This window comes from Sciurus carolinensis, chromosome 11 (assembly GCF_902686445.1).
Source record: "Sciurus carolinensis chromosome 11, mSciCar1.2, whole genome shotgun sequence".
Lineage (NCBI taxonomy): Eukaryota > Metazoa > Chordata > Mammalia > Rodentia > Sciuridae > Sciurus > Sciurus carolinensis.
Window position 1 is genome coordinate 94,612,506 of NC_062223.1, and position 144,179 is coordinate 94,756,684.

At 35.8% G+C, this 144,179-nt stretch overlaps 1 protein-coding gene and 1 pseudogene across 3 annotated transcripts; one reads left to right on the plus strand and one right to left on the minus strand.

Annotated features, from left to right (window-relative positions):
* The first annotated feature begins 23,509 nt into the window (after nucleotides 1–23,509).
* On the plus strand, nucleotides 23,510–119,967 carry Deup1 (deuterosome assembly protein 1). 3 transcript variants are annotated; one of them, XM_047517066.1, is made up of 14 exons: nucleotides 23,510–23,604; nucleotides 24,607–24,679; nucleotides 42,092–42,263; nucleotides 43,638–43,733; nucleotides 51,161–51,292; nucleotides 70,925–71,038; nucleotides 71,916–72,158; nucleotides 80,191–80,336; nucleotides 83,997–84,102; nucleotides 95,573–95,770; nucleotides 97,389–97,475; nucleotides 108,136–108,332; nucleotides 112,972–113,086; nucleotides 118,957–119,967. In XM_047517066.1, the coding sequence occupies exons 2-14, from the start codon at nucleotides 24,651–24,653 to the stop codon at nucleotides 119,131–119,133; spliced, it is 1,812 nt and encodes a 603-aa protein (XP_047373022.1). In that variant the 5' UTR covers nucleotides 23,510–23,604; nucleotides 24,607–24,650; the 3' UTR covers nucleotides 119,134–119,967. The 3 variants fall into 3 exon arrangements, with proteins under 3 accessions (XP_047373022.1, XP_047373024.1, XP_047373023.1); XM_047517067.1 differs by lacking the exon at nucleotides 23,510–23,604 and adding an exon at nucleotides 24,019–24,115; XM_047517068.1 differs by lacking the exon at nucleotides 70,925–71,038.
* On the minus strand, nucleotides 37,599–38,602 carry LOC124958378 (fatty acid-binding protein 5-like; annotated as a pseudogene).
* Nucleotides 119,968–144,179: the final 24,212 nt, after the last annotated feature.

A 144,179-nucleotide genomic window follows, 5' to 3' on the forward strand; every position in this document is an offset into this window, starting at 1 on the left:
TGAAAAACCTCCTGATTGAAACAAATGAAATAATATATAAAATACAAATGTATTGCTTAGTTGAAATGAAAAAATGAAATCTATAGATTTCAAAAGCTAAACTAATAAAATCAAGGGTCGAAGATTCTCATATGCAGAAACTAGAGCAAAGTAGGAGGGATGGGGGGTGTCAGATATCATCAAGTTAGAGGGAAGATCAGCAGCAGCCTCGTAGAGGAAGATTGAGAGGGAGGGAGGAAGGACGGGAAAGGGGAGGAAATGCAGAATGAATCTGACAAAATTAAACTACGTGCATGTATAAACACACCACAGTGAATTCCACCTTTACATATATCTATAAAGTACCAATTAAAAATATACTAATGAGTGGAAGGTAGACCAGTAGAGTAGATGGGGAACAGGGGAGGGAGGTGGAGAGGGAAAGCAGGAACGATGGGGATTGAGACAGAGTATATTGAATTCCAAGCATGTATGATTATGTCAAAATGAAACCAACTATTATGTACAAATGTAATTCACCAAAAAAAACAACAAACAAAACTGAGTGAAAACAGAAACCCTAACAAAGGAGTGTATGCTAAGAGTAGCCTTTTTCCTGTGTGCTCTGCTTACACAGATGTGATATCTACATGAAGAAGGACAATAGGACATAAAATCCAGGATCAGCCTAGGTGATAACTTCAATACAAGACTTCTGCATAAAATTGGGATTGCAAAAGGCCATCTCCACAACAGAAATAAGTGAGACACAAATGGTGGGCCTTACTGTATGCAAATAGTTAAAAATATTTAGGAGTTGGAAGATCCCAGGATAGAACGCATAAACACAGTCACAAACACAGTCATAGTTACAAAACAATCTAATTATATTACAAATGTGTGAAGGAACTTCATTGAAAGAAGTGGAGGGAAAGGGTACTAATCTAAGTATCTTTGGAAATGAGGGGAATCTGTAAGACCACAGGCAAGATTAACTATACATAGCACTGTATTCTGATAAAACTGTTCCTCATAAAATACCAGTTAACAATTCTGGTATTGTTATACATATATGATACAGTTGCACAATTAAAGAATGCATGGCAAATGATGGGAGCCAAGCTTTCACTGTTGGAATAGTTTACAGATAAGTAAGAAGAGGCTAGAGTGATCCATGTAAATAACAGAAATGGAGATATTCATGTATGCTTATGTTTAGCTCAATACAGATGGTTACATACGGAAATACAGATATTTGTATATAAAACGGTTAGCATTATGCAAATATTTCCTTGCTCTGTCATATGAGAAGGCATAGAAGCAATGACACACATCTAGTCATGGCACATTTTTATGCCACTGGGCACATTTAGTGCCCAGATATTGTTTTCTAATCACATTCTTGATTAAAGGAACCAGGGATTCTTGGAGAAATAGCTGATTCTAGGACTGGAATAGAGCATATACATATTTATTGTGATTCTGGAATATCTTATAATGTAGAAAATATTGAAGTTCTCCAAAACTATTTTTTAAAAAACTTCCAAGCAAAAACAAAATTTTCACAATGATGTAGGTATGTAAACACAATAAAGGAGCAACTGCAAGCTCTCTTGAGAGACAAAAAAACTACTTTTGGATCTTAATTTAAAGCACACAATAAATATCCATGAGTCCATATTGATATAAACAAATGGAGGTAAAGAGACAAATCTTGAATGCAGAAGCATTCCAAATAATTTATGCAGAAACTGTTTAAATTTTAGAGCATGACCTCCTACTCCTTACATGTGGGCTGCACAAAATGGCTGCCATCTAAAGAATGTATTTTGGAAGGAGGGAAAAATGAGTAACTTCACAGTGAGAGACATGATGAACACAGTTCCAAACAGAGGACCAAAGTCAACATCAACAGGAATAAATTATGTTGATAGTAGGTGCACTTGATCAACATGATTGAAAATAACCATTTATTTCTGTGGTCTTCTTCCCAGTCTAATCATGAGAAAATACACAAATTCCAATTGAGGGAGAGTCTACAACTACCTAGCTGACACTCTTCAAAACTGTCAAGATCATCAAAAACATCATCAAAATCATTTAAAAAATAAATTCTTGGAAACTGTCACATGATTACTAAATGTAGATACAGGATCCCATAACAGAAAGGATGTTAGGTAAAAACTAAGGAAATCTGAATAAAGCATAGACTTTAATTGATAGTAATAAATAATTTTCAGGTGACTAATTGGAATAAATAAGCCACATTAATATAAGATGTTAAGAGTAGTAGCTACTGGATGTAAAATATATGGTAACTCTCTGTACTATTTCCAATTTTTCTGTAAATGTAAAACTATTCTAAAGTAAGAAGTTCATTTAAAAAAAAAAAGGCCCAAAAATGAAACAGCAAAATTATACCCATCTTGATTATAGCACTAGGTAAGAGGAAAACAACGAAAAGGAAGGGGAAAAATCCTTGGAAATCTGCATCATAAAATGAGTTTAACACTTGTTTTTCATTCATTCATATTATCTGTGTTGTCTGAAAATCCTCATATGAAAATTTTAATATAATGAGGTGGTGTGGAGTTGGTCATACTCCCAGGCAACTCTCAAAATGTAAATCCTCTCTGGAAGAATTGAACCTTAGTCCTGCCCTCTAAGTTGTCCCTAAAATAAGGTTCCCTTAGTGGAGTAGCTCACAGTCAAAAACTAGAAAACACACAAGAAAACAAGATAGTGTGAGTGAGAGTTAACAAGGATAGCGCCAAAATATTTCAGAGTTTGGGATTATAAGAAACAAAACAGAATATGCCTATTATTCATATGTTTTAAAATTAGAATTTAAAAATTAAAAGAAGTTGAACATTTTGACAGAAAAATGGAAATTATAAGAAATGATACAGATGATTTGCAAAATAACCAAATTAATTATTTTAAAACAAGTACTTCTTGGGTACTCCCTACATGCCAGGACTTGTAGCAAATACTTCCCAATATATTATCTATTTTTTATTTTAATGACAATATATATTTTTATTAATAAATACTAGTTTTCTAAACCCTTAATGAAAATATTTTTTCATTATATTTCTTTACCTACAATCTGAATACTTACTTCTGACCTATTTTCCATTTCACAAATTCTCCCTCATCTATATAAAATCTACCTTTATATATATGTACATATATGTTATGTTCTTATTATTTTGCTATTAATAAATTTTTAGTTTCAGTATTTCTATTCAGTTTCCTTTCAAATATACTAAGTCACTTTTTACATTCAATATTCCCTGAAGTTTTTTTCAATCTTGTCTTTTAGTTCTTTAAATATCCACATTTAAAAATAATCTGTCTGATTCCAGTATCTAAAGCTTTTGTGGTTCTGTTTCTGTGATCTGTTGTTCTACTGGTTTTCCCTAATGGTGTCTCAATTTCTGGTCCAGTATTACAAATTTATTCTGGTCATTGGATTTGAAAATTTATTTTTAGGAAGAAAAATAAATTATTCTGAGACCAAGAAAGGTTTTATCTTCACAAGAGAAAATTTTTGTTTGATTCTTAATCTGGTCTTAATCTACCAGTCCAGAACCACCTACTTCAAGTTTAATGATTAAGGTTGTTCCAAATTAGCTAGGTGATCCAAACATGAACTGCAAACAATTAAAATAACGAGTTATTTTTACTTCACTATTTTCCTGAAGGAAATGTCCTTTGGGATCCCTGATTGAAGACAGAATTTTATTTATTGACCCACAACCTTGGGTGAGCTATAAGAGGGGTGGGGAAGAAGAGAGATATTTTGGTCTAGACATAGGGAAGTGAAGGGTATGGAGAGGGGTATAGTGGTAGAAAGAACAGTAGAATGAATCAGACATTATTACCCTATGTGCATACATGATTACAGGACCTGTGTAACTGTACATCATGTACAACCAGAAGAATGAGAAGTTATACTTCATTTGCGTATAATGTATCAAAATGCATTCTGCTGTCATGTGTAACTAATTAGGACAAATAAAAAAATAAAATAAAATTGCACTTTTACATCTGTGTCTGGTTAATGACCTCTCTTCTCTTCATTTGGGCCAGTTTCTTCCAAGAGCTCTTTGTTAAAACATTCCAGGTTCCCAGCTAACACGAGAGAGAAAAATTATTGGGTCAAAATCTAGAAAAAGTCAAGAACTTAGAGAAGTAAGCCTGGCATTCAATGCTGCCTTTCTGTTTTTGTTTTTGTTTTTTTCTTGGTTTTTTGCCTTCAAGGCTTTTAATGCTCAGGAAGTAGTAGCTGCACAACTGAGCAGCTGTTTTGGTAGTTTTATGAAGCAACAGGCACAAAAGACAAAGCCCGGACTCACCCAAGGTGAGTTTTTAAATAGGTTTTGTATGTGATTTGCCAGAATTTTAGTGAGAATTTTTGTCTCTAAGTGCATCAGGGATATTGGTCCAAAGTTTTCTTTCCTTGATGTGTCTTTGGTTTAGATAATGGGGTGATACTGGCTTCATAGAATGAGTTTGTAAGGGTTCCCTCCTTTTCTTTTTCATGGAATAATTTAAAGAGTATTGGTGTTAATTCTTCTTTGAAGATCTTGTAGAACTCAGTTGAGAATTCATCTGGTTCTGGACTTTTCTTAATCGGTAGGCTTTTGATGGTGTTTTCTATTTCAATGCTTCAAATTGATCTTTTTAAATTGTGTATGTCTTCCTGATTCAGTTTGGGTAGGTCATGTCTCTAGAAATTTGTTGACATCTTCAAGATTTTTTCTTTTATTGGAGTATAGATTTTCAAAATAGCTTCTAATTATGTTTTGTATTTCAGTAGTGTCTGTAATGATATTTCCTTTTCCATCATGAATTTGAGTAATTTGAGTTCTATCTCTCCTTCTCTTTGTTAGTGTGGCTAAGGGCTTATCAATTTTGTTTATTTTTTTAAGGAGCAAACTTTTTGTATAGTCAATTTTTTAGATTGTTTCTTTTGTTTCAATTTCATTGATTTCAGCTCTGATTTTAATTGTTGCCTATCTTCTACTACTTTTGGTGTTGATTTGTTCTTCATTTTCTAGGGCTTTGAGATGTAATGTTAGGTCATTTAGTTGTTGACTTTTTATTCTTCTATTGAAAGTGTTACATGCAATGAATTTTCCTCTCAGTACTGCTTTCAGTGTGTCCCAGAGATTTTGACATGTTGTATCACTGTTCTCATTTACCTCTAAGAATTTTTTTATCTCCTCCCTGATGTCTTCTGCTATCCATGCGTCATTCAATAGCATATTATTTAGTCTCCAGGTGTTGGAGTAGTTTCTGTTTTTTTATTTTATCATTGATTTCTAATTTCATTCCATTATGATCTGATAGAATACAAGGCAGTATCTCTATTTTTTGTATTTACTAAGAGTTGCTTTGTGGCATAATATATGGTCCATTTTAGAGAAGGATCCTTGTGCTACTGAGAAAAAAAAAGTGTACTTGCTTGTTGATGCATAGAATATTCTATATATGTCTCTTAAGTCTAAATTATTGATTATATTATTGAGTACTATGGTTTCTTTGTTCAGTTTTTTTTTTGGAAGATCTGTCCAGTGGTGACAGTGCTATGCTAAAGTCACCCAGTATTATTGTGTTGTAGTCTACTTTATTCCTGGAATTGAGAAGGTTTTGTTTGACAAACATGGATGCAACCATTGTTTGGGGCATAAATATTTACAATGTTATTTTTTCCTGATTTATGATTCCCTGAAGCAGTATGAAATGTCCTTCCTTATCCCTTCTGACTAAACTTAGGCTTGAAGTCCACTTTACCCAATATGAGGATGGAAATCCCAGTTCTTTTACTGAGCTCCTGTGTGCGGTATATTTTTTTCCCATCCTTTCACCTTTAATCTATGAATGTCTTTTTCTATGAGATGAATCTCTTGAAGGCAATATATTGTTGGGTCTTTTTTTAATCCAATCTGCCAGTCTATGTCTTTTGATATGAGGTTAGGTCATTATCATTCAGGGTTATTATTGAGAAATGATTTGTATTCATTTTGACTTATTTTTGGTTTTTAACTTGACTTGGTTTTTCCTTTGATTGCATCACCAGCAGAATAGATCTCATGGAAGACAGCATCTCAGACAATGAATACAAAATATTTAATCTTGAAAATAAATTTGAACAAACTGAGAAGATGTTAAGAAGTCATGAACACAACCTCCAAGAATTATGGGATATCATGAAAAGACCAAATTTAAGAATTCTTGGGATTGAGGAAGGCACAGAGATACAAACAAAAGGGATGAACAATCTGTTCAATGAAATAATATCTGAAAATTTACCAAACCTTAAAAATGAAATGGAAAATCAAATACAAGAGGCTTACAGAACACAAGGTGCACAAAATTATAACAGATATACACCAAGACACATTATAGTGAAAATACCTCACATACAAGATAAAGACAGAATTTTAAAGGCTGCAAGAGAAAAGTGTCAGATTACATATTAGGGGAAACCAATACGGATATCAGCAGATTTGTCAGTCCAGACTCTAAAAGCAAGAAGGGCCTGGAACAATATATTTCAAACTCTGAAAGAACAAAAATGCCAACCAAGAATTTTATACCCAGCAAAACTAACCTTCAGATTTGACAATGAAATAAAATCTTTCCATGATAAAGAAAAGTTAAAAGAATTTACAAATATAAAGCCTGCACTACAGAACGTTCTCAGCAAAATATGTAAAGAGGAGGCAGTGAAAAACATCAATACAAGTCAGCATGAAGAGGAACTACCTTAAAGGAAAAGCCAATCAAAGGAGAAACCAAGTCATGTTAAAAAACAAAAATAAGCCAAAATGACCAGGAATACAAACCATATCACAATAATAACCCTGAATGTCAAAGGCCTAAACTCAATAATCAAAAGACATGGACTAGCAGATTGGATTAAAAAGAAAGACCCAACAATATGCTGCCTTCAAGAGATACATCTCATAGAAAAAGACATCCACAGACAAAAGGTGAATGGATGGGGAAAAATATACCATGCAAATGGACCCAGTAAAAAAGCAGGGGTCTCCATCCTCATATCAGATAAAGTGGACTTCAAACCTAAGTTAGTCAGAAGGGATTAAGAAGGACATTTCATACTGCTTAAGGGAAGCATAAAACAGCAAGACATAACAATTTTAAATATTCATGCCCAAACAATAGAGCATCTATGTATATCAAACAAACCTTCTCAATTTTAAGAATCAAATAGACCAAAACACATTAATAGTGGGGGATTTCAACACACCACTCTCACCACTGGATAGATACTCAAAACAAAAACTGAACAAAGAAACTACAGAACTAAATAATATAATCAATGATATAGACTTAATGGACATTTACAGAGTATTTCATCCATCATCGAACAAATGGATCCTTCTCCAAAACAGACCATATGCTATGCAACAAATAAGCCATTAGCAAACACACAAAAAAAATAGAGATCCTACCCTGTATCCTATCAGAGCATAATGGAATGCAATTAGAAATGAATGATAAAATAACAAACAAAAACTACTCATACACCTGGAGACTAAATAATATGCTATTATTGAATGTTGCAATGATAACAGAAGACATCAGGAAAGAAATTTTAAAAATTCTTAGAGGTAAATGAGAACAATGACACAATATATCAAAATCTCTGGGATACACTGAAAGCAGCACTAAGAGGAAAGTTCATTGCATTGAGCTCATACACTAAAAAAATAAAAAGTCAACAACTAAATGACCTAACATTACATCTCAAAGCCCTAGAAAAGGAAGAACCAATCAACACCAAAAATAGTAGAAGACAAGAAATAATTAAAATCAGAGCTGAAATCAATGAAATTGAAACAAAAGAAACAATTCAAAAAATTGACAAAACAAAAAGTTGATTCTTTGAAAAAGTAAACAAAATTGATAAACTCCTAGCCACACTATCGAAGAGTAGGAGAGAGAAAACAAATTACTAGAATTCATGATGAAAAAGGAAGGATCACAACAGACATCATTGAAATACATAACACAGTTAGAAGCTACTTTGAAAATCTATATTCCAACAAAATAGAAAATATTGAAGATATTGACAAATTTTTAGAGACATATGACCCTCCTACACTGAATCAGGAAGATGTACACAATCTAAACAGATTAATTTCAAGCACCAAAATAGAAGAAGCCATCAAATGCCTACCAACCAAGAAAAGTTCAGGACCAGATGGATTCTGAGCTGAATTCTACAAGACCTTTAAAGAAGAACTAATACCAACACTCCTCAAAGTATTCCACGAAATAGAAAAGGAGGGAACCCTTTCAAATTCATTCTATGAGGCTAGTATCACTCTGATACCAAAACCAAACAAAGACTCATCAAGGAAAGAAAACTTTAGATCAATATCCCTGATGAACATAGATGCAAAAATCCTTAACAAAATACTGGCAAATTGCATACAAAAATATATTAAAAAGATAGTGCACCATGATCAGGTGGGTTTATTCCAGGGATGCAAGGTTGGTTCAACATCCAGAAATCAATAAATGTAATTCATCGCATCAGTAGACTCAAAGTTAAGAATCACATGATTATTTCGATAGATGCTGAGAAAGCATTTGATAAAATACAGCACCCCTTCATGCTTAAAACACTAGAAAAAATAGGAATAGTAGGAAGATACCTCAACATTGTAAAGGCTATCTATGCTAAGCCCATGGCCAACATCATTCTTAATGGAGAAGAATTGAAAGCATTCCCTCTAAAAACTGGAACAAGACAGGGATGTCCTCTTTCACCACTTCTATTCAACATCATCCTTAAAACACTTGCCAGAGCAATTAGCCAGACCAAAGATATTAAAGAGATACAAATAGAAAAAGAACTTAAGCTGTCACTATTTGCTGATGACATGATCCTATATTTAGAAGATCCAAAAAACTCTGCTAGAAAACTTTCAGAATAAATGAATTCAGCAAAGTAGCAGGATATAAAATCAATACACATTTATCTAATGCATTTCTATTCATAATGATCAATCCTCTGAAAGAGAAATTAGGAAAACCACTCCATTCACAATTGCCTCAGAAAAATAAAATACCTGGGAATTAATCTAACAAAAGAGGTGAAAGAACTCTGCAATGAAAACTACAGAACATTAAAGAAAGAAATTGAAGAAAACCTTACAAGATAGAAAGATCTCCCATGTTCTTGGATAGGCAGAATTAACATTGTCAAAATGGTCATTCTACCAAAGGTGCTATACAGATTAAATGCAATTCTAATTAAAATTCCACTGACATTCCTCATAGAAATAGAGAAAGCAATCATGAATTTCATCTAGAAGAACAAGAGACCTGGAATAGCCAAAACAATACTGAGCAAAAAAAGTGAAACAGCAGGTATCACACTACCAGACCTTAAACTATATTACAGAGCAATAGTAACAAAAATGGCATGTTATTGGCACCAAACAGACAGACAGACCAATGGTACAGAATAGAAGACACAGAGACAAAACCACATAAATATAGTCACCTCATACTAGAGAAAGGTGCCAAAAACATACAATGGAGAAAAGATAGCCTGTTAACAAATGATGCTGGCAAAACTGGAAATCCATATGCAGTAAAATGAAATTAAACCTCTATCTCTCACCCTCCACAAAATTCTACTCAAAATGGATTAAGGACATAGGAATTAGGCCAGAGACCCTGCATCTAACAGAAGACAAAGTAGGCCCAAATCTTCATCAAGTTGGCTTAGGATCAGACTTCCTCAACGAGACTCCCAAAGCATAAGAAATCAAAGCAAGAATCAATAAATGGGATGGACTCAAACTAAAAAGCTTTTTCTCAGCAAAGGATACAATCAAGAACATGAAGAGAGAGCCTACAGAGTGGAAGAAAATCTTTTCCACACACACTTCAGATAGAGCACTTATTTTCAAAATTTATAAAGAACTTACAAAACTTTACACCAAAAATACAAAGAACCCAATCAATAAATGGGCCAAGGAACTGGACAGACACTTTACAGAAGAAGACATACAGGCAATTAATAAATATATGAAAAAGTGTTCAACATCTCTAGTAATTAGAGAAATGCAAATTAAAACAACTCTAAGATTTCATCTTATTCCAATTAGAATGGCTATTATTAAGAACACAAACAATAATAGATTTTGGCTTGGATGTGGGGAAAAAGGCACACTTTTACATTGCTGGAGTTGCAAATTGGTGCAGACACTCTGTAAAGCAGTGTGAAGAATCTTCAGAAAATTTGGAATGAATCCACCTTTTGACCCAGTTATCCCACTCCTCGGTTTATACCCAAAGGACTTAAAATTAGCATACTACAGTAACACAGTCACATCAATGTTTATAGCAGCTCCGTTCACAATAGCTAGATTGTGGAACCAACCTAGATGCCCTTCAATTGATGAATGGATAAAGAAACTTTGGTATATATACACAATGGAATATTATTCAGCCATAAAGAAGAATAAAATTATGGCATTTGCTGGTAAATGGATGAAATTTGAGAATATTATGCTAAGTGAAAAAGCCAATCCCAAAAAACCAAAGGCTGAATGATCTCTCTGATAAGCAGATGATAATACAAAATGGGGGTTGGAGGGAGGCAAGAATGGAGGAAGGATGGATTGTATAGAGGAAAGAGGAGTGGGAGGGGTGAGGGAAGGGAAAAGTAACAGATTGAGACAAACATCATTACCCTATGTACATGTATCATTACACAAATGGTATGACTCTACTTCATGTACAACCAGAGAAATAAGTTTTACCCTATTTGTTTACAATGAATCAAAATAGATAAATTTTTTCAAAAAACTGGCATCAAAAATGCTAGAAATTAGAATAAATATATGAAAATGTATAAATGTCCATGTACCTTGAAGGTCATAATTAAACAGAGAAAAAGAATTAAAAAAAAAGAGAAAGAATGAAAAACTTGATGAAAAGTTAAAGAATTCTTTCCATTGCAGTTCAAAATATTCTCAACTTCTCTTCTCAGCAGTTTTTGGTGGGGTCATCTGAAGCATGCTGTTCCTTCACCCTCTCTGGATTTCTAGCATTGAGAAAGGTAATCCCACAGGTGAAATTCCTGGATGCAGGGATTAGGCTTAGGTGGGCTCCAGGTTCTTCGCTGAATGCCAATATATCTGGAAATTTTAAATCAGCTCACCTCCAGCACCCATTACTTGCTGGTCCACACTGAAAGACTTTACCCCAGTCTCCATTCATGTGGCGGGGGAGTCAATTCTTAGTTCTCTATGTCACCTGCAGACCCCACATTTCCTGGTCTCAGGTTCAGTCTCCAATCTCTCCTGCCCTGACCTTTTTCCAAGTTCTCAGCCAGATGTGTCTCTCCCAGCAGGTCCTGCAAGCAGTCAGATTGAAGGAGGAGGAGTAGAGCCAGATTAGTTTCCTCTACAAGTTGTCCACAGTGTAAACCTCTCCATATTTGATTTTTCTCCTGGTCACTTAAGCACATTTTATGTCATGCAGTCTGTTACTGGGCCTGTATTTTGGCAGGAATTGGCCACATCAGCTGCTGGTCCCTGCACAGCGGCACAAATGGGTCCTTCCTTTGTCTTTCAAAAGACACCTGGAAAGATGACGACTTCTTTCCCCACATACAGATATCGTGCAGTATGTCTTTTAGGTTGTTGGGCAATGTCCTTGGTCTCTAAATGCTGTGTACCCAGGTATGCCTCAGGCCTCCCCCAAATGCAGGTTCCTTTAATTCCCTTATCTCTCTACTATGCTTATGGAAGGATCACTCTGGCTGGTGCTTCCAGTAGCAGATGTGCCTTGGGGATATTTTCCTTATTTTATTATATCCAACCTCCTTTGTCGCCAATCTGCTTTGAATGTCCAGTTTTATTTTTTTAATTTTTAAAAAATATTTTTAATATTATATATTTAATATATTTAGTATTTTAATATTTAATATTTTTATTTATAGATAAACACAATTCCTTTATTTTACTTATTTATTTTTATGTGATGCTGAGGATTGAACCCAGTGCCTCCCACATGCTAGGCAAGCACTCTACCATTAAGCCACAACCCCAGCACTGAATGTTCAGTTTTAAATTCCAGTAAACTCCCCTCCCATTTTTTTGTTGTTGCTGTTTACCACCTTGAGGAGAAGCTGCCTGTTTTCTTGGTTTTGCACCACAGAGCAGACAGGAATGTGACCTCTGTTCTGTCATCTTCTATCTATCTAGAATTTCAAAGTGACATTTTAAATCAGTGAACAAATTCTTCAATAAATTATGATATATGCCAAAACAAACAAACAAACAAAAACAGACAAGCACAACTTCCTTGCTACTTACAAATCTATTTTCCTCACTAGGGACCTTTCACTTCATCAATGTCCATGCCATATTACATTATATATATAAAACTTTAGCTTATGGTTGCATAAAAGTCTCTCTCATTTCCCCTAATATTCAGGAGAGGACTGCATTTTCAAAAGCACAGTAACACAACACTATGGATCCATAAAAAGGAAAAGTGTAGGGAGGAAAAGTCACAATAGCCATTTTTCCAAACTTTTTGTTTTCTGAACGTGAAATGAGACCTGGTGTTTCTAATTCCTATCAGAAGGACATGTTCCCTTGGTATGTAAGTCCCTGGGCAATGAAGACCAAGAGGTAAGGTCCTCCCATCTAGTCTGAATTCTCTCTGAGAAGCACCCCTGAATAGAGACAAGAGATAGATCAACAGACATGATACAATAAAATGTCTCACTCTGCTGGCTAAGGGCACCAATTTATACATTTATCTTTAGATATTCAATCACTCTCCCAATCTAGAAGAGTTTAGTGAGAATACTTTCATCCCAAATCACACTCAAATAATTTATAATCTTTCTTCTTGTAGGGCCATTCACATTTACCAAAGGACTATTATTGAGAGCAGGGTGGTATCTGTGCTGCTAACTGTCTCAAGGACAAACAGGACTGCTGGGCCCCTGTGCTTACCAAGGTTGTTAAGAGATATTTGTCCGAGGAATGTGCAGTTGCCTGGAGACCTTATCCGTCAAGGACGAGAGCAGGGCCTAGCCCCGACTCAGCTCCTGAATAGTTCACCCCTTCCCTCCTCCCTTCTTCCTCTAGGACCGTCCAGTTCTGGCCGGACCCAATGAAAATCAAATAGATTGACCGGACCCAACCAGGGGAGGTTTAGCTGTTCGAATGTTAGCCAATTAGAAGAACACTGTAAAACTGCTTGCTTTTCCTTATAAAAACCCTGCTGACGAGGGCTCGGGGCCTCTCCTAGCGTCGTTGATTAAGGACACAGAGGACCGGGTTCGAACTCGCTAATAAATGACTCTTTGCTGCTTGCATTGATCGTGGTCTCTGGTGGTCCTTGTGGGGTCTCAAGCCTTTGGGCACAACATATGGGGGCTCGTCCGGGATCCCCAAGCCCACCCAGACACCTGATCATAGAGTCATAAGTGACATCTTCCACCGGTGAGTAAGGCATTGCCGTGTGTTTTCTGGTCTGAATTGCCTGCAGGCTCTGGTTCTGGGCTGGCACAGTCCTGGCGGACGCGCTATAGGACCCCAGCAGGGTCTCGGGAGACGTCCCCTCGACCCATCTGGTGACATTTGTCACATCTGAGCAGCGGGTGCTGCATTCTGGCGATTCGTCGCATCTGGTGACATTATTGTCACATCTGAGCAGCGGGTGCTGCATTCTGGCAATTCGTCGCATCTGGTGACATTATTGTCACATCTGAGCAGCGGGTGCTGCATTCTGGCGATTCGTCGCATCTGGTGACATTATTGTCACATCTGAGCAGCGGGTGCTGCATTCTGGCGATTCGTCGCATCTGGTGACATTATTGTCACATCTGAGCAGTGGGTGCTGCATTCTGGCGATTCGTCGCATCTGGTAACATTCTTGTCACTTCTGAGCAGTGGGTGCTGCATTCTGGCGATTCGTCGCATCTGGTAACATTCTTGTCACTTCTGAGCAGCTTGTGCTGCACTCTGAGCAGTTTGTGCTGCATTCTGGGTGAATTTGTCACTTCTGAGCAGCTTGTGCTGCACTCTGAGCAGTTTGTGCTGCATTCTGGGTGAATTTGTCACTTCTGAGCAGCTTGTGCTGCACTCTGAGCAGTTTGTGCTGCATTCTGGGTGAATTTGTCACTTCTGAGCAGCTTGTGCTGCACTCTGAGCAGTTTGTGCTGCATTCTGGGTGAATTTGTCACTTCTGAGCAGCTTGTGCTGCACTCTGAGCAGTTTGTGCTGCATTCTGGGTGAATTTGTCACTTCTGAGCAGCTTGTGCTGCACTCTGAGCAGTTTGTGCTGCATTCTGGGTAAATTTGTCACTTCTGAGCAGCGTCTGCGCTGCTTCTGAGCAGCTTCAGTATTGCATTCGGACGACTGGCCGCATCTGGTTAACTCTTTGTCCCATTTGGGCTTTGTGTGGCACCTGGGAAACTACAAAATACCAGCTAGCCAATTTTTGATTTAGCGCGCTACGTGTCTGTCTGTTTGTGTATTGTACTATATGGTCTTTACTCTTGCCTTCTATTAAATTCTTCATTGTGTTAATCCGATCTTAGGCTTAGGGATACTCATTGCAGGGTACTTTACAGTCCTCCTCCTTGTTCCTGAGAGATTTGTTTACTCCAATCCCCCTAGGCAGAGAGCTCAGCAGATCCATTCCTCAAAAATAGTGAGAAATAATGTTTTGTTATTTTCTGCATTCAAACCTAACCTGATTTCTCAACCAGAGGAAAAAAAAAAGGGTTAAAAAAAGTCCTGGGTGATCCTCCCTCCCCCCTGCCTGGCCTTGCTGAAGCCTGCATTGGAATGTAGACTGCAGCAGTCTCAGCGGGAAAGGGGGGTAACCTGAAGATAAGAATAAGAAAACAAAAGGGTGTCTGTTTTAAACTTCTGGGTTGCTACACAGAACTAATTCATTTTCCAGGATTCTTGTTTTGTTTTGTTTTTCTTTAATGCTGTATTTTTGAGCTCATAATTTTGATCTTGCATACCTAGGTTAATGATTTTTTTTGATCAGTTCTATTTTTATTCAACTAGAGTTTTTGAACATCTGTTACATTGCAATGGAGATAAAGTTACAAGGTCTTATCAAAACTGAGCGCTCCTAAAATTAAAATTTAAAAATGGATCCAAATACTTTTAATTCACGTGATTTAAAGGTTCAATTCAAATTGGGTAAACTAATAAAAGTAAAATGTCTTTGAAAATAACTCATAAGTCTCTAGGTGGTCAAACTAATGGAATGTTGATGTTAAACAATGTCTAATATCAATTGTTTCTAGGACTTTTCTTCAACAGGAAAAAGACAGCAAATACTGTTCAGGACACCTGCCTGCTTTCTTGGTTTTTACAAAATAAGTGAATTAGAGTTAACATGTATGGGATTACTCAAATGTGTTTGTTGGTGACATCTGATTAATTTGCAAAATTAAAATGCTCATTGTTAAATAACATCAAGTACTCTTAACCCCTCAAATTCCATGGGGCATCATACTTAAACATTATTGGTGTTTTCATAGGTTGGTAAATTAAAAAGAGTTTAAAATTGCTTTGTGTCATTACTAAAAACAAGGTTATTAAGAGTTATGTTCTAACAGATAAAACCTCAACTCGGAGAGTGAGTGTTCCATCTGCTCCCTTACCACTTCCCCCTGCTCCCCCTCCAGTTCTGCAAAGCTCCAAGGAGCTCTTAGACTTGGATTTAGAGCTACCATCTCCCCTTTCACTGTGTTTCAGTTAGAGTTGTTTCAGAATGTGAACAGAAAGGGGTCAACAGGTAGGAAAGAAAGAATAAAAGGTTCTGGGTTTGGAAATATATTTAATAAAAAGAAAAAGAAAATGTTTCTGGGTAAGAAAGTGCCTATGTGATGGAATACATGAGGGTCTAAGTAAGTGCTAAGAAAGTCTGTGTGTAAGTATAGGGCAAGTTTCAACAAGTCTGTGTGTAACTAAGTTGGTTGTGTGTATGTGAGACAACTAAAGCTATTTAAGATTTTTCCTAAGGTGAAATACTAATGTTCTGATATAAGCCAAAGTTTAAAATATATGGTAAAATAACAAGGATTTCTTAGAAACACTAATTTACTCTTAACTTTGTGTCTATTAAGTTTTATTTTTTAAAACAATTAGTCTTAAAAATTGGGGTTTATACAATTATGGTTAAACAACTGTTAAGAGTATTGTACTATGTTACAGAGTCTAAATTTTTCTTTAAAAACTGAATTTAGTAAGATTAAAGTGTCAAGGTAACTGTGAAATGGTCACTCCTTGTATATTAAATGTATTCATATTTTCCAGGTATACAAGTTTTTAAAGCAGGAAATTTGTCAAGCTGCTATTCTCCAGAATAAACTTGTCTGTACTGGTAATATTAAACTTAAAGAGTAAATTTTATTGGGGATTTATTTCTATCATTTAATGTTCTATTATGGGACATATTATCAGTAAGGTATATGTAAAATTGGTTACTTATTTCACTGAGATAAAAATTTAAATGTAAATGTATATCTAAGAGTTAGTGACAGCCTGATTTGTTTAAAGGTTCATATTGTAGAAGGTGAAAGCATTTTGCTACACAAAAGAAAAGTTAAAAGCTCTCTCAGCCTTTCTTTGATTGATTCCTGTTCTGGATATAATGTTAGACTGTGTTAACTAATATTCATAGGGACTCAGAAATCAATATATGTAAACTTCTTAAAATGACATTTAAGAAAGAGTATAATGCTCAATAGCAAAAATGGGACAACAATGACTGAGATTGGGGTCCCTGACTTCATGACTGTAGCATGCCTGGTGCCTGGGAGTGTTCCTGTGTAGGAGCACAAGATGCCTAACTGCTGTGGCAGTAGCCTCCCTGGGGAGGCTCTGTACAGGAGTCCTATCAGCTCTTACATTGATATCAGGCACACAGCTCTTGGGCAGAAAGAAATTATTTTGCTAGATAACCAGTGTTTCATCAGTTCCCTTCTCTAGTTCCTGCCCACCTTACAGTAACTTTGGACAGTGGACTTCTTTGAGAGCTACACAGAGTTCCTAACATTGCACTTTGCAGTTGTGGGAAAAAGTTATGTAGATGGTCTAGTCTCTGTAACTCTCCTGAAAACAAAGAATAATGCTTACATAGTCTTTAACTTAATAATAAGACATGTATAAATGTTGCTAACATAACTCTTTAGATCTGCATTTCCATCAGAGAACAGAGCTCCATCTGATCTCAGCTTAATCTTCAAAATCTGTGTTTATAAACCTTTATTTTCTAATACTCCTTTGACCCTCACTGAACTTGAAAATTTGGTCATGCTGGTCATGACAAAAGGGGCAAAAATTAGTTTTAGGATTAGAACATTTTACTTAAGACTTGTGAAGAGCCCTGCCTTATCTGAGATAAGGCTCTGCCTCACCCTGCTACATATTAGAATGACTCCAAAGTAAGCCAGACTTTAACTCATTTAAAGTTGTGCTCAAAAATTTGATGTTTGTTGTAAAGATTACTGTGATCTCAAACAGGGTATATAATGTAGAACTCAGCCAAAATTCAAGATAACTATTATACAAGCTAAATATGTTTTTACTCTTGCTAATTTCATTTTGTAAAACTGTTGCCTGTTACTATTTTGCAGAAGTAGCTGCTTCCAGAACACGCAACCTAGGTAACTTGTGATAATAAGCCATCACCTAACAGATAGTAGTAACTTCCAGTACTAATGCAGACTCCAGTTAGATAAAAGGGTAAATAACTGCAAAGTTATGGACATTGAATTTAAAGCCCAGTACTCTTACTTTATGACTGGTGAAACTGGCTTGCTGGATGATTAAGATCAAACTTAGAGATTGGAATTAAATACAGAAGGCAAGATGGCCAGTATTTGGATCTTTTGTCCTCAGTCAGCCTGAACCCACGAACAAGAGAACTTCTCTAAGGAGCTTTGCAACTCTGTGTCACACAACCTCCTGATCAAGGAGATTGTTGAGACTAGAGGATGAAAATCACTCAGTGCATCTGCTGCAGAGGAGGGTCATGGAAAAAAGGAGACACCCCTAACGCTTTCAAGGAAAGCCACCTCATCGACAAGACCCTGCCTAACCAATGGCACTAATGAAGCTAAGAAGTTGCTCTTAAGTTCTCTATAAGTGGCCCCTGTGGAAACTCAGCTGACTCTTTAATAAGACAGGAACCAGGTCAATTTGACCAGCTTGGTCTTGGACACCCAGCAAAACAGTTAAAACCAAAATATAGCCATTCTTGGGCACTTAAAAGAAATAACAGTTAAATGTAACTTAAGATGTACACTTGTGTTAATCCACTAGAACAAAAACTGGAAGCTACAAATGAAAGAAAGATTCTTCAGCAAATGTGCCTGATAACTATCAAGAGAAACTGCCAGAGTCAGAAGTTTTTAGTCAGTTTAAGGCCTACAGTCACAGGTAGGCTTTATCTATGTTTGCTCGTATGATTATCTATCCCTAAGTAACAGAAGTATAGAGATCTCTACTAAACACAGGTTATACCAATAAGGGATATTTTACAAAAATCAGATGACATTAAGTAGCTTAACTATATTTTCTGGGGACCTCAATGACATTAAGAGTTAAATATTGTGTTTACATTCCTGATAACTTGTACAATGTTAAAGTCCCCAAATAAAGGCCTTGTCCTCTCCAGCCTTTGCTAGGCCTAGTTATGGGAACAATTTCTCAGTTCTTCCACCTCCTGGTGAGAGATTGACTTCTGTCATTTTCATGATACTCAGTGACAAGTTTCAGATGCTGCAACATTTACTTTGTACTAATCTCATTTCAGTACTCACGTCTTTTTGTTCTTCTATCATAGAAGCACCCACCCCCAGATGAGTTTACAGCCTGCTCTTCCCCAACCAGACTTCTACCTTGAACCCCTCAGTTGACCCGATTTTAAAAAGGGAACTCCAAACTGCTTGCCCCACGCTGCCCACTTCCAGCTCGAAGAAGTCAGATTGGTCATCGCCCATTTTCCCTACAGCAGTGAAGGAGTTCCTAGTATTAGAGGGGTAAATGAAGTCAGAATAAGGACAGGTAGTTAGTGTAGAAATAGGGAGTCGGGTCAATTTGAGGAAATGAAGCCATGAAGCCATCGCCTTTGGAAGTTGGAGACTGCTCCTGGAAGAATAAAATGTCAAGGATCTCCGGAGCTCATTAATTACCAAATTTACCTTACTTTAAAGACTGTAAGCAAGGAGGTCTATGTGCAGCTCTGGGAGAAAAATGTTGGTTTTATGCTAATCATTCTGGAGTAGTGAGGGAATCCATGGCAAAAGTCAGAGAAGGACTAACAAACAGAAAGAAAGAATGGGAAACTAGTCAGAACTGGTTTGAATCCTGGTTCAATTTTTCCCCTTGGTTAACTACTCTGGTGTCCACTACAGTGGGACCCCTAATATTGCTGTTACTAGCTTTAACTATAGGACCTTGTATAATCAATAAGTTAATTGCTTTTGTTAAAGATAAAATAAATACAGTACAGCTAATGGTGCTAAAGGCCCAATATCAGCCCATTAAGCAGCAAGAATTAGAACAGTAGAGACCCAAGATTGGCTCTCTAAATGTTCTTGGAAAGGGGGGATATTGAGAGCAGGGTGGTATCTGTGCTGCTAACTGTCTCAAGGACAAACAGGACTGCTGGGCCCCTGTGCTTACCAAGGTTGTTAAGAGATATTTGTCCGAGGAATGTGCAGTTGCCTGGAGACCTTATCCGTCAAGGACGAGAGCAGGGCCTAGCCCCGACTCAGCTCCTGAATAGTTCACCCCTTCCCTCCTCCCTTCTTCCTCTAGGACCGTCCAGTTCTGTCCAGACCCAATGAAAATCAAATAGATTGACCGGACCCAACCAGGGGAGGTTTAGCTGTTCGAATGTTAGCCAATTAGAAGAACACTGTAAAACTGCTTGCTTTTCCTTATAAAAACCCTGCTGACGAGGGCTCGGGGCCTCTCCTAGCGTCGTTGATTAAGGACGCAGAGGACCGGGTTCGAACTCGCTAATAAATGACTCTTTGCTGCTTGCATTGATCGTGGTCTCTGGTGGTCCTTGTGGGGTCTCAAGCCTTTGGGCACAACACTATAGTATATTGACCAGACTCCAAAATTCTTGGGCTTTCCTGCCTAATAAATTAGCCATGAGTCATGTTAGCCAATAGTCATGTGTGACTATTAAGGACTTGAACATGTTGGAAATGAGTTGTAAATATGAACTATATATTAGACTTTGATGAATAAAATATCTCAGTGACTTTTATTCTGACTATATGTTGAAATAACATTTTAGACATATTGGGTTAAATCTATTATTACAATTAACTTCATCTGGATTTTTTAACCTTTTTGACTACTAGGATATTTAAAAATTACATAATTGACTTGCATTATTCTTCTGTTAGACATCATAGCTTTAGGGTTATCTTGGTTCTGAATGCTAAATCTCCTTCTGTTGAATGCTTACTTTCTTAAATATATATTGAAGCATTTTCATAAAAATTCCCTAAACTTGGTTCCATTTTAGTAGTGTGATATAATAAGAAAAAATCTGATTTATAATTTTTATTCTTGCTATTAGCTGGCAGTGAGACTAGTCAAATAATTATTAGTCTTTGGGCCTGAGTTTCCTTAAGTAAAATGAAGAAATTAGGTTATATCACCTCTACACAATTATATGATTATTTGATATTATTAAGTCTTTTTCTAAATTATTTTCCATGCATAAGATAAATTTAGTTTATATATATCTTCTCATATAATTTCTGAACTTGCTTTCAAAAACAAGATCACAATAAACCTATATTTCACTTGTAGATACAAAACCCACATCAAGTTATTCTATACTGCATGCACATTTATTTTCTATATTTCCATTGTAAATTTTTCTGTGAAAATGGTTTTGTTAAGAAGGTTTTCAATTGTTAAAATTCAGTCTATTTCTATAATTGGGCCTTTAGCTCTTTTCCATAGTTCATTCTTGTTCTTCAGCCATTGCCTCCTCTTCTGAACATTCTGGTTATATATTATACCATACTCTGGTTTGTGTCCTCTAGTACTCTTTCAGGACCAAGTTCTTTTCCCACCTCTTATTAGTTGCCTTTGGAAAGTTTTCTGTGCTCAGCAAACTCTTCCTCTCCTTTACTCTGAGGCCTTCCAAATCTCATCACTCCTTTCAAAATAAATTCATGTGAAAAGGTCCAATAATAGGTACATTTCAGTGCAAATTCAAGTTTTTGCACTGAGCGGTGGGACTAAGGGGACCAGTCTTTGTATTTTAAGTCTTAATGCTCATTCTGAAGTGAAAATCTTTATACTATTAAATCAAATGGAAAGGAAGTTGTATTCATCAGCTTTTTGCTACTGTGACCAAAATACCTGACAGAACAACTTAAAGGAAGAAAAGTTTATTCAGGCTCACAGTTTCAGAAGTTCAGTCTATGATCCACAGACTCCATTGTTCTGGAGCTGAGGTAAGGCAGCACCTCATGGTGGAAGAGCATGAAGGAGGAAAGCTATCAGCCTGGAGCGAGAGGTAGAGAACTCAAGGAGTGGGGTCGGGGGATGGAGACCCCAAAGGCACGCTAGTGACCTAATTCCTCCTACCATGCCCCACCTGCCTATGGTTGCCACCCATTCAAATTATTAATCTATCAAATGGATTCATCGATAAAGTTACAGCTCTCATCATTGCCTAAAAGTCCTAGGACTGAATCATACCACAGTACTGAGTATCATGTTTCCAGAACATGAGGTTTTCAGGGGACATTCCAGATGCAAACCATAACAGGGGTCTTGTTTATATTTAAATTTTCCTAAAATCCATTATGCTCTGCATCTTCTCACAGGTTTAGCTAGCCTTTTCCACATCTATTCTTTCTCCTGAAAATGTGAATTCTACAAGACTTGAAGAAATCTATTCAAACTCTAGTATTTGGATGGAATTTGAAGAGCACTGGATTTGGAGTAAGATGGCCTAGGTTCATACCTTAGTTGTACTTGAACTAGATGTGTCATCTTGGACAAATCCTTTATTCTCTCTGAGCCTGGGTTTCCTAATCTACTAAAAGGAACTACTAATGTCACATGTTACACTTGCCTGAGGGTATTTTTGAGAGCTTGAAATAATGAACCAGTGAAAGTCCTTACCAATGGTAAACCACTACACAGTATAAATGATCTTGGCCATCCTGAAACTTTAATAAATTTCCTTCCCAGTTCATTTTCCCTTCCTGAGTCAGGAAATATACACTGATCCATTCAATTTAGACAAAAATGAACATGACTAAGGTTTTCAGAATGATGGAAGTTCTCAAGGTAGAGTGAAATAATCACTCTTCATTCAGTCGTAATATGAACGCTTTGAAGCACTACTTAGAGCAACCATACACAATTCATCTATGAAAACTGATTTATCAAGAAACAGAAAATGGTTTTATGAAATTCATATGGAATCTAGATGTAGGGATATAAGGTGGTTTAAAAATGAGAGCCATATAAAAGTAGCAAATTGATGTTAAAATCATGCAAGTAGAATTGCAAATAAAAGATTTTAAGAATTAGAAATTAATTGAATGTACTGGGAAGAAATTCTGTTCTTAAAGTAAGTGCAACGATGTTTCTCAAACACAAAAATTCAAGTGCTAGCTACAAAAAAATATCGCTCTAGATACCAGTAGGAGTGAAACACACACACACATCTCCCGTGTCATTTTCTCTGTGAATCAAGAGGATGAGGCAGATTCTGTCATCAATTAGTCTTGGAATCTGGGAGGGAAAGTAAAGAATTTGGAATCAGTCACCAGTTCCATCCCGGTTCCCCCACTGCGAAGCAATTTCCTTTTCCCTAACTGGCAGATTTCCAGGAACTCAATCAATGTGCCCTCTGGGAAAGACAGGTACAGATGCTGCTGTTAGCACCATGGGAATAACTGAGGACTAAGCCATTAAGAGAAACCCAGCTCTTCCCAGCTGGAAGACACTGGTGAAAAAAGAAAGGCAGACCTCTTTAACCCAATCTCAGGAGGAAGAGAGCTGGGGGGTTTAAGGAACTTGGGTGCAGAATTTCCCAGACCTTTTCTCCGTTCTTTGGTTAGCTCCTTGGTTCAGTCTCTCAAATATTTCTAGGGCGCCCTTGGTGGTTGCACTACAAAAAGAAAGGACCCGAAGGCGGTCTCCTCTGTCCAGTGGGCAGACACCAGGCGCACAGAGGGAGAAAGAGCGGCGCTGGTGGTGGGGAAATTTGCGGCGGCCGGGAGCCCGCGGAAAGCGGCGCCGCGCCCGCCGGCCCCTCCCCCTCCCCGCGGCGGCGAGCTGGGGCCGCGTCGCCATGGCAACCCGTGGCGGCGGGCGGGCGGGGAGCGAGAGGCCCTAACCGCCGGGCCGCAGTAGGCGGGCAGGAGCGGCAGGAGCGTGGCGGCTGGCGGCTGAAGGCGGGTGGCGGGTGGCGGGTAGCGGGCGGCGGGGCCCCACGGGGCGGGCCGGGCGGGCGGCGCTGACCCCGGCGGTCCTGCTCCCGGGGCTTCAGACTTCTCGGGCGAGCGCGGCGCAGCGCAGGTAACCCGCCCCGGGCTCCGTGGCGCCCTCGGCCTCGCCGGGGCCCAACCGCGCCATTGCCCCGCGGGAGGCCGCTGCACCCCTGCGCGGGGGGACGCGGCACGCGGCGGGGGGACGGCGACCGGGAGGCGGGGACCCGCCTTGCGGAGCCCCGAGCGCAGATTCTGCCCGCGCTGGAGGGTCCGGGAGCGCCCGGGTGGACCTGGGCAGCCCACTTACCTCCTCAGGCCTGTTTCCCGGAGAACCTGCAGGATCATTTACTCAGCTCTCCGTTTGGTCAGGTTTTCATTCACCGTCCTTGGCCGGCTCCCCACAGTTTCACACAACTCCAGGTCTAATTCCTTTGATGTCATAGGAACCCCAAATGCTCTTCCTCCTCTACCACCCCACATACTATTTAATTGATTCAGAGGAGTTGAAGTGTCTTTCAATACTTTGTCCATGTATCCTCATGGACTATTTTTTAACTAAAACTTTGTTGCTGGGACAAATATTTTACTTTAGGCAAGAGGTAAGCTGGTCCCCACAAAATCCGTTTTGTTCTATTTTAAATCCATTTTCTTTCTATCTTGAGGCATTTCTTAAACTTTTTGTCCTAAATCTCATGATACAGTCTAACAAAGGCAGAAAGGAATAAAGAAAGGGTGGTATTCAACTAAAGGGAAAGCGTTCCTGGATCCACTAGGATGAAAAGCTTGTAACAACTCTGAAATAGGAATTCTGTTTTACTCATCAACCTTGTACTGAGTGCTTTGAAAAAAGACCTGGTACCAAGCTGTTGGTCATTCAATAGTAAATTAATGCACATTTCTGTCAGTAACATAAATGCACGAAAACTCTAAAAAAGAAGAAAAAAAAATCCCAGTTTCTACATTTTATAAAACCAAGAACTACCATACTCAGAAAAACTAACACTAAATGATTTGCCAATAGCAAATTTTCATGTTTTGTAGATTAATAAATGTAAGCATTTTAGGAATCTAGATCATTTTTCCCCAACAGATCCAAAACCAAGAAATATAAACCAGATGTAGCAGTTTCTTGACATGGAGAACCAAGCCCAGAATTCAGTGGGGTAAGTGCTAAAAATTTTCTATTTAACAAATTGATATTTGATTATGCCACAACACCTTGATTGAACATGAATTTTGAAATTTATTACTAATAGAAGGATGTACCAGTTATTTTTGGTAAGGAGACTTGGGGAAATTTCAAGTAACTTATTAAAATTCATTAGTGTGGATTTTTCCAGTTTTGACTCAGTGAGTCTTGTACTGGAAAATCACTATTTTCCAACTTTTAATGACTTTGTCCAGGATCTTAGTAGGGTATTGATGTGCAGGCTGGCCTGAGATGCTCTTCCATTTCCACAGAGCAGCACCTCCTAGATAGCTTGCTCCTTTCTAACTGCATTGAGTGTCCCTAGTTTACCTCTACTTTTGCTTTTAAAATTAAATTCAACACTTAAACACAGTCTTGAAATAGATCCAGCTGCCCAAACAGTAATAACTGGCAGTTTTACCAAAAGTTTCAAGAAGAAATGTCTTACAAAATGAATCCTTTTTTTTTTTCATAAATATTTCCCCACCCTTTCCTGGCCCCCAGTGTCACAAAGGTTTCTCTTTCTTTCATTTTGTTAGCTAACTTGCCCCTAACTGACCTCAGATCTGGGAGGTGAGGTTGTACTATAGCACCTAGTCTTCATTGTGAAGGACTTTGGCACTAGTCACACTACTCCAGGTATCTCACTTTCAGTGATTCTGCTCAGACCTTGACTTTGACATCAGACTGCTGAAGAAAAGCTTCACAACTCTGGATAGTGGATAGTAACAACTATCACTCTTTCCCTTCCTTCTCCTTGAAACAGTCCTGCTAGGTATCATTCTCATTTTATAGTAAGAAAATGGATATTATTGTGTAATCTGAGTTCTTATAACAGAGACTCCCAAAATATAGTGCCTTAAGTAAGATTACGTTTTATTTCTATTTTATACAGTAGTCCGAGATAAGCAGACCAGGACTGGTAGGGCAGCTTTGTCATCTCACTACCTAATTTCCATCTCTGGACCCACAGTGATTGCTTCAGCTCCCACCTTCATGACTGTGCTCTTAATAGAGAGAAGGGGAAGGGCAAGAGGAGAGAGCAAGACCTTTCCTTTTGTACTGTGACCTGGAAGTGGAAGGCCTCACTTAGGTTTTATTAGCCATTGGTCAAAACTCGGTCCCAGGTAGAGGCAAGAACACCAGGAAATTTGGTCTCTTACTAGGCAGCCATATGTCCAGATAAAACTTAGAAGTTGTGTAATATAGACTATCCCCTACTCATGATGGTTTGACCTATGATCAGCTTCTTGAGGGTTACAGAAGAGATACACGGTCCATAGACACCATACTTCAAATTTGGAGTCTGGATCGCTTCCTGGGTTAGTAATATGTGGTATGATTTTCTTCGACAATGCTGGACCGCAGCAGCTAGAGAGTAGACACTGATACTCCAGTGCACTCTGTTGCTAAGCTACAATGTTCAATAGGTTGGTGTATCAAGTACATTTTCAACTTATGATATTTTCAGCATATCCAGATATAACCCCATTTTAAGTCAAGGATCATCTGTATAAGAAGAAGAATGGATATTACTGAATAACTAGCAGCCTCTGCCACACTGAGGCTCAGAAACAGAAAACACAGATTTCCCCCCAGAATATACAGTTGGTTACTGCAGGAGTTAGGATTTGAATTCAGATATATCTGGCTCTGATTCTCTCCTGTGTTGGAAATGAATGGCAATGAGATGCAAGGAACACTGTCTAGGATCCACAGCAAAGCCAAATTAGGATTCTGGATCAATTTTATGTTGGCTTCCTGGTATGATGATGACATTAAGGACTAAGTTATAGGTTATGTGTTTTCAAAAATGTTTGTATTTGACCTACCTTCTTTGTCAGGTGAGCAACTTTCTTCACATAGCCCTGGGATCCCTAACTGCTTTCTCCTATTTAAGAGTGGTAGAGTAGTAGAGTAGAAAGCAGGTAGAAAGAAAGCAGGTATTTACAGAGGGACTTAATGGCAGTGGTCTTCATTGTGTAGTCATTAGGGTAGGCTATTGCTTGTAGGATCTGATGTCATTCTTTCAGTCTTCCGTTTCAGGCTGATCAGATCATCATCCTTCTTCCGAGAGGATGTATGTTGGGTTGCTAGCATTCTGGGAGCTGAGGAAGAGGAAGAGGCTGGGAATTTAGACTTACACTGTGTGACTTTAACTTAACCCTCTTCCCCCAGTTTCCAGCATAGTGGCCCTGTCCCTGCTGGGCTGGTATTCCCTCAATCCAGAGCCTCTGTGTTTTACCTTCTGCCAGAGAATATGCCTCAAGTGTAATGCTAGCAAGAGGACCTAGGAGCCCAACTTCTTAGTCATTCCTCATAACTTCAGGTTTACATTCACCTCCTGTTTCCAGAAGTACCTACTTGGCTTGCTTCTTGTTATTCTCCACCACTAGCTCTCGTTATTCCCATTATTTTTGTCCTTGTAGACTTAACCTTGTATATTAAAAATATCCCTTTGTTTTGTTTTGTAGGATTTGAGAAGGGAGCAAAATGTGTGTGTTCATCCATCTTTAACCAAAAATCTCATTTTTTTCCCACTGAATCTTTTGCTCTCTTTTTTTTATTTTGTAACTTATACCTTAGCCATTGATCTCTTTCATAGAACTTTTGTCAGATGCTTCCTAAAAATCTAAGTACTGCTACATGATCCACAAAAGAGTCATATTTTCAAAGAACCAAAACAGATGAATATTAAAGCTTAGCTTTTTCGCATCTAAATTCAGAAAGGTCTTTAAAACCCTGGTTTTCTAATGTGTACATCTTTCTTAACCCTTAAAGTACCCTTTCTCTGTGAGATATATTCATTCAGAATCCCAACTTTACTTATCTGTTTCTTGATGTGTTTAATAAAGTTTTAAATAGTTTGTAAAAGCTCATAGTTCTAATATAAGTCAATATATTACAACTTTAATAAATTATTATTATTCTTACATATTGAAAGTTCCTTATAATTTGATTGATTCTCTTGATTTCCAGATGACACACGCTGTTCTCCCCCCATCATCTTTACCCTCCACCCTTTACACACATTTACTCTCCAGAGTAATCAAATTTGACAAGTTCTTCTAATTTCTTATTTCCCCAGTGAAGAAATAAAGTGAAGTAGACCTGGGGTAAAAATCTGGACATCTAACTTGAAGGTAGAGTCTGAAACACTAGCACAATGCTAAGTGATTGTAGGAACTCAGTGAATGATTTTGAAAGGAAATTCAGAAAGGAGAGAGAGAGGGAGGAAGAAAATAAAGAAGTTAAGATTCCTTTGGGAGACTGACTAAGCTCCTGTTAAGTTTAGGGAAAGATGAAAACAACACCACTGTGCAGATACATTTGCATGTGACTTTTGCAGAACAGTAAGATTTGTTGCATGGGTTACTAGTTATATAAGAAGGGGGAGGAATCGTAGAGGGGAGGAGAGGAAGGAGGAAAGGAAGAAGAAAAAGGCCTGATACATATAAACCAGTGTTTGCATATTAGAGGTTAGGTACAGTTCACCTGACCTAGTGTTCTGTGGTGTTCAGTTTTCTGGCACCTTAAAACCACCTGGAATATTTGTGAACTTCTATAAGAACATTCATGAACCAGAGAAGTGCCAAACACATGAAGGATACAGAGATATGAGCATACCACTGATCATCACCCTAGAAGAAAGGCGCAGACTCTTTGAACAGTAGTTAGTGTAAAAGCTGTATCCTCCTTAAACTAAACTTATGAATCAGAAAGGGAAAAAATAGAGACAAAAATAGGAAAGTAGGCAAGAGCAGTAGTAGCAGTAGGAACAGGAAGCCAATTCAGCAACGCTGTAGTTCAGTGGATTCCAGGAGCCTCAGTTGTATTCAGCAGTGTTAATCTTCTCCCCCAGGGTCCAGTGCAGTGCCTGGTCCAATGTGGGTATGCAGTCAGCATATGTGAATGAGTGAATGGACTGAAAGAACAAGAACCTATTATGGGGAATAGTGTCAAACAACAGGGAGATCAACTATATATTCAACATCCAAAGGGCCAGAGAAAAGTGAATCAAGAGTTCAGAATTAGAAGTGGAGTATATGAAAGCAGGGTATGAAATAGTGACTAGAATGCTGGAAATGTTTTAGAGATCCTTTTGGGGTATTGAGTGTGTTTACCTTTTACTTGGGGATTGTGTGGAACATGGTTATGTAGGAATGGCTTCATGGCCAAAGACAGGGCAGCCTAGGGTATGCTTTTGTGGAGTCTCTGAAGGTAACATACTAAGATACATTGCTTTCATTGCTGTTACTGTTACTTAAATTAGATTATATCCTGAAATTAATAGGAATAGTTGGTTATTCCCATTTTATTCTAAAGGCAATTATTAAGTTGTTATTATTTCTTACAATAGGAAGTGTTATAGAATGAGGAAAAACACATTTCATACATGCCATACTCAAGTACAAACATGCAGTATAACTGTCCTTGGGGAAATTCATTAGCCAAGCCACCGTGAATGGAGTAACTAACCTTAAACTATACAAATGCTAATGTGTATAAGAGGACAGAGCCAGGTACCCTATAAAATGCCTTCTAAATTTTCTCTAAGAAAGGAGAAATGCAAATATCTTTATTCTAATTTTATAATTTTCAATTTATATGCTACTTAAAATGACTCAAGAATAGGAAGTAATTGGTGGATCAGCAGAACAATTAACTTATAGAGAATAGCTGATCAGATTATCCATGCAGTGAGTATCTTAATAAAACTGAGGTGGGATATAAGACATTGGTGTTGTAACCCATGAACTCAGGAATAACCAAGTCTTTCCTCAAATCAGACTATCCGAAGGGAGATACATACTTATGATGGTAAAGGAAAGCAAGACACTTTGAGCAGTAATGGTAATGAGGCCACAACCTCAGTGTCAATAGAGGCCATGTGATGGGGATTAATGAGGCACCCCTGCCCTTCCCAACCAAGGTGATATCAGTAAAGAGCCATTGGGAAGCTTCGTGCCCACTCTACCTAGCAGTACTGAGGACTCTCCCTCCAAGTGACAATAGACTGAATCAAGAACCTGAACTTTCACCACTGACTGATAGTAATAAGGCTGCATCCCATTCTCCTGATGGAGCAATGTCAGAAGAGGCCTACTGGAACACAAATTTTAAGTCAAGTCCAGAGTATTATAATACAATGCCCAAATAAATTAGTATTTGTATTTTTCTTACAGTTGGTAGATAAGGCTGATACTGTGGCTACACAATGATTTCAGGACCCTCATGGGGCTTATAATCTGTGGGAGGATGCATATTATAGCAGATTTTATGTATATAAGATTTTCTTTATACTAGAAGCCATGGTACTAGCTGCTACAAAGAAAAAATAAGCAAATTATGGGAATAAAGAGTTACAGAATAAATCCGAAGGAGGCATTTGGAAAGACCTGAAGAAAATGAGAGAATAGACACATGGATATGCTAAGGATCAGTATTACTCATAAAGGAATTAGCAAAAGCCAAGCTTCTGAGGCAGTAACATACCTGATGTTTTCAAGGAACAGAAAGGAGGCCAATTAGATTAGAAAGAAGCAAGCAAGGGGAAATTGGTAAGAGGTGAAGTCAGAGAGGCAAATAGGGCCAGATCCTACAGGACATTGTAGACCTGGGTAAAGACTTTGGATTTCACTGTAAAAAGTCACTGGAGAACTTTTTAGCAAAGGTGTGACATTTTCTATTTAAAATTCTCATTCTAGTTTTAAACACTTTACATGACATTTTTTGTATTCAAATGTTCTTTCTGATTGCCTTGGGAAGAACAGATTATAGGGGGGCAAGGATAGAAAACAAAGACAAGCTAGGCAAAAGCTCTTGTGATCACACAGGTGACAAGACACCAGTAGCCATGGAAGGCACCCAGCCAAAGGGATTCATCCACGGAAAATCAGGCCTGCTTCTCAAAGTGGCAAACATGAGGATGTATAGAGCACCGACAGCATCTGCAGCAGTTTCTCTTTCAAAAAACTTTATGACAATGTTTCTTACATTTCACAGGCCAGATTTTGTTACATGGCCATATCTATCTCAAAGGAACACTGAGAAATGTAATGTTTCTTAACTGTATACATTTCTACTCTGAATAACATTAGAGCACTGTTAGTATCAAAGTAAGGAAAGATGGATATCTAAGGTAATTATTTCATCTTCTGTTACTCTAACAAAACACTTAATGTTGGGCACTTTATAAAGAAGGGTATATATTTACCTCACAGTTTTGAAGGCTGAAAGTCCAAGATCAGGAAGCTCTGTAGGAGGGCCTCATGGCAGATGGCATCATGATGGCGGGAGCTGGTACAGAAGAGATCACATGTAAGATAAGAAGTCAAAAAAGATTCAGTGGCCAGGCTCTCTCTTTTTATAACTCTCCCTCATGGGAACTAACTTCCAATGACCGGATTATCTCTCACTAGACCACACCTCTAAAAGATTCCCATCACTTTTCACCATCACCACAGTAGGCACCAAGCTTTTAGCATATGAACCTTTGGGGGAAACACTCCTGCCATCTCCAAACTACAGCAGCTGACAAGTGATAAGGATAATCTATACCAGGCTTTATCATATGGTAAAAAGTGGTTAGGGCTTAGTATGCATACTGGAAGTAGCACCAGTAGGACATACTGTTATTGGGGGGTTTGAGGAAAAAACAAATCTGGAATCATTAAGAATTTTTATCTTGAGCAACAGGTAGCCGTTATGCCAGTAAGAGAGGCCTGGACTGGTAACAAGTCTCTGGTGCAGAGAGTCAAATGCTCTGTTTTGAATGCATGATGTTTGAGAGGCAACTAGACACCCTATGGAAATGTCAATGTTGAATAGGTAGATAAGTATAGAAATCTGGACCTCAGGAGTTCAGGCTACAAAAACACATTAAGAAATTATCACAAGCAGCTAGCACGTGAGGTTCATTAGAAATTTCCAACATTCAGCCAGGTACAGTGGTGGCGCATGCTTATAATCCCAGTGCCTCCAGAGGCTGAGGCAAATTCAAGGCCAGCCTCAGCAATTTAGCAAGGCTGTAAGAACTTAGTCAGACCCTATATCAAAATTTTAAAAGGACAGGGGGATGTAGCTTTGTGGTTAAGGACCCCAAATTCAATCTCCAATACCAAAAAAAAAAAGAAGAAGAAAAAGAAACTTCCAGAAGTTGTCTGGTATTGGAAAAACAGTTTTTATCATTTCTTATCTAGTTCTTCCCTGTTGGGATCTAGTGAAAGAGCTGGCTCCAATTTTAAATAGCAAAGAATAAAATGACTATCCTCATATGGACTGACACTGGTGTCTTATCAAATAGGCTTTCTTTCAAGAGGAAATTTAATTGTCTTAGATATTGGCTTACAGAGCCCAAGTGATACATGTATAGATAATCATTTTTTATTAATTGTATCATATATTTGTATATATTACTGTGAAGTAATTATTTAGATACATAAGTTTATGAAGACAGTGATGCTAGTTATACTTTCAAATAATCATCAAAAATCACCTGAAGGAAAAGGCCACCAATATTTCACTATCACTGTCTTCTTACCTTCTTCCATTGGTCACCAAGAAGTTACTTGAAATGTGAAAGATTATTACCAAAAAAATTAATCTTTAGTGTAGGTATTTCTCTCTGTTTAGAACATAAAAAATGAGATTTTAAATGTGTATATTCTAGAATTCTGATAAAACATTGATAGGGACTTGAAGGATATGGCATTGCATTTTATTTCTCTTAATGCCTCCCTTTATTGTCATGATAAAGGCTTTAGAATGAGGTCTTTATATTTAAGCACCCATTTTTTAAAATAATGAGGTTTATGCCTCCTCCACATCACAGCATTAAGCTTCTTGCAAATGAGAGAAAAGAATGGACTGAATATGAGCCACCATCTCAATTATGCAGTAAAAATAGGCATTTTATTGCTGCTAACTCAGCAAACACTAACGATGACAGTAAATAACATTTTTTGGATGACAAGAAAAGTTCTTGAGGAAAAGTTATTTTTATCTATTATTCAATAATTAATTTTGAAGAAGGGTAACCATGAAACTATGACCTAAAAGTCCTAAAATAACAAATCTTTCACTTTACTGTTGTAGGAGAGACAATCGACTAAAGAACAGATTGACATCACAGAAATGTCTATGAAGGTGGGTTCTGGGACTTCTCCTGGAGTCTCTCCCACTTGGTCTTGTTAATGTCTCTGGTGTGGTACAGTATTTGATGTACAGAACAGGGTCTGTGAGTCACCATGGAAAAGTTAAATTATATTTAGTACAGCCTATTACCTTAGACAAATAAGTATGTAATATATTAGAATGAGTTTCATTAAAAAGATTTTGAAAAAATTAAGAATAAAATTTGCTTGTCAGTGCCTTTGGAAACTCATCTCTTAGACCATTCCATATTTCATGAAATAGTCTATTCTCTTTTCTCTATTCCTTCCTGCCTCCTTCCTTCCTTTCATGATGATTTCCATATTTGTCTTTTATACTCCCTCTTCTTTCCTAAGCTCTAGACTCATTTCTATTCACATATCTCAAACTGAATTCACTCTCTATTTTCTTTTTTCTATTTTATAAACCTGTCTTTCCACCTTCATTTTCCAGATCTGTGAGTGGTAGGATGACCTTACATTCCAGATTGCCCAGAATAATCACTGTTTCCACCTGGTGTCCTAGCATAATTATTACTAATGCCCCTTTCACTTTCAAAATAATCTTGGTTTGGATAACAAGCCATTCAGTCATTGTAGCAGTCCATCTGTTGAGGGTCTGCCTTTTTAAGAGTCAGTATATAAGCCCATATTTGAAAGGATTTTGGTAAAGAGCCCACCAGCCACAAAACTACTCTGGGGTACCTCCATACATGTCCATGCATCTTACCCTGGCACTTTTTTTTTTCAAAAGGTTACTAATTTTTTTTATCTGCACATAATGTTTTTATATATTTATGAGGTATAATGTTATGTTTTGATTCATATATTCATCAGATAGTGATCAACTCAAGTAATTAACATATCTATCATCTTAAACTTTTATCATTTCTTTATGAGGAATACCTTTAAATTCCTCTCCTCTATTTTAAGATATATAATGTTTATTGTTGATCATATTCACCCACTGTACCCTGGAATACCAAAACTTTTTTCTCTTGATGTGGGGGAAAAGGTATACTCATACATTGCTGGTGGGACTACAAATTGGTGCAACCACTCTGGAAAACAGTATGAAGATTCCTCAAAAAAACTAGGAATGGAACCACCATTTGACCCAGTTATACCACTCCTCTTTATATACATCCAAAGGGGTTAAAATCAGCATACTTTAGTGTCATAGCCACATCAATGTTTACAGGAGCTCAACTCATAATAGCTAAACTATGGGACCAACTTAGGTACCCTTCAATAGATTAATGGATAAAGAAAATGTGGTATAAATACATAATGGAATATTAACCATAAGAAAGAATGACTTTATGACTTTTGCTGGATGAAAATGGATGAATCTGGAGACTATCATGCTAAGTGAAATAGGCCAATCCCCCAAAACCAAAGATTAAATGTTCTCTCTAATATGTGGATGCTAACATACAACAAGGGGTGGGGGAGAATTGAAATTCAGTGGATTAGACTAAACGGAAAGAAGGGAAGGGTGGGGGATAGGAATAGGAAAGACAATAGAATGAATCAGACAGAACTTTCCTATGTTAGTATATGAATATACCACATGTACAACCACAAGAATGGGATCCTACTTAGAATAAGGTATATTCCATGTATTTATAATATGTCAAAATATCTTCTACTGTCATGTACATCTAAAAAGAAAAATAAAAAAATCGTATTCTTCCTATCAAATAATAATAGCATTGTGATGGATTAATCTCTCCTCTTCGTATTCCTCACTGCTCCTCCAGTCTCTGGAAACCACCATTCTGCTGTTTACTGCTCTGAGATCAACCTTTTTAGATTCTACACAAGAGATCATATTGTGCTTATATTTCTATACTTATTTTGCTTTGCAGTGTCCTCCAGGTCCATCCATGTTGTGGCTAATGACAAGAGTTCATGCTTTTTGTGACTGAATAGAATTCTATTATGTATATACCACATTTTCTTTATCCATTCATCAGCTGGTAGACATTTTAGTTGATATATCCTGGTTATTGTGAATAGTAATAAATATGGGATTGCACGTGTCTTTTCAACAAGTTTATTCCCATTGTGTACATACCCAGCAGTGGGACTGCTGGATTATATGGTATTCTATTTTCAGGATTTAGAAAAACAAATTTCCATACTGATCTCCATGATGACTCCATAATGATCTCCATGATTCAGTAATTACTAAATTCTCAGCAACTTTGTAAAGGGTTTGTCTTTCTCCATATCCTTGCCAGCACTTCTTATTTGCTCTTTGAAAATAGCCATTCTCACTACAGTGAGATTCTGAATAGCCAATGCAATGCTGAGGAAAAAAAAATCAAGAGGCAATATACCAACTCACTTCAAAATATACTACAAAACTAGCGCAATCAAAACAGTATATATTGGCATAAAGACACACAGACCAGTGGAACAGAATAAAGAGCCCAGAGATAACCCTGCACATTTACAGCCAAATTTTTTTATTTTTTGAGAAAAAGGAAAAAATTATATTGCTTTGCTAGCAAAGGAGAAACACAGGGGATTCCTGCCCCAGGGACTGTGATTCTGCCCATCAGCAGGAACAGTGGGCTTTTAAAAAGGCGATTCAAAGGCTTCATTCCGCATGTTTTCTGTTGGAGTTGTAATTCACTTGTTAATTTGGGAGATAGTCATTTCTGAGATCTTCTGGTACCATTTGGATTATTTCATTCCTATGGTGGGTGTGTACTCATGAACAAATAAATCTGCCTAGGATGGGGAAGAAAGGTAATCCTGCTTCCCCTGAGATGGGAGTGGGAGAGATTAGGGAGGAGCAAGGAGAGAGTAAGAGAAAGAAACATCCATTTTAAAAATAAATTGCAGTGGCAGAGAAGTAAGTGCTATATTCAAAGCATAAAGTGGACCACTGTTATATTTTCGCAGTGTCAATTTCTACATTTTATTTCTGTGGGAAAATGGGCGACAACATCTCCCAGCTGCTTACTGCTAAAAGTGGGCAAAATTGGGGGGAAATAACCCTAAGTCCTTGTTTTCTGTCAGGTGGGGTGTGGACAGTTAAGGACATTCAACATCAGAGCAGTCCAGAGGTCCACATTGGCAGATGGCAGGTTACTGGACAAGGTATATATAGGGCAGGGTTCATGCTAAGACAACAATAAACAAGACAGCAAGGCATTACTTTCAGCCAACTGATTTTTGACAAAGGAGCGTACAATGGAGAAAGGGCAGTCGTCAATAAATGGTGCTTGGGAAACTGGATATCCACTTGCAGAGGAACAAAACCTGGACCCTTATCTCACCAGTTACAAATATCAATTTAAAATTATTTAAATAATTAAATATAAGACCAAAACATTGAAACTACTATAAGAAAACACAGGAAAAATACTTCAGGACATTGGTCTGGGCAATGATGATTTATTTATTATTTATTCATTTATTCATTCAATTATTATTTGACACCGAATACACAATTAACAAAAACAAAAATTAACAAATGAGACTGTATCAAACTAAATAAGTTTCTTTACCAAAAAAGGAAATAATCAAGAGTCAAGAGACAACTGATAGGAGAAAATATTTGTAAAGTATATATTTGTCAACAGTTTAATATCCAGAATATATAAGAAATTCAAAACTTAATAGCAAAAACCCCCATAAAACCCAAATAACCCAGTTTTTAAATAAGCAAAAAACCTCTTTTTATTCCAAATGTAACTCTTTTCCATTCTATAGCACCTTCTCAACATACTTGCCGAGACTACCACCATTGATATAATCAGTTTTCTATTTTAATCCCTCTTATTTTCCAAATTTTATATCCTGATATCCTGATCCGTCACCCTGCAGGTCTCAGGTACTACCTCTCTCCTGGCTTAATGCATTAAAAGATTAATGCAGAAGAATCTGGCCTGAACCTAGGCTCCTCTTGTGAATTTCTCCTAAGAATCAACTCAATAATAAGGACTAACGTTGATGTGTCTTAAGTAGACTTGGTCCACCCAGTCTCCAAAGCTGGAAGACTCAGAAGATATTCTTTTTTCTTTAGATCTTCAACTTTTCTAAAACTGAAAAAATAATACATACTTTACAGGGATGTTGTAAAGATCCATGAGAGGAAATATAGGAAAATACTTAGAGAGTTTTAGCATTTGACTAATGGAAGTAATGAATATATAAATAAAGAACAACATTAATGTGCAGCTATGTGAAGGAGGTTAAATCAAGTCTTTTAATTTTTATTATAAAGTTTCAATAGACATAGCAGATTTTAATGATAATGAGACAACTGAACTGCTAGAAATTGTCTCTGAAAAACTAAAGAACAGAAGACACACTAGAAGGTTGAAAAACTGAAGTTCAAAAGGCAATATTAAGTTTGATGAAAAGCTGAGTTTGATGTAAAACTGTTTGACTAAATCTTAGGTCACACACTGGAAGGAATAGTAGAGGCTGCTAGTACTGAGTATAGATGTCCCCACTCCCCACACACACTAGACCAGCCCCAGTTAATAGGATTAATATGCTGGCACCTCAAGGAAACAGTTGTATTTGAATTTTTTATTTTTATTTTTATTTACCATAAATACATTTATACTCACTAACTGAAAGGATCACCCTAGTTAAACCAACACTTTGAAAGTTGCGTGTAAAATATTTATGATAAAGAGATAATTGAACACAGCAATGAAAAATAGCAGCAGTAGTAGGGAGATTTGCTCATTGAACTGAGTTTCATTCTTGCAGTTAATCCCTATCCATAGTGATGATAGAATTTTTGTCTGCTTTTTCATAGAACCAAGTACAGGTGACATTTTTCATGACACACTCTACCACTAATCCCCCATCTTTCAATTTTCTTGTGATTGTTCTTTCCTTCCCATCCCACTCCTGATGCTGAACCAACATACTGCCTACAACAACTGCAGACCATCTGAGTTTTCATGCCATCAGCTGTAGTTTCTTCAGACTTCTTTCCCATGGTACAAGAACACTATGTTGTTTCAAGGTGTTTTCAGTTTCTGTGTTGAACTTCTGGTCTTCAAGAGTGATGGTACAATATGGTTTAGCCATTGCACCCATTTTTCTCATAGTGAGTTCCACTTTATTCCCTTATGTAGCTGTCAGAGCCTTTGCTGTCCACCAGGTGCCATCTTCCTTCCAGCTGCTGAATGGTGGCCATGGTGGGTGCTGGTGGGTGTACACAGTCAGTGGAATAGATGGAATGTGGGCAGTTTGCTGTTGTATTTGAGTTTTCCATCATATTTTACAGGGCTTTACATGATATTTTTGTGGGAAAGAGAAAAAGTTGCAAAGTTATTAAATGGATTAGTATCTGATTATAATAAAATAAGTAATCACTGGAGGCTTGATAGAATACCATAAGACTCTGTCCTTCATTTTATCCTTTATGGCATTTTATCAATAACTTATATATACACACTTAGTACATGAAATGTATTTTATATATATATAGTATATATTTTACATATCCATATTTTGTTAATATGTAAGTTCTATAAATATCTCTGTATAAAACAGATAATGCTTCTTAGATCTGCAGCTGACACAAAACTGGGTGGTTTAATAAAGACATTCTCTGATGAAACAGAATTCCAAATATAAGCTCAGATGTTACCTTGTTTAAGACTCCTGAGATAGCCCAATTTCTGTTCTGGGTCTGTGTTCAGGACTCCTCCTTTCTAAGACACCTGAATGTATTCATCAGTCTTTTCTTCTGCCTTCCTTGGAGGTCCCTTTCTATGTGTAGGCAGCAATTGGTCTTGTGTCCATTTTCCCAGTACCTAATACACTGGTTAGTGAACCAGTGACCCATGTTGAAAGCCTGAAACTGTGAGGCTGAAATTTAATAGGGATGACTATAAAGCCCTGCCCTTGGATTCCCCCTTAAGAAACTAAACAAGCACAAGATAGTGAATAAGTGACTTATTCATAGCATGCATGAAAAAAGAAATAAAGATTTTAGACAAGAATAAACTCATCTTGGACTGGGGTTGTGGCTCAGTGGTAGAACACTTGCCTGGCACGTGTGAGGCACTAGGTTAGATCCTCAGCACCACATAAAACTAAATAAATAAAGGTATTATGTCCATCTACAACTAAAAAATATATTTAAAAAATAATAAAAGCACCTTGTAATAGTAATATATCACTTTTTCTTTTCTCCTCCAAAATTCAAAACTATTGTGGCCTCTTATCTAGTTGAATCAAAGTATATGATACCTAAAACAATGAATGTAAATCTCTCAGCTGATAAGACCATATCTATGGTGTTATGTTAAAGTCTTGAATGGTACATTTCAAGTAGGATATCAAAAAATAAGAACTTGTTCAAAGCCGAGACACCAGGATTTTGGTGAAGAATCTGAAATATTACAGTAGTCATTCATTGTTTTCATTAATTTAAAAAATATATATTATGTATCTAGTATTTTCTAGGCAAGTGGGTAAAGAGTATAGAGCAGTAGAGAAAAACCTCTATTGTCAATCAAAAGAAACAAAGGTATTTTGGGATAAGCAATGATAACCCAAATGAGAACAAGCAAAGGCTATTTATTTAGAGCTTGCTATACCACCAAGGGAATCATCCACCATCACTTGGCATTTGGCAGATACTCAAAGGAAGGCAGGGAAATGAGAAAGCTTTACAGCAGAAAAAAGAGGGTGGGGGAGGCTTCAGGTCTGCTGTGACTAGAGACTAGTGGCATGGAGAAGCTAGGGACAGAATAACTAGAAGCAGAGCATTCTATGTGACTAGTTTGGGGATTCTGTGTGGCCTTCTCCAGTTGGTTGTGAGTTGGAAGTGGGAGCAAAAATTCGGGAAGCTGAACAAGCTTGGTCAGTAACCCAAGTTCTGACCATTCTGTGAGGATAGCTGTAGACTAGTTGTTGCAGATCATTCTATCATGTGGTCTGGCCATCATTTATTTGTATATTCAATCTCTAATATTTTACATTGAGAAGAGAAGACAGGGTATACTGAAAACTGTTTTTAGCACATGACTGTATTCAAGTATCTTAACCTTTAACATTCTGTGTTGAAACGTTTTGAATGGTCTCAATGGATCAAATTAGGACCCATGAATGGAAAAGTTGTTCAATATAAAAGAATTTTTCTAACATTGTCATTTGGAAGCAATCTCAGACAGGGACTACTAGTTAAGGGAAGAATTCAGACATAGACTGGGTGAGCTCTTTGCAGTGATATTGCAAAATAAATCATAAACTTCAGCAGACATTGAATCACTTGATACTTTTGTTAGTGATGTAGAATCTTGGACTCTGTCCTAGAGCTGATGAATCTGATTCATGGTATATGACAGATAATTTTCTCAAGAAATATTTGTGGAAGGAATGCACACACTGTACAGATAATTGGATTAGATGATTTGTAAGAGTCCTTCCATCTGAGAGTCTAATATTCTAACTTTTCATACCACAGTCATAACCAGGAAGTAAACCATTCATTCATTTATTTAATAATACTAATTGAGTAGATTACATTATGTCCACACTCTAGGCCTGTATTTTTATTCCATTAGCATGAGGCATTCCTGTATTCCAAGGAGACAGCAATGAAAAAACAGCTCATTTATTCATTTTTCAAAGATTTATTGAGTATCTACTATGTGCCAAGGCTCTAGTGAGACAGAGAGGAACAAGGTTGATAAAGTCCCCTTTTTTCAGAGCTTAAACTAGTAGAAGAAATAGACAAAATGTATGTGTAGGAAAGGGTCACACCTGATACGAAAAAAAAAAAAAAAGTTGTGAGAACACCAGGTCAGTTCTGTTCTTTTTCTCTACATCATAATTTTAATTCAAATAAATCAACATATTTATAGAGGAATTAGTATACTGTATTTCCTCAGATTTGGTTTAGGTTTTAAGTAAAAGTTGAAAAGGCTTTAGGACCTTATTCCAGGACTACTATGAGACTTCAAAATGGTACTTTGTACTTACAACCTCTCTGATATCAAAATCAGTAAACACATTGTTGAATAAAACAGGGTGAATCTGGGTATTTTAGGAAATTATTTTGGAAATTCTGAATTCATTAGGTTCCAATACCTGTTTCTAACCCTACTGCAATGGAATGAATTTCTGCTATATTTTTCAAGCATGTTCTTGTTCATAACACCACGTCTTCTGCTGTGTGATATACATGAATGCATGGAAGTTGGGAAATAGCTGCCTAGGATCTAGCTCTTTGAACAATAAGCTGTGTGACCTTGGGCCTCTGTGGGTCTTTTTTTTTTTTTTTCCTCTTCCCCCAAAATGCTACACAATCCTAAATTAGTCCTAAATTTTTGATTTAACTAAATGGAGGAAATATTATTTTGCACTTGCCTCTCCTCTTGCCCTTCTCTCTGCTGCAACAATGTATTTAGAAACCTGATCAACACCATTGGAATGAATGTTGAAATAATTCACTTTCTTAATCTGGATATTTTTGTGACCCTTGACTAAAATTGAGGTCTCAATATCCACCTGTTTATCCAGTCTAAGTGACTGAACTCTCTGGAAAGCTTCAGTTTCCTTGAAAAAGTACCCAGTACTTAGAAGACCTAGCAATCTGTCTTCTTACAAGATTTTAGTGTCTATAATCCTCACTGTTACCAAGGCTCTTGTTTCAACCTCGATAGACCTTTCTAGACCCAAGATAATGCCACTTATATCACTTGTAGTGTTCCCATTGTCTAAAGATTTCTGCTACACTGTCCACACCTGTCTGACAAATTTCTTCCAGACATCATGCCCCAGTTCCCTCTCTTTGAGGAGCAGCATGATAGCATAGTTAGTACTTGTGAATCTGGTCCTTTCTAGCTCAGGTTTCCTCTTGTATTCCTAGAAAGCATGATTGATGTCTCAGTTTGCCTCTAAAATCTTCCCAAGGTATGGTAGACAGAGGTACATATATATACTTACATGTGAGACAGAGGTACATATATATACTTACATGTAACAATTCTTAAGGATTTTTCATAATTAGTCCACTTTAAAAAATGTTATTTTAAAAAATTAAGTGTATATATACTGCTAGCTCCAAAATTAACTTTCAATTTTAATTTAAAAAATTAATCTGTAGTTTTTGGGCTTCTTCCTATTTAAATAATTGAATAATTTGAAGAAATGATCAAACTAGGTTAAGTAATTAGTACTTTTTTTTACCCCCACAATTCAGTCTTTTAAAATGTACTTTACTTTTCTACAACTGCCAGAGCTTCTCCTTGTGAGGCTGAGCTTCAGGAATTAATGGAACAAATAGACATCATGGTAAGCAACAAGAAACTGGATTGGGAAAGAAAGATGAGGGCTTTGGAGACACGATTAGATCTTCGGGATCAAGAATTGGCAAATGCACAAACTTGTTTGGATCAGAAAGGTCAAGAGGTACTTAATGCATGTATTAATCATGATTCATCAGACTCTTACAAATAGCATTTATTCTATCATAACATTTTTCATTATAGATACTTTTACTCAGGCATCTGCTATAGCATTTATTACTTAAAATTCTGCCAACAAATAGTATACTTGATATACACTATGAAATAAGCATAGAGAATAAATCCATAGATATTCACTGATGAAGATGGACATATAGTGTCAATGCATTCTATAAAAGTAAACATTTACTGAATATGTGAAATAAACATTGTTTCAAACAAAGATGTAAATGCTTGCTGCTATAGAAACAAAGAATTGTCTATCAAAACTGTCTTTCTTCCAGGCAGAGATCAAGAGCATTTGCCTCTTCTAATCTGTGAGAAAAATATTTCCTGAAAATTAGGTATAGGAATTGATTTTGGTAGGACAAAGAAGAATAGGGTATGGTGTACACCTAAGACACCCACCCTGGAGGAGCTCCCTCAGACCCTGCTGGGCTACTCATTGCCAAGCCGCTTGTCACAGAATGTGAGAAAACTCTCAGGCCTGAGAAGTTCAGGAAAACCATATGCCTTACCTGACACTGACTTGTGTGTGTCTAGATTTGGTGTGAGGGTTGGTGGATGAAGCATAAGTGTTTAATAATCATGTATTAAAACTTTATCAGTTAACTTATTCATTAGCTATTTTTCTACTTTTATTGGCTTTTCAGTGGATCTTGTTATTTGCTTAGTTAACTATGTTTTTGTTTGGCTTGGTTACCTTAGTTTTGGGGATATAGTTTCCCTTCACCTTAGAGGAAGTTATCAGGCCTGGCATATGCAAGGCATTATTCTCTTACTTCTTTACCTGTAAGGACACAGATATATAAAGAAGTGCCTTGTAAGCAAACAAATTTAATAAGTCAGATCCTTAACAACGGTCCTTAGCCATTTTCTTTTTAATATGTTAGTTCTTATAAAAATGTAACAGCTGTTAATAGTACCATTAAAGCAGAGCTCACATTTCAGGTAATAGAGGAGAAAAAAATGAATTATGCTAGTAGAGGTTTTGCCTGAGTATTGATGATACAGTTTCCCAAAAAGATAATGCAAAGTAAATAAGTTCTAAATCTTAATTTAAAATGTGATGGTGATAAGGATCTTTTGTTAAATATCCATACTGCACTATCATAATGTATACCTAGTGGAATAGTGCTGGCAATGTTTGGTTTTTGTGAATTTAATTATTAATAGATACTGTAAGAACTGCAGTACAAATATTTATTCTTGGTTTGATGCAGCAGTTTTATTTAAATTCTGCTTCTCTTTTGTATATTTTCTGATTTTGTCAGGCAAAATTTAGAAAAAGCAAAATTAAAATTTATTTTTAATGCAGGTGGGATTACTTCGACAGAAGTTGGACAGTCTGGAAAAATGTAATTTAGCAATGACTCAGAATTATGAAGGACAACTACAAACCCTAAAAGCTCAAGTAAGAAAATTTTTTCCAATTTAGTGTTATACATTTTGATATGTTTTTTCCACATTTTATTGGTATAATTGTATACAATGATGGGATTTGTTGTTATTTATTCATGTATGCATTTAATATAATAATATAATTTGGCAATATCACTCTGATATGTTTTTCGTATAAAACTGTTAATTTTATTAAAGTTGATTGTTTTTAATATAAGCAAAAGTTCTTATATTTTAATTACATGTTTGCCCCTGTCATTGTTTTATATGTACTGATTTTGTCACTTTTACTAAATTACCAGTTTTTATACCTTCTGTACCCCTTTAACTGTTAGCACAGTGGTAAACAAATAGCTTTCTAGGTCTTCAGAGGCTTGTTGATTAATTAAATTAGAATTATTAGCAAAACCAAAATTATCTTTCATGGTTCTTACTACCTAATAGGGATGTCTTAAATTCTATGGAAATTTGCAAAGTGGAAACTTACTATTATGAAATAGATCATTGAAAGAATAAAATTGGTCTTCATTACTTTATTATTGGTAAGGCTGTTTCATAAGTGATAATGCTTCTTCATATGTCATGAGAGGGATACCAAATTCTTTCTTAAAGCTTCCCATTGTACTAGCAAGTAAGTCTTCTCTTCCTTACCATAGGTAGCACATAGGGCAGAAGTCCTCTGGGCATCTCATACCCAGCAGATGCTAGGTCCTTTCTCAAACTAGGAAATGAATCAATAGGAAATATGGTTTGATTGTGAAATTTCACTTTATAACTAACTTTTCTTAGAGTGCAAAGATTTCATATGTGATAATCTAGTCAATGGAGCCCAAAGTAGTAAATACTTCTCCTTAAGTACCTTTTTCAGGGAGGGGATTTGACAATTAAAACTGGAATATGAAACAATTTGGTGCCATTTAACTGGTATGCTCTTACAAGACTATCCTAAACTACCTAGACATTTTGCCTATAACTTAAGTAACAGCTCCGTAACTGGTGTTTGGATTATGAAATTACACATAGTTTTTCCTAGCTGAAACCCTAAGCATTTAAACCTTAAGTAAATCAACTGTGTTTTTTTTGTATAAACATAACAACATAAACATTAAAACACTGTAATTATTCTGTGTATATAAATAATTTGAGAATTCTGTTTCTGGAAAGATAGCCTACATGTACTTTTCCCTATCTTCCTGAATACAGTTAAAAATCTTGGGCATTAGTTTAAAAAACAATAAGACTCTGAGAAGTAGGGAGAAGAGATAGATTGGTTGGAAACCCTGGGACCCAAAGAATGACACAGCAATGAATTCCCTAGGATTTGTTTTTGCCTTACATACCGGCAGACTAGGTAACAGAGAAGCTAGCAACCTAGACACACCAGTGGGTGCAAACAAACAAGCCCCTATCAGAACCCTGTTGTCTCTAGTCAGTAGGCCAGGAAGGAGACAGCATAACAAGATCAAACACTCATATATTTATTGCTCTACTCCAGCCAAATACCACAGGTAAAACAGCCCCACCCCCACCAACAAATGCTAAGTGGAAATCCTAGACTTCCACCCTCTCCAGGCTTTAACAAAGTAGTCTAAGCCCCTTGCTTGGGAGGTGTCAGAGCAGAGTGAGAGAGAAGCCAGGATTTTCATAACCAGCAGTTGTTAACAAGGCCTTCCTGAACCAATCACGACGGTGGAAACCACACGGAGCCAAGTTTTTACACCCATTTCATGGTAATATGGTATCCCTCCCCCTCATTCTCATGATATCACAAGAAGCCTTGTGAGCAGTCACCACTTAGTGCTAACAAGCCCATCCCCCCCCCCCACCACTACAGTATCACTGCACTGATGGCCATATGAGAAGCAGTAACAAGGCACTCATGATCCTCCAGTCAGAGTGTTATCAGTGAAAGACTAGAGGGAGCCCTAAACTCCCACTCCCACTCAGCAGGAATAAGGAGCATCTCCCCCTGGGTACCAGTGGAAGCTAACTTAAGACCTGGACTTCCAATACCACCTGGCAATAACAAGGTGGTCCCCCATTACCCTTGCAGTAACACTGTCGGACCAGAACTGCTAAAACACAATATTTAAATAAAATTCAGAGTCCTATAGCACAATACTCAAAATTTCCAAGTTTCAATAGAAAATGCCTCATGATAGCAAAAAAGATCTCAACTTGAATGTCAAAAGACAATCAACAGATGCCCATGTCAAGATCACACAGATGTTAGAATTATCTGACAAGGATTTTAAAGCAGCTATTAAAAATGCTTCAATGAGCAATTGCAAACAAGCTTGAAATGAATAAAAAATTAGAAAGTTGTAGCAAATAAATTGAAATCTAAAGAACGAATTAGAAATTTTACAAATGAAAAATAAACTAAAAATGTCAGTGGAGGGGTTCAGAATGGTGAAGACAAAGGGAATGATCAGTAGGTAGTACAATAGAAATTACCCCATCTGAACAACAGAAAGACTGAAAGAAAATAAACCCTTAGAGGATATGCAATATTATAACAAAAGATTGAAAATTCATGTCATCAGAATTTCAGAAGGAGAGAAAAAAGAGATTGAGGGAGGAAAAGTATTTTTAAGAAAATAATACTTGGAAAATTCCAAAATTCAACAAAAACATTCAAGAAGTTGAGTAAACATCAAACAGGATAAACCCAAAGAAATCTGTGGCAAGACATATGATAGTCGAAGTTCTGAAAACCATAAGAGAAACAAACAAACAACATAAATTTGGAAGCAACAAGAGAAATGACACCTTAAAACAAATTCATATAATAGATTTCTCATCAGAAACCATGGAGGCCAGAAGCAAGTTGGGACAACTTATTTCAAATGCTGAAAGAACAGAAATATAAAAACAGAATTGTATGCTCAGTGAAAATATCCTTCAGTAATGAAGGGGAGATCAAGACATTGTCAAATGAAGGAAGACTCAGAGCATTTGTCATCAGTAGACCTATCCTAAAAGAATAACTTAAGGGTTTTCTCTTTCCAGAAGAAAAATAATAAAGAATTATGAAGACATCAGGAAGGGAAAACACTGGAAGAAGAAAAACATGGGTAAATGGCAATATATTTTTTCTTCTCTTGAATTTTCTCTTGTTGGATAATAAAAAGTCATAGCAATGTTTAAGACATTTCTTGAAACGGAGAAAACACTTAAGACAATTATATTGTAAATGGGGCAGAGTAAAGGAACATAATGTTTTATTATTTCTCTATCAGTTATATTATTTTATTATCTGTTGCTATAACAAAACAGCTGAGGCTGGGAATTTTATAAGTGAGTTATGTAGTTCAGTTTTAGAAACTGAAAATCCAGGATCAAGCAACCCCATTGCCCCTCTTTTGACCTCTGGTATGGACTTCCTTGGATGTATCAAAACATGATGGATGGCATGCCTGAGACTGATCATATGGCAGAATAGAAAGCCAGAGAGATTCAGAAGCTAGACATGCTCTTTTTATAATAATTCTTTCTATTAGGAACTAAGCAGGGTTCCCCAACAACCTAATCACTTTCTGCTAGGCATCATCTCTTAAAGGTTCCATCACCTGTCAACATCATCATGCCAGGGACCAGTTTTCAGCACATGAACCTTTGGGGGACACACACAGACCATATCCACCCCATAGTACTAGTCAACAATAAAAAGATAAATGATAAAATTTTAAAGTAGACAAAGATTTGAATAAACATTGCTCCAAAGACTACAGACAAATGACCAGTAAGCACATGAACAAGTGTTCAACATCATTAGACATTAAGGAAATGTCAATCAAAAAACTCCCCTAAAAGACTGCTATAGCTAATAAACAAATTTGGCAAAGTAGCAGATTACAAAATTAACATGCAAAAATCATTAACTTCCTACATGCCAAAAATAAAAATGCTAAGAAAGAAATCAGGAAAACAATTGCATTCACAATAGCATGAAAAAAAAATACCAAGGAATAAATCTAACCAAGGAGGTGAAAGAGCTCTACAATGAAAACTACAGAACACTAAGAAAGAAATTAAAGAAGACCTTAGAAAATGGAAAGATCTCCCATGTTCTTGGATAGGCAGAATTAATATTGTCAAAATGGTCATACTACCAAAAGTGTTATACAGATTCAATGGAATTCTTATAAAGGATCCGATAACATTCTTCATAGAAATAGAGAAAGCAGTCATGAAATTCATTTGGAAAAATAAGAGACCCAAAATAGCCAAAGCAATCCTAGCAGTCCAAAACAAGAAAAGTGAAGCAGGAGGCATCACAATACCAGACCTTAAACTATACTACAGAGCAATAGTAACAAAAAGCAACATGGTATTGGCATAAAAACATAATGAAGACCAATGGAACAGAATAGAAGCTATAGAGACACACCCACATAAATACAGTTCCCTCATACTAGACAAAGGCACCATAAACATACATTGGAGAGAAAATAGCCTCTTCAACAAATGGTGCTGAGAAAACTGGAAATCCATATGTAGTAGAATGAAACTGAACCCATATTCTCACCATGTGCAAAAGTTAACTCAAAGTGCATCAAGGACATAGGTATTAGACCAGTGACCCTGCACCTACTAGAAGAAAAAGTAGACCAACTCTCCACCATGTCAGCTTAGGAACCAACTTCCTCAATGAGACTCATAAAACACAGGAAATAAAATCAAGAATCAATAAATGGCATGGTATCAAACTAAACTTCTTCACAGCAAAGGAAACAATAATGTGAATATAGAGCTGAAAGACTGGGAGAAAATCTTTACCACGGGTACCTCAGATAGAACATTAATCTTTAGGATATATAAAGAACTCCAAAACCTTAATGCCAAAAAAAAAAAAAACCTCAATCAATAAATGAGCTAAAGAACTGAACAGACACTTCACCAAAAAAGAAATATGAATGGTCAACAAATATGTAAAAAAAGTTCAACATCTCTAGCAATTAGAGAAATGCAAATTAAAACTACGCAGATTCCATCTCACTCCAATAACAGAATGGCAGTTATCAAGAATACAAGCAACAATAGATGTTGGTGAGAATGTGGGGAAAAAGGTTCATTCATACATTGCCGTGGTGGGACTGCAAATCCATGCAATCACTATGGAAAGCAGTACAGAGATTCCTCAGAAACCTTGGAATGGAACCACCTTTTGACCTAGTTTTCCCACTCCTCAGCATATACCCAGAAGTCTTAAAATCAGTATATATAGTAATGCAGTCACATTAATGCTTATAGGAGCTCAATTCACAGTAGCCAAGCTATAGAACCAACCTAGGTGCCCCTCAACAGATGAAGGGATAAAGAAAATGTGGTGCATATATACACCATGGAATATTACTCAGGCATAAAGAAGAATGAAATTATGGCATTTACTGGTAAATGGATGGAACTGGAGACTATCATGCTAAGTGAAATAAGGCAATCCCAAAAAACCAAAGGTCAAATATTCTCTCTGATATATGGATGCCAACTCACAACAAGGGAGGGTAGGAAGGGGAAGATTAGAAGTTCATTTGATTAGACAAAATGGAATGAAAGGAAGGAAGGAGGGAGGGGAATTGAAAAAAGAGCATAATTAATTGGATATAACTTTCCTATCCTTATATATGAATACACGATCAATGTAACTCTAAATCAGGTATAACCACAAGATTGGGATCCTAATTTGAATAAGTTAAACTACATGTATGTATTAAAAGTCAAAATACACTCTGCTGTCATATATACCTAAAAATACAAACAAAGAACACCCACAATAAGGTACCCCTTCACATGACTAGGAATAATAATAATAATAATAATAACAATGTCAATAATAAAAACAGACAATAACAAGTATTGGTGAAGATATGGAAAATAGGAACCCTATACATTATGAGTGAGAATGGAAAATGGTGCAACCACTTTGGAAAACTGGCTATTCCTCAAAAAGTTAAGCTTAGAGTTATATAGGATGCAATAGTTTCACTCCTAAGTATACACCCAAGAGAAATGAAAACATATATCCACACAAAAACTTATATACAAATGTTCATAGCAGCATTGTTCATAATATTCAAAAGTAAAACTAACTCAAATGTCCATCAGTTGATGAAGGGTAAACAAAATGGGTTATAGCTATGTAACAGGATATTATTCAAGTGAATTTTGTTGTAGTTGAAATATATCTCAGTAGAATTTTGTGAGAAAAAAAGCAGAAATGGTTACTTCAATATCAGATAATATAGACATAGTTGTTCACATTTTTATTTATACCAACCCCAAAATGGAAAATATAAAAAGTCTCAATATGTGAATGGTTAAACAAACTGTGAAATTCATATCATGGAATACTACTCAGCAATGAAAAGGAAAGATCTATTGAAATATACATGGAGATCAAGGATATTAACTGAGTGAAAAAGTCTAATCTCAATAGGTCATATGCTGTATGATTTTATTTTATAATAAACTCAAAGTGACAAAATTATAGAGATAGAGAACAAATTAGTGGTTGGCAGGGTAGGAGATGAGGGAGAGAAGTGAGCCTCTAAAGTGTACCATGAAGGAGATCATTGCAGTGATTAAAGAGTTTTTGTTTTCCTTTTTTTTTTTTTTTTTTTTTTTTTTGGTTCTGGGGTTGAATCCAGGATTTCAGAAAAGCTAAGCACATGTGCAATCCACTGAGCTGCACCCTTAAATCATAGTCCTGAATCTTGTTGGTACTTGTGGTCTCTGAAATCTACACGTGTGATAAAATGGCATGAAATTATACATATATATTGGACCAATTTCAACTTCCTGAGATTGATGTTTTATTATAGTTCAAGAAGATGTAAATATTGGGATAAACTAGGTGAAAGAATTTTCAAACCCAAAACCTCTCTCTAATAACTTTGCAACTTCCTGTGAACCTGTAATTATTTCAACTCAAAAAGTATAAACAAAAAAAAATTTTTTTAAATAGAAATTTCCTCACAGATGTTGATAAACTGTGCTGCTTATAGGAAGTCTTATCTTTAATGTTAGGTTTTCATAAATGAAAGATACACTGTTTATTTTATAGATTGAGTTATTGAAATAAAATTGTCAACACAAGATGGCACTAAATAAAAGTAAGAAAGAAGTTAGTTTTTCAAAATTGTGGGCTTTGCTACATATAGTTAAAACAAATCTGAAGAAAACATTTATCAAATGAATCATTGTTTAACTGTGCAGTTAATGAAGTCCCAAATTTACATGAAAGCTGAATCATGTTCAGCTTCAATAATTGAGTTTTAATAACTGGTTCTATCTCCACTAATTGGAACATTTAAGCTTTACTGCACTTTCAAATCATGACTTAAATTTTTGAAGAGGTACACAAGAAAAGAAATGTTGTGAAATCAAGCTAGAAATAACTGTTAATAGTAAAATGTTCATATTCTCTATAATTTACAGTTTTCCAAACTAACAAATAGCTTTGAAAAACTGAGATTACATCAGATGAAACAAAACAAAGTTCACCGAAAAGAACTACCTCACAAAGAAGAAATGCCCTTTGAACTGAGCAATGTAAACCAAAAATTAGAGGTAAGATATGTTTTCTTTGTTTTCCTGTGTGTGTTAAAGATGGATTCCCACTGTGGCTGTGTGTGGTACACACAGTGGCATAGACAGCTGTGGTAACGGATCAGCCTCTCATGGAGGAGATTTCTTTAGTGCACCTTCCCCTCAAGCACTTAGTGAATTAAAACATCACTTTGATTTATACATCATTTATACAGATCAGCATTTTGGGAGAGCCAAAAAAGGAAAAAAGTTCAAAGGAACTGCAGCTGTTGAGTGAAATTGAAGGACACCCCTGGGGTCAGTTAAAGCGAATATCTAATAAATCTTTTAGTGGCCATTTAACTATTAGGTACTTAAATCCCACTGAAACCTCAAAACAGTTTCAGAGCAGGGCTTGAAGTTTCAGGGTTTTTTCTTTAAAGGTAAAGCCCCACTCCAATTAAGTCACTCTGTGTCACCCAGGACTTCTAGAATATCAGTCTCCCAAATGGCTCACGATGTCACCGATGCACTTGTTCTCATTCTTTCATCTTTCCAACCTTAAAAACACAAACCAGCGCTTTGCATCTCTATGTTCCTGAAGTGTTCCCGCTACCAGTCATGTAACAGCACATAGCTTCTGCTACATATTTCTGCTATAAGACCTTAGCGCGTTCCTGGTGCTGCTCAGTTATTTTGAATGGACTCAAGCTGACCCTTACATTATTCCATTCAGTTTCTTTCATTCTTCTCAAGTCCTAAACCCAAGCATCCACACCCTCAGCCAATGATCTCATTTTCCAATTCATTGATTGATAATGATCCTGTACCTCCCAATCACCAAGGTTAGGTAACTTTTTCGAATCTCTTGTCTTTGCCTTTCTCTGTATTTTTCACAATTTAACCCACACATGCCCCCTCTTGCCTTTCTTCCTATCTTGCTGTCATTGCCCTGTTTCACAAGCCATCATCTTACCCTTAAGTTAACAATCCTTCTGCTCCAAAATATCTTTCCCCCCACGTTTGTATTGGTGCATTATAATTGTACATGTTGATGGGATTTGTTGTCATGTATTTGTACATGCACACAATATACAATATAATAATTTATTTTGGCCAATATCACCCCCCCAGCACTTTCCCCTTCCTTCTCCACCTCTGACCCCTTGGTCCCTTTCCTCTAATCATCTCCCTTTGATTTTCTTGAGATCTGCCCCCATCATTCTTTTCCTTTTCCTCTCTTACTTCTGCTTATAAGAGAAAACATACAACCCTTGACTTCTGAGTTTGACTTATTTTGCTTAACATAATAATCTCTAGTTCAATTCATTTTCCTGAAAATGACATAAATTCATTTTATGGCTGAATAAAACTCCATTGTGTATATATACAATAATTTCTTTATCCATTCATCTGTTGATGGGTACCTAGACTGGTTCCATAGTTTGGCTAGTGTGAATTGTGCTGCTATAAATGTGGGTATGTATGAATCACTGTTGTATGATGACTTTGATTCTTTAGGTTAAATACTGAAGAGTGGTATAGCTGGGTCATATGGTAGTTCAATGCTTAGCCTTTCCAAGAATCTCCATAGTGATTTCCATAGTGGTTGTACTAGTTTATAATCTCACCAACAGTGTAAAAGTGTCCCTTTTTCTCCATATCATCTTCAGCATTTATTATATGTTTTATTGATGACTGAAATTTTGACTGATGTGACAGTTTTGATTTGCATCTCACTAATTGCTGATAATGTTGAATGTTTTTTCATATATTTGTTGGCAATTTGTAATTTTTCTTTTGAAAAGTGTCTAATTTGTGTGTCCTTTTATTAATTGAGTTACTTTATTTTTGGTGTGAAGTTTTTTGAGTTCTTTATATACTCTAAAGATTAATTCTCTGTCCGAAGAGTAACTAGAAAAGATTTTCTCCCTTTCTGTAGGTTCTCTCTTCATATTCTTTGTTGTTTCCTTTGCTGTGAATAAGCATTTGAATTTGATGCCATCCCATTTATTAACTCTTGGCATTATTTCCTGAGCTTTAAGGGTCCTACTTAGAAAATGTTGCCTGTGCCTACATGCTAGAGTGTTGATTCTACACTTTCTTCTAGGAATTGTATAGTTTCTGGTCTAACCCCTAGGTCTTTAATCCATTTTGAGTTCATTTTTGTGTGGGGTGAGAGATGAGGGTCTAGTTTTATTTTTCTACATATGGATAACCATTTTCCCAGCCCCATTTGCTAAAAAGGCTGTCTTTTTTCCAATGTATGTTTCTGACATCTTCGTCAAGAATCAGATGACTGAAGATGTGTGGGTTTGTCTCTGTGTCATCTGTTCTGTAGTATTAGTCTATGTGTCTGTTTTTATGCCAGTACCATGCAGTTTTTGTTTCTATAACTCTGTAGCATAGCCTTATTATTATTATTATTATTATTATTATTTTGGCTCAGAATTGTTTTGGCTATTTCTTGGTCTTTTATTCTTCCAGATGAATTTTAGGACTGTGTTTTCTAGTTCTCTGAAGAATGTCATTGGTATTTTGATGGAAATTGTATTGAACCTGTATATTGCTTTTGGTAGTCTGGCCATTTTTAACAACGTTAATTCTGCCTATCTATGAACATGGGAGGTCTTTCCATCTTCTGAGGTCTTCTTCAATTTCATTTTTAAATGTTTTATAGTTTTCATTATAGAGGTCTTTCACCTCCTTGGTTAGTTTGTTTTTGTTTTTTGTTTTGGGTTTTTTGTTTGTTTGTTTGTTTTTAATGCTAGTATGAATGGAATTGTCTTCCAGATTTCTTTCTCAGCAACTTCATTGTTGATATGTAGGAAGCTAAAGATTTTTGTATGCTGATTTTGTAACCTGCTACTTTATCAAATTTGTTTATTAGCTCTAGCAGTATTTTGGTGGAGTTTTTTGATCTTCTAGGTATAAGATCACATCATCTGCAAATAGTAATAATTTGACTTATTCCTTTCCTATTTGTATTCATTTTCTTCTCTTGCTTAATTGCTCTGTCTAGAATTTCTAGCACTATAGTAAGTAGGAGTGGTGAGAGTAAACATCCTTGTCTTATCCTAGATTTTAAAGGAAATGCTTTCAGTTTTCCCCCCATTTACTACGAGATTTGCTTTGGGTTTTTCATATGGAGCCTTTATGATGTTGAGGTAGGCTCCTTCTACCCCTAATTTCTTCAGTGTTCTTATCATGAATGGGTGCTGAATTTTGTAAAAGGCAAATGACTAAGTGATTTTTGTCCTAAATTCTATTTATGTGATGAATTTCATTTATTAGTTTGCATTTATTATACCATTCTTGCATCTCTGGAATAAAACCAACTTGGTCATGGTATATAATCTTCTTAGTATGTTGTTGCTAATATTTTATCAAGTTCTTTTGCATCTAAGTTCATCAGGGATATTGGTCTGTACTTTTTTTCCTTGATGTGTCCTTATCTGGTTTGGTATGAGTGTGATTCTGGCTTCACAGAATGAGTTTGGAAGTGTTCCATCCTTTTCTACTTCATAGAATAATTTGAGGAGTATTGGCATCAGTTCTTCTTTAAAGGTTTGGTAGAACTCAGCTGAGAATTCATCTGGTCCTGGGCTTTTCTGTGTTGGAAGACTTTTTATTGCTACTTCTATATCATTATTAGTTATTGGTCTATTTCACTTTCTATGTCTTCTTGATTCAGATCATATTTGTCTAGAAATGCATACATGTCTTTAGGTTTTCCAATTTATTGAAGTATAAATTTTCAAAATATTTCCTAGTGATCCACTGGATTTCTGTGATATCTGTGGTGATTTCTCATTTTTCATCTCTAATTTTACTGATTTGGGTTTTCTCTCTTTTTCTTTTGGTTAGTTTGGCTAAATGCTTATCAATCTTGTTTATCTTTTCATTAAAAAACTGTTTCATCAACTCTTTATATTTTTTTATTCTCAATTTCATTTATTTTAGCTATGATCTTAATAATTTCCTTCCTTCTGTGGGGTTTGGAATTGGTTTGTTTCTCTTGTCAAGAGTCTTGAGATGCATCATTATATTAATTATTTGGAATCTTTCTGATTTTCTTATGTAGGCACTCATACTATAAACCTTCCTCGTAGAACTGCCTTCATAGTGTCCCAGAGGTTCTTGTAGGTTGTATCACTGTTCTCATTTGAGTCAAAGAATTGTTAAATTTCTCCCTTGATTTCCTCTATCACCCATTCATCTTTCAAAACTGTATTATTTACAAATAACAGTAAATGTTGGTAAGAATGTGGGGAAAAAGGTACACTCATATATTGCTGGTGGGAATGCAATTTGGTACAACCACTATGGAAAGCAGTGTAGAGATTCCTCAGAAAACTTGAAGTGGAACCATCCTTTGACCCAGTTATCTCACTCCTTGGTTTATCCCCAAAGGACTTGAAATCAGCATACTGTAGTGACACAGCCATATCTATGTTTATAGCAGTTCAATTCATAATAGCCAAGCTATGGAACCAACCTAGGTGCCCTTCAACAGATAAAGAAAATGTGGTATATATACACAATGGAACATTACTCAGCCATAAAGAAGAATGAAGTTATAGCATTTGCTGGTAAATGGATGGAAATGAGGACTATCATGCTAAGTGAAATAAGACAATTCCAAAAAACCAAAAGCCAAATGTTCTCTTTGATGTGTGGATGCTAACACACAATAAGGGGCAGGGGGGTGAAAAATAGAAGTTTGTTGGATTACTCAAAAGGGAATGAAGGGGAGGAAGGAGGGATGGGAATAGGAAAGATAGTAGAATGAAGTTATGTTCATAATTTTCCTGTGTTCATTTATGAATATATGACCAGTTAAATTCCTGTCATGTATAATCCCAAGAATGAGAGCCTATTTAGAAAAAGTTATCCTTGATGCATGTATATGTCAAAATGCACTCTACTGTCATATATATCTAAAAAGAACAAATTTTTTTAAAGTGAAAAGTATACTATTCAATCTTCACATGTTTATATAGTTTCTGTAGGGTTTTGTCATGTTAATTTCTAATTTTGTACCATTATGATATGATGAGATCATATCTTTTTTTTTACTAGGAGTTGCTTTGTGACCTAAAATATGTTATATTTTGGAAGAGGCTCCATTAGTCACTGAGAAGAATGTGTAGTCAGCTGTTGCTGGATTAAATATTCTATAGACACCTCTTATATCCCATTTGATTTATAATAATTTTTTAGGTCTGAAGAATTCTTTACTGAGTGTATGTCTGAATGACTTATCTAATGGTGAAAGAGGTGTGCTAAAATCACCCACTATTATTTTACTAGGGTCTATCTGAGGCTTTGATTGGAGTAGTGTCTCTTTAATGTAATTACTTGTACCCTTCTTTGTCTCTTCCAATTAATTTTGGTTTGAAGTCTGCTTTGTCAGATATAAGAGTAACTACTCCTGCTTGTTTTCATGTTTCATTCACATTGTATATCAGTTTCCATCCATTCAGCCTATGACTGTCTTTGCCTGTAAGGTGTGTCTTTTGCAAACAACATATAGTTGAGTTTTGTTTTTTAATCCAGTCTGCCAGCCTATGTATTTTAATTGGAGAGTTCAGACCATTTACATTTGATGGTATTACAAAGAGATGTTAATTCCTGCCTTTTTGATATAATGTTTAATTTGATCCTCTTCCTCATTTTCTTAGGTGCTCTTAAAATAAGATTCATTCATTTGTGAACTATAGAGTTTGTTTTCTATTTCTTTGTGGAGTATTTTTTTAAGTTAATTCTGTAGTGTCAGTTTGTCATGAATTCTTATAGTTTCTGCTTATCTTGGAAGTTTTTCATTTCCTCTTGAATTTGAAGGATAGCTTTGCTGGAAATAGCAATCTTGGTTGACAGTTATTTTCTTTCAGGACTTGGAACACATCATTCCAAGTCCCTCTGGCTTTTAGAGTTTGTGATAAGAAATTGGAAGTGATTCTGATAGGATTACCTCTAAATGTGAGTTCACATTTTTCTCTTGAGACTTTTAAAATTCTATCCTTCTTATAGATATTAGGCATTTTAATTATAATGTGTCATGGAGAGGTTCTTCTTTAATCTTGTCTATTTAGGGTTCTCAGTGCCTTCTGTATCTTGTTTTCAAGTTTTGGAAATTTTTCTGTTATTTCCCTGAAGAAATTATCAATTCCCTTGGCCTGTATCTCACAACCCTTCTCCATTCCATGATTCTTAAATTTAGTCTCTTAATGTTATCTAAGAATTCTTGTATATTCTCACCATGGTTACTTATTTTCTTTCATATTGTCTGAATGTTCAGGTTCAGCCACTTTGTCTTACATCTCTGAGATTCTGTCTTCAACATGATGTACTTTATTAGAGAGACTTTCAACTGAATAGTTAATTTGATTTATTGTCTTTCATGTCCAAGATTTCTGTTTGGTTCTTTTTTTTTTTTTTTTTTTTATTTATTATTTTTTACGTTTACATAGGGTAATGATGTTTATTATATTTTTCCCCTCCCCCCCACCCCTCCCACCCCTCCCACCCCTCTTTTCCCTCTACACAGTCCTTCTTTCCTTCATTCTTACTGCTCTCCATAGCCTAACTCTAAACCTAACCCTAAACCTAATGCTAGCCCGTCCCACCCCCCATTATATGTCCTCATCCGCTTATCAGCGAGATCATTCGTCCTTTAGTTTTTTGAGATTGGCTTATCTCACTTAGATTGATATGCTCCAATTTCGACCATTTGCCTACAAATGCCATAATTTTATCATTCTTCATTGCGGAGTAATATTCCATTGTATAAATATGCCACAGTTTCTTTATCCATTCATCAACTGAAGGGCATCTAGGTTGGTTCCACAATCTGGCTATGGTGAATTGAGCAGCAATGAACATTGATGTGGCTGTATCTCTGTAGTATGCTGATTTTAAGTCCTTTGGGTATAGGCCAAGGAGTGGGATAGCTGGGTCAAATGGTGTTTCCATTCCAAGCTTTCTGAGGAATCTCCACACTGCTTTCCAGAGTGGTTGCACTAATTTGCAACCCCACCAGCAATGTATGAGTGTTCCTTTTTCACCACATCCTCGCCAACACCTATTGTTGCTTGTATTCTTGATAATCGCCATTCTAATTGGGGTGAGATGAAATCTTAGGGTAGTTTTGATTTGCATTTCCCTTATTACTAGGGATGTTGAACATTTTTTCATATATCTGGTGATTACTTCTACATCTTCTTCTGTGAAGTGTCTGTTCATTTCCTTAGCCCATTTGTTGATTGGATTCTTTGTATTCTTCGTGTAGAGTTTTTTGAGTTCTTTATAGATTCTGGAAATTAGCGCTCTATCTGAGGTATGGTTGGCAAAGATATTCTCCCACTCTGTAGGCTCTCTCTTCACATTTCTGATAGTTTCCTTTGCTGAGAGAAAGCTTTTTAGTTTGAATCTATCCCAGTTGTTTATTCTTGCTTTTATTTCTTGTGCTATGGGAGTCCTGTTAAGGAAATCTGATCCTGAGCCAACAAGTTGAAGATTTGGACCTACTTTTTCTTCTATAAGATGCAGGGTCTCTGGTCTGATTCTGAGGTCCTTGATCCATTTTGAGTTGAGTTTTGTGTAGGGTGAGAAATAGGGGTTTAGTTTCATTCTATTGCATATAGTTTTCCAGTTTTCCCAGCACAATTTGTTGAAGAGGCTATCTTTTCTCCATTGCATATTGTTGGAACCTTTGTCTAGTATGAGAAAATTGTATTTATTTGGGTTTGTGTCCATGTCCTCTATTCTGTACCATTGATCTACCTGTCTATTTTGGTACCAATACCATGCCGTTTTTGTTACTATTGCTTTGTAGTAGAGTTGAAGATCTGGTATTGCAATACCCCCTGCTTCGCTCTTGCTACTGAGGATTGCTTTAGCTATTCTAGGTTTTTTATTCTTCCAGATGAATTTCATAATTGCTTGCTCTATTTCTGCGAGGTACATCATTGGGATTTTAATTGGAATTGCATTGAATCTGTATAGAACTTTAGGTAGTATAGCCATTTTGACGATATTAATTCTGCCTATCCAGGAACTTGGGAGATCTTTCCATCTTCTAAGGTTTTCTTGAATTTCTTTCTTTAGTGTTCTGTAGTTCTCATTGTAGAGGTCTTTCACCTCTTTTGTGAGATTGATTCCCAAGTATTTTATTTTTTTCGATGCTATTGTGAATGGGGTAGTTTTCCTAATTTCTCTTTCTGAAGATTCATCACTTATGTATAAAAATGCATTGGATTTATGAGCATTGATCTTGTAACCTGCTACTTTACTGAATTCACTTATGAGTTCTAAAAGTTTTCTGGTGGAATTTCCAGGTTCCTCTAAATATATAATCATGTCATCAGCGAACAGGGATAGTTTGAGTTCTTCTTTTCCAATTCGTATCCCTTTAATTTCTTTGGTTTGTCTAAATGCTCTGGCTAGAGTTTCAAGGACGATGTTGAATAGAAGCGGTGAAAGAGGGCATCCCTGCCTTGTTCCAGTTTTTAGGGGGAACGCTTTCAGTTTTTCACCATTTAGAATGATATTAGCCATGGGCTTAGCGTAGATGGCCTTTATAATGTTAAGGAATGTTCCCATTACCCCAATTTTTTCTAGTGTTTTGAGCATGAAGGGATGCTGTATTTTATCAAATGCTTTTTCTGCATCTATTGAAATAATCATGTGATTCTTAACTTTAAGTCTGTTGATATGGTGAATGACATTTATTGATTTCCGAATGTTGAACCAACCTTGCATCCCTGGGATAAAACCCACTTGATCGTGGTGCACTATCTTTTTAATATATATTTGTATGCGATTTGCTAAAATTTTGTTGAGAATTTTTGCATCGATGTTCATTAAGGATATTGGTCTGAAATTTTCTTTCCTTGATGTGTCTCTGTCTGGTTTAGGTATCAGGGTGATATTGGCTTCATAGAACGAGTTTGGTAGGGTTCCCTCCTCTTCTATTTCATGGAATAGTTTGAGGAGTATTGGAATGAGCTCTTCTTTAAAGGTTTTGTAGAACTCAGCTGAGAACCCATCTGGTCCTGGACTTTTCTTTGTTGGTAGGCTTTTGATGACCTCTTCTATTTCATTGCTTGAAATTGGTTTATTTAAGTTGTGTATGTCCTCCTCGTTCAGTTTAGGTAGTTTATATGTCTCTAGAAATTTGTTGATGTCTTCAAGGTTTTCTGTTTTGTTGGAGTATAGATTTTCGAAATAGCTTCTAATTATGTTTTGTATTTCACTCGTGTCTGTTGTGATGTTTCCTTGTTCATTCCGAATTTTAGTAATTTGAGTTTTCTCCCTCTTACTCTTTGTTAGTGTGGCTAAGGGTTTATCAATTTTATTTATTTTTTCAAAGAACCAACTATTTATTTTATTAATTTTTCCGATTGTTTCTTTTGTTTCGATTTCGTTGATTTCGGCTCTGATTTTAACTATTTCCTGTCTTCTACTACTTTTGGTATTGGTCTGCTCTTCTTTTTCTAGTGCTTTGAGCTGTAGTGTTAACTCGTTTATTTGTTGATTTCTACTTCTTTTTTTGAATGCACCCCATGAAATAAATCTTCCTCTAAGTACTGCTTTCATAGTGTCCCAGAGATTTTGATATGATGTGTCTTTGTTCTCGTTTACTTCTAAGAATTTTTTTATTTCCCTCCTGATGTCTTCTGTTATCCATTCATCATATAATAGTGTATTATTTAGTCTCCAGGTATTGGAGAAGTTTCTGTTTTTTATTCTGTCATTTATTTCTAGTTTCAATCCATTATGATCTGATAGAGTACAAGGTAGTATCTCTATCTTCTTGTATTTACTAACAGTAGCTTTGTGGCATAAAATATGGTCTATTTTAGAGAAGGATCCATGTGCTGCTGAGAAGAAAGTGTATTCATTCTTTGTTGGATGGTATATTCTATATATGTCCGTTAAGTCTAAATTGCTGATTGTGTTGTTGAGATCTATAGTTTCTTTATTCAATTTTTGTTTGGACGATCTATCCAGTGGTGAGAGAGGTGTGTTAAAATCGCCTAGTATTATTGTGTTGTGGTCTATTTGATTTCTGGAATTGAGAAGGATTTGTTTGACGTACGTGGATGAGCCAATGTTCGGGGCATAGATATTTATGATTGTTATGTCTTGCTGATTTATGCTTCCCTTAAGCAGCATGTAATGTCCTTCTTTATCCCTTCTGACTAGTTTTGGTTTGAAGTCTACATTATCTGAGATGAGGATGGATACTCCAGCTTTTTTGCTGTGTCCCTGTGCATGGTATGTTTGTCCCCATCCTTTCACCTTTAGTCTATGGGTGTCTCTTTCTATGAGATGAGTCTCTTGCAGGCAGCATATTGTTGGATTTTTCTTTTTAATCCAATCTGCCAGTCTGTGTCTTTTGATTGATGAATTCAGGCCATTAACATTCAGGGTTATTATTGTGATATGATTTGTATTCCCAGTCAATTGACTCATATTTGTTTTTGACATGATTTGGTTTCTCCTTTATTTGGCTATTCCTTTAGGCTAGCGCCTCCTGTTGCTGATTTGCATCGTTGTTTTTCATCTCTTCCTCATGGAATATTTTGCTGAGAATGTTCTGTAATGCTGGCTTTCTTTTTGTAAATTCCTTTAGCTTTTGTTTATCATGGAAGGATCTTATTTCATCGTCAAATTTGAAGGTAAGTTTTGCTGGGTATAAGATTCTTGGTTGGCATCCATTTTCTTTCAGGGCTTGGTATATGTTGTTCCAGGCCCTTCTAGCTTTTAGGGTCTGGATTGAAAAATCTGCTGATATTCTTATTGGTTTCCCTCTGAATGTAATTTGATTCTTTTCTCTCGCGGCCTTTAAAATTCTGTCTTTATTTTGTATGTTAGGTATTTTCATAATAATGTGCCTTGGTGTGGGTCTGTTGTAATTTTGTATGTTTGGAGTTCTATAAGCCTCTTGGACTTGGTTTTCCATTTCGTTCTTCAGATTTGGGAAATTTTCTGTTATTATTTCATTGAATAGATTGTTCATTCCTTTGGTTTGTTTCTCTAAGCCTTCCTCAATCCCAATAATTCTCAAATTTGGCCTTTTCATGATATCCCATAGTTCTTGGAGATTCTGTTCATGATTTCTTACCATCTTCTCTGTTTGTTCAACTTTGTTTTCAAGGTTAAATATTTTGTCTTCAATGTCTGAGGTTCTGTCTTCCAGGTGTTCTATCCTATTGCTTATGCTTTCTATGGAGTTTTTAACTTGGTTTATTGTTTCCTTCATTTCAAGGATTTCAGTTTGGTTTTTTTTCAGTATCTCTAACTCTTTATTGAAATGATCTCTTGCTTCCCGTATTTGGTCTTTTAACTGTTGATTGGTGCGATCATTTAATGCCTGCATTTGCTCTTTCATCTCCTCCTTCAATGCCTGCATTTGCTCTTTCATCTCCTCATTAGCTTCCCTGATCGTTTTAATTACGTACATTCTGAACTCCCTTTCTGACATTTCTTCTGCTGTGCTGTCATTGGGTTTTATTGATGTAGTATCTAGGTTTGTTTGGGACATTTTCTTCCCTTGTTTTCTCATAATGGTCAGTTGTCAGTGGGACCCTGAGATATTGCAGTTTTCCACTATTGGCTTATAATGTCCCAGTAGATTTCCAGTGTATCACCTCCCAGCCTTCAGCAGCCTGATGTCTTGGAGGAATCTGATAAAGCAGGTCATTCGAAGAATACTGCCCCTAGCCCCCTACTGGTTCCACGTTTTGGAACTGGCTCTGTGCGGAAATGCTCTCACTGTGGGCCTGCACCGTGCAGCTGGCCGTGTGGGAAGATCCCACTGCCGGAGTGTGGAAGACTACCTTGGGAAGACTCAAGCTGCCCTGCCCGGCTCTGATAAGCCACCTCTATCTGGGCCTGCCACCCGGGCTGAGCTTTACCCAGTGGGCAGACTCACCCGTGGCTCCACTTCAGTCCGAGTCTCTCAGTGCCTCCCCTTCTTAACTCCTGGGTTGTGGAGCGACTGGAAGTGCAGTCTCCCTCTAGGCCGCCATCTTGGATCGCCCCGTGGAGAGAGCCCGCAGCCGGAGTGGGCAGAGCCGCCTGAAGAGGTCTCCGGCTGCCCTGCCCTTATCCCTGAGGCTGATTGCAGATCGAGACTCTCCGCTGGTTCTTTGCAGGAGTACACTGCACTGCAGCGGCTCTGGGACTCGGAGCCTGCTCTGTTCAGACAGGCTCTCACTAGCGGGCCAGTTCCGTTCCGAGAACCTGGAGAAGCTGGCTGTGTGGGCGGGGCCCACCGCCGGAGTGCGCAGGACTGCCTGTGAATGACTCTAGCTGCCCTGCCCGGCTCCGATAATCCACCTCTATCTGGGCCTGCCACCCGGGCCGAGCTTTACCCAGTGGGCAGACTCACCCGTGGCTCCACTTCAGTCCGAGTCTCTCAATGCCTCCCCTTCTTAACTCCTGGGTTGTGGAGCGACTGGAAGTGCAGTCTCCCTCTAGGCCGCCATCTTGGATCGCCTGTTTGGTTCTTTTTAATTTTTCTATTTCCTTATTGAATTTTTCATTCCTATCCTGTACTGATTCCATCATCCATTCAGTTTTCTCTCTTCTCTTGAAATTCATTTTTATAGTTATTCTTTTGCATTCTCTATCTGATATTTCATTGACTTCAATATCTTTGGGGTCAGTTGATGGTTCCTACCTTGGGAGATGTCATGTTACCTTCTTTTTTCATATTTCTTGTATTTCTATGTTGGGTTTTATGCATCATTTTGGAGGTATTTCTCATATGCTCTGTATGAGCCTTTTTAGGATATAGTCTTCACTTGCTCAAGTTTCCTAGAGTGATCTAGATTGAGACCCCTGCCTCACAGGCACCCTTGGCCTTTGTTTTAATTCTCTTTTTGCCTTGGCAGTGGATGTTTGCATAGGTAGAATCTGAGTGTCCACACCTATATGTTTCTACTTGGGGCCTACTCATTAGTTTGGATTTTTGTCACTTGAATTCTTCATATTAAAATACACTAGAAGAATAAAATAAGAAGAAAAAAATGAAGAAAAGAAAACAAAAAAAAAAATAAATAAAAAATAAATAAAATAAAATACACCTGAATATTAAGTGTCATTAATTTGTGTGTGGATCAAGGTGCACTGTCTTTTGGTTGAGTTTGGCTTAATAGCAAAGTCTCTACCCTGTGAACTTGTCCCAGAGCAGGTTCCTATTACCTCCAAAATAGCGCAAAACAAATACTAGCAACAACTGATGCAAACAATAAACATTAAAATAAACACCCAGTTTCTACTATGACATCAACATTAATTATCACAGAAAATAGGAATGGTGGGGTCATCAGTTGTCAATAGTCAAAACAATAACTATGAATTTATCTGGCTTTAAAGTAAACAGCAAGTGTCAACTATTATATCATCCACAGTAATAATAATTTCATCAGCATTAATAGTAGGGGCAAGAGTAATGTAAACCAATCCTACAAGATTGTAAAGATATAATTAATTAAGGGAAAAGAAAATGTGCTAGCATGGTATGAGTTTATAATTTCAAAAAGTGAACAGAGAGAATGCAGAAGAGATGTAGCAGGTAATGGTTATAAGGAAGGAGGAGAAAAAAATAGAATAAACAAAGTAAAGGGAGAGAGAAAGAAAGAACAATAGAATTTGGTTGTTAGCATGAGAAGAAAGAGAAACAAGAGAAGCAAACAAATAAAAACAATATAAAACAAAACTAAAATATATGAACCAAAAATCCTAACCCACAAAAGACAAGGCAAGGAAAAATAACTACATTAAAAACTGCTAAAAATGAGAAAAAGAAATATACATACATGTATACACACACACACACACACACACACACACACATATATATATATATATATATATATATATATATATACACACACACACACATGTCCACCAATCAGCCCATCAGGAACTTTCTCTCTCTCTCTCTCACCCCAAAACAAACAAAACAAAGCAGGGAAAAGAAAAAAAAAAAAAAAAAAAAAGCAAGAAGAAAGAATAAAAGAAAGATTCTTAATGAAAAATGATAGCATCGTCTCCACTGAGAATGGCCAACATTGTTGATGAGAATGGATGGTCCATGTCTGTGCCCAATTGTCTTTTTGTTTCTTCTTGAGCTGTGAGAGTGAGAGCAGGGGCTAGGGGTTGTTAACCTCTTCCTCTTTCTGTGTTGCTCTCTGAGCTGCCAGTTGGAGTGACCTAAGCCTGAAACTGGTTGAAATAATTCTCAGTTTCCCTTCTCACCAGTATGAGGTAGAATGAAGTGGAATGTATTACCAATTGGAGTTTTGTCTGCACAGACTAGATTGGTACATTCCTAGGGTGGAGCTGCTGCAGAGTTCCAGTGGGTGGTGCTTAGGCCTAATCAGGCTTTCTCTCCAGGGAGGGTGTTTATGGGTGGTATCTGCTCTGGAGACAACATTAAATCAATACACTCCTAGGGCATGGCAGTTGCAAATCTCTGTCAGAGGTCTGAATCCTAGGAGCCTCCCAAGAATTCCACACTTGCAGCAGGGGAGCCAATCCTCCACACACTCCACTGCCCAGGAATGCAGTCTTCCTGAAATTAGTCCCTGAGAGTATTCAAACCCACCTATTCAGATTCCCAACCTACTTCACCCAGTCTCATGAACTGCCAGACTCAAAGGAGAAACCAACTGAGTTCCCCTTCACTTTTCCAACTTGAATCTACCTGGGTATAATCTCTGTGCCTGTTTGACCCCTGTTTTTGCTAGGTACACCTTAGGCCACATGTCAGGCACTTGCCAGGATAATATGATAATGTTTGCTAGGATGGTCCTGTCCCCACAGCAGCAGCAGCTGCAAGTGTGGCTGCTTCAAGATGTCTCCCACCTCACTCTCCACAGCCAGTTGGGAAACAGAACACTTTTCAGGCACCAGGATACAGTATAGCCTCTAAGTCTGCTAAATTCAGGCCTCTTTTCTGGTGTCAGGTTTTTATGTACCAAATCTGTGTTTCTGTATTCTCCCTCTCTCTGTGGTGAACCAGTACTACTGCAGCTGCCAATGTTATAATCAGCTTGGCTCTAATGTATTTTTTGTTCTTTGTTTAATATACCCAAATGTTGGATTCTCTAAGATACTCTGTCCAATCTCTCTTTAACCTACCTTACCAAGGAGCATTACTCCTGCTGCTTGAATCCTAAGCCATGGAACAACTAGGAATGCAGTCTTCCTCTAAACCACCATCTTGAATCTCCTCCAAAGTATTTTAAAGAGCAAAGAAAAATAAGGTCTGTAATGATAGCCCGAAAAACCTTGCCTGTTGCAAGAACTTTGTAGGAAGTTCTGGATTTTGTCCTTAGAATTCCTGCAAATTTTATATCTTACTGGATAATATACAGTTCTTCAAATACAAATGACTATCACTAAGTAAATTAGCCCTCTAGGAAAATTCACAATGTAGTACTTACTCTCTGACTCTAATACAGGTATAACCACTTGACCTCAGAATTATCCTAGAAGATACCCAAAGATTGCTCCTTAATACATATATTGTTTCACTGAATATGAAGATAAAGTCACTGATTATCCATTTGATTGATTTTTCATGGGCTTTTGGTAGAGAACTACATTCTTATTATTTTGACAAAAAAAGCCTTACATTAATATCTCCCTAAAGTACTTTGTGTGTGCACATTTTACATTTATTAGACTATGTAAGCTAAATCTCGTGAAATTATAGTGGAAATTAATAGCAGAATATCTTCTGATATATTTATACTTATATAAAAATTTTAAGGGCTGGGGAGATAGCTCAATCAGTAGAATGCTCGCCTTGCAAGCACAAGGCCCTGGGTTCGATCCTCAGCACCGCAAAAAAAAAAAAAAAAAAAAAAAAAAAAAAAAATTTTAAGCAAACTATGTAGATATAGTTTAACTTACATAATTATAGAAACAGTTCATGTAACTGTTTTTACTAATGGCCATTTGAAAAATTAACATGTAGGATATGGGCTATTCCAGTTTTAGTCTACAGTAAATCTGTTTTTCCTTTAGGATAAACATTTATACACTGCTGTAGTAATAGCAATAGAGAGCAGCATGTACTAGTGGAAGAACATATTAAGTTTATAATTTAAATCATGCCTGACCAACTCATTTATTCACCTGTAAGCTCACGAGTTATTTGCCTCACAGAGATTCTATTGTTTCATTAGTAAATGAGGCTTAAAATTACATGATAGGCAATATTGTGGTCATTGCAAAAAATATATATATGCATATATATATACATATAAATATAAACAAATATTTATGTATATATATTTAGAGGCACACTGAAACATTTAGGGGTTAAAATACATGAGGTCAGAAAGTTGCCTGAAAACACAAGGAAAAGATGGAAATGAGGTTATACCTGTATTAGAGTCATAGAAATATAAATTAAGTTGGTGGTAGTTAAACTGGGTGAAGACTACAAAGTAGTTTGCTTTTTACTCTTTTATGTAAGGATGAAAATTTTCCTTGCATAGCATGGAGGCACATGCCTATAATCCCAGTGACTTGGGAGACTGAGGCAGGATGATCATGAATTCAAAGCCAGCTTTAGCAACTTAACAAGGCCCTAAGCAATTTAGTGATACCCTCTCTCAAAATAAACTATTTAGAAAGGGCTGGGGATGTGGCTTGGTGGTTAAGTGCCCCTGGATTCAACCCCCATTATAAAAAAAATCTAATATAAGGTAAAAACCATCTTACAGATTGAGGTTTATAGAGTCCCTGACAACTAGTAATCACTAATAACGATCTCATAGAGGGCTTTAAAAGAATGTAATAACATAGCAAACTCTAGAAACTAATTTAATGACCCTGACCCATTCTCAACCATAAAGATCCAGAAAAGGCTTTCCAGTCTTGGAGAACTTACCCTGGAGGTCTAGTTAAGGCTACAGATGTTCTTAAGCCTACACCAGCATCTCCAGTCTCTACAAAAACCTGCAGGAAGTTCTCTAGGGCTCTGCATGATTTTACACTACTGTTTATATTGTGCAGGCTAACTAGTATTGAAGGCAACACATCTGTATGAGGAGGGCAGCCAGCTGATACATCAGTAAGATAATATTTCTAGCAATTCTTGACCTCATTTCTGCCTTTTATACCAATCATAAGGAATGAAAGTTAATGCTTCTGCCTCTCCCTAAAGCATGTTGAGGAATATTTATTCTCAAGATTAGTTGAGATTGGGTATGTCATGTTGTCTTTGTATTATCTAAAAGATATTTACTGCTTAAGTCAACCTTGAGCAAAGGTTACCCCCCAAAGCTTCAAAAGTTAAAACCAAGAAAAAAATTTTAAAATCTAGATTGCATTGATTTGAAAATGCAACCTTTTTCTACTACAGCCTAATTTTGGAAATTGGTCACTATTACTGAAGACTGTTTTCCTGAACTGAATGTTTATACCATGTGTCAGAATCAAAGTCAAAAGCTTTAAATAAACTGTTTCCCATTAACCTAATAAAGACAGTCTATGCTCGTAAGGCATTCCTATATTTAGAATGGGGTATCCATATTTCCCAGGCCTTATATGATCACTTAATTTCGGGTCACCTATAACTATAGTAAAAGCTTCCTAATTTATAGGTTTCCTTAACTGATTGTTTTGGGGCTTTTTAATTTGTAAAATAAAAATGTCCCCAAATGTTCTTTTAAATAATTTCTGTATAGAAAAACATGAATTGCCATATTCTTATTTTCAGTAAGATGTAACTTTCATTCTTGAAATTTTCCAGCATAGCCAATCCAGTAATTTCAGCTATCTTTAGAACAATACAGATCAGTATGGCTAAACGAGCTATGTTCCAATTTGACATATTAGGGTATTGCTTTTATGTGACAATATTAATTGTACTTGTCATTTGTAAAATCACTTGCTTATGTGTACATTTTCCTACCTTACTATTTCTTGACTTTTTTCTTCAAAAATAAAAAACTTAATCATAAAACAGTTCCACATTCTCTTCTCTCTACAGTACCTGGTAGACATTAGGTGCTTAACAAATATTACTGAATTGATGGTTGGAAACATCAATATACTCATGCCATGTATATATGCAAAATTATATAGCCATGAACTTAGTAGTTCTAGAGTTTGTTTCCAACCATGTAATTTTCTTTGCAACTCTTAGTGAGAAATGTTTAATTCTAGGAAATGTTAATACTGTATTTTTGTTTATATATTATGGAATATAAATGGTACCTGGCACTGTGAGAAGCATAAAAGTAATAAACAGTTCTTAGCCTTAAGTTGCTTGAAAGCTAGAAAGAAAGATAAGATATAATGACCATTCCTAGGCAAAAGTGAAAAGTCATGATACCTCCAAAGCCTTATCCTTTACTCATATTATTAAGTTGTGAACAGATAATTATGTTCTATGACTACATTACTTGAACAAAAACTTGAAGAACCAAGCATGCTTTATCAAAGTAGTTCCACTGTTCCTTCCCAGGTAACCCAGTTGGTATTGTTTAAAGTCTGAAATGCTTTTTCTGTCCCCAGGAATGAGTTGATTTTGGCTTCACCTTCGACAGTAGATTTGGAAGTTACAAAGGGATAAAGTCGCAGTATTAGTTCAAGTTGCTATAATACACTAACAACAAACCTATTTCTCAGTTCTTGAAAGTTGGAAGCCCATGGTCAGATTCTTGTGCAGGCCCTCCTTGTGGTTCAGAAATGGCTTTCTATTGGTGTATCCTTACAAAGCAGAAGAGGAAAGGGAGGAAGCTCTTTCATATCTTTTATGAATGGGAAATTAATCCCATTCATGTTGACTTCAACATTGTAAGTTAATTACCTCCATAAACCCCCATCTCCACTTTTCATTACATTGCACATTGGGCTTTAACATATAGATTTGAGGACACAAACATTCAGTCCATGGTAGTCACTAAGCCCAAACTTTATATTGTTAAACCACAAGGTTCATTTGGTGACTGAGTTTAGGGGATGAAGGAAGGGAAAAAACTTACTGTCAGAAAGTACTAGTTGATGCAAAAAGTTGTTGAAAACTCCCTTATTAAGGATCATTTGTTATCAAACAGATTTATATTTTAATAAATAAAATGTTTAATATTTTTACACAAGGATTGTTACAGATTACATATTTTCTTAGCAAAAATTAGAAGATACAGGTTGAATATCCCTAATCTGAAAATTTGAAATCTCAAATGCTCTAAAACTCAAAACTTTATGAGCACCACCATGATGCCACAAGTGGAAACTTCCACACCTGATCTCTTAGGATAAGTTGCAAAGTACAGGCATGCTGAAAGTATTGTATTAAATTACCCTTGGGCTACGTATATAAGGAATATATGAAACAAATGAATTTTGTGTTTTCACCTGTGTCCCATCCCCAATATCTCTTTGAATATATGCAAATATTCCAAAATCTGAAATCTGAAACACTCTGGTCCCAAGTGTTTTCAGAAAAGGAATACTTAACCTATAATAAAATCCAACATCAATGATTTGGTACTTTTTAAAATTGTTCTCCTAGTAGACAAAGAGCAGACTTAACTTTTTAACTTTTTTTCCTCAGAATAAAGATGTACAAATGACAGAAGCCCTACTCATTGTGCTACATCAATTTATGATTGTTCCCCTACCTTTTTTTAAAAGGAATTTAGAGCAAAGTCAAGAGAATGGGACAAGCAAGAGATACTGTATCAGACTCATCTGGTTTCTTTAGATGCTCAACAAAAATTATTATCTGAGAAGTGTAATCAATTTCAGGTAAATTCTCTAAATTAGAATAAATTAGAGACTAACTCTTAGTACCTGTGCCATTCAACATGTAATCTACTTATAGAACCAAAGGGAAATAACCAGATTAGATACAATAATGACTACAGCCACAGGACATGAACTAGCTATAATGGTGAGTGTAGTCTACTTGTCTGAAAGGATGATGCTATTAAAAATTCCATTTATGGGGCTGAGGTTGTAACTTAGTGGTAGTGTGTTTGCCTAGCATGTGTGAGACACTGGGCTCAATCCTCAGCACCACATAAAAATAAGTAAATAAAATAAAGGTGTAAAATATGTTTTAAAAATTCCATTTATGTTATTATGTCATTAAATGGTGTCTCTTTGAATGCCTATTGGCAGGTACTTAAAAGTGTCTAAAACCTACGATTTGTTTTGCATTTCCCTAAATACTTATAAGGCTGAGTAGCTCTTCATTTATATCATAACTGTTTTCATTTTCTCTTCTGGGAATTGCTTGGTTCATTTTTCTTTAGTGTTGTCTTTTTCTTATTAATGTGTAGAATTTTATTCATTAGAGATTGTTAAACTTTGTTATATGCATTGGTAATTTTATTCTATAAAATGTTTTATTTTGTTTCATTCTTGCTTATTAAGAGTTCTCTACCTCTAGCTCCTTCCCTACTCTACAACTTTGTCCTACGGTTATGCAAATGTATTTTCTCTATATACTGTCTGAAATTGAGATTTTAGAACCACCATAATAGCATTATTCAAGCCAAGCATCACTTATGTAGTAATGTATTTAAAGATATTTTACTAGTTCTTTTCTTTCACTCTTTAATATTTATGTAAACTTAAATACAATATTCTTCACTTAATTTACTGTTTTCATGTTTTTCAGAAACAGGCACAAAATTATCAAACTCAACTAAATGGTAAAAAACTGAGCGTAGAAGACAGCAGCTCTGAAATTCCTCACTTGTTATATGAATCAGATTCCAGTTGTGAAACCAATGAAAGAGATGAATTCATTATTGAAAAATTAAAATCAGCTGTGAGTGAAATAGCATTAAGCAGGAATAAGTTACAAGATGAAAATCAGAAGCTCTTACAAGAACTGAAAATGTACCAAAGACAGTGCCAGGTGAGGATTTATTTTTTCATTTTCCAACTAATATTGCCTTTGAGTTGTGTACATGGTGACTCAACAGGAATAGGAATTAGAAAGCTAGTCTTCTGTTACATATAAAATTCAGTTCATATTTCCTCCTAGTAATTAATTATCACTTAATTAATTATCCTAGAGGTACTTACCCCACTGGAGTGTATGTTGGTTCTGCCAAGAATGTATTACCAGTGCATATAACAGTGGTCCCTTAAAGACCTCTGTGCCTAAAACACATGGCCCATTAGTCATGTACCACCCTCTGTCCCCATTATTTTCTCTGAACCTGTGCCTCTTTGACAGGAATCCTGGATTAGAGACATAGGAGATCATGAAAGGTTAAATGATTTGGTAAGCCTCAGTGAGAGACATGGTAGTTATTCCTTGAGACTTATCACTGTTGACTTGAAGTATTAGTGAACTTTCTGTCACCATAACAAAATACTTGCGACAATCAACTTATAAAGTGACAAGGTCTGTTTTGGCTCATAGTTTTGGAGGTTCCAGGCAACAATTGGTTGACCCTGTCTCTTTGGGCCTGTGGTGAGGTAGAACATCATGGTGGGACTGCATGGTAGAGCAAAACCACTCAGTTCATAGTCAGGAAGCAAAAGAGGGAGGAAAGGGTCAGGATCCCACAATACCTTTCAAGGGCACACCTCACATGATTTAAGAGTCTCCCACCAGGCACCACCTTTTGAAGGTTTAACCACCTCCCCATAGTGCCACCCTGGGGACCAAACCTATATGTGGGACTTTCAACATCCTAACTATAGCACCTTATCATAACCATTTACCAAAGAAGTAACTTCCACATTGGTGGATGTGATTGCTAATTTATTCAAACATTTTTTCTTAATCTAACAATCTTTTTGATCTTGTGTCTTTTCTTCTTGCAATCATTATATAGCATTCATCAAAATTTATTATTACCAATTTTCTTACTAAATGTGCATTTCTTTTTCACAAATATCCAGCTAGGTGAAACATTATTTGGTTTTGTCTCTGATCTGTAAACATTCGGCTACCTTCTACCATTTCCTTCATGCAATTGGTCTATCTCTACATTCTATTCCCTTCCCATCCTAAAATACACTTTCTGAAGTCACTATCTGAGCAGACTACTTCTTCTCTAAAATATTCCATGTCAGTATTTTCTACCGCTTAAATTCCAGAATCAATTTTTAGTTCTGGGTCAACTCCTCATTCCTCTACCCTGCTGCATTATATGTGGAATAATATGTTGAATTGTCCTGTAATTTCTTTGTCTGTCAGCATCTGCTCTTCTCCTGTGTTCCTCTTTCCCCACGTTTGAGAGGGAATGGAAACACAAGGCCTCAGCTTCTCTTAATTACATTTCTCCCCCATCTCAAACCCCAGCATTATTTGAGAAAGGTGGCATTATTCTAATACAAATTAAAATATAGATGTAAACAAATAAATGAAGCTAAACTACAAATATTTAACATTGAGGAAGCCAGAATTTTCTAGAAATAGAAGAGGTATTATTAGTCCTTACTTTTCTTTTTTGCTCTGAGGTTGTCCAGGGAGAGCTTCTAGAGTTTAGTTTGCTCCTCAGCCCACCCTGTTCTGTGTGAGCTGTGTTCTCCTCTTTTAGTGGCTGCTTTCCACTCATTTCCCTGGGTGTAGAACAACTGGCCTACCTTCTGTTTAAAGACAACCTAAACTTGCATTTTATACTGTCTTGGTATTGCTGGAGACTCACATTCAGTGAATGAGGAGATTATGTTTCTAGATACTTCACAAATATTCTTCTGTGGGCTTCAATTTATTCTGCACAGACTGAAGAATACTCTGCTCTGTCTCGAGTTCTTTTTGGCTCTGGTCCCTATAAATCTACTCTGTGCAGGTCTTTCTCTGTTCTGTTTACTTTGTCTGAAACATATGTCATTATCAAGTCCAGCCATCAAGTCTGGTTCTCTTCTTCAGTAAGATTTGGCTTCTTTACCAACTTGAATTATCTATAATCTTCCCCAAAGAATTGTTTAGGTCTCTTTACAGTGTCCAAGAGCATCATCTTCTATGAGCTGAAGTTCAGCCTTTCTCTTGGGCTCAGGTGTGGAATAGTGGCATATTTAATGGCTGTTGCTGCACCTACATTCTAGGACAAAAATAACCTGTGTTTCCCTTTCTTGACAGATGGCTGACTTTCCAAAATTATTTCCTTGACAACCTCACCTTTCTCCTTCTCAGAACTTTATCTAAGGAGGAAGAATAATTCTGTTAAAAGAGGAAAAAAAAAAACTTGCAAATAGAGGAAGAGTGTTCATTAAGGAACATTAATAAATTAACATTCCTAGTTCAAATCACCACTTCTGCCCTCTCTCACATAAATGTCTAAGTCTGTGTTTCTAACTTATCACACTCCTGCTGGCAAGAAGAGAGCAAGCATGAAACCTGCTAGTTTGGAGGTGTAGCAGGAAGTTAGGAGACGTGAACCAGCTGCTGGCCAGTCACCCTATCCTTTACAGTATCTGGCTTATCCTGACTCAAGTCCAACAGGACTTCACCTACCCCCACCAAAAATTTTATAAACTTCAAGAGGCTTACACACACTCCTGAAAGGTCTCTCTAGGTTGCACAGATGAAGGAAAAGTCCATGCTACCTGCTTCGATTTTTCCTTATGTATGCATATTTTAATGTACTTAATAATTTATTAATATTCCTGAATATATGTGAATAAAATTAAAACCCAGTTATCCATAGAAGTCAATATAATTATGAAATATTTTTATTAATATTTATCCCAAAGTTTGCAAAACAACAGTATTTTTTGCCTAATTTTTATGACTTCCCTGTAAGTCAGTGGCTTTTTATTGGTATTATTTTGCTCTCCAGATGACATTTGGCCAGGCCTGGTTCTATTTTGCTTGCTAGAACAAAAGGAAGGGTGCTACCAGCATCGAGTCAGTAGAGGCCAAAGATGCTGCTAAACCTCCTCAATGCACAAGATAGCTCTACAACAAGGAATTCCCCAACCCAAACTGTCAGTAGTGCTGAGGTTGAGACATGCTTCTTCAAATTTTGCAAATATTATTTTTTTTATATTCTTCACCAGTAATTCTCCAGTGGTACTTGTTGGCTGTTTTCCATAAAATTTAATGTGACTGATGTTTATACTGATTTCTATGAGGAAATTTTTCTATATTATATTTTTACAAATTTTTATTCATTTAAAAATAATTTATCCTTGGATGTAGGGACAATATTAAATTTAAACACAGAATCTCCATTTTATATTTTTCAAAATAATTGTGCATATTGCAAAGAAAACTAGATTATTCTGGAGCATGATATATATATATTATATATCAGGACTATTTCTTATAGTTCTAATGCAAAGAATTTTGAAAAGTAATTCTGTTAAAAATATTAAAGATTTCTAAAAGATTTTTGCTCCCAGGAAAATTGTATTTTTTATGTAGTTGAAAAAAATGCTGAAAATGATATTTTTATTTAGACTTTTTCCCCATTTTATTTGCAGATTTTGCTAATGTTTTATCTTTTTGCTTTAGGATACATACTAAGTGAGAAAATATCAATTATTTATATTTGTTAGTTAATTTGAAGGTGTAAGATCACCATTCTTCTCAAATCATTAGGCAAATTCCTAACTAAACAGATGGGCCTTAAACTTGTTTTACAAAATTTATATTTTACCAAATGGGAATAATTAGAGGTAAATAATACTGCAACCAGAATATGTATTTGGAAAGAAATTTATCTTCTCTTTTGCAAAACTGTCATGACAGAATATTTCATATCTTGCATATAAATGCAAAAAGACAACCATTTCAATTTGAATTACTGTCATTTATTATATATAAAATTCTCTTTAGTTTATAACACATTTCAATGCCAGATGCATCTGAATGGTCACATGAATCACATCTCCTCTTTTTCTTTCTACAACCTTGAAATGTGTCAGTATACATATTAATTCAATTGTGTATATTTATTTGCTATGCTACACTACATTCATGTTTGTTAACATGTAGTATTTCCTATGGCAGGTTAATGACAAAAATAAATTTTATGAATTTTTCAATTTTCATGCCAGAAAAGTTAACCTTTTTTTGTTTGCTTGTTAATGTGTCATTAAGATATGAGAACAACAATGTCCAAGAAAAATATCATGCAAGCCATAAATAAAATTTAAATTTTCCTGTCAGTCACATTAAAGAAGTAAAGAGAAATGAGTGAAATTAATATAATAGTGATATATTCACTCCAATAGATAGATCCAAACTATTATCATTTCAACATGTAATCAACCTGTACAATTATTAATGATATATTGACATTTTTCATTATACTCCTTCAATATCTGGTGTATACTTTATACTTACAACTTATTCAAATTTAGATGCTAAGTATTCATTGGAAATACCTGTTCTACATTTAAATTTCACAAAATTTTACAGTTAAAAAGATTTACAGCTGGGAATGGTGGTGCATGCTTATAATCTCATCTACTCAGAAGGTTGAGGCAGGAGGATCACAAGTTGGAGGCCAGCCTCAGCAACATAGCAAGACCCTGTCTCAAAAATTTAAAAGAAAAGGAGTAGGTTTACATACTTTTGTTGTTACAACCTAACTTGAAGTATTCCAATAACTGAATCAAGTACCAACTAATCATTTTCCTGAATATTTGACAAATTGACAATCAGTTTAACTTTGGTATGAAAATCACATCAATTTCAAAACTACATCCCAGTTTTAAAAAACTAATTCGTATATCAACAGTTTATTAACATTAAATTCAAAGTAAAAAACAATTCTAACCAGACATGGTCTTACATGCCTGTAATCCCAGTAAATTGGTAGGCTGAGGCAGGAAGATCATGAGTTCAAGGCCAGCCTCAGCAACTCAGCAAAGCCCTAAGCAGCTTAGTGAGACCCAGTCTAAAAATAAAAAATAAAAAGGCCCAGGGTTATAGCTCAGTGGTAAAATGCCTCTGGGTTCAATCCCTAGTACCAACAACAAAAAGCAAACAACTAAATGTATCAATATTGACAAATCATTCAAATTTTTCTTACGTTTTCACAGCCAATTTACATAATGTAACCTGTTATAATTAAAATGTTATGTATATTCATTCATCTGTCAAATCATTATTGTCAATTTATATTACAAAAAGTTTCAATTTCAACATATACATTATTCTACCTGTATATTTAAGTCACTAATGAGCTTTCCCCCTCATCAATGATGACTTCATCATAAATATTATTTTCTAAAAATGATAACTGATAGATATTATGTACTACTAGTAATAAACTAATAGACTCTTTTATGGTCACATTTCAGAGTTTAAGTTGACTGTGGCCCATGGCGACACTACATTTTATTGACCTGGAATTAGAACTATTTATACACCTCCCTCCCTCAAGTAAAGTAGGCTCACTTTCTATGTGCAGTTTCCTATTCCCTGGTGGCAAATTTGTAAACCAGGGAGCCTAATTCTACCTGCTTCAATTATATAGTAATGGGTGTCATTGACAACAAATAGAATTGCTTGTTTACTACATAATCTGTTGTTTCACATCTCTTTTAATTTTTCAAATTTTAGCCCCTTCTGAAAAATACCCACTATTCAAAACAAACTTTTCCAAACAAGTCTCTTAAAGCACCATTTTGAATCTGTTTTTATATTTATTTCCAAATCAACAGTAATTTCTGGGGCTTAAGTATTGCCACTAGACCCTTCACTGAACCCAAACCTTTAGTACTGTTGGAAAACCGTGTATACTCCAGGTTTTGGAAAAAAAGAAAATCATCTGGGAATTTATTATGTCCTATACCACCTGCATAATTATTCTTCTAGACATTGTGAATTTGGGGATAAGAATTAATGAATAAGAAAACATATTAAAATCTATTAAAAGTCTATTAAAATCTTGTGTGTTAATTTTCATAGCAGAATTATTCATTATAGAACAAAAGTAAGAACAACTCAAATATTCATTAACTGATGAATAGAAAATGTGGTATATCCATATTATTGTATATTATTCACTGATATGTTCTATAATATGTATGAACCTTGAAAATACTATACTAAGTGAAAGCAGCCACAATCACAAAAGCCATACATTGAATGACACCATTTGTATTCTCCTAGAGAACAGCCAAATACTTCTGCAGAAAATCAATCAATAGGCCATGATCATAAACCTGAAATAGGTACTCAACACTGCCTAGCTATCCTACTGTTTCTCCAATCTAATACTCCCATTTCCACTGTAAACTATTTCAGACCTTCACTCTGAATCACTCCCATACCTGACCTCCACCTCCCTTCCACTGTCAGCACATCATGTTACCTTTTACTTCACAGAGAAAAATAGAAGCCAACAGATAACCAGTCTTAATCTCCTGTATCCAAATGCATAAACCTGTTTATATTCCATTTTCCTATCCTTTCCTTCCTGTTACAAGAGAGGAAGGACTCTCCTTTGCTTCAGGCATTTCTTCTACTTGCCTGATGAACTTTGGGACTCATCCCACTACCTGCTCAGGAATGTGGACACCACTATTATTGCCCTGACTCCACCTTTTTTCCTAACTGGATCCTTCTTTTTTTTTTTTTTTTTTTTTTTTTGTGCTGGGAATTGAACCCAGGGCCTTGTGCATGCGATGATGCAGGCACTCTACCAACTGAGCTATATCCCCAGCCCTGGATCCTTCTCAATAGCTTTTGCAGTTGTGCAAGGCTCTCGCTTTAACAATAGAAAACACTGGACCCACAGGATTGCTGTTATTTCTAGTTACTGTTTAAAAGTATGAATATTATTGTCTTTATCACTAGATAACAAGCTCATTGAGGACAGTTTGTGTCTGAATCCCAAGGGCAAATAATAAGAGCTCTGTAAACATTTATTGAATAAATGAATGATGGAATGGAGCAATCAAAGGACTAAATATCAGTTTGTTTAAAAGTAGGCTGATTTATCGATGTTAACGATTTTTAAATATTTATATCATGACCTATAAAATGAGCATCAACCACTGGATATGGAGAGTATACAACCTACTCTTCAAAGGTCAATTATGGTTTTTACTTTTTTTGTTTTTGGTACTGGACATTGAACCCAGAGGTACTTAACCACTGAGCTACATCCCCTGTCCTTTCTATTTTCTTACTTTGAGACAGGGTCCTTCTAAGTTGCTGAAGGCCTATCTTAAGTTGCTGAGGCTTACCTTGAACTTCTGATCCTGCCTTAGTCTTCCGAGTCACTGCAATTACAGGAATGGAAACACAATATGACCCATCTATCCCAGTCATTGGTTTAATCCAAAAGAACTAAAATCAGCATACTGTTGCAATACATGTACACCAATGTTTACAGCAGCACAACCCCTAATAGCCAAGTTATGGAATCCATCAAAGAAGAATGGATAAAGAAAATGTGTTATATTTACACCATGTAGTTCTACACAGCGATAATAAAGGATGAAATTATGGCATTTGCTGGTAAATGGGGGTGGAACTGGAGAACATCTTGCTCAGGGAAATAAACCAGACTCAAAAAGTCAAGGGTCAAATGTTTACTCTCATATGCAGAAGCTAGAGAGGAAAAAAAAAAGAATAAAGAAAGAGAACCTCACAAAAATAGAAAGGAAATCAGTAGAGTAGAAGCAGGGAACCATAGGAATCGGGGTTGCTTGGCAGGAAGAGAGAGAAAGGAGAAAAACTGGGGAATGAAGTTCACCAAATTATGCTATGTGCATATGTGAATATATCACAATGTATTTTAATTTTATTCATCTGTAATGCACCAATTATAAATAAAGGAAAGTTAATAGACCAGAGGGAGAGGAGCAGAGGGAGGGAGGGGAGAAGGGAAAGAGAAAGTATTGAGGATTGAAATAGAACAAACTATGTTATATGCATTTATGAATAGGTCAAAATTAACTCTACTATCATGTGTAACAATAATGCACCAATGAAAAGTAGGCATCGAAAATTTTTATGTTTTATTCAGGCCATGGAAGCAGGACTCTCAGAAGTGAAAAATGAGTTACAGTCACGTGATGATCTCCTGAGAATTATAGAAATGGAACGATTGCAGTTGCACAGAGAATTATTAAAAATAGGAGAATGCCAAAATAGTCAAGAAAATAAAAAAAGGTATAGTTTTTATATCTGATACTCTGAGAGAAACTATTCAAAACATCATGTTTATTTTTAAGAGTTTTATATTTGTAATTAGAATAACAAATTTATTTTTAATTAACATACTATTCATTAGTAGATGATATTAAATATTAAAATAAAAATAATGGCTATTTTATATTCAAAGTTTTCCTTACCCAGAAACATATATCATGTTCTGATCTGATCTGTGAATACATTTGTCACATTGAGTCAGAAATTTTCTTAGAACTTTTGTTCTTCAATATGTCATAGCTGGGCATTGTGGCTCCCACCTGTAATCCCAGCAACTTGGGAGGCTTGAGGCAAGAGAATTGCAAATTCAGAGTCAGCCTCAGCAACTTTGAAAGGCCCTAAGCAACTTAGTGAGACCCAGTCTCAAAAAATAAAAAGGACTGGGGATGTGGCTCAGTGGTTAAGTACTCCTGGGTTCTATCCCTAGTACCAAGAAAAAAATATACATATCTTAAAAACAATAGTACATAAGAGAAAGTAATGGGGGTAAATATGATTATAGTATGCTTATATGCATGTTGATTATGCCATAATAAAACCCATTATTCATATAATTAAAATGCACTAATAAAAACCAATAGTATAGAGCTGGTACTCAATTACATATTTACAGAGAATAAGTTTTTTTCCTTATTTTTCAAATGCTTTTCATTTCTATTGCCCATAAGCCTAATGTTAGCTTTCTCACTTGTAAATACTGTAGTTATTTTGCCTCCACACTCACCACCTTCTCAATTCCATTAAGGTTCTTATTAAAACAGATATTTTTCCTCTTTGAAATAAGATATTGTGAACTCCATAACCACAAAGAAAATGGGACTGCTGAGGATTTTTAAGTGTTTTTGCTTATGAATAGATGGTTTGACTGCTTTAATAGTTCATTGGCATAGAACTTTATTCCTCGTAATCAAAAAAACTAATGCTAGACCAGTGATAGGATTTTAAAAATTGAATAGCCAAATGGTGAAGGGTATTTTATTGAAATATAATTATTGTTTTTTAGGCAATAATTATGTCTTCAAAGTTGTGGGTCATGTTAGCACTTCTTTGAAGTCTGTCCTTAACAACTAATGGCAAATTAAGATCCTCCAAAGTGACCTATTGTATGCCTCACCACGGATGGCAGAATGCCTATTAGCCAGTCAGCATTATTGAGTGTGCTGTATACAAGCTATACATCATCATCACTGATGACTAATAAATCTATTGCTATTTATTATGTGTAAGCTGCTCTTCCAGTGTGGTGAGTCAGTGAGAAATGTCTTCACACAAAGAAACAAATGTATATGCCCAGAAACATAAGAAATTTTGTAGAAGAGTACACCATTCAACCAGTGTCTATCTCTGGTTTTGTGAAAAGTATTGTAGACACTTTGTGTGGCACTCTTACAAGGCCAATACTGAATTCCAAATATTGCCAGCTTTTCTTCAAGACATGATTTGATCCGAACTCTTGCACTATTCACATATTTGGTCAATACAAACTTTTGCTCTGCTTTGCTATCCTCCATTTAATTTGGTATTTATTTTGGTCTTCAAGCCACATCTTTATCATTTGGAGGATGTACCTCATTTTTAGTATTCTGAGATTTGATGAAATGATATGTTTTTAAATTTCCATAGTTACCTTTGAATTTTGGACTGATCAATCTTCATCCTTCCCAATGCAAGTTTTAAATCCTTCTAGTTTATTCTCATGGGAATGTTGCTCTGTTTTATTGTTTTGGTTTCTTATTTGGACTCTGTTTCCTCTTTGTGTCTGTATTAAGGTGAAGCAACCCAGTTGATTAGAGTAAATGCACAGTAGCTTTATAGAAGTAGTACAGTAATGTCTTCATTCCTTTTTCAAAACCTTAATCAATAATGCTGATTTTCATTAGCTTTTCCTTTTCTTAGTTGTAGGAGCACCTTGGGTTGATATGTTTTGAGTTATTAAAATAATTTAAACATCCTTTTCCTACATGACAAATGATAGTTCTTTTATATATTCATATTAGCATCTTATATTAGCATAATTATTATTTTTTATCACCTGTCTAAATTGGAGTTTGACATTTTTTACCCTTACTAATGAACTTTGCAAGTTTACCATGAGGTTTTTAGCATTCAGTTCAGCATTGCTTTCCCTGAAATTTCAGAGGAAGAATGGAGAAATAGGGAATTTCATTTTTCACTTTTTCCAAATCATAGCAAATAAGAAAAATTTAAGAAAAATCCTGAAATAATCTTTTAGAAGAACATCAGACAAAATGGAAAATGCTCACAATATATTACTAAGTGTAAAGCAAAAGGAAACTGAAAATTAATGTATACAGTGTATTCTAATTGTAGGAGAAATGTGTATTTATTCACACATATATAAAAAAGACAATATACACAAAAATGCTCGCAATGGTTTCTCTTAGATGATAACCTTATATGATATTCTCATATGCTCTGTTTTCTACACTGTGTGGAATGAACACACATGCACATGCACACACACACATAAACAGAAAGAATTGATGAATACTGTAGGGATATCACTAACAATTTTTACCTTTTGAGAGAACCTTTATTTTTAATCTTTAAATTAGTTATTTCTCCATCATTACTCAGATTTTGGTTTCTGTTTTATTTGTGTGGTTTTTGTTTTTAATGTGTGGAACCTTTCCAAAAACTCAGGCAATATAAAATTTTACTTACAAATGGGTATATTCCTCAAACACCAGACTCCAAAGGAATAATCAAGTATGACTTCTAATAGAAAGCTGATGCTTTCCCCACCTGGTTATCTTTATTTTTTGTTGTGCTGGTTTTTATTTTACCAATGTGCCTTACATGGAAGTGAACAGTGTTTGCTTGTACTTTTCCAACCTTCCTTTTGGGTATTGTCCTTTTTATACTAGTTTCTGCTTCTCCTCTCTTGTATTAATATATGGTTACAATTCCATTTTATAAATGAGCCATCAAAGGGTGTTGCCTTTTATCTGACTAAACTACCATCTGTAATCATTTTTAAGCATATTTATGGAGTAGTTGTTCCCCTCCTTAACTCATGACATAGATGCTCCCTGCAATGCATTAGCAAGTTGGGTTATTTCCTTTTTTAGAATGAGTTCCCTGGCTGTTTTATTACAGGAAGCAGGCTTTTCTTCTTATCCAAAAATCTTATCTACATAAGCAATTCTACATGGCAATTCTAATGAATAATTGAAATTTCATATTAATTACTACCCTTGTACCCTGTTAAAACTATTTGCACTCAGTTAAAGATGTAAATACTTATGGGATCTGAATGTATTAGCACTTGCAATTTCTATAACTAGAAATGTTTCCAACAATAATGATTTATCTATCTATGCAGCCTACAGTGGTCTAAATTAGCATAACAACTTATTAAGTTGAGCTTAATTTTTTTGAGGGGAGGTCTGGGGTTTGGACCCATGGGTGCTTTACCACTGAGGTGCATCTCCCAGCCCTTTTTATTTCTTATTTTGAGACAGGACCTTGCTAAATTGCTGAAGCTGTCCTCAGACTTGCAATCCTCCTGTCTGAGCCTCCTGATTCATGGGAGTAAAATCATCTGCCACCATGCTCGGCCAGTTAAGCTTAATTTTTGTTGTTATTTTTAATTTGTAGACTTGAATCATCTTATTCACCTTCTTCTAAAGAACCAGAAAGGAAAAGGAGAGAACTGTTCTCAGTGGTCCCAGACCAACTGAATCATGAAAAAGAATTAAGTAAGGTATGGAAACTAATGAGCTCCATTCTTCCAAGTAGAAGTCTTTGAATATGAACAGGTTAAAAAAAAAAAAAAAAAAAAAACTTCCTTCTAACTCCTTTCTCTTTTTTTCCTGTTTTTTCTCCTAAGTTAATAATCTACCATCCTGATAATTCTGACATGATTCTGTGTGAACACAAACCTTGGGGTGTCACTCTGCCAGTGAGAGATTACCCATGAAATGTAAAGGGTCAGTGGCTCCGTGAGACATGGTTTATAGCAAGAAGGTTGCTAGCACAGACTCTGTTGCTCAGCCATGTGTAAAGTCTAAGGAGGTTGCCTATGCACACTGCTCAAGATTCTCATTCCTAGAATGGGAATGATTTGTACCTTATCATAAGGGGATGTATGTGAATAAGCCAATAACAACTACTACTTATTGCCCTTACTGCCAGCAACTGTTCTGAGGATTTAACAAATCCTAATTCATTTATTCTTCACAACTATCTTATCTAGTAGGTCCTAAAAGTATCCCCTTTTTACATTTGACACAGAGAAGTAACTTTCCCCAACTTTGCACAGCTAATAAGTAGCAGAGATTCAATTTGAATCTAGGCAACTTGCATCTAGAATCCATACTCTTACCTTAAGTTAAAATCCATGAGATAATGCCTGTAAAGTGCTTAGAACAAGGACCTGACTCAGAGAAAGCATAAAATGTTGGCTGCTAGTGTTTTTGGTTACACCCACATTTTTCACTGAGTGCCTGGTGTATGTGTGTGTGTCAAGCACTCTTACACAAGATGAAGAAAGTCTGGGCATTGTTCTTAGAGTATGTCGTTCTCTACTCTCCTACAAAAAGCCTGTCCTCCTCTTCTATTATTCTAGTAAGATTTAGTTGTGTCTTTCTTTCCATGAATTTATCATAGCTACTATTCATTTCTCTTGTCTTTAGATTTGAGGATCAGACAGAACATACAATATTATAAAATCTAAACAATTGTCAAAAGTTAAACAATGTAAGCATGGTTTAGAACTATTATCTAGTGCTCTGCATGTGGCTTGACACATAATAAATGAAAATAAACATTTAGAGAACGAATTAACTAAAACTAAGACTACGTTATAATTGCATAAAGCCATAAATTCAGTTGCTGTTTGTATGAAGTCAGCCTTTTTTTGAGTATGTAGTAGGACTGTAACCATTCTACTAATTTGTACAAAACAAAGTGATGTGAAAGACAGATCCTGTCTGACAAAGAGTTGACTATCAGAGAACAAATATAAACTAAGTACAGTAAAAGTGTTACAAATTAATGATCATTTCTCTTATATTTTTCATACTTAATGACAAATAATCCCATGAAGTGGATTTTGTTGTTTTGAAAAATATAATAAACTGTTCTTTACTGATGTCCCCAGTTAATGCATTATGATAAAAAATTGACTAAAGCCTTGTATAGTTATACCATTCTTAACATAGATTATTTGATAGTAATAAAATTTTCAATAATATAAAGAACCTACTGTTTTCACACAATTTTGACATGGAAGAAGAGAATATGAGGCACAGATCCCTTTATGAGCTCTTGGAGACCACTACATAGTTCAATACTGTGCTGAAAAGATAACAAATGAATTGTATATAAATAGCTATAGCTTCTAGGAAGTGTTTGTGGAGAGCATTTTCATTCTCTTGCAATAAAACCAATAAGAGCCACGTATTATGAATCCTGCAAGTGTTTTCTTTTTCCAGTACAAAACTATTTTTAGTCATTTGTTTTGTGATAAATTTCACATTTTTAATAAAGCCAAAAGTCATTTTAAATTCAAGTAAATTAATCTTATTTAGAAAGAAGTTTTGCAGTATTGTATGTTTTAATATCTAAACATTGTAAAATAATAAAAAGTTCACCGCTTTTTCATAATAATGTGTTATTTTTTTCCCATTTCCAAAGTTCCATTTTAAGGAGAACATGTTAAACTATACCACAGGGATGCACTCAGCAAAATCCAAATAGGGACAAACACCAGAATAATGCTGTTGTTTCATCAAATAAACTGTAAGGGAAGAAAATTGAAGACAGAAATGAAAAGAGACTTGTTACATTGTCCTGGGGTTAGCATGTTTGTACTCCAGTCTCCTATTCTCCTTATTTGCTTTCAGGAACTGTATAACTTAGGCCCAGTCAGTTTTCTTCCCTTTGAGTCTTTTTTTCTTTACCATCTGTTAAATGATATGGTTAAGACCATGTGATTTCTAAGGTCACATCCAACTTTGAAACCCTAAAAATGTTATTAATAAGAATAGAATCAGAAAAGAGATGTGTTTTTGTCAGCTTTTTCACTGCTGAGACTAAAAGACTTGACAGGAACAATTTTAGAGAAGGAAAAGTTTATTCTGGGGCTCATGGTTTCAGAGGTCTCAGTCCATAGACAGCTGGCTGCCTTCCTTGGGGCTCCAGGTGAGACAGAACATCATGGTGGAATGCTGTGGTGGAGGGAAACAGATCAAGACATGATGATCAGAAAGCAGAGAGAGACTGCACTCACCAGATACAAAATATATACCCCAAAGGCACACACCCCCAATGAGCCATCTCTTCCAGCCACAGTTAATCCCTCTCAGAAAATAAATTCACTGATTGGATTTAGGCTTTTATAACCCGATCATTTCACCTCTAAACTTTCTTGCATTGTCTTACACATGAACTTTTGGGGGATATCTCACATCCAAACTATAACATTCTCTCCCTGACCCCCAAAAGCTCACACTCATCTCACAATGGAAAATACATTTAGTATATTTCTAAGAGTCCCATGGTCTGAACAGTTCCAGGAATGCCCAAAAGTCCAAGTCCAAAGTCTCCACTGAGACTCAAAGCAAACTCTTAAGTGTGAGCCCCTGTAAACATCAAAAGCAAGTTACATATATCCAATATATACAGGTATAGAGTAAACACTTCCATCCCATTAGGGAGAATTTGGGGCACAGAAAGAAGGAATGGGACTAAAGCAAGACCTAAATACAGCTAGGCAAACAAACCTTGTAGCTCCACATCCTGTATCTGGAGCATATGACATTATAATGCTCTCTCCAGGGCTTGTGTAGTTCCATCCCTATGGCTTTTCTGGTTGCAGCCCATGTGGCCTCTGGTTGGCTTTTCTCTGCTTCCAGGTAATGTACTGAGCTGCTTTCCTCTACTACACTCTTCTGCCATGATGTTCTGCCTCACCTCTTGTACCAAGGAATGGAGCCAGCTGTCTATGGACTGAGACCTCTGAAATTGTCAACCCCAAATAAACTTTTCCTCCTCAAAAATTGTTCTTATTTGGTCTTTTAATCATAGCTGCACAAAAGCTGACTAAAACCAGAGGGGTGTTATAAAGCCTGGTGAAGTGTTAGATTTACCTCTGGACATGTATACTGTACATATTAGGTCATTCTACTCTAGGTATTATTCCCTGAAATCCAGTTTTTTCCAACACATGAACCATCTTATAAGTCCTTTTCATAAGATGCTGCAGAGCACAAGGGGCACATCACAGGTCTGGGAGTCAACTGTCTTTCACCAGGAATGTGACTAAAAAGTTATGCACCTTGTTGTTTTTATTTACAAACCAGAAAAAGATTGTAGCGATTGAACAAAATGAAGCATGAAAAGTACTTAGAATACATATTAAGAGAGGCTTTAAAAAGATATATGCAGACTCCTGCGGTGGGCTCCTCCCACACAGCCAGCTTCTCGGAGCAGGCCCCCCACCCAGTGAGAGCCTTTCTGCACAGAACCAGCTCCAAGTCCCGGAGCCAGCGGCGAGCTCCAGCCTGCAGGCAGCTTCAGGGACCAGGACAGGGCAGCCAGGGATTCCCCAAGCAGCCCGGCTCCCTCCGGCAGGAGGCGCCTTTCAAGGCTAGCTTCTCGGAGCAGACCGCCCAGTGAGAGCCTTTCTACACAGAGCCAGCCACAAGTCCCGGAGCCAGTGGGGAGCTCCGACCCACAGGCAGTCTCTGGGACCAGGGCAGGGCAGCCAGAGACTTCTCCAGGCGGCCCTGCCCCCTCCGGCCTCAGGCTCTTTCCACGGGGCGATCCAAGATGGCGGACTAGAGGGTGACTGCATCTCCAGTCCCTCCAGAACCCAGGATTCAAGAAGGGGAGGCATTGAGAGACTCAGACTAAAATAGAGCCACAGGGTGAGTCTCCCCCACCAGGTGAAGCTCGGCCTGGGCGGCAGGCACGGATAGGGGTGGCTTATCAGAGCAGGGCAGGGCAGCTAGAGTCTTCCCCAGGTAGCCCTGCTCCCTCCAGTGGTGGACTCCTCCCACATGGCCAGCTTCTCCAGCTTCTCAGAGCAGGCCCCCCAGTGAGAGCCTTTCTGCACAGAACCCGCTCCAAGTCCCAGAGCCAGTGGCGAGCTCCGGCCCGCAGGCAGCTTAAGGGACCAGGACAGGGGAGCCAGGGACTTCCCCAAGCAGCCCTGCTCCCTCCAGCAGCAGGCTCCATTCACGGCCAGCTTCTCGGTGCAGGCCCCCCAGTGACAGCCTTTCTGCACAGAACCAGCTCCAAGCCCTGGACCAGTAGTGGGCTAGGGGCAGCTTTCTTTGGAAGCACTACATTATCAAGTTCCTCCAAGATTTCAGGCTACTGAAAGCTGGGAGGTGATACACTGGAAATCTACAGGGACATTATAAGCCAATAGAGGAAATCTGCAATATCTCAGATTCCCACTGATATCTGACCAATATGAGAAAACAAGGGAAGAAAATGTCCCAAACAAACCTAGATACTATATCAATAAAACCCAATGATAGCACAGCAGAAGAAATGTCAGAAAGGGAGTTCAGAATGTACATAATTAAAACAATCAGGGAAGAAAATGAGGAGATGAAAGAGCAAATGCAGGCATTGAAGGAGGAGATGAAAGAGCAAATGCAGGCATTAAATGATCACACCAGTCAACAGTTAAAAGACCAAATACGGGAAGCAAGAGATCATTTCAATAAAGAGTTAGAGATACTGAAAAAAAAACAAACACAAATCCTTGAAATGAAGGAAACAATAAACCAAGTTAAAAACTCCATAGAAAGCATAACCAATAGGATAGAACACCTGGAAGACAGAACCTCAGACATTGAGGACAAAACATTTAATCTTTAAAACAAAGTTGACCAAACAGAGAAGATGGTAAGAAATCATGAACAGAATCTGCAAGAATTATCCAAATTTAAGAATTATTGGGATTGAGGAAGGCTTAGAGAAGCAAACCAAAGGAATGAACAATCTATTCAATGAAATAATATCAGAAAATTTCCCAAATCTGAAGAATGAAATGGAAAACCAAGTATAAGAGGCTTATAGGACTCCAAATATACAACATTACAACAGACCCACACCAAGGCACATTATTATGAAAATACCTAACATACAAAATAAAGACAGAATTTTAAAGGCCGTGAGAGAAAAGAATCAAATTACATTCAGGGGGAAACCAATAAGAATATCAGCAGATTTTTCAATCCAGACCCTAAAAGCTAGAAGGGCCTAGAACAACATATACCAAGCCCTGAAAGAAAACGGGTGCCAACCAAGAATCGTATACCCAGCAAAACTTACTTTCAGATTTGACAACAAAATAAAATCCTTCCATGATAAACAAAAGCTAAAGGAATTTACAAAAAGAAAGATGGCATTACAGAACATTCTCAGCAAAATATTCCATGAGGAAGAGATGAAAAACAATGATGCAAACCAGGAACGGGAGGAACTAGCCTAAAGGAATAGCCAAATAAAGGAGAAACCAAATCATGTCAAAAAACAAAAATGAGTCAAATGACTGGGAATACAAATCATATCACAATAATAACCCTGAATGTTAATGGCCTGAACTCATCAATCAAAAAGACTGGCAGATTGGATTAAAAAGAAAAATCCAACAATATGCTGCCTGCAAGAGACTCATCTCATAGAAAGAGATACCCATAGACTAAAGGTGAAAGGATAGGAAAAAACATACCATGCACACGGACACAGCAAAAAAGCTGGAGTATCCATCCTCATTTCAGATAATGTGGACTTCAAGCCAAAACTAGTCAGAAGGGATAAAGAAGGACATTACATGCTGCTTAAGGGAAGCATAAATCAGCAAGACATAACAATCATAAATATCTATGTCCCGAACATTGGCTCATCCATGTATATCAAACAAATCCTTCTCAATTCCAGAAATCAAATAGACCACAACACAATAATACTAGGCAATTTTAACACACCTCTCTCACCACTGGACAGATCTTCCAAACAAAAATTGAATAAAGAAACCATATATCTCAATAACACAATCAACAATTTAGACTTAACCGACATATATAGAATATACAAAGAACGAATACACTTTCTTCTCAGAAGCACATGGATCCTTCTCTAAAATAGACCATATTTTATGCCACAAAGCTAATGTTAGCAAATACAAGAAGATAGAGATACTACCTTGTACTCTATCAGATCACAATGGATTGAAATTAGAAATAAATGACAGAATAAAAAACAAACTTCTCCAATAACTGGAGATTAAATAATACCCTATTATATGATGAAGGGATAACAGAAGACATCAGGAGGGAAATAAAAAAATTCTTAGAAGTAAATGAGAACAAAGACGTATCATATCAAAATCTCTGGGACACTATGAAAGCAGTACTTAGAGGAAGATTTATTTCATGGGGTGCATTCAACAAAAAAAGTAGAAATCAACAAATAAACGACTTAACACTACAGCTCAAAGCCCTAGAAAAAGAAGAACAGACCAACACCAAAAGTAGTAGAAGACAGGAAATGTTAAAATCAGAGCCAAAATCAACGAAATTGAAACAAAAGAAACAATTGGAAAAATTAACAAAATAAACAGTTGGTTCATTGAAAAAATAAACAAAATTGATAAGCCCTTAGCCACACTAACAAAGAGAAAGAGGGAGAAAACTCAAATTACTAAAATTCAGAATGAACAAGGAAATATCACAACAGACACGAGTGAAATACAAAACATAATTAGAACCTATTTTGAAAATTTATAGTCCAACAAAACAGAAAACCTCGAAGACATCAACAAGTTTCTAGAGACATATGAATTACCTAAACTGAACGAGGAGGACATAAACAACTTAAATAAATCAATTTCAAGCAATGAAATAGAAGAGGTCATCAAAAGCCTACCAACAAAGAAAGTCCGGGACCAGATGGGCTCTCAGCCGAGTTCTACAAAACCTTTAAAGAAGAGCTCATTCCAATACTTCTCAAAGTATTCCATGAAATAGAAGAGGAGGGAACCCTCGCAAACTCATTCTATGAAGCCAATATCACCCTGATACCTAAACCAGAGACACATCAAGGAAAGAAAATTTCAGACCAATATCCTTAATGAACATCGACGCAAAAATTCTCAACAATATTTTAGCAAATCGCATACAAAAATATATTAAAAAGATAGTGCACCACGATCAAGTGGGTTTTATCCCAGGGATGCAAGGTTGGTTCAACATCCGGAAATCAATAAATGTCATTCACCATATCAACAGACTTAAAGTTAAGAATCACACGATTATTTCAATAGATGCAGAAAAAGCATTTGATAAAATACAGCATCCCTTCATGCTCAAAACACTAGAAAAAATTGCGGTAGTGGGAACATTCCTTAACATTATAAAGGCCATCTATGCTATGCCCATGGCTAATATCATTCTAAATGGTGAAAAACTGAAAGCATTCCCCCTAAAAACTGGAACAAGGCAGGGGTGCCCTCTTTCACCACTTCTATTCAACATCGTCCTTGAAACTCTAGCCAGAGCATTTAGACAAACCAAAGAAATTAAAGGGATACGAATTGGAAAAGAAGAACTCAAACTATCCCTGTTCGCTGATGACATGATTATATATTTAGAGGAACCTGGAAATTCCACCAGAAAACTTTTAGAACTCATAAGTGAATTCAGTAATGTAGCAGGTTACAAGATCAATGCTCATAAATCCAATGCATTTTTATACATAAGTGATGAATCTTCAGAAAGAGAAATTAGGAAAACTACCCCATTCACAATAGCCTCGAAAAAAATAAAATACTTGGGAATCAATCTCACAAAAGAGGTGAAAGACCTCTACAATGAGAATTACAGAACACTAAAGAAAGAAATTCAAGAAAACCTTAGAAGATGGAAAGATCTCCCATGTTCTTGGATAGGAAGAATTAATATTGTCAAAATGGCCATACTACCAAAAGTGCTATACAGATTCAATGCAATTCCAATTAAAATCCCAATGATGTACCTTACAGAAATAGAGCAAGCAATTATGAAATTCATCTGGAAGAATAAAAAACCTAGAATAGCTAAAGCAATCCTTCGCAGAAAGAATGAAGCAGGGGGTATCGCAATACCAGATCTTCAACTCTATTACAAAGCAATAGTAACAAAAACAGCATGGTATCGGTACCAAAACAGAAAGGTAGATCAATGGTACAGAATAGAGGACATGGACACAAACACAAATAAATACAATTTTCTCATACTAGACAAAGGGGTCAAAAATATGCAATAGAGAAAAGATAGCCTCTTCAACAAATGGTGCTGGGAAAACTGGAAAACCATATGCAACAGAATGAAATTAAACCCCTATCTCTCACCCTGCACAAAACTCAACTCAAAATGGATCAAGGATCTCGGAATCAGACCAGAGACCCTGCATCTTATAGAAGAAAAAGTTGGTCCAAATCTTCAACTTGTTGGCTTAGGACCAGACTTCCTTAACAGGACTCCCATAGCACAAGAAATAAAAGCAAGAATCAACAACTGGGATAGATTCAAACTAAAAAGCTTTCTCTCAGCAAAGGAAACTATCAGTAATGGAAGAGAGAGCCTACAGTGTGGGAAAATATCTTTGCCACTCATACTTCAGATAGAGCACTAATTTCCAGAATCTATAAAGAACTCAAAAAACTCTACACCAAGAATATAAATAATCCAATCAACAAATGGACTAAGGAAATGAACAGACACTTCACAGAAGAAGATGTACAAGCAATCAACAGATATATGAAAAAAATGTTCAACATCTCTAGTAATAAGAGAAATACAAATCAAAACTACCCTAAGATTTCATCTCACCCCAAGTAGAATGGCGATTATCAAGAACACAAGCAACAATAGGTGTTGGTGAGGATGTGGGGAAAAAATTACACTCATACATTGCTGGTGGGGTTGTAAATTAGTGCAGCCACTCTGGAAAGCAGTATGGAGATTCCTCAGAAAGCTTGGAATGGAACCACCATTTGACCCAGCTCTCCCACTCCTTGGCCTATACCCAAAGGACTTAAAATCAGCATACTACAGAGATACAGCCACATCAATGTTCATTGCTGCTCAATTCTCCATATCCAGATTGTGGAACCAACTTAGATGCCCTTCAATTGATGAATGGATAAAGAAACTGTGGCATATATATACAATGGAATATTACTCAGCCATGAAGAATGATAAAATTATGGCATTTGCAGGCAAATGGATGAAATTGGAGAATATCATGCTAAGTGAGATAAGCCAATCTCAAAAAACTAAAGGATGAATGATCTCGCTGATAAGTGGATGAGGACATATAATGGGGGCTGGGAGGGGTTTGTGTTAGGATTAGGGTTAGGTTTAGGGTTAGGGATAAGGAGGGTGGTAAGAATGGAGGAAGGAAGGACTATATAGAGGGAAAAGAGGGGTGGGGTGGGGAGGAAGGGAAAAAAATAACAGAATGAATCAAACAACATTACCCTATGTAAATTTATGATTACACAAATGGTATGCCTTGACTCCATGTACAAATAGAGAAACAACATGTATCCCATTTGTTTACAATAAAAAAAATTTAAAAAATTAAAATAAAAATAAATAAATAAAAGATATATGCACCAGTTTCAAGGGGTGGACCATAATTAGAGCCTAATTCAATTAAACAAACTTAAAGAACATTTGTTACATTTTTAATACAATTTTAAATTTGAATTCTTCATGGATATTTGATGATATGGAGGAATTATTTAAATTTTTAGACATTATTATGTTTTCTAGCTATGTTAAGAGAGAGAGCGGAGACACAGAGTTCCTATTTTTTTAGAGGTTATAGACTAAAAAGTTTCAAGATGAAATGAAAAAAAAAACTTTTAAAAGTAAATGCCTTGGGGTAAATTCATGCAAATCTCTTTGTGAGTGGAATCTACTTACCCCCTCCAGCCTTATTCCTCATAAGGTACTTGGTCTAGCTACTCCAACTCCTTTTAGTCCACTGATTATGCATTGCTCACTCACAGCCCCACCTCCCCACCCCTCCACCCCCCCACCCCCCATTTTACTACATGTTTTCTGGGACTCCTTCTTCATCTCTCTCTTCTGACTGGTTTCCATACATTCATCAGTACTAGGTCTGATGCCCTCTCCTCTGGGAACCCTATTTTGAATTCATCCCCAGTCTGGGTTAAGCACTATCAACTACATACTGCTAATATTGATTAGTGCACTGTGCTAGAATTACCCCTTTATTTTTCTATTTCCCCCATATACGATGATTTTGTGGGGTGGGTGGAGATTGGTGATTATGTATTTTACCTCTGAATTTCAAGAATTAGAAACCATGAGTGGTTTCTAGAAATATGCTAGGAGGCTGGGTCAAGATATTAGCAGTAGGAATGGAGAGCCAGAGGCAAGATTTAAGAGAGGTTGAAAAAGAATGGACAGAATTTGCTGCCTGCCTGGATTTGGAACAACAAAGCAGAGAAGTTCCAGCTGATCAAAAGGGTCCTACCATGGAAAGATAGCCAAGATTAAGGATATAAGGGAGTTCACTGGGAGGAGATAATGCATTTTCATAGACACATTAAGCTTAAAATGTATCATAAATTGGTTCTGAACATCACAGCAGTTTGTGACAACAGTACAGCATAATTTTGTTTAAAAAAACACCACATTTAAAGACTAAAGCTACTAGTTTTATGATTTTAAGCAAGTCATTTAAAATCTTTAAGCCAACTTTTTTCTCCATTAAAAAGTGTTTGACAATACTTTGTATTCCTTCCAAAGTCAAGTCAGTAATAGATGATGATTTGTATATAATAGGAATAGAAATGAGAAATGAAATTTTGAAATTGGAAAGAAAAAAATAAATGAATCATATAAGTACCTGTTTTATTTGGGTTTGAAAAAATTTTTTTAGTTATCGATTGACATTTATTTATATGTGGTGCTGAGAATCAAACCCAGTGCCTCACACATGCTAGGGAAGCGTTCTACCACTGAGTTAAAACCCCAGCCCGAAGTACCTTTTTTAAATTTAGCATAGATCAGAAAAGGAAGGTACAGTGGGTCCTCTTCAAATTTTAGGATAGGAGAACTGAACATAGCCAATAAAAGCTTTGAGCTGCTCTACAAATAAATGGATTCACTCATGTTTTCTGGTACTATCTGCTGCAGATAAGAAGCCAGCTCTATACAGAGGAAGAGTTCCACAACTCTGAGCAGGAAAGAATGAGGAATGAAATCTCTGACTTAACAGAGGAGCTTCATCAGAAGGAGATCACTATAGCAACTGTCATGAAGAAAGCTGCCCATCTGGAAAGACAGCTAAAGATGGAGTTAGAAATAAAAGAAAAAATGTTAGCAAAGCAACAGGTATGCAGGCAAGAAGAAAGCTCTTGGCCAGGGCACATTCTTGTTTGGTGCTCATGAAGGCCTTCCTCATTGACTAATAAAAGCATTGCATTGCTTAGTATTGTTTCTGGGACTTGGCATCACAGAAATGCTTGTACAACATGCTTTGTAGGGTCACGAAAACCTTTGTGAGATATCATAAAGTTTCCTCAAAAAAGAATTAGGGAAGTGAGCAACAGTGCAAGGTAATGTCACTAAATCTCATCCTACCATTATCTTGTAACCATATTTTGAGCACCTACTACATACGTGCTGATCGAATTTTTCCTTCTCAGTTGTTTTCTGTATGTCATATTCACTAACATTTTTATTTAAAAAACAAAACTCTATTCCAGTTTTTCTGGGACATTTCCCACCCATCATTTCATGTATAAGAATTCCTTCATGGCTTTAAAAATGGATGCTCTAACATGAAAATCAGTTCGTATTTACTGAACATTCACTCAATACATAGTCTAGTGCTTGAGGAAAAACAGCAATAGTACCTCACTGCTGAAATGTCACAAGCAACTTCTATTTTCTTTCTACCTCCCTCTCAGCCAGCCTGCCTACCTTTCCTCCTTCCTTTCTATTTACTTTTTAAAGTCCCTCAATCTCTTATTCATAATCAAATTGATAGCCTGCTATTGAGAACACAAAATGTATCTGCCTGTCTACTCCAAATCTACATATTTGCAGAACACAAAACATTTATTGAAAAAAATTTAAGTAACTTTCTAGGCATACAAAAATCACTTCACAAATAGTGTTACTATTAAATTCTGTGTATTATAAAAACAGAAGAGACTCAGCCTTTGTCCAGTTATAAGCTTTAAGCTGTAATTAACATATACAAGACACAGGAAAACAGCACCAACAGGATAATAGCATCAGTGGTCCCTGTGTGGAAAAAGAATATGTAAAGCTGGTTATAATGATCTGAGTAGTTGAATTATAAATGATTCTTGTTTTCAGTTTTATCTTCTTAAGTATTTTCTGGATGCTGTCAATAAGCATATTTCTGGTATTTAACAAAAGTAAGTCTTTAAGGCAAGTGTTTTATATAGAAATGAGCCCTAGATAAACAAAAGAACAGATACCAAATCTAAGTATTTTCAAGAAGAAAACATCAGGGAAAGAAAAAAAATTAGAAGACTAAATGAAGGAGACACAAACAAAGAAGGAAACTTGGCAGAGAGAACAAATTAAATATGAAAGTTATGTGTAATATATTGGAAAACTTAATCAGGTGTTAAAGAAATGTAATGAATGGTGTTATTTTAAGTGTGTTTTTAAACTATTTCTGTGGTGATAATTTGTATACAATAGAAAATAGCAATAAGAAATGGAATTTGGGGATTGGAAGGGAAAATGTAAGTGAATCATTATCATAAGTATGTGGTTTTAATTTATAAGAGGAGGTTACAGTGGGGCTGGCCAAAGATACAAGAGGTGAGTAAGAGTACACAATTGATAAACTTAAGGAGAAGTGTTTCCCTTCACCACAACTAGAAAATATTTGTATGGACGCTTATCTTTAATAGGATTATGAGTTTTCATTATGAACTTTACATGTACCTTTTATCTACTCACTTTTCAGGTCTCAGATATGAGATATAAAGCTATCAGAACAGAAAACACACATCTAAAAGGAATGATGGGAGATTTAGATCCTGGACAGTATATGGTAATATACTGAATTCATTCAATAAATTGAACAAGAGATTACATAGTGGTCAGAATGTACCCAGACGTCATTTATTGAGCACTTCCCACGTGTGAGGCATGCAAGAGTTGGAGTTGCAAATTGTCTTGCACTTTAGTTGAATTCACTTTTATCTTCAGGCTGGAACATTTTCATTTCTAGTTTTCTCCCTTCTTCTTTTCTTGAATTGGGCTCAATTCTGATCATTTCTCAGACATGCCAAACATGCTATTTCCTTGCTTTTGCTCATGTTGTTGCCTTGAAATTCTATACCCTACATGCCTGATTTAAATGTCAACCTTCCCCTCAATGAAGCCACTCCCAAACCCGAGTTAGAATGAATTATTTCATCAACACTTGGTTTGTGTTTTGGTCTGACTTGTTTTGTAGCTTGTCCCTGGAGGGCAATCGGATCATGTCCTACTGTTTGTATCACCAGCACCTCCCAATATCAGATGTAGAGTAAGTCTTTGATATACGTTGGTTGAATTAAAAGAGACATGAATAAATGAATTTACAGATTTGCACAAGGCAACTTAAGCAGGTTCTGTGTCTCAATTTCATTGTTTTAGGAAACAGTTGGGGGGGTTGATTTTTTTATATGAAAATTTTTAATTCATTGTACTAACGAAATACCAGTGTCCCATGTTTATTATATATTTGTCCTGAGAGAAGTTTTAAAATGATTTTCAGTCAAGAATGAGATTGCTTAACCTGGCCTCAGTTTCTTCAGTGATAAAGTGAAGGAACTGGATTAGGCATACTCCACAGTCTCTTCTTAAGTCATGGTACTATATTTCTGCAATTTATGTACTTGTTCTCATAATAATCCATATTCTAGCGGAATAGATGCATCTAGAAGCATTCTGCCATCTTCTCTTAGTATGGTTAGAGATCCTGTAATTGGAGTATAAATGGGTAAAAAGTAAAACATATATGGTTTCCTTATCTGGTACATGAAAAACTCTGCTTATCACCTAAGATGTTTCATTTCTAAACACTAGATACATAAAAAGTTAAGTAAGGTCCTGGCTCCATGGGTGTATTTTTAAAATCACAAAATAGTATTTGTATTATTTTTAAAACTCCATCTGGATGTCTTTAGGTGTTTTTTCTAGGTCATCACAGCCCTCTGAGTCTGCTTCACTCTGGTTCCTATAGGCATTTGGTTTTGTTCATTTTTTTTTTTTAAGAAATAAAACATACAAAGATATATAAAGAAGCAGGTAATTACCCACACCTCTATTCCAAATACCAGCTGGAACTCCAGAGATATCCAGTACTAACAAAGCAGTGTGTAGTATTCTATCACTTTTCTCTTACACATATAGAAAGGTGAGTTGGGTGCTCTTTTAGAGATATAAATATATAATATATGCATTACTCAAAACTGCCTACATACATATGATACATAGATATTTTTATAAAATATCTATGTATACATAGATATTTTTACAAGACAGTAAACATATTTTTTATGTTTACTGTATACATAGATATTGTATACATAGATATTTTTACAAGACAGTAAACATATTTTTGTTATTCCATATTTTCTAGAAAAAAGTTATACTCATGTATAATACATATAATTTTTATAAATTCATTCATAACTTATGTACTAATAATTTCAGCAGTTACTTTTTGCTTGCTTCTGCCCCTTCCCCTTTCCTCCATTCCTCTATTCATATCATACCCCACTCACCCATTAATATGTGTGTGTGTGTGTGTGTGTGTGTGTGTTGTTGTAGACCTATTTAGGGATTTTATCATTTTTAAATTTAAGGATCACATACTTCTGTGTGTCTTGTTTTTATTCCAATATTACAGCATCATGTTAAATGAAATAAGCTAGACTCAGAAAATCAAGGGTCATATGTCTTTTCTTCTATGTGGAAGCTAGAAAGAAAACAAGGTGTGTGGCGGGGGGGGGCGCGGGGGGGAGGATCTCATGAAAATAGAAGACACAGCAGTAGGGTAGAGAAGGGGAAGCCAGAGAGTGGAGGAGGGGAGGGCAAGGGAAGTACTAGGGAATGAAATTGATCAAAGTATGTTATAGGCATGTGTGAATATGCCACAATCAGACCCACTATTCTATATAATTACTATTTACTAATAAAAATGTATATCCCTTGAAATTCTTCCAAATCAACTGCTTCAAGTCTTTTTCATTATTTATATTTGATTATATTCCATGATATGAATGTATCAAAATTTATTAAACATTTTTCATAATTATTTTAACTCTTTTCAGGTTTGTCTAAATGAATAATATTATTAAACACACATGTATGTGTGTATGTATACAAATAGTTTTGGAATGGCTTCCTAGAAGTGGAATTGATGATTCACAGGTTATGTTTTAATAGTAATAGCTGTTATCAAATCATATTTCCACCTTTGTCTCTTTCATCCTTGCCAGCAATAGCTACTATTATTCTTTTTAGTTTTTGTCAGTGTTATGGTTTGGAAATGAAGTGTCCCTCAAAGCTTGTGTTAATGCAGAAATATTGAGAAGTGAAATGATTAGATTATGAGAGTTGTGATCTAATCAATACATCCTACTTTGAATGGAATAACTGGGTGGTAACTGTAGGCAGGTAGGGTGTGGCTACCCTAGGTAGGTCACTGGGATTATACTCTGCAAGTGTTCATCTTCCCTGTGGCCCTTTCCCCTTTCTCTTCCTGCTTCTTGCCTGCCATGAGGTGAGAAGCTTCTCTCCACCACACATTTCCACCAATGATGGCCTTATATTGGGCCTAGAGCAATGGAGTAGGCCAACTATTGACTAAGTCTCCAAAAGTTATCTAAAATAAACTTTCCCTCCCCTAAGAAGTTGTTGTCAGGTATTTTAGTCACGGATGCAAAGCTGACTAACATGGTCAGTATGATGGTTATAATTTCTCAATAGACTTTAATTTTCATTTCTCTGAGTACAGATAAGCATAATTTTGTTCATTTATTGGCAATTTGTATTAATATGAAATAGATATAGTCTTTCCTCATTTTTCTTTTGGGTTATTTGTCTTTTTATTTCCAATTTATAACAACAATTTTCTAATTATTGATTATAAGTTTGCTTATGATATGTTTTTGCCATCATGAAGTTTTAAACTTTTATTTGTCCAAAATGTATATTTCTTGCTTTATAGCTTTGGAATTTCTTTCCTTGAACAACAGGGTTTTCCCAACTTCTGCATGAATACATAACCTTTAGAGGTTTTTTCAAAGATTTTTGTATTTTTTATCCAATTCTTCAATCTATTTGAGTTATAATTTTGAATTAATATAAAATAGGAGCAAAATTTAAATTTTTATATGAACATTAAGTTCAGAATATCCAGTTTCTCCTCATACCTTCCTTTTGTATTACATTTAGAATTGAATTAAATTCATATATTAATTTTTAAAAATCTGGCATTTTGGGCTGGGGAGATAGTTCAGTTGGTAGAGTGCTTGCCTTGCAAGCACAAGGCGCTGGGTTTGATCCCCAGCACCACCAAAAAAAAAGATCTGGCATTTTAATTTTTATTTATTTAATCTTTTTTGGCAGGGGCATGGGGATTGAACCCAGGGTGACTGACCACTGAAGCCTATTTCTAGTCCTTTATTTGTTATCTTTTATTTTGAGATACAGTGTTGCTAAGTTGCTTAGGGTCTAAATTGCTGTGACTGGTCTCATTCTTGAGATCCTCTTGCCTCAGCCTTCTGGATTTCTGGGATTACAGGCATGTACCATTGTGCCCAGCTGGAATTTTTATTATTTTTATTATAGTAAGTTTTTCCATCTGTTTCTTCATATTTTATATTTTTAAACTATTTTACAATTTTTCTTTGTACTGGTTCTGTGCCTTTCTTTTTAAATTTATTCCCAGGTATTTAAAAATTCTTGTTACTATTGTAAATGGAAATTTTTCCTTTTGCCATATCTAGGAACGTATTCCAATATAGAAAAAAATCCAAATTATTTTATTAATTCTAGTAGGATTTTTACTAGAGGTGTTTATGTTTTTAAGATATATAATCTTATCAACAAAAATAGCTGTATCACTTTTTTCCCACTGTTCATAACAGTTTTTTTGTTCATATTATTTTGCTAAAACCTGCAAGAAAGTATTAAGTAATAATAGTGTGTGTTGGCAAATTTTCTTGTTTCTGATTTTAAATTTACATTTTTGCTTAGTGTAATATTTGTTCCTGATTTGATATTTAAATCATTCAATTCCTGCTTTACTTAGAGTTTTTATTAAGAATTGCTGCCAGTTTTTATCAGCATGGATAATGTAGTGTGGGTTTTGTTGATGTGTAATAGACTGGTTAATAGATTTCCTGACATTGACCCAAATTAGAATTTCTAGAGTAAATCTTTAGTTATTGTATTAGTTTGATAGGATTGCCATAACAAAGTACCATGAACAGAGTGACTTTAAAACAACAGAAATTTAATTTTTCAGAATTCTGGAGGCTTGAAGTCCAAAATTAAAGAGTCATCATGGCTGTGCTCCATCTGAAATCCGTATGGGAGAATTCTTCCTTGCCTCTTCCTAGTTTCTGATGGTTTGCCAGCAACCTTTGGTGTTCCTTGGCTTGCAGATGTGTCACTTTCAATCCTTTCCTGGCATAGTGTTCTTTCTGTATCTCTATCTTCACAAGAGCATCCACTTTCTGTGTTTCTTCATGTTTTGTCTTCTCTCCATGTGTGTCTGCTTATGTGTTCAAATTTTCCTTTTTTATAGCAGTAGTCACGTTGGATTAAGGCCCACATTATGACCTCATTTTAACTCTGTTACCTTTGTAAAGCCACTATGCCACAAATAAAGTCATGTTATGAGGGACTAGGGATATCTTTTCTAGAAGTACAAATTCAACCCATAAGAGCCATATTTTAGGAATTTCAATATACTCCTGAATTCTCCGTGTTAATATTTTGTTTAGAAACTAAGATCTGTGTGTATATATGGGATTTGTATATAGTTATCTCTTTTTCAAAGCTGGCTTTATAATATAAATTGGGAGCTCTCTAGTTTTATAAGTAGTCTGGAGTAGTTTAAACAATATGGAAATTATCAGTCCCTTAAAGGTTAAAAAGAATTTAGCTGTGAAACCATCCAGATCTGGTAAATTTCATTTATCTTTTCTTTTAGGGTACTTGGCATATTCACATTTCACTACTTCTTAGTTCATTTTGGTAATTCGTATTTTTCTAGGAATTCTTTACCCATTTCAATTTCTTTCCTTGTTATGAATTAGTAATAACCTATAATCTTTTCATCATTTTTATATTCTTTTTATATTCCCTTTCTTATTCCTAATGTTAAAGTTGAACATTTATTTCTTTTTTTGTTTTAATTCTGACTCATAAGAGTTTTGTTTATTTTATTATTATTTAAGAGCATTGGCTTTTGGATCTATTTTTTTTTTACCCACTTCATTTATTTTTTACTTTTATCAATCAATTTCTTTTTCCTGGTTTGTTTTATTTTGTTGTACTTTTGCTAGTTTCTTAAAAATGATAAAAAATCTCTCATATCTGTTTTGTGTTAAAATTCCGTGAGTGGGGGAAAAATCCCATAATAAGGTAATTATTTCTGAAATAATTGGAAAGGATAAACAAACACAGGTTTAAACAATTGGTACTAAAATTTCACCTCAGGCAATAAGAAACAAAATATTTACATCATTATTTTTAAGCCTTCTAACACTTGTGATATTTGGATAACATTAAAACAATAATTTCCTTTTCCTTTCTAGACAATGAAATTATTAATCTTCTAATTAGTCATATTTAAATAGCTATAGCTTTGAGAATCTTTCTGCATTACTAACTGTGAAGCTCCCTGCTCATTTTCACTTATGGGGAGACAGTTTATCAAAGGGACCCATTCGATGGAAGGAGCAGGTGGTCTTCACTCAGTTGCCACCAGTGTATGGACCAGGCAACGCAGTTCCTGTTTTCATGCAGGGAATTTTCTGCTGGGACAATCACCTGATGTCTAAGTCCTCCTGGATCTCTGTGAGATACTTAGAAGAGTATCTGAGAACTAGCAAGAGGCTCCTGGCTTGGCAAGAGATGTTTTCATTGAGTTTGTGTTGAAATCTGACTGCATAGAAAAAACAGGGGTTTTCTTTTATTCTTCTCCTGGGTATCTAACAAATAATCAAGTTTATCATGACAGTTTTCTTTGATTCTATATTGACTTGGTACTATCACTTATGTACTTATTAATTTTATTTTGATTTAAGAGAACTGTAACAATTTTTACTGAATTAATTATACCTCAGAATTTATGGCAATTTTTAAGAAAACTAATTTGGTTTTCAATATCCATAAAGTTAGCTAAATAAAGTAGTGGCATAAAAATTAGCACCCTCCCAATGATTAAATATACATTCACATACTATAAACTAACATGCTAACCATAAAGTATAACTAAAATCTTTCTTTCTATAGAAATATTTGTTATTATTATTATTGAATATTGTTTTAGTCACCTATTTTGCTGCTGTGACTAAAAGGTCTGACCAGAACAACTGGAGAGGAGGAAAGTTTATTTAGAGGCTCACGGTTTCAGGGGTCTCAGTTCATAGGCAGCAGGGGCTCAAGGTGAGGCACGGCATCATGGTGGAAGAGTGTGGTGGAAGTAAGCAGCCCACATGATGATCAGAAAGCAGAGAGAGAGACACCACTCCACAGATACAAAATATATGCCCCAAAGTCCCACCCCACCCACCTTCAGTCACCATTCTATTAATCCCATCGGGGGATTAATTCACTGTTTGGGTTAAGGCTCTCATAACCCAATCATTTCTCCTTTGAACTTTCTTGTTATCTCACACATGAGCTTTTGGAGTACACCTCACTTCCAAACTATAATATACATAACTAAAAAGAAAAACACCTCATGCATAATGCTAAAATTCAGGCATTTCAGTAATTCAGCTGGCCTCATTCTAACCTTTCCAAGTAAGTAACCAGGTGATTTTACCATTTTAAAAACAAAAAAATGAATTAAAACTATGGAACTCTAAAATTTTGAAAGAAACAAGAATCTAGGTCTAAATAAAAGAACCCATCAGAAACACATAGGTAGCCCTGTGGGACTCAGTGGAAGAATACTGGTCTCACTTGTCTTGCATGCATGAAGTCCTGGGTTAGATCCCCAGTACTTCCACAAAAGCAGGGGTGGGGAGTGGGATGGGCGGGGGGTGGAGGGGAGAAAGAGAAATACAGATGTAGTTTAATTAATGTGAATTTTCAAATGATAACCACCTCATGGGGATATAGTTATGAAATAACTAAAAGAGTGTTTAAGAAAAACACAAGAGAACTCAAAAAGGCTATTGTCAAGAACAATGGCATATGCTCTTAAATATAAAACATAAATATATTACCTGTGTAATTCTTTTAGATCATTTTCATAACACTTATTTAATTATGGTATATTTAGAAAATTGAAGGGTTTTTAAAAATCATTACTATTATTCTTAATTGCTGTAAGCCAACACTGAACTTGAAATAGTCATAGATAAAATATAATTTTTTAGAAAAATCTTGAATATAATTTCAATTGAGCAACAAACCATTAAAATTATGTATCTTGTGACAGATATCTGGAGTCATATTTTGAATCTCATCCAAAGATAAGTTTCTGGTCTAACTTCACCCAGATTTGCCTTTATTAATTTTTTCCTGTTGGAGGGCAAAATTTTATAAGATTCTGCTTCTTTGTTTATTGCAAATCTACTCTAATTTTAGAATGAGCAATCTTCCTTTAAAGCAAAAGATTATAGATGATGGTTCTTCTACATGGTGTTCAGAAGAGTAAATACTGAGAAATTCTAAAGGCAAAGGCCTAATGGAAATACCTCCAAGGGCTCTTTTTTCAAGAATCACCTTGTTTCAAGATTAAGAAGCATGTAACCCACCCAGGATTGTTTTGTGAAATAAAAGGGAGATCAGTGGAGTAGAGGAGGGGATATAAGAAGAGGGAGGAGGAACAGAAAAGAAAAGGGAAGAACAGTGGAATGAAATCGACTAAATTATGCTATGTGAATATACCACAGTGAATTTCACTTTTATAGATATATATAGATATGTTATACATATCTATATATGTGTGTATATATATATATCACCAATTTTTTCAAAAACTACAAATAAATAGAAGGAAGACCAATGGAGAAGAGGAAAGGGAACAGGGGAAGCGAGGAGGAGAGGGAAAAGGGAAGTACTGGGGACTGAAGTAGAGCAAATTATTATCCAGGCATGTATGAGTATGTCAAAATGAACTCCAGTGTTATGTATAACTATAATGTACTAGTAGTGAAAACGTTTTACAGTTTGCTCTCCTGGAGCATTTTCTTCCATTCAATAATGAGGTCTTCTTACATATTTACTAAAGTTCCATAATGCATTAGGCAGTAAAAGAAAGTATAGTAAGTAGACTTGGCCCTTTGAATAAAAATTTTTAAAAAACTGGCAAACATATTTAATACATAATATGTATACATTTCTACACTAAATTATCAGCCTTGGTATTAATAAGAGACTATGTGGATAATTTTCAATGTGCAGTTAGTCAAAAACTTTAGAAAATTTAAAATGATTTTTACAGGGTGGCAGCCCATAGGAATGGCACTCAAAACTTTGTATTTAGGAACTTCAAAAAGAAAGATCTAAGCTATAATCATTATAGGCTTATGGACTTTGAACCTCAGACATTGGGAATGTCAAAAAGATGCTTTCTTAAGTTATGCTTTTTGTGCTAGAATATTACCCTCTGAAATCAGAAAACAATTATTTAATCAGCCGCTGTGCAACTCATGGACATTGCAAATCATAGGATAAGGAGGACAACATAGAATCATATGAAGCATTTTTATGAGTTTTCATTTTGAGAATATAAACTACCTTTTAAAACTTTGCGAGAAGTAAAATTTAGACCCTCCCTAGGAAATTTCATGTAACATTTAATTTAAAAGACTCAGAAATCTCTATTTTTACTGTAAAACTCTCATTTTGTGATTTAAACATATTCACTTTCTATTTTGAGGATGCATTAAAATTGAGCATCCCGTACTAGATAGTAAAATTTTATTATGATTCTACATTGCTCAAAACTGTGTGATGCTGGCACAATCACATCTGTAGGATCAGCAGGATAAAATGATCCTGAATCAAACCCCACTCTATATGGATTTAGTATAATCCACTGATGATTAAATGGATGATTGAATAATTGGAATAATTTATTATTTTTAATTTCATACCAAAAATAATTACGAATAAGTCAAAGAATTAAAAGAATAAAATTATAAAACAAATAGAAGAGAGTGCAATTGAATATTTAATAGCTTATATGATAAAAAGAAAATTGAAATTTAAAAGTGAAGAAGTCACAAAAGAAAAAGACTAAGAGATTTCACTTTAAAAAAAACTTTCTAGATAAAACATATACAATAAAAATCACATGGAAAACATACTTTGAAACAACTGAAAAAACAATGGATTACTATCCCTAATGTTAGAAAATTGTTTCAAAATAGAAAACACAAACACCCTAATGGAAAAATGAGCAAAGAACACAAATAGGCAACTGAATAAAGATGGAGTAAATATTGCCAGAAAAAAAATGTGAAAATATACCCAACTTCATGAATAAAGTTACTATTTCATGTATCAAGGTAGCACATTTTAAAAGTTAATAATACTAAATTATTGTTAGTGTGATAAAATAGACCCCTTAATTGGTGTGAAATTATACTTCGAATTTCTCCAACTTATAGGGGGAAAATGACACTTCTTAATCAAGTTCCTCAGAAACATTCATATAATTTATCCTAATGATCCCCACTCTTTGGAATCTGTCTAAAGACATATCAAGATTTGTGCATGAGGAAATCAAATTTATAATTTTGAAGGCAAACTAAAACTTCAGTATCAGGAATGGTTAAATGAATTCATTTATACCTCTTTGATGCAGTCATTAAAAATCTTATTTTTGAAGTATATATAATTTTCAAGGGGAAAAAACAGTCTCCAAAACTTTATTGCTCTTTGTATATTTTAATTTCATAATGATTATTATAATTTTATAAGTATCCATACATTATAATTAATGACATTTTTGTTGAGTATATGTATTTCCTATTGATAGAAAAAAGACTATAAAGATGAATATTAGCAGTTATCACTGAGTGGTGATAGTATGGAATATTTATTTCTTAATATCATCCCATATATTCTATAAGGATGTGAATTATTTTAATCAGAAAAAATATTCCTTTAAAGTTGAAACATATGTTGTTTCCATTATTAATCAACAGTAGGAGGTATACCTATAAACTCATAAGCTTTAACTGTGGCCAATTTGTTCTAGAGAATGATAAACCTTTTCTGTATTAGAGCACAGACGGTACTGTGTGTCATGCTTTTCTTGGGAATGTGTTCAGTAGCTCTTGTCACTGAGTATCTGCTTCTTGTGAGGAGAGGGAGGAGAAGCATTTAGGAAGTGAGCAAAATAACACCACATTACTTGGCTCAAATGAAAGGACCATAAAGCCCATGTGTCCAAACACACAGAAAATATGCATCATTTATAAGGACCAATTTATTCAATGATAGTTTATTTCATTCTCTAGAGTATGGACTTCACTAACAGGGAATATTCAAGGCATACATCCATTAACAAACTGGAATATGAGAATGAAAGGCTCCGAAGTGATCTTGCAAAACTTCATGTCAATGGAAAATCAGCATGGTCTAATCAAAATTCCTATGAAGAAACAGGAAGATACTCCTATCAAAACCAAATAAAAATGGAAAAAAATGAAGATAGGTATGCCAGCTCCATTATATAAGGACATAAGTTTAAAAACATTTATTGACATTATCTTCAACTAATTTATTTTATAACTTTATGTTCTTTCTCTTAAGTTATTTAGCCATTATTGCTTCTTGGTCTTGGGACTAAGATAAAGAGTAGTTGTTTAGCCATTATTACTGATATTATTACTAAAAAATTATATTTATAATAATAGTAATGCTTCTCTAGTAACTCATAGGACCTAAAATGTATGTTTTGGTGAATAGACTAATAGCTGGATCTGATATTTCCTCAAATATACTCCTGTGGGGGACAGGTGTGCTTGGCTCATCTTGTTAACTAAGCATATCTACAGGAGATAAATCCAAAAGTTAACAGGACATTTAAAAAATGTGTCTGTTCAAGATTCTCACGGGTATAGCACAGTTCTCTCCTTTCACCATGCCAGCCCTATATGTATGCATTAGAAGGACAGACACTCATCTGCTACATGAAATAGCAACCGTTCAAAAGTGCCAAATTAATAACCCCTATTCAGGTGATGACAATTGACCACTACCCCAAAAAAGCATCAGTGGTGGGGTGTTGTGGCAGCAAGGTGGCAGCAGCATTATAAAAGCAGTAGAGAAAGGATGGCCCCAGCCATTTCTCTGGTGAACATGCTCATGTATGTTGTCCAGCATATCTGAAAACCCATTCAAAGGACCCTCATCTTGATTTGGGTAGAAGAATATATTTTCTAATATTAAATAAATGCTTTACAAAGTGCTTCCTGACTTTCAGTTCTCTGTAGGTCAAACAATAACTCCCAGGTAAGGTAGACAAGGCCCCTAAATATACCATAAAGGGTCTTCCTGTGTAATCATCAGTCACTGTACTGATCACCCATTGTGTGCAGCACGCTGCTGCCTATACTTTCTTGTGGAAATAACTTTGAAAGCCTTAGATGAGGGTGCCAGGTGTTATAATTTAGAAAAAAAGACAGTTACTGTGACTTTTATTATTTGTAAAAAGTATTTTTCTTGTTTCAAGTGCCCCTTTTTTTCTCTTTGTCAGACAGTACAGAATGTGTTAAAAGTGCCTAACAAAAACAAGACAGTAGGGGACAGAGAAAGCAACATAAGAGGTAAAATGCTCAGCAGGAGATTATCTTAATAAGCAGTTTGGACGACTGTTCCTGCTGCAAAGTCTTGTGTCCTGCTAGTTTCATTTGTTGAAAGTTTCATTAAATTTGTTTTAATGCCTCATCTGATTTCAGTGTTCTCCAGTGACCTGGTTTTTAAAAGAAACAGCATTTCAAATGTTCTGAATAAATTATTACATGTAGAACCCACTATGGGGAAGAGTTGTTGAGATGCAAGGACACTGTGAACTCACCAGTGGAGAACTGTAAAGCAGAAACCTCTCTATTAATTTTAGCAAGTGAAAAATGAAATATTTCTTTCCCTCGAAACACAGCTTCGTGAAGTCAGATAGTCAATAACATATAATCAGAAAATATACAAGTCACTGTTACATATCAATAACTAATACAGTAGGTTCTTATTGAACTATTTTAGGAAGGAAAAACATTTTAGACAAAGGTTTATGAAGATAACATGCCACAAAAATTTTAAATCTAGTGTAGGGAAATTCTTGCTTTTAACTGAAGATTTGTACATTAAGTAATCTTTTATTCACACTTAACCCAACTTTTGTGTTTTTCACTCCTCTTCAAAGTGATGTTTTTAATGTTCACTCACTTAAAATTTAAAGCACCTTAGGATATTCCAAAGCATTTACTTTCCAATATGATAGTTACTCAGCACTTTTTTAAAAAATTATGAGACGTAGTTGAATTTGGTTAGGATGTTCTGAGTATTATCCTTAACAGTTAAAAGTTTTAAAGTTTCAATTACTTATAAGCAAATTTGACATAGTGGTATCCAGAACTATTAATATATAACTAATTTTAATGATAAATCAATTTTATAATAAATGGAGCTTGTCTCTATATGAGATATGTACTTAAAACTGAATTTATGGTTTTAAAAGTTGTATCATGTACAGGAAAGATTTTAATAATCACAAACATTAATCATTAAAATGACTTCAATCCTAGCTAATAAATTAAACGTTTCAAATACTAAAAAGTCACAAAGTCAGCAGATTTGTCATAACCACTTTCAAGCTTCCCTGTCAAGGAGTGAATAGTCACCTAGAAGCCAAAACTAAGTTGAGAAAATTATATACCATGGTGTTACTCAAAAAGAAGCAAGACAGCTGAATGGTTCTAGGCCAGGAAACAATGAGCAGTTCACAGAATCAGGAGCCTGTGTGGAGTTTTAGGTGAGGCTGGAAAACACTTGCATAGTTTGTGATGGGGTCTTGTTTTATGCTGAGGAGTCGATCCCCTATCCTAGAGGGAAAGCACTGGAGGGAGGGTTGTCAGTACACATAGAGGACTAAAACTTGCAAAGCTGACTCAACACTCCAATAGATAAGAGTTCTGCTCCCCAGCACAACTGGTCCTATCAGAGTTGTACAGGGGCCTTGGAATAGGATCCATGGAAAAGTTAATTGAACAGATCAGCTTGTGAGGGGACATTAAAAGCCATCTGAAATAATTTTTAAGATAGCTTTTAAATTGATATATGTAGCATTTTATGCAGGGTGGTTTTATGAAGTATTTGAATAGCTATATTCTAGAAGAAGAGCTTGTCAGATATAAAGTTGATTTAAAACAGAAGCACTTTACTTCATAATGTAGTCTTTCCTTTCGATCTTACATTTTATTGATCTTACTATAAAAAGAATGTTCCCACATAAATTTTAGTAATTAACATCATAAAACTGTATCTATACATCCATAGCAAAATGGATAATTGAGATAATTATTTAGATACTTTAGAACAAATAATACTTTGCCTGAAATCTCTGTGTAATTGAGAATACAGATATATATATATGTATTTCTTGAATCATTTCTATGATTATCTTGTTTTTTCCACTGTGCTCTGAAGTATAGATGGTAGTTTTACTCAAATTAAAAGGTTCAGGCAAAAATTAAATGCAGATGTACTATGCAACTGTTATCATTCTGTTTGAATTGTGAGATGTTTCATCTTATTGTGCACATCATAAACCATGTTATTTCAGTTAATTTGCTGTTCTGTTTCCATGGTAATTATGGTTTTGGAGAATGGGGGGAAAAGATTTATTTCAAGATAAGTAAAAATGGGAAACATGTTGTGTTTGTTTTTATGTACTAATTTACAGATGCCTCACTTAACTTTTATTGCTATTTGTATGCATAGCTTTGAAATGTTTGCATAATAAGAAACAAGTCTAGATAGATTGGTCTTTGGATAAGAAAAGAGAAATATAATGTGGATTTTTTAACCATGTCAAATTAAAATATGAAGGCTATGAAAATGGTTAATACCTATGGGAAACTTGGATGTTAGTAAAAATAAATAATTTTAAATTGGATAGATTTTTATGTTTTCATGGTCTTTGATTATTAAATTTAAACCCCATTATCATGAAAGATAGCAATTTAATCCTAAATAACATATATTGTTGGGACTTTTTAAATAAAATTTCAGGGTAAACTGATCTGTTACTTTGTTTTCTTATTCCTTTATCTGGTTAGCAGACCAAAATTTAAAATCTCACTAGTATTTTTCAGTCTCATCTTCTACCCTGTATTTTGGCATAAGCCACACATTTCATACTATGCTTTTTATTAAATTGTGGAGTTTAATGTCAGGTGAACATGGAGTTGAGTCAAAAATCCCAAATCATCACTTCCTAGCAATTTAATCTGATTTTAAAATAAACTATTAGATAAAGGATATAGTTTCTAAATTTTTGTTTCCTCTTCTGTGGATACTGTTCACCCTATTAGGATTATTTTGAAGATCAAATGAGTTTAAAATAAAAGCATTCAATCTTTGCTTTGTATTTTATATGTGCCAGGCATTGTGGTCTAGGTATTTTACATGTATTCATCATTTAATTCTCATAGCAACCCTTACTTGTAAGTGAGAAAATTAAAGTCACAGCAAGATAAAGTCATTTCCTCAGAAACACAAAACTAGTAAATGGAGGAACTTAGGAGATATGTAAATTGAAAACGTGTTATAGATTATTAAACCCTATTGAAATTAGAGTTATTGTTACACAGAGACTTGTTTTAGCAGTAAAATATATAGAGTTCTATTAAGAAAACCAGCAAGGTCAAGTATAATAGAGAATAAAAAAAGAGTGTCTGTTTAGAAATGTCCATGGCAGTGGTGTTCAAGATTTCTCTCAGAAAGCTTCAGTTATTTAAATGACCAAGAAATACAAAAGCAGAACACAGAAAGACGAGCAATATAGGCAACAAAGATTGCAGAATGTCTTTAGGAATTTTTTGGTTTTCTGCATCATTATTAGTACTTCTAAGTCTTTTTTAGACAAGATCTCTACCACTGATTCCCATCCCTAACCCTATTCAGTGCAGTAGAAATTATTCATAGAAAACATTTTCAAAGAAATACCCAGCTAACAAGACTAAATATTTTGTTATGTTTTCCCCTAGCTGGACATCAGAACATTAAAATCCTTCACAACATAAACAAACATGTACCCTTTGTAGCAATAAGGACAACTATTCCTTCTCTTTTAGACTTAGCCAAGATCATGAACCAAATAGAAGTGCCTCGCCTCCTGTGCCACCTCTGACATTTCGAACCAAAGAAATGGCAAGTCCTCTGGTTAGTGATGATGAAGTATTCCCGCTGGTGAGTTTCTGCTTGCTGGATTTTTTTTTTTTTCCTTTAAGGGATAATGACTTTTACACTGATACCAATATGCTGATGTATGTAGTAGTTTAAAAAAAAGTCACTTCTTGAATAGACTCCAAGATGGGTCTGTGAGTCATTTGGCCATACATATCTATGGAAGGAAAAGAGACCCATAATATTTCATTGAGTATTTCAGGTGATGGTTATTAACCTCTAGTACAGGTCAGAATTACTGGTGATGCTCTTTTAAAAGCAAGTGTTTGGGAATCACCCTGGATATTCCAAGATCTTTTGTGCCTTTTTAAAAGCATATTTTTACTGACTCTGACACACTTGCAAATACATATACAAATCCTAAATAGGAAACTTGAATCATGCAAGGAAACATTGATATAACTACTGTATATACACAGAGTATTGTCAGCATCAGAAGCCCCACTGTGTCCCTTTCCTTTCCAGTCCGTTCCTCTTGCTTCCAAGATAACCACTATCCTAACCTTTAACATCATCAGTTTTGCCCATTTGTAAATTTTATAGAAAGTGTATCATTCTGTATGCTATATGTATTTTTTTTATACTAGGAATTGAACCTAAGAGCAATCACTGAGCCACATTCCCAGCCTTTTTTATTTTTTATTTTTATTTATTTTTTGGGGGGGTGGAGAAGGCAAACCTTTACTTCTTTTTTTTTATTTATTTTAATTGTAAACAAATGGGATACATGTTGTTTCTGTTTGTACATGGAGTAACAGCATACCATTTGCATAATCATACATTTACATAGGGTAATGATGTTTGATTCATTCTGTTATTTTTTCCTTCCCCCCCACTCCTCCCACCCCTCTTTTCCCTCTATACAGTCCCTCCTTCCTCCATTCGTGCCCCCTCCCACCCCCAATTACATGTCATCATCCACTTATCAGTGAGATCATTTGTCTTTTGGATTTTTGAGATTGGCTTATCTCACTTAGCATGATATTCTCCAGTTTCATCCATTTGCCTGCAAATGCCATAATTTTATTATTCCTTATAGCTGAATAATATTCTATTGTATATATATATACCAGTTTCTTTATCCATTCATCAATTGAAGGACATCTAGGTTGGTTCCACAGTCCGGCTATTGTGAATTGAGTAGCTATGAACATTGATGTGGCTGTATCTCTGTAGTATGCTGATTTTAAGTCCTTTGGGTATAGCCTGAGGAGTGGGATAGCTGGGTCAAATGGTGGGTCCATTCCAAGTTTTCTAAGGAATCTCCACACTGCTTTCTAGAGTGGCTACACTAATTTGCAGTCCCATCAGCAATGTATGAGTGTACCTTTTTCCCCACATCCTCTCCAACACCTATCGTTGCTTGTATTCTTGATAATCGCCATTCTAATTGGGGTGAGATGGAATCTTAGGGTAGTTTTGATTTGCATTTCTCTTATTACTAAAGATGGTGAACACTTTTTTCATATGTTTGTTGATTGCTTTTAGATCTTCTTCTGTGAAGTGTCTGTTCATATCCTTAGCACATTTGCCTTTTTTATTTTTTATTTTGAGACAGTCTCACTAGGTTGCTTACAGCCTCACTAAGTTGCTGAGGCTGGCTTCAAACCTGCAATCCTCCTGCCTCAGCCTCCTGAGCCATTGAAATTACAAGAATGTGCCACTGCACCCAGATGTATTCTTATGTCTGGCTTATTTTGCTCAACATCATTTCTGAGATTCATCATTATCCACATTGTTATATGTAGCTATAGTTTACAGATTTTTCTATAGAATACCATTGTATACAAATATACAATGATGCTATAATTCTGCATTAATTTGATGGGCATTTATTTCTAGTTGGGGGTTATTACAAATAATGCTGCTAAAACATATCTTTTGGTGCACATGTATACATATTTCTATTTCATATGATATCGCTATGGTCAGCTTTAGGAGATATTTACAGACTTTACTATTTGAACCAATGGATACCCCAGAAAGTAGTGTATGAGAGCTTTCCTTATTCTATGTTCTTTCAAACACTTGTAGTTGTTAGTCTTTTTTAATTTTAGCCATTAAGGTCAGTGTATAGTTAATATCATATTGTGGTTTTAATTCATACTTCTCTACTAACAAATGAGGTTGAGCATTTTGTTACATGTTTACTGGTCATTTTTAGATACTCCTTTGTGGCATATCTGTTAAATGCACTTGCCCAATTTTCTGTTGATTGCCTTTATTCTTATTGATTAGTAGGAATTCTTTATATATTCTGGATAGAAGTCCTTCGTTGGTCATGTATATTGCAAATACCTTCTTCTACTCTTACATGCCTCTTAATTCTCTTTTGATGAGAAGTTCCTAATTTTAGTATACTCAAATTTATGAATCTTATCCTTTGTAGTTAATATATTTGATATTCTATTTTCAATTTTCTGAAAATTCCTATTTAAAACTGTCATAAGGTTATGAAAGTGTTATTATCTTCTAGAAACTTTGTGTTTCAAATTTAGATATATAATGTAACTGGTATTAATTTTTGCATATGATATAGGAGAGTCTCAGCCTCTTTTTCCTTTGAAATGTTCAATTAACCCTAGCCACTTATTCCAGTCCTATAGATTCTTTCAGATTTTCTGTACTCACTCAAAATAATGTCAGTTTTATACATTTTTATTTTTCCTTCCCTTATTGTGCTGACTTGTACCTCCAGTAATATTGGGAAATGGTATTAACAACATCCTTCGCCTATGCCTTGTTACAAGAGAAAAACTCTCAACATTTCACCATTGTGTATGACATTTCTTGTAGATATTTGGTAGATTCCTTTTAAAAGATTGGGAAATTATCTTTTATTCCTGTATTGCAAATTTTTTCATGACTAGATACAAGGTTTTATCAAATGTCTTTTCTATCTCCATTAAAATGACCATAGATTTTCTCCTTTGCTTGGATAATATAATATTTTATCTTGATTTTAGATTAACCTAGCTTTGCATTCTTGGAATAAACCTAACTCAGTCACTAAATTTGGTCTGTTAACATTTGGTTTAGAATTTTTATTTGGTGTTCACAAGACAAATTGACCTGTAATTTTCCTTTGATGTCCTAGGTTTGGGTGTCAGATTATGCAGACCTCATAAAGCAAGTGGGAGGGAAGGTTCTCAATTTAAGTTTTAATATTTTAAATTTTTAAATTTTCATTTGATTCTTTTTTATATTTTCCAATTCTGTGCTGAAATTATTATATTTTTTGATTTAATATATGAACATAATGATGAATAGAGTTTCTCCTTTCTAAAACTGAAATAGTACTTTTAGTAATCACCTTCCCTTGTATTCAAAGTATATTGTGTAATTTTTAGCACTCTCCATGATATACTAATATAGAATACAAATTACAAATAAATAAATATACAACAGAAAATGTTTAAACTGAATAGGATATATCCCACGAGTACTTTTCTACTTTTCTGGAATCTGTCACCTTGTACTGGTAGAGGCTGGAAGTAAGAGTTAACCAATTGTAGTAGAAAGAGAAAGTTTTAAGTCATTAAGATCTCTAAAACCTCAAAATGCTCATTTGGTGTTCATAAAAACATAAAAAGACAACTTTTAAAACAAACAAGACTTTCATACTAATAAAGTAAACTAAACAAACTTCCTTATTATGGGAATCTCTAAGGGAACTTTGTAATTTCTGTGCCAATAAAAACTTTGATCTTTAACAACTTAAAGCAAGCATTTATCCAGCCCAGCAATAGAGAAAAAGGTGATAAGCTACTAACTACTCCATTATTCTAATAACCAGTGAGTTTAGGATTTGGACATCATCAGTCTTCTGTACAGTGGGTTCCGTTACCACAAAGCAGGACCTTCAGTCTGTGACCCCTCACTCAGTTAGTGGTGCTGGCAAAGACCCTGCAGGTAGGAAAGGCAAACTCATAGAATGTATGTCAATTCTGGTAAGGATAAAACATTACCTTTTCCAATGTTTCCATAAAACATTGCTTGATCACAGCTTTATGTGATCAAGTTGCCACCAAGAGGCTGGTTGGTGCTGCCTCTCGGGAGCTCATCTACATTTTCTACTGTGAGCAGATCAGATGCTGAACAGCAACAGAAGTTAGGTAACTCTTGATGAAAGAGAAACCTTGCCGTTGGACCCATAAAAAATTATCAACGGGGTGGCCCAAGGACAAAGTATGGATCAAGTTATCCTGTCCACTTGCTAGTTCTATATCTCAGCCACAACTTAATAGCATGGCAGAAGCAACTTTTCCACTGAAACTTGCCAGACTCCATATGGCATTTTTCTCTACCACAGATTTTTTTCTAGAATGGGAACTGACAAGTTGCAAGTAGCAGGATTGCCATACCTTATCCTGAAACTACTGACGAGCCCTTTCTTGTTCTAAGCATGCTCAAAAAACCAGAATCAGTTTTCTGTGTCACTAAATAAATGGGTCAGATTATTTCACCCAAAAGCAGAGCATTTTCATGGTGGATTCACTTGTACTTTGCTTAAATGTCCTGACATGCCCCATACTGCTAGACACCTAAAAACAATGTGATGGCCCTGAATTTTGTATGGGATTTGTCTTTCACCATCTGGAGTACACATGTCTTTGACAAACTTGCCACTTCTTATTAGGTCTTATTAATATGATGTTAGTGTTAATATAAGGTGTTCTGTGTGTTAGTCTTTGGAATGTCCAGATGGTCCAGGCCCCTTCAGAATTTACTGTGACAACATCATTAACATAGTTTGGGCAAAGGCTATGATGTATACTGTTGTCTATTCCATGCAAATGCTAATTGCTTCTGATCCTCTTTTAAATTTGATATTAGAAAGAATGCATTTGCCAGATCAACAGCAGCCTCGCACCCAAGGCTATAATGTGCTGCTCTAGTAAAGATAATGTACTTGACACAGCAGCTATAATTGTGACAACGACTTGGATAACTTTTCAGTACTCCACTAACACCTGCAAAGATCCCATCTGGGCAGGGACCAGATTGGTAAACTAAGTCCCCTTATGACAAGGTTCAACTCCATACAGATTGTTGACTTTTCAAACACTTCATAAAGTCTCATTCTTCCTAATAAAATAACAACTAAGAACAGTGAAGGGACCACAAAACTGGAAAATTAAAGTTCAAATTTCTCCAACTTTTAAAAAAAATTAACTTTTTATTTTTTAATAATAAAGGATTATAAAAGTATCTAATATTGTCCTTTATTCCATAAATACATTTTTTTCTTTTTGTAAATAAGCACTAAACAAGTCACAAACAACTAAATAGCATTTCTACATTTATAAGATGCATGGAATTGGAGCATCTCACCTGTCATAGGACAGATAAGATACATTCCAGCACCATGGCCCTCCTTAACACGGAACCACTCTGACTGCTGAGATGTGCCAGGCAGCCAGCCCTCCCCAACTAGCTAACTCCAAGTATCAGTTGGTTCCTGTGTGAAGCCAATCCTTTTTATTTTTCTACATAAACCTTTATCCAGTTCAGCTATATAATCTTCATGGTTTTGGAGTTACCTATTTTCAGATGGGAATCACTGGTTTTGTAAATAAGTACAGCAAGTTTTAGGCGGTTCCCTGGTGATTACATTGCCCCTGCATTTGCAGCTGGATACAACAACATTCATTTCTAGAGCTCTTAAGGTAATGGTACTGCGATGTGTGTCCTAGTTCCTTGAGGATTCATGAGTGGTGATGTTACACTGGTAGGAGTTTAGCTCAACATGACTTAGTTCATTACCAGCTGCAATGTTTGACAACATGTCAGGAATGAAGCATGCCTGGAAATATGAAGATTTTAAAAGGCTCTATGTTCCTCGTCTCACTTTTCTTTCTTTCTCTCTTCAGTCTCCCCCAGATATCTCCTTCCCTGCTTCTTTGGCTGCACAGCATTTCCTTCTGGAAGAAGAGAAGCGAGCAAAAGAACTTGAAAAACTTCTAAATACACATATTGATGAACTGCAAAGACATACAGAATTTACTCTTAATAAATACACCAAACTAAAACAAAATAGACATATATGAGCTTTTAAACTTTTTTTATTTGCTCCCCTACCCCAAGAAAAAAAGCTCTGGCAAAATATTTACAAAGTTGAGTATTGAAGCTGAGAAATTTTGTTCTATTTTCTTGAGTAAATAATTTCTGTAAGGCAGCTAGAAAATAGCATTTTGTTTGATAAAACTGTTTGTATTTCTGCATTAACATACTAAATTGTTCTGCTATAGAATTGCTATAAAATAAACATGACTACTCCAAAAGAGAATTTTTTCTAGTCTAAGGAATAGTTTGGAATTAAAAATTCAATTTTTCCCACTTGAATCATGTATACTAAAAACCCATTTCCTCTGTAACAACATAGAATGAGAGGAAAGGAAGTGTTATATTGCAACTATCAGTGAATCAAGTACAGCTCAGTTGTACAAGGTGTATACTCAAGGATTTTTTTTAAATGAAGAATATTTAAATATTTTGAACTATGTAACATCCTAAGATTTCTTTTAGGAAAAAAAAAAGACATGGCTTACTTTTGTAATGTCTGGTTTAATACTATAAAGGACACAGAATATGCAGTGTACACACTTAAAATATATGTCAGAGATCAATGCTTTCCTGTTAGTACTAATTACTTCACAAACGTGAATAAGAAAAAGCAAAAATAAATCAATACTATTTCTACATTCTTCTTTGTAATCACCTGTTTTTAATTAATAAATACAAAATTCAATGGACTTTAAACATAAATGCCAAGTTTGTACTAGATAATAATAAGCTCCTCCCATACCAAACTCATTAACCTTGTTAAATTATTTAATATGCAGCAATAGCATGGTAGTGAACAATAAAATATATAAGAAAGATAATCCAATATTCTATTTTTTATTTAAAAAATTGGATATATATTATCTGTTCTAGCTTATCTTTATCGTACTATATAGAGAAAGAAAATTCAAGATAAGTCCTATAGCTTTTATGGTTTTCTTTCTTTTCAAAGAAACAATCTCAATATACTGAAAGAGAAGTTGAAATGTCCATAGATAACAAATGTCCTTTTCATGTTAAAAATGCAGAGCATTATTCACTTTAGGTGACATGACCATGCTATTTGTGTAGCTCCTAGTGTTTGCAAAAAGACTCCTTACTTCAGGTTGCTTTAACAAAAACACCACAGACTGTGTGGCTTAAACAACAAATATTTATTTCTCACTGCTCTAGAGGCTGTAAAGTTCAAGGTCAAGGCACCAGATGATCTGGTGTCTGGTGAGAGCCCCGTTTCTGGTTTAGGGACAGCCTCTTACTTGCTGTAATCTCACATGATGGAGAAAGAAAATCATCACTTTGATGTCTGTTCTAATAAGAGCACTAATCCACTCTATTCATGCGGGTGCCACCCTCATGAACTAATTTTTTCCTAAAGGTCCTGTCCCCTAATACCATCACATCAAATGTTAGGATTTAACACACAAATTTGAGGGGAACCAACACTTAGCCCATAACACTTCATACAGCATTTTTCGTTTAAACTTATAACAAGCCTGTGAAGTCAAAAGGGCTCCTGTCCTTGCCCCTGTGATCCAGAGCTGTTAAGTACTCAGGATCATGGTAAAAAAAAAGCTCAGAAAGGAAATGCTGGCTTTCTGGTTCCTGGCCCCAGCTCCACTACTTCTCAGTACCACTTCTTATAAGCAAGCATTGGTGAACAAAGCTATTTCCACAAAACCATGCTTGATGACAAAATTTCCAAAACATACAAATTCACTAATGTACCCACAAAAACCCCACATGTGGAAAAGAATTGAATTTTGTAGTACTTTTTTAAATAACTTAGTAATTTCTAGTCTAGACATAAAGAAAAAACATTTTTCAGCGTTATCTTTAGAAGATGGGAAGAAAAAGTGTATTTAGGGTAAGAGTACTCCTTTAACAAATAATAAAATTTTGTTTCTCTTATGCAAATGGAAACCATGAAAAAGTGCAAAATATGTCTATACTATGGATCTTTGTAATCCCCTAAGTCTAAGCAGTCTCTTCAGGATAAAGACATGGCTGAAAATTCTGAAATAAAGGTCTAGGCTACATAGGTCTTAGAAAACACAAATGTGGAGTATATCCTGGACTAATGTTGAGTTTGCCTTTGTGGATTATTACATTAAGTCCAAAGAAAAGCTTATTTTAAGTCACCAGTTCAACATTCCACTTAATACCCGCTTTCTTAAAACAGTGGTTTTTATGATTTTTGCTTAACAGCAGGATTCAGTGTTCAAAATGAATCATATGCCCAAGTCCAACATATACATAACCAAAATAAAAAGGAAGTGCCTCTAGTTGAATATTGAAAGAAGGAAGGGAATGGGGCGCTCTGCTGCTCATCCCTGCCCCTCACTCTTCTAGCCTCCTGCCCTCTGTATGCCAAAGGAATTCCATGGATGCTATCATGGAAGGGACGAATAGGAAGGTTGTTATGACCTGATTACAGAACACATTTTCCCACAGAAACCATATCATGGATAATGTTAACTTCCTACATATTACAAAAGTCAAGTCAGCTTAGTTTCAAATAGGGAAGATGTCAGCAAGGCCAAGTATAGAACTGAGGAGATCCTGAGAGCTGCCTAACTGATCCCAGAACCAGAGTCGGAATGTTTAGGTCTTTAAGGCTGACAGTACATGAGAACACATTAGATGTGTTGGAGACAGGCTTCCCATGCCATGGTCCTGTGACCTTAATAAAGCTTCCATTTCTTGTCTGTAAACAGGAACAATATACTACTACCCATGTTGGAGAATTATGGGGATGAAAGGGGACAATCTACACAGAGTACCTAGCATAGTGTACCTAAGCATGTGCCATCCTTCCCTCTGCAACATTAGGTCTGAGCCCAGAAGATCAAATATATCCTCAAAGAATACTATCATTTTTTGAGGACAGTATGTCACTACATGTTAAAGTCCTTTAATCATTAACAGTTTTATTAAGTACTATGTTACATATCATAAAATTTATCCATTTCAAAGGTATAATTCAATGATTTTTTCTAAGTTTAAAGAGTTGTGTAATCATTGCCACAAACGACTTACATTATTCCTATCACCCCAAGAAAGATCTCTAGGGACCATTTGCAGTCCCTTGTTATTTCCATGCCTAACCCCAGGCAGCCACTGAACTATAGAGATTAACCTGGACATTTCATGTAAATGGATTCATGTAATAAGTGGCTTTTTATATTTGGCTTCTCTCACCATGTTTTTGTGGTTCATATTGTAGCATGTATCAGTATTTTGTTCTTATCGTTCAATAGTATTCCACTGCATGAATAAACCATGTGTTTTTTATCCATTTCATCAGTTGATGGACTTTTCAGTTTAGGGCTATTACAAATAAAACTGTTATGAACATTGACATACAAGTCTCTGTATGACTGTATGTTTTTATTTCTATTGAATAATTTCTTTGAAATAGAATTTGAGTTTCATAGTATATTTATGCTTAATTTTGAAAGTAGCTGCACCATCTTACATTCCCACCAGCAATGGTAAGGGTACCCGTTTCTCGAAATCCTTTCCCTTGCTTGTTATTTAGTCTTCCCTGTTCCCCACAATATTGGGGATGCACCTCAAAGCACTCTACCACTGAGCTATGCCCTGTTCTTTTTAGTTTTTATTTTGAAACAGAGTCTGGTTAAGTTGCAGAGGCTGGCCTCAAACTTGCCATTCTCCTGCCTGAACCTCCCAAGCACACCACTGCACCCAACTTGACTTTTTTACTATAGCTATTTCAGTGTGAGTGAAGTAATATTTCATTCCAGTTTTAACTTGCATTTCTCTGATGACTAATGATATTTTTCATATGCTTATTGACCATCCACATATATTCTTTGGTGAAATGTCCATTCAAGTCTTTTGCCCACTTTATAATTTAATTCTCTTGTCAGCTTAGAAGAATTTTTTTAGACCTTTTAAAGTCCTTTATTAGATATATGATTTGCTATATTCTCTCCAGTCTCTGATTTCTTTCACTTTCTCAATGGTGTTTTTTGAAGCACATACATTTTTAATTTTGAGGAAATACAATTCATCAATATTTTTCTCTTATGGATCATGCTTTTGGCTTCATATCTAAGAAATATTTGCCTGACTAAAGGTTATGAAGATTTTCCCATGTATTTTCATCTAAAACTTTTTTAGTTCTGTTTTAAACTATGTCTATAACCCATTTTGAGTTAATGCTTGTGTGTGTTATAAACATCTGGATTCAACTTTTTACAAGTGGGCATCCAATCATCTCAGTGCCATCTGCTGAAGAGACTTTTCTTTCCTTCCTTGAATTGTCTTGTTACCTTTGTTGAAAATCAACCTCAAGAATAAAGATTTGGGGCTGAGGCTGGGGCTGTAGCTCAGTGGTAGAGTGCTTGCCCCAAATGTGCAAGGCACTAGGTAAAATAAATGAAGATATTATGTCTATCTACAACTAAAAAATATTTTTTTAAAAAAAGAATAAAGGTTTATTTTTAGACTCATTTTGGTTCCATTGATTTATGCTATTCCTTATCCATTGCCACACAGTCTTAATTACCATAGCTTTACAGTGAGTTCTGATATTGAGAAATTAAAATCCTCCTTATTTCAAGATGATTTTGTTATTTTTGGTTTTTGAATGCTTTACATTTCAATGTAAGATTTAGGGTCAGTTTATTAGCTCGTCATTTTTTTACAAAAAATAAAAATGCCTGCTGCGATTTTGATAGGGATTAAGATGGCAATTCTCTTCAAAGTGACCTATATTGAATCCCAATTTGGGGTGAGTTGCTATCTTAATAATACTGTATTTCAATTTGTAAATTTCTCCATTATGTCAGATTTTTAAATTGCTCTTGGAATTGTTTACAGTTTTCAGGGTGTAAGTCTTATGCTTCTTTTGTTAAATTTATTGGAAATGTATCATTCTATCTGGTGCTATTACAAATGGAATTAATTTCACAACTTTAGATTTTTGTATATTGGGCTTATATTTCGTGATTCTGCTGAGTTCATTTATTCTAGTAGGTATATGTGTATATGTCTGTCTGTGTTCTTTAGAATTGTCTACATATTTAGATCATGTTGTCTATAAATACAGTTTTTTAAATTCTGGGTACATTGCATTTCTTTATAATATCTACTGTACTAGCTAGAAACAATAATACAATGTTAAAAGGAAGTGGTGAGACATGTTTGCCATGTTCCTGATCTTAAAAGAAAGCTTTGAATCTTTCATCATTAAGTGTGACGTTAACTATAGATTTTTTGGAGATGCTTTTTTTCAAGTTCCTACCTATTCTTAGTTTGTTGGAGGTTTTTATGATTGGGTGGTAAATGCCTTTGTCAAATGCTTTTTGTGTGTCTATCAACAATTCGTCTTTATGAATATGGTATTTATATTAACTTTTTAAAATGACTAATATTGCATTCCTGGGGTTAACTCTTACTTGACCATTTCATCAGTTCATTTGCTATCACTATAATAAAATACCTGAGACTGAGTACTTTATAAAGTAAGTTTATTCAGCCCACTGTTTGGGAGGTTCAAAAGCATGATGCCTCTACCTGCTTGGCTCTGGTGAGGGCCCCCTTGGTTATTGCATGGCATGATGTATTGCAGCACAAGAGGAGAAAGAGGAAGGAGTCACATGACAAGATAGGAAGTCAGAGGGATTCAGAGGACAACCTGCTCTCACAAGAACTAACTTATCCTGAGTCCAGCATTATTTACTATGAAGGGCAAGGCATCCACCCACTGGTCTAATTATCTCCCATTAGCTGGAGCTAATTCGACATTGGGGATCAAGCTTCCAACCCACAAACCCTTGGAGACACACTCAAGCCACAGTAATGATGTACAGTTCTTCCTATATGTTGCTACATGTGGTTTGCTAGGAACTACAGGGTCTGTATTCATGACAAATATTGGTCTTTTCTTGTCATAACTTCGCTTTAGATCAGGGCAATTCTTGCCTCTTTTAGAATGGATTTGGGAGTTTTCTCTACTGCTCTATTTCTGGAAAGCTATACAGGACTATTTCTTTTAAAATACTGGGGACTCTCAATAATATCCTTGAATATTAATGGCCTAAACTCATCAATCAAAAGACATAGACTGGTAGACTGGATTCAACAATATGCTGTCTCCAAGAGACTCACCTCATAGGCAAAGACTTCAACAGACTAAAGGTGAAAGGATGGGAAAAAACATATCACTCACGTGGATCATGTAAACAAGCAGGGGTTTATATTCTCATATCAGATAAAGTAGACTTCAAGCTGAAGCTAATCAGAAGGGACAAAGGACATTTCATACTGCTTAAGGAAATCATACATCAGCAAGATATAACAACTACAAATATTTATGCCCCAAACAATGGAGCATCTACGTATATCAAACAAACCCTTCTCAATTTCAAAAATCAAAATAGACCACAACACAATAATACTGGGTGACTTTAACACACCTCTCTCACCACCAGAAAGATCCTCCAAACAAAAACTAAACAAAGTATATAACTAAATAATACAGTCAATAATTTAGACTTATCACACATATATAGAATATTTTATCCATCAATGAGTGAATATACTTCTTTGCAGCAGCTTGTGGATCATTCTGTAAAATAGACCATATCTTATGTCACAAAGCAACTCTTAGCAAATACAAAAAAACAGAGATGATACCCTGCATTCTATTAGATCATGGGGGAATGAAATTAGAAATCAACAATAAAATAAAAATGGAATCTACCCTAACACCTGAATACTAAATGATATGCTATTGAATGACCAATGGATAGCAGAAGAAATTAGGAATGAAATAAAAAAATAGAGGTAGATGAGAATAGTGATACAACATATCAAAATCTTTGGGACACTATGAAGGTAGTACTAAGAGGAAAGTAAAAAATAAAAATAAATAAATAAATAAACAAACAAACAAATAAATGACCTAACATTATATATCAAAGCCCTAGAAAAAGAACAAATCAATACCAAAAACAGAAGAAGGAAATAATTAAAATCAGAGCTGAAATCAATGAAACTGAAACAAAAGGAACAAAATTGGAAAAAATGACAAAACAAAAAGTTGGTTCTTTGAAAAAAATCAATAAAATTGATAAACCTTTAGCCAAGCAATAGAAGAGAGAGAGAAAACTCAAATTACTAAAATTTGTGATGAAAAAGGAAATATCATGACGGACACGACAAATACAGAAGATAATCAGAAACTATTTTGAAAATTTATACATCAAAAGAGAAAAATCTTGAAGATACTGATAAGTTTCTAGAGACATATGACCTACCCAAATTGAACCAGGAGGACATACACAATTTAAACAGATCAATTTCAAGCAATAAAATAGAAGACACCATCAAAAGCCTACCAACTAAGAAAAAAGCCCAGGACCAGATGGATTCTCAGCTGAGTTCTACAAGACCTTCAAAGAAGAATTAACACCAATACTCCTCAAATTATTCCATGAAATAGAAAAGGAGGGAACCCTTGATTCTATGAAGTATCACCCTGATACCAAAACCAGATAAAAGCAGAAAGGAAAGAAAACTTCAAGGAAAGAAAACTTCAGACCAATATCCCTACTGAGCTTAGAGGCAAAAATTCTTACTAAAATTCTGCCAAATCGCATACAAAAAGTGGGGTTCATCCTGGGGGATGCAAGATTGGTTCAGAATACAGAAATTCATAAACATAATTCATCACATCAATATATTTAAAGACAAGAATCATATGATTATCTCAATAGATGCAGAAAGAGCATTTGACAAAATAAAGCACCTCTTCATGTTCAAAATGCTAAAAAACCTAGGGATAGTAGGAATATAACCTCAACATTATAAAACAATATATGCTAAACACAAGGCCAGCATCATTCTACATAGAAAAAAATTGAAAGCATTCCAAGAACTGGAAAAAGACAAGGATATCCTTTTTCATCACTTTTATTCAACATCATCCTTGAAATTCTAGCCAGAGCAATCGACAGATGAAAGAAATTAAAGGGATATGAATAGGAAAAGAAGAACTCAAACTATTACTATTTGCTGACAACATGATTCTATATTTAGAAGACCACAAAAACTGCACCAGAAAACTCCTAGAACTAATAAATGAATTCAGCAAAGTACCAGGATATAAAATCAACACCCATAAATCTAATGCATTCCTATACATCAGCGATGAAACCACTGAAAGAGAAATCAGTAAAACTATCCCATTCATAATAACCTCAAAAAAATATTTTGGAATCAATCTAACAAAAGAGGTAAAAGACCTCTACAATAAAAACAACAGAACACTAAAGAAAGAAATTGCAGAAGACCTCCCATGTTCTTAGATAGGCAGAATTAGCATTGTAAAAATGGCCATACCACCAAAAGCAAAGATTTAATGCAATTCCTATTAAAATCTCAATGACATTCTTCATACAAATAGAAAAAGCAATCGTGAAATTCAATTGGAAAAATAAGAGACCCAGAATAGTCAAAGTAATCCTCAGTGAGAAAAGTAATGCAGGATGCATCACAATACCAGACTTTAAACTATACTACAGAGCTATAGTAACAAAAACAGCATGCTATTGGCACCAAAACAGACATGTAGATCAATGGTACTGAATAGAAGACACTGAGACCCACCTAAATACAGTTATCTCATATCAGACAAAGGTGCCATAAACATACATTGGAAAAAAGATAGCCTCTTCAACAAATGGTGCCGGGAAAACTGGAAATCTATATGTCACAAAATGAACTTAAATCCCTATCTCTCAACCTGTACAAAACTCAGCTCAAAGTAGATCAAGGACTGAGGCACTAGAACAGAGACCCTGTGCCTAACAGAAGAAAAAGTAGCCCAAATCTATATCATGTTGACTTAGAACAGTCTTCCTTAACAAGACTCCTAAAGCACAAGAAGTAAAACCAAGAATCAGCAAATGGGATGGAATCAAATGAAAAAACTTCTTCAAGCTAAGTAAATAATCAAGAATATGAAGAGAGAGCCTATAGAATGGAAGAAAAATTTACCACCTGCACCTCAGATAGAGCATTCATCTCCAGGATATACAAGGAACTCAAGAACTTTAATACCAAAAAGACAAATAATCCAATCAATAAATGTGCTAAGGAACAGAACAGACACTTCACAGAAAAAGAAATATGAATGGTCAACAAATACATGAAAAAATATTCAACATCTCTAAAATTAAAGAAACTCAAATTAAAACTACACTGAGATTCCATCTCACTCTAGTCAGAATGGCAATTTTAAAGAATACAAGAAACAGTAAGTGTTGGTGAGGATATGGGGGAAAGACACACTCATACATTGCGGGTGGAGTTGCAAATTGGTGCAACTACTCTGGAAAGCAGTATGGAGATTCCTCAGAAAACTTGGAATGGAGCCACCATTCGACCCAGCTATCCCACTCCTCAGCATATACCCAAAGGACTTATAATTAGTACACTATCATGACAGCCACATCAATGTTCATAGCTGCTTAATTCACAATAGCTAACCTATGGAACCAACCTAGGTGCCCCTCAACAGATGAAGAAAATGTGGCACATATACACAATGAAATATTAATCAGTCATAAAGAAGAATAAAATTATGGCATTTGCCAGTAAATAGATGGAACTGGAGGCTCTCATGCTAAATGAAATAAGGCAATCCCCAAAAAACCAAAGGCTGGATATTCTCTCTGATATGTGGATGCTAATGCACAATAAGCAGGGGGCTGGGGTTAGGGAAGGCAGACGTGGAGAATAGAAGTTCCCTGGATTAGAAAAAGGGGAGTGAAAGTAATGGAAAGGGGATGGAAATAGAAAAGACAGTAGAATGAATCAGACATAACTTTCCGATGTTCATATATGAATACACCATCAATGAAATTCCATGTTTTAGTCTTTTTGCTTCTGTGACTAAAAGACCTGACAAGAACAATTACAGAGGATGAAAAGTTTATTGGGGGGCTCACAGTTTCAGAAGTCTCAGTCCATCAGCAGCAGGCTCCATTCCTGCGGATTCTAGGTGAGGCACAGCATTAGGGCAGAAGAGTGTGGCGTAGGGAAGCAGCTCACATAATGATCACAAAGCGGAGAGAGAGAGAGACTCCACTCTCCAGACACGAAATGCCTACTGTAAAGGCATGCCCCGGGGGACTCACCTACTCCCACCACACCCCACCTGCCTTCAGTGACCACCAGGTTAATCCCATCAGGGGATAGCTCACTGATTGGGTTAAGGCTCTCATAACCCAATCATTTCTCCCCTAAACCTTCTTGCATTGTCTTACACATGACCTTTTGGGGGATATCTCACATCTAAGCCATAACACTCCACATCATGTACAACCACAGAGTGGGATCTTAATTAGAATAAATTTTACTCCAGGTATGTATAGTATGTCAAAATACACTCTACTGTCAAGTATATCTAAAAAGAACAAATAAAAACAAAATACCTTACATCAGATAATTTATAAACAACAGAAATTTACTGCTCACAGTCCCAGAGGCTGAGAAATCCACAATCAAGGGACCAGCATGTTAGATATCTGATGAGGGTCTGTTCCTCATAGACGGCACCAGTTATGTGTCTTCACAATGGCAGAAGTCCTTGGGGCTCTTCTGTAAGGGCACTAATCCCTTCCAATGTGTAACATAACCACCTCTTAACCACTCCAACTCCTAATATTATTACATTGGGGATTGGAATTCCATGTGTGATTGTGGGGGGACACAAATATTCTGATAACAATACCTATCTAAAATTATTATATAAGATAGAATGTGGACTGAAGTTGTGGCTCAGTGGTAGAGTACTTGCCTGGCATGTGTGAGGCCCTGGGTTTGATACTCAGCACTGCATATAAATAAACAAAAGAACCATTGACATCTTTAAAAATATTTTAAAAAAAGAATCAAGGGACCTATAAGTATACTTCATGTTGTACTTGAAATGTGCACAACAAATCTCTTTTTGTTCCAAAATTTTATAAAATTAAAATGACAATGCAGAAAAATATTGAGCTATTACCCTTCCCATTTGGTTTGATTTTTTTGGTTTTATTTGTTTTCGAAAACAAGACCATTACAGCTTTGAAATTCCTCCTTTTCATGCTTGAAGAAAATCTTCCAAGAGTCAGTATTGATTGATCTTAAACCTCTTCTAATCCCAAACATATTTCTTGGCTGAAATAAATTATCTGATGAATCACTCCCCAGTGATTTCGATGTATAAAATTATGAATAATCAAACCAAAACAGTTCTTTGGCTTCAAATATGTTTGCTATATACAAAGCTTAGTTTATAACCACAGTTTTTATACTAACAAGCATTGCAACCAAGAACTTTGAAGGAGCAAATACATAATTCTATGCATGTGTACATATGTATATTCATGTACATATACATATCCGTAAACCTATACACATACACACACAAAACTCTGAAAATAATTATAATAAGAAAGGAGTCAAGAACAGTATCAGACCTTGGAAAACATAAGTAGTTCAGTCACTCTTTAATGCTGAAAGTACAAGTACTAAAGAAAAGATTTACTGTCCCAAGTATATCTTTATTTTGGAGAAAATTAATATATTTTATTAAAGACACTATTAAATGTTATAATGTACCCCAAATGTTGTGGAAATAAAGCTTCAGCTGTATAAAGATTTATAAAATATATTGGAGAGTAAAGTCTAGGAAAACAACCGAAAGATAAAATAAATTAGAATACTACCAGGTAGAACTGAAAAAAGTGCAATAAGCTGGGTGTGGTGGCACATGCCTGTAATTCCAGTGGCTCTGGAGGCTGAGGCAGGAGGATCTCAAGTTCAAAGCCAGCCTTAGCAACAGTGAGGTGCTAAGTAACTCAGTGAGACCCTGTCTCTAAATAAAACACACATTAAGGCTGGGGATGTGCTCAGTGATTGAGAGCTCCTGGTACCTCCCCCCCCAAAGAAAAAGTGCCATAAGACCAATGTGATTAAAATCTTTTGAATGAGATAAGATTAACCAAGAAACCAGTATTTCAACTGGACCATACACCACTGAAAAAGCTGTGGCCATACCCACAACACTCACACTTTCAAAGGCTGAGGTAGAACCCAGACTTCCACCTTCACTGGTTCTCACCATAACTTCAAAAAGAGGTGAACGGAGGAGGAGAAAGGTATGCAGATGCCTACGTGTGCTTTTACCTGACTTGTGATTCGTTCCAGACACTGAGACCCTGCCAGTGTCAGGCACTGGCTCAGATAATAGACAATAGCCCACAGTACTGAATAATATACATGGATGGCATTTTTCAATTTTATGTTCACTGACTGACATACCAGCAAACACAGTTGTTTTTATTTTTACAAAGATAATTTTTCATTATTATTAAAGTTTTATGGTGGGTTGGGGATATAGCTCATTTGGTAGAGTGCCTGCCTCGCATGCATGAGGCCCTGGGTTCAATCCCCAGCACCACAAAAAAAAAGAAAAAAAAAAAGTTTTATGGTTATACATAGTAGTTGGGTTCATCCTGACAACTACTATGTACATAGTAGTTGTCAACTACTATGTACATAGTAGTTGTCAACTACTATGTACATAGTAGTTGACAACTACTATGTATATAGTAGTTGACTCTGGAAATCAATTTCAGTTCATGATTCCCCCCTTTTCCCTCTCTTCCTCCCTCCCCTCTCCCCTTCCCCTTCCTGTATATTACTAGACTTCCTTTCACTTGGAAAGACAAATACTTTTAGATAAATTTTAAAGAATGTCCTAATGTTATGGTTTGGATGTGAGGTGTCCCCCAAAAGCTCACATGTGAGAGAAGGCAAGAAAGTTCAGAGGAGAAATTATTGGGTTGTAAGAGTCTTAACCCAATCAGTGCATTAATCCCTGATAGGATTAATTGAAGTGGTAGGGTGTGGCTGGAGGAGGCGGGGAATTGGGCGTGGCTATAGGGTATATATTTTGTATCTGGAGAGTGGAGTCTCTCTGTTTCCTCATGATGTGAGTTCCTTCCCTCTGCCACATTCTTCCGCCTTGATGTTCAACCTCGCCTTGAGCCCTGAGGAATGGAGCCGGCCTTCAAATAAACCCTTCCTCTTTTACTCTTGTACTGGTCGGGTCGTTTAGTCACAGCAGCAAAAAAAGCTGACTTAACACCTTAATTGTCTGGCTTTACATAGATTGCAGGAACACTTCCACCCAGATGGAGGTGGAGGAGATGGGAGAAGTGAGAGCAGAGCTAGCTCACTAGTTTGCCATTCCTTTCATTCAGTTCAGCAGTCAGGTCAGAAGCATTTACAGATTGTCTGATAAAATGATCCATCTTTAAAGTAGGTTTGGGAGGTATGAAGTTGAGCAAGGAACCTCCTGCTCTCAAGGAGCTCTCAAATGCATATCAGACACCTAAGTAGATCATTTAAAAAGACATGCAGTATTGGAGGCATGTGCACAGCATTGTGGAAACTCAAAAGAAGATACATAACCCTACTTGGGGGGGTATGTACATTGGGAAAGAGTGGAAAATGGGAGTTATGCACAAAAGTCTCTTAAAGGAAGCAATATCTAAGCTGAGTTTTCCAGGATGAGTAGGAGTTAGCAGTAAGTAGAAGGACAGGCAGGGATGGCTTTACAAGTGTGTGACTGTGCAGTCACACAGGGTTGGTGCTTAGAAGGGCCATGCTTGGTATAATGCTCTACTATTGCTTTCTTAGGCTTCCTAAACATTTTTTGAAGAAAGGACACTGCGTTTTCATCTTGTACTGGGCCCTGAAAGTTAAGCACCCCCTCCTGAGGAGAGAGTGAGATTGAGAAGCAGGCAACCTTCCAGATGAATGAAGCCATGTGTGTACGTCTTGGGACTCATAATAGGAGTGCCTTTGTTTTATATTTCTCTGTTCCATCTTAGGTCACACATTCTCAAGTTGTGTTTTTCCCTCACATGTATTCTACCTGCTAAGTACAATGAAAAACCTCTGGACTTATACAAAAAATACACACAAGATGACTGAAAGGTAGACCAAAAAGAAGGCAGACTGGCTAGAGTCCTCAGGACCCAGGAAACTAGAAGAGAGTTTCCTGGATTTTCTTTTTGCTTCATAATTATGGATTAAAATTCATAAATTGAATTGATATGTTGAAGTGTTAACTCCAAGTCCCTCAGAATGTGACCTTACATGGAAACAGGGTCATTACAGATGTAATTAGCTAAGATGAGATCATGTTGAAATACAATGGATCTTTAATCCAATATAATTATGTCCTTGCTAAAAGGGTGAAATTTGAACACTGATGCACACCAGGAGAGTCTCATGAGAGGATGAAGGCAGAGATCAAGGCTGTGCTTCTACAGAGCAAGGAATGTCAAGCATTGCCAGCAAACCATCAGCAGCAAGGAGATAGGTCTGAAGTATACTCTTCCTCACAACACTCAAAAGGAACCAACCCTGCGAACACCTTGATTTCAGACTTCTAGCCTCCAGAACCGTGGGACAATAAATTTGTGTTGTTTAAGTCCCTCCGTTTTTAGTGCTGTGTTACCGCAGCCCTCTCTAGCAACTACCACACCCAGACATCCCAGAACTGGAGCTGAAAAGCTGGCAACAGGTGCAAACAAAAAAGCCTCAGGAAAATTCTTCTTTCTAGGTGCAGACAAAAAAAGACAGGAAACTGTAAGACCATCATTGCAAAGAAATATGCAAAAAACAAGGTCAACAAAATGTGGGCAGTACAAAGAGGAAGTAAAGTGGAACCAAATAAAAACTGCAAAAATTCTTTTATTCTAAGTCTCATGAATTCCTTGGAGGAAGAATATAAACAGACATTTAAAATTCAAAAAAAAAAAAAAAAAAAATCACTGCAATCCAGACGAACTCTACCGGAAAAGCTGTGGTCACACCCATACCCTCAAAGGCTAAGGTAGAACCTGGACTTCCACTTTCTCCCCAACCCACCAGAGGCATCAGAGAGGGGCCAGCATGGCAGTGAGGAGGCATCCAGGAGACCAGTGGGAGTCCCTGTGGGATAGTAACAGGTAACCCCACCCCTCTCCACCAGGCTGGGGCCAGAGGCAGCCTAGTGGAGAGTCAGGGTGACCACCTTGGCTTAGTGGTGAGGACCCCCTACCATACCCCTAGCTAAAGCCGTGTTAAGAGGGAAATTTACCCCCTAACTGCGTATATTTTAAAAAATGGGAAAAGTCTCAAACCAGTCATCTAAGCTCCCATCTCAAGAATCTAGGACTGGCAAAGACCAAAATAAACTCAAAGGAAGCAGAAGGAAGGAAATAATGAAGAGAAGAAATCAATGAAATGGAAAGCAGAAAAACTAGAGAAAATCAATGAAACAAAGAGCTGTCTCTTTTAAAACATTAATTAAATTGACAAATTTCAAGACTGACAAAGAGAAAAAGAAGGCGGCATGAATTACCAGCGTCAGGAATGAAACAGGGACTCTCACTGCAGACCCTGCAGAAGGCAGAAGATGACGAGGGATGCTGTGAACACAATCACCTATTTGGAAACTTAGTTGAAATGGGTCGGCTCCTTGAAAAACACAAATTACTACAACTCACCCGATATGAAATAGAGAATTTGAATAATTCTAAAAATATTGAGGAAATTTAATTTGTAACTTACTTACCAAAAAAGAAATCCCTGGGTCCAAATAGTTCACAAGAAAATTCTAACAAAAGCTTAAAGAAGAATTAACATAAATTCTACATATCCTCTTCCAGAAAATAGTAGAGCATAACTTCCCAATTCATTTCATGAAAAAATATTACCATGATACCAAAACCAGACAAAGACAATAAGGAGAGAGAGTGCACACAACCAAAATCTCTCATGCATATGCAAAAGTCATTGCTTCTTGGCCTTTTGGCTAAGATCAAGTATAATATGATGCAAAAATCCTTAACACAAATATTAACAAATGGTTCAATAATATATCAAAAGGATTATGTACCAGGATTAGGTGGGATTTATTCCAGAGCTGCAAGGTTGGTTCAATACTACAAAAATCAATGTAATTCACCAAAAGATATGAAAAAACTATAAAAGAAAAAAAATCACATGATTACATCATTTAATTCAGAAAAAGCATTTTATAAAACTAAACTTATTCATGATAAAAACTCTCAGAAAAAATAGGAACATAAGGGAACTCCCTAAATTTCATAAAGAATATTTATATTTACAAAGAATATTTAATATTTATAGATAACATTTTGCTTAATGGTGAAAGACACAATGGTTTCCCCACTAACATCGAAAAATAAGGCAAGGATGTACATTATCACCTCTCTTATTCAACATAGTGTTTAAAATTCTAGTCAGTATGATAAGTGAAGAAAAAAAACAATAAAAGATACATAGCTCAGAAAGAGAAACAAAACTTTTTCTATTTGCTGATGATGTGATTATTTAATAGAAAGTCCCAAGGAATCTATTTTTACAAATTCCTTGAACTAAGAAATGAACTTACCAGCCCACATGATACAAGACAATCATACAAAATAAATTATATTTCTATATACCAGCAATGAATATGTGAACGTTGAAATTAAAAATATAATCCATTTACAACCACTCAAATAAATTAAATTCCCCAGTGTAAATGTGCAGTCTTAGGTATTATAAAACTCTTAAACACTAATGAAAGAAACCAAGGATTTTCTAAAAAGAAGAGACATACCATGGAAAGGAAAACAACACAGTAACAATCTCAGTTCTCCCGAAACTGATATACAGGTTTAACAAAATTCCTATCAAAATCCCAGCAAGATTTTTGGTTGACACAGACAAGATTATTCTAAAGATTATATAGAAAAGTAAAGGAACTAAAATAGCTAAAAAATTTTTGGAAAAAAAGAAATAACATGAACATGGATCTAGTCTACCCAGTTCTGAGACTTAATATACAGGTGCTCCTTAATTTACGATGGGACTTTGTTCTAGCCCCTAACCCATAATCAGAAGGAAATACCCTAAGTTGAAAATGCATGAAATAAAGTAACCTACCAAACTTCACAAATTAGCATAGTCTATCTTGTATATGCCCCAAATACTTGGCCTACAGTTGAGTAAAATCACCTAACACAAACCTATACTATAATAAAGTATTGATAATCTTATGTAAGTTATTAGATATTGTACTGAACATAAAAAACAATAGTGGTATGGGTATGTTTTCGCACCATCATGTTGAAATATCATAACTTGAATCATGGTAAGACAGAGACCATCTGTATAAGGAGAGAGTAATCAAGATTGTGTGGTACCGATGAGGAACTAAGAAACAGAAGCACACACATATGTTCAACAGATTTTTTACAAAAGTACAAACACCTTCAATGAAGGAATAATGACCTTTCAATCAATTGTGCTGGAGCAGTTGAACATTTGTAGGTAAAAATGTGAACCTTGATTTAAGTCTCATACTGCATATAAAAATTAACATTTGTATAACTAACAAATCATAAAATTAGCTAGTTATATATGGATCATTTTATCACTATATTTTATACAGTAAATATAAAACTATAAAAAATTTATGACAAAAACAGGATAAAAGTTGTGGGGTGTAGGGTCAGGCAAGGAGTTCTGAGATGTCATGGGAAAAAATCACAACCCATAAAAAAGGCAAAGTGATAAACTGGTACTTATCAAAATAAAAAACGTTTTCTCTGCTAACATCCCTGATAACAGGATGACAAGAAAACCTAGTGGGAGAAAATGTTTGCAAACTGTATATCTGACAAAAGAGTAGCATCTAGAATGTATGAAGATCTCTCAAAACTCAGTAGCAAAATAAATAAATATATAAATCCAATTAGAACATGGTTAAAAAAATGTAAAGACCCTTTTGCTGAAGAGAATATACAGGTGGCAAATAAGCACATGGAAAGATGTCCAACACTATCAGTCATTAGGTAAATGCAAATTAAACTGTAGTAAGATATCATTACACATTTACCAGAACAGGTAAAAATTTTAAAAGTAGTGATAATACCAAATGCTGGTAAGAACACAGAGAAACAGAACCCTGTTGCTGGTGAAACGTACAGTGCTGTCGCTACTCTGAAAAGTAGTTTTCAGGTTCTTAAAAATACGAAACTACCATATGGCTCAGCATTTGTACCCCTCATCATTTATCCCAGAGAGGTGAAGACTTATATTCACAAAAAAATATATGTGAATATTCACAGCAGTTTTATTGAATATAGTCAAAAACTGGAAACAACTTAGATATCCTTCAATGGGAGAACAGTTAAAAAACAAAGTGTGATGGCTATACAATAGAGTACTATTTGGCAATAGAAAAACCCCAAACTTCTTATGAGCAAGACTGGGAGGACTGTCCAAAGAATTATGCTGAAAAAAAAAGTAGTCAATCCCAAAGGTTACATTCTGTCCTGTTCCATTGGAATAATGTTCTTTAAATGACACCATCATAGAAATAGAGACAAGATTAATGGGTACAGGGGCTCTGGAGGGGACCAGGAGAGGCCCTGCATAATTAACTGTGCATCTTGACTGCATCAGTGCTAATGTCCTGGGTATTCTAGGATCTTGCACTATAATTTAAAGAGACTAATCTTGGGGTGATCCTAAGGGAGGGGTACATCTCTGTATTATTCCCTACAACTTCATGTAAATCTACAGTTATTTCAAAATAAAAGTTTAATTTTAAAGAAATAACTATTCTTAGTTCCCCATCTGTTCAAAAACAGGTGGCAGGCTGGATTTGGCCCACAGGCAGTTAGTAGTTTAAATTATAGAGTTTAGTGCAAACAAGAAACACTATGTGTTCATTCAATAGGGTGTTTTACATACTTTAAAAATGCAAAAGTCTAACTACTAAAATGTGTGTACAGTCACTCATTCTTACAATTACTGTGATGCTCGGAGGGCCAATGTCCACTCCCAAGCCTAACTTGGAAGGGGCAAGAGCAGTGGCTGCGAAACCTCCTTTGGGATTGGAATCTTCCATCCATGCTTTAGCATCAGCACTGCAAGCTCACCTCCAGTTGCGTGCCTCTCCTACACTGCTTTCCTGCATCCTGGAGTCCCACTATATCACAGAAGATGGTACATGTTTTATTCAGTCTGTAATGGGCCAGGTAACTATGATTGTCCTTTGAACAGGAATCCTATTTAAATTGTATATATTTAGTTTTTAACTTTCTCAGCCCTTCCAGTCATAGCCTGTTTTGTCCAGTGTGGCAGAAAAAAAAAATTTAAACCATATTAAAATATACTTACATCCACATTAGGAAATCTACTTTGATCCAACATAGCAATCATAATTCACTTGTTCATTCTGTTCTCTATTTCCTTCTCCTTGTTGTTTAGTTTCCTTATTTTGGCTTAGGTTGTTTAAAAAGTGTATTGTGATCCTTACCTGTCTGCTTGTTTTTAAGGGCACTGAAAGGTTCTGTATTCACAGGTGAGCTTGGTGGAACTTACTGACCTGAGGCATTACTATAGGTTAATCCAAATAGATCATTTCTTTGGTTAGCCTCAGTGTTAGTGTCTTTATGGCATTTTTCTTGGGGATGTTAAGTTCCCCAGAGAAGATGCCTCTACTTTTCCATCAGAGGGTATAAGACTCCTGGCCACATTCTGAGAGCCAGGTGTAGGAAACAAATGTTAGGGATCTCATATCACTTCAGCCTCACATTTTTAGTACAAATCTGACTTCTCCAACTATACCTAGTGTCCTGTCAGAAGACCCTGTGTTACCCTCTGAGTATGAACCACCTGCCTTCTGCCAAGGTTGGAGAAGGAATCTGGGATTCTAATGAGGTTTTAGATTGACTTTCCGTCAATCTTCTTTCTTCTAGCTCCATTTTCACAATCACCTCCAAAAGAATCTGTTTCTATCAATTCCTGAGCCCTTGAGGGTCTCCAGTGAAAGGAGGGTTGGTTCGTAGGTGCCCCCGCTGCAGTTCATAATTCAGGGTTCTCAGGTCTGCTCAGCCAATGCTCACTCACCCATTCACCTCCCATCTTCCCAAATGTTTTAGCTCTTACCTCGGTTCCCTTCCTCTTTAGTGTGAGAATTTATATCTCTTTCCCCTCTTACTGTTTTTTTACCATTAGGAGGGAGCATGTATTCAAGTCACCATCATTAACCAGAGGTCTTCATTCAGGCTTTATCTTAAATAATGATAAATCTGAGCCAAGGCATCGGGAATTAGTGGGGCAGTAACAGTTTAACATGACGTGTGGGTTTTCATCATTCTTAGCCAATTAAGAGCTGGAATATGGGCTCCACTCTCATGGATACTTTTTGCACATGGAGGCAAATCACCATTTGATTGAAACAGATTAGTGCATTTCAGTACTTCAGGTGAAAGAATATCAGACAGTGTTCAAATTTCAAGCATAACTTGGAGAAAAAAACAAGATGTCCATATTTGGATGCAGAATCTTGAAATCCTTTTTATCTTGTTTTTGTTTGTTTGCTTTGTTCTGTTTTTTAACACAGCACCTGAAGCCTACCTCCTTCAGTTGTATACTCTCCTAATGCTGAATATGTAATCTGAATCTATCCAGGTGATACACGAAGAGGTAGGAGACTGAATCAGTTTCTCTCTATCGATCTTTTTAAGTTTGTTTCCAAAATTCAAATAGGTTTTTGTAGGATAGTCTGGAACTCTAACTACAAAACATACACCTTCATTTCTAGATGAAAATATGCTCTCGGTTCCTTGCAGCAAGTTTACATGTCAGCAATAAGTTAAATACCAGCCTTGGGGAGACAGTCCTTTGGGGGATAACAGCAGAGTGGGGCAGGCAGACTGATAGTGATGGACAAGAGCAGTTAAGCAGAGGTCCTGGGACCCCAGTTCAGGAGTCAGTTGACCTCTGTGTGGGTCTATTAAGAGAGTATGCCAGCCTGCCTAGCGAGACGCCACCCACTGAAATACAGAAGTTAGGATTTGACATAACATGTAGTAGTGCTATTCCTTACAGGCTGTGATTTACCTTGCATGTTTGCAAGAGGGGGAATGCGAAGGGGGAAGAACTATTTGTATTTCCTGTTCCTCTTTACACCTTGAAGAGTTGAAAATTTAGATATTCTTTATACAAAAAGCAAAGAGTTTTAAGCATGTTATTACTTAAAACTTTTGCCAAGTTGATGGGTAAAATAGTAGTCTATTGTTATTTGAACAAAAGTAATTTTGTTTATATAGTTGTGCTTTTTTTTCAGGATCTTACAGGTCATTCATATTTTTCCTTTGTTAATTATCCATTCCTTGCTTATTCAAAATATTTATTGGACATTTCTTTTAGTTCCTGGGCAAACAGAGTTCACAAGACAGACATTCTCATCTCTTGGAGCTCAAGATTTAGAGGAAGTAGACTAATGTCAAATAAGTATACAAATAACATAATTTTTGTAGATGTTTCTGGAATTTGAAAAAATACACAGACTTTGCTTTAGGAGACAGAATTTGATACATGAATCAAATGTATTTTATTACATTGTTTGAGTCTTCTAAACCCTTATGTTTTATTCACTTGCCCTGTCATGGACAGAAAATGGTGATATAAAGTCCCCCTTACTAATATGTTTCTGTCACTCCTTGTGTTTCCTGTAACTTCTCTCAGGAACAATTCTATCACTGGCACACATTCAAAATTTTTAGCTCTGCATTACAAATAACTTTATCATCATAATGCATCCTTTATCTCTTATGTTTTATCCTTTACCTCTTATGCTCCCAATTGACTTTATCTGATAGGTTAGGATGTGCTTATTTTTGTTTTCTTGACAACTTCATATTTTTCATGTTTACAGATTTAAGTATATAAAGCTGTGAATCTTCTTCTGAGCTCTCCTTTAATGCTATTTTCCCCCTAAATCATCACAAATATATTTTTGCCCATTCTTTCATTTTCAATTCACATTAAGGTGTATCTTTTTATAAGGCATATACTGTTTTTTTTTTTAAATATAATCCAATTTGACTTTTTCTTTAAATAAGTATGTACAGGGTATTTACACTTACAAGTATAATAGCTATGTTTGGTCTTGTTTCTTTCATCCTGTTACATTACACTATTTCCATCAATGGTTTAAAATAAATTACAAGAGTCATGGGTTGCATAATGATGTTTCTGTCATTTGTCCGGTCAAGAAAGGGCCACATATAACAGTGTTCCCATAAGATTACATTGCCTCCATGATGTCATAGTCCTCTTAGATTGTGTAAGTTCACTTTATGATGTTTGTACAAGGACAAAATGGCTTAATGACACATTTCTTAGAACAGATCCCCTTGTTAAGCAACACATGACTGTATATAGCTTGTGATATATATATAACACACATTTAGCACACACACACACACACACACGACTTGTGTGTATGACTATACAGAACTTGTGTTTCCTTTATTGTGTCTTATTCTTATGGTTATTAGTTTTGACAAATAAAAATTACATATATATATATTTATCATGTGCATGCTGTTTTAAATTACATATACATTTGGAATGGCTAAATTGAGCTACTTAACATATGCATTACCTCTCATACTTACCTTTTGCAGTGAGAACATTTAAAATATACTCAGCAGTTTTCAAGAATAACATTGTCAATTATATTGCCAACCTGCAACATATTATCACCATTTTGTACAACAGATCTCTTGAACTTATTCCTGAAATTTTTTATCCTAAACCAACATCTCCCCAGACCCTGATAACCACCATTCTACTCTACTTCTGTGAGTTCAATTTTGTTAGAGTCCACATATAAGTGAGATCTTGTAACATCTGCCTTTCTGTTCCTGGCTTATTTCACTTAGCATAGTAACATCCAGGTTCACCCATGCTATCACAAATGACAGGATTTCTTAGAGCTGAATAGTATTCTGTTTTGTACATAAGCCATATTTTCTTTATCCATTGGCTACTTGATTCCATTTCTTGGCAATTCTGAATAATGCTGCAGTGAACATGGGAGTGCACACATACCTTTGGCAGAATCATTTCATTTCCTTTGGATATATATCCAGTATTGTGACTGCTGGATCATATAGTTTTATTTTTAATTTTTCGAGGAAACTCCAAACTATTTTCCATAATTCCTGTACTTCTCAACAATCATGTACAAAGGTTCCATTTTCTCCACATCTTCTCCAGTACTTATCCTTAATCTTTTCGATAATATCCACTGTAACAGGTGTGAGGTTATATCTCATTGTGGTTTGATTTGCATGCCTCCAATGATTAGTGATGGTGAACATGTTTAATTGTTGAAATCAAATTAGACATTTTATGTGATAATAGAAGGGTAAGAAATCAGAATATTTATGCCACCTTCTACCATCTTTTGTCACCTCCAACTTCTGACAGTATTTCTGAAACCATAACTTCAGAAATATGACCATAAAAGGGTTCATTCTAAATCCTACAACACATTCTTTTGCTGTTGTTGCTCCATTTATCTCATTTGGTTTTATACTCTTAATTTCCTTATAAAATACTCACAAAAAAATAGTCCCTAATTTTTCCAGATTTAGAAATGCTTGTTACCTTCTTGTGTATTCACATCCCCTGCCAGTATGTACACTACATAGAGGAATACTGTGTGGTTTGCTCATTGGTGTATGCCAGTGCCAAGAACAGTACCTGGCACATATTACCGCACCATAAATATCTCTAAAGTAAACAATGTTAAGAGAAACGCAAAAGAGCTGTTGAGCTGGGGTTTTTTTCTCAGAGTTTGTGGAAGGTGCTGCTCTTCTAATGCTTGAAGCCTGTCTTATTTCCACACTCACTCATTTATTTTTGGTTTTCAGAAATGTGACTCTGAGGTGCCTACATGTGGTTTTCTTTGTTCATCCTTCTTAGAGCTCGTTGAATTTCTTGAATCTGTATATTTATATTTTTCATCAAATTTTAAAATTAAGCCAACTTTTCTTAATGTGCCATGTGAGTTCTTAAAAAATGTACATTCTCAGTTGAGTGAACAGATGTATATTTATGTGATCAAGCTTGCTAATTTTTATTATTCAAATCTTTGGCATCTTTATTCCTTGCAGGGGCTTGATCTATCAACTTCTGAAAGGTGAATCTTAAAAACTGCAACTAAACAATGTATTTTCCCCATAGGTCTGCCACGAGTCATTCACTGTATGTATTTTGAAGCCATATTATCAACGTACATATCCACAGCCATGGTTTTTTTTAATTACGTTACTAGCATATGTCATCCTTTGCACCTTGTTCTGTAGTGTTAGAACTGCTGCCATGGCTTTTGTTCACATCTGCCTGCCATATCTTTTTCCACCTTTTCATTTTCAATCTTTTGTACACCTTTGCTTTAAATATGTCTTTGTAGACGTTGCAGTGTCTTTTAAAATCCAATCTGAGAGGACTGTGTGAGGCAATGTCTGTAGAATCCAGATGAATGAAACAAACATGGGCAGACCTTCAAAGGAGCCAGTAATACAGTTGGAGGCAGCAGTACTTCAAGGTGGAGGGTTTTGCAAAAGGAGTTCAGAGTGGTCTGTCTTAATTTATTCCATTCTAAACTAGTTGGTGCCTTGGGAGTTAGGGCTCACTCATCCCAAAAGACTTACTATGCTTTCCAAGAGCTAAAATGATGAGCATGGGACCAGTTGTGCTCTGTTTCAATTGGAAAAGGAATATTCAAAAATTGGAGAAAAGTTGCCTACCAGAGTTCAAACACAGACAACCTTCATGAAACTAGGGGGAGTAAATGCCAAGGCCAGGGGAGAGCCTTAACCATGATATTACTTGACTCTACGTTCCTCAAGTCATCATTCAACAGCTCAGGGGATTAAAAGCTTTTTGAAGAGACTGGCTCTTTTCTAAAGAACAGGCAGGCAGGACGATAACACAGATGACCCCACTGAAGTACACTAAAATCAGAAATGCTTGCCATGAACAATAATGTGGAAACACTCAGAATAGAACTGCCTACTGAACTCCAAAGACCCAAAAGAAAAAAAACTGGAGCCCAACAGAGTGGGTGAGG

Excerpts from the sequence above, each read along its gene's own strand:
- Deup1 (XM_047517066.1), top strand. The coding sequence starts at position 24,651 with ATGGAGAACCAAGCCCAGAATTCAGTGGG. Across the intron at positions 51,293-70,924 it reads ATGTAAACCAAAAATTAGAG|GAATTTAGAGCAAAGTCAAG; the intron begins GTAAGATATGTT and ends TTTTTTTAAAAG. Across the intron at positions 71,039-71,915 it reads AGAAGTGTAATCAATTTCAG|AAACAGGCACAAAATTATCA; the intron begins GTAAATTCTCTA and ends CATGTTTTTCAG.